This window comes from Cryptomeria japonica, chromosome 5 (assembly GCF_030272615.1).
Source record: "Cryptomeria japonica chromosome 5, Sugi_1.0, whole genome shotgun sequence".
Taxonomy (NCBI): domain Eukaryota; kingdom Viridiplantae; phylum Streptophyta; class Pinopsida; order Cupressales; family Cupressaceae; genus Cryptomeria; species Cryptomeria japonica.
Window position 1 is genome coordinate 45,672,387 of NC_081409.1, and position 144,179 is coordinate 45,816,565.

Consider the following 144,179-nt stretch of genomic DNA (forward strand, 5'->3'; position numbering starts at 1 on the left):
AGGAGATCCAATGTCTACTAATTATTTCAGAAAGGATGGTCCTAAACTTGATGGAACCAACTATGGGATATGGAAAATCAGAATGGAGACACATCTGGGAAGTTACTAAGAATGGTTATACTATTGTTGTAGCTAGTCAGACTGCTCCCACTACTTTAGCTAAAGATGAAGAAAATGATTGCAAAGCAAGAGAAGCACTCTTGAGTGCATTATCAGATCAACAAATCATGGGATTATCAAATAGGTCCACTACAAAAGCTATTTGGGATCATTTGGAAACACTGAATGAAGGGGATTCCATAGTCAAAATTGCAAAACTTGAAAGCTTCCGAGTCAGGTATGAACATCTGAAAATGGAAGAAGATGAAAGAATTTCTGCTTTTATGGAAAGAGTAAATGAAATTGTTTTGGGTATCGAATGTTGTGGAGGAACCTTGAGTGAAGAAGAGATTGTTTCAAAAATCTTAAGAGGTTTGCCACCAGCATATAAAATGAAGGTTACTGTTATAAATGAGTTGAGAACAATGCCTAATACATCAGTAACTAGGGATACATTGATTGGAAAACTTTCAGCTTTTGAAATTAAGGAATTTGGTCTTGTTACTACTATAAAAACTGATTTGGCCTTCAAAGCATCAACATCATCTACTCCATCCTTTGACAAATCAGACTGGAAAGCCTTTTATGCAAGAGAACTTGAAGAAACCAGGAAGGAGAATGAAGAGCTTGAAGAACTTGAAGCACTATTTGCAAGAGAAATGCCAAAAGGCCCAATTGGAAGTAAGTATGAAGGTAAAGCACCCTTTAAATATTTTAACTGCAATAAGATTGGTCATATGGCTTCAAGATGCTCTGATAGACATGCTAGACTAAGAGAAGAAGCTAGAAGAACATACAAACCTAATCCTGAATATCAGAGATACAGATTTAAGAAAAACAAAGATAAATCTTGTTACATTGCTGATGAAGGTGTGACTGATGATTCTAATGAGGATCCAACAGATAATGGATGGGTCTTTGTTGCTATAATAGAAGATCAACTGGTACCTATTGCTCAAATGGTAGAACAAGCCCTAGCAGCTAAAGTTGAATCAAAGGATGAATGGATTATTGACTCAGGATGCTCACATCACATGACTGGAGACAAAGGTAAATTCTTGAACTTTCAAGAATACAATGGAGGTTTAGTAAGATTCAGAGATGACAAAGCCTGTTCAATCAAAGGTAAGGGTTCAATATCTCTTGATGGTAAACATAACACTGACAATGTCTACTACGTTGAAGGATTAAAACATAATCTTTTAAGTGTTGGTCAATTAGTTGAAAAAGGTTTTCAGTTACAATTTAAAAATGGAAAATGCAAAATCATGAATAGAACTGGTTTGGAAATTGCAACCGATAATCAAACTAGAGGTAATATCTTTCATTTGAATAACATTGAAAAGGCATGCTTAATTGCACATATAGATAAAAGTTGGCTATGGCATAAAAGACTATGTCATGTAAATTTTGATTGCATGGTAAAAATCAGTACTTCTAAGGTAGTTAGAGATTTACCTAAAATTGTGAAACCTCAGCATACAATTTGCAAGGAATGTCAATTTGGAAAACAAGTTAGAGCTAGTTTCAAAAGTATTCCAGAAAAATCCAATAATGCCCTTGATTTAATTCACACTAATTTATGTGGTCTAGCCAGAACTAAAAGCTTACAAGGTGATAGATATTTCATGCTAATTATTGATGATTATTCTAGAATGTCCTGGGTTACTTTTCTTAGAGAAAAATCAGAAGCACTTGGGAAGTTCAAACTATTCAAAGCAATGGTTGAAAATGAAACCGGTAAGAAAATTAAAAGTTTAAGATCAGATCAAGGAGGAGAATTTACATCTAAATATTTTAATACATTCTGTGAAGTAAATGGAATCAAAAGACAATTATCAGCACCTCGGACACCACAACAGAATGGAGTTGTTGAAAGAAAAAACAAAACTATTTTGGATGCAGCAAGAAGTATGTTATCAGAAGCAAATCTACCACATGTATACTGGAGAGAGGTAGTAAGCACTATTGTCTATACATTTAACAAAGTTCACATCAAAGGTGAAACCGGTAAGACCCCTCATGAACTATGGTTTGGTAATACTCCTACTCTTAAGTATTTCAGAATTTTTGGAAGTAAATGTTATATTAGAAGAGATGAGTATATTGGCAAGTTTGATCCTAGAAGTGATGAAGGAATATTTCTTGGTTATTCATCTAAGAGTAAAGCATATAGATGTTTTAATAAAAGATTACAGAAAATTGTTGAGAGTACAAATGTAAAGATTGATGAACAATTCAGAGGAACTTCAAGGTATATAGACTCTAAACCGGGAACATAAATTATGACAAATGAACCTACAATAAATCCACTGGTACAGAATGATGATCCAGTTACTCCGGTATCATCAGAGGATTCCACAATAATTAAAGAACAACAATAGACTAAGACACCCCGATATGTAAGACTGAATCATTCTGAAGATTAGATAATTGGAAGCAAATTTAAATGAGTCATGACAAGAGGAAGATTGGCAAATGAAGAGGTATTTCTTATTTCTCAAATTGAACCATTATCTATCAATGAGGCATGTGAAGATAAATTTTGGATTAAATCTATGGAAGAAGAATTAGGACAAATTGAGAAAAATAATACTTGGACATTAGTTCCCTGGCCTAAAAATAAAAATGTAATTGGAACCAAATGGGTATTTAGAAACAAACTCAATGAAGATGGTAAGGTTGTCAGAAATAAAGAAAGACTAGTGTGTAAGGGATATTCTCAGAAAGAAGGAGTTGATTACAATGAAACCTTTGCACCGGTACCCAGAATTGAGGCAGTTAGATTATTCTTGGCTTTTACAGCTCACAAGGATTACAAAGTTTATCAAATGGATATTAAATGTGCATTTTTGAATGGAGATCTTGAAGAGGAAGTCTATATTGAACAACCTGATGGATTTTCCTTGACAGATGACAATGATATGGTTTGCAAATTAAGAAAAGCTCTGTATGGATTAAAACAAGCTCCAAGAGCTTGGTATGCAAGATTGGATAAGTATCTTTTAAAGATTGGTTTTACTAAAGGAAATGCAGATAGCAATTTATATTACAAAGTAACTAATGATGACATCTTGATTATTGAAGTATTTGTTGATGATATAATCTTTGGAGGAGAAGATGAATTATGCAAAGAATTTTCTCTTGAAATGCAGCAAGAATTTGAAATGTCTATGATCAGAGAAATAAAATTCTTTTTAGGATTGCAGATTTTACAGACTGATAAAGGCATATTTTTGAGTCAATTTAAGTACTTGAAAGAACTACTTAAGAAATTTGGGATGGAGAACTCTAAACCGGTAAGCACACCTATGACTACAAATGACAAATTATCTCAAAGGGATGAATCTACACCTGTTAATCCAATTAGATACAAATCTATGATAGGAGGTTTACTATATTTGACACAAACCAGACCTGATATTATGAATACAGTATGTATAATTTTTAGATTTCAGAGTAATCCTAGGGAAAATCATGAATCAGTAGTAAAAAGGATTTTTCAGTACTTACAAGGCATAGCAAATCTTGGATTATGGTATCCTAAAGATGAAAATTTTGATCTATATGCATACATAGATGCAAATTGGGCAGGAGATGTGGATGATAGAAAAAACACCACTGGAGGAGCATTCTTTCTTGGAAAGAGATTAGTTTGTTGGTTAAGTAAGAAACAGAGTTGTACATCTTTATCAATAGCAGAATCAAAATATGTTGCAGTAGCAACAAACTGTACACAGGTAATTTGGCTTAAGCAAATGTTGAAAGATATAAAGGTAAAATGCAAGGAAGCTATTACTATATATTGTGATAACATTGTAGCAATTGATATATCTAAGAATCCAGTATTACATTCTAAAACAAAACATGTTTCTATCAAACTAAATTTTCTAAGGGAAAAAGTTGAAGAAAAGGAGATAAAACTGGTTTATGTGAATACTAAAGAACAACTTGTAGATATTTTCACAAAACCTTTGCCTAAGGAAACTTTTGAGTATCCCAGATCAACTCGGAGTCATACCTCCACCGGTAGAGACTTAGACAGTTGATGATTGTCATCAACTGGTAGAATTAAATGGACAAATCTTTTATTCCGGTATTTGATGAGGAAGCTACTTCTTAGGGGGAGTAGTTGGTATTTTTGTATGGACTTAAATTTTGTAGCTTTGGCATTTAATGTCAAAGGGGGAGAGATATATGGAAAAACACACTATCAATTGAGGAGATATATCTATGGTGAAAATTGGTACAGGATAACATAAAATAACTCATGTTGCTTCCAGGGGGAGAGATTGTCAACTTGAGGAGATTGTTGGTTTTACACTTGGCATTTCTGTTTTGGCACTTTGATGGTTTTTCCATCTTGTGTTGCCATCAATGCCAAAGGGGGAGATTGTTGGTATTTTGGTATGGTTTTGTCATTGATGTCAACACCTACTATATACACCTACTTTGGAGATCCAGCAACATTCACTGACAAATAGTAAACTGTGCAACAATTACTAGTATATGATTAACTGACAAGATATAATGATTCACCGGTACCTAGAATGACATGGAAGACACTTGGTAATGTCGAAGACATCATGTCCCCACTTTATTTTGAAGTAATAATCATTGGTATATTCTTATTTGCATATTTGCTTTTACCGGCAAATAGGTCCAGATTATCTAGGGTTAAACCGACAGGTTTATCTTTTCTAGATTAGCATGGCACACTATGGAGATGATTTATTATTGTGGTAAATGCATTAAGCCAACATGTTCAATCAGTTATTGCATCGGATATTGTATTGTTTGTAAAATGTTTTTATTGTAATATCTTGTAGAGCTGACCTACTAAAATTGGTCTTAGGGTATGGTATAAATGTAAGATCTTATTTGTAAGATCAAGTGTGAAATGCGAAAAAGATTCAAGTGAAAGTATATGTGAGATAAAGCAGAGGCATACACGAAGACATAATTTGAAGGTGAAGTTAGGTTTTTGTAGAAGCATATCAGCATTACACCGATACTGAATTCAACATATGAAGATGCAATTTTGTGCAGTACATTCTTATTGGATTTAATCATCCAACTATAGTCAGTGTGACTCCCATTTGTGATTGAGCAGTGAGCTCTAAGTTGTTGGCCTTTCTGCATGTGCAGACCCCTCTTGTACACTTACTATCTGCAGTAGTATCATCTGATTGTGGGTAAGGTTTCCCACCGTGGTATTTCCCTTACAAGGTTTCCACATACAAATATTGGTGTCATGTGTTGTGGATGACTTTGTGCTTATGTTTCATGCATTAATTCTTATCGGTATAGCAATTTACTGTTAACACTGTCTACTGGCATACTTAACTGATTTACTGGTATTAAGCATTAAGTTGGTTAGTAAGTTTTTGGTTTGAATTTATTAGACAACTGATTCACCCTCTCCCTCTCAGTTGTCTCTGGGACCTACAGATTGCATTTTTAGATGATAACTCATTTCACTGATAAGATTATCAATGAATATGTCCATATTTTCTTGATCAGGTACATCTCCTGGATACCTATTAAACATTTGTTTCCATTGCTGCAAGAAGATCATAAAAGATTCATCATTCTTTTGTTTAACATTGCATAAATCCAGCATTGTTATCTCATTCCTTACATTGTAGGAGTATTGTGAAATAAACCTATTCATGAGTTATTCAAAAGATTGGATTCTAGCTGGTAATCTAGAGAACCATTCTATTGATTGTCCATTTAAACTCCTAGGGAATAGACACATCAGGTAAGTTTTGTCATGTGTAAATTCCATACTCATAGTACCAAACTCCCTAATGTGATCTTGAGGATCAGATTTTCCATCGTATTTGTCATATTTAGGGATCTCGCAATGTTGTGGCAATGGTATCATATTCAAACTTTTATCAAAAGGATATGGACAAATATCTTCCAATTAATATTTCTTAGAGCTTGTTCCATTCTGCATATCTTGTATTTGTTGAGTGAGATTTAACAATGGATTATCCATACGGTTTCTCCTTGTCTCTTCATAAGTTCTTCTATCACTACGCTCTCTTTTTGTGTCATCATGTTTTTTCTTGTTTCTTCATGGTTTTCTTTGTTTATATCTTTGTTATTTGGATCATCTATGTTTTGAGTGTTACTTGTCTTTGCATCTTGTTTCAAGCCTTTTATGTTAAAGTCTTGTAGCAATTTAGCTCCTAATTTTGCCAACATCAAAAGATATTTTTTTTTTGCTTTGCTAATAATTTTTCCATTAGTCTATCAAATTTGAAATCTTGCTCAAGGCCTCTAATGGTGTTATTGACCACTTCTTCATCAACAACCATATACCCAAAAGTGTGAAATGTTGAATTATCTTCTTCTTCCATTTATTTTTGTTTTTTTCTGAGTTAGTCATATTGAGCTCTAGTCCAAATTGGCATGTGATTGTTGTGAATTTTTTTAAGTTTTCTAAAGACAAATCAATAGGTGATTATTGGTTTAGGAAGGTAGGCTTTGTTGTGATAAAGTGTCTCTTTGTTGAAAAACACGTTCTTTCAAAATTTCTCCATCAAATTTTGTCCCATAGCCACGTAAATAGTGATGAAAATGGTGAAAGAATGTCCTATATTTTAATAAGATCTTGCAATTGATATACAAGAATCTTATCCTTTTCTAAGTAGCTTTATAACTAGGTTTTCTTTTCTTACGGCAATACTTAAAAGTCATATAAGCATATGATAGTTTACAAGTTTGCTTGATTCCAATGTGGGTGCAATTTTGATTTTGATATAACCTAGGTTCAAAATAGGAAAGATATATCCAAGATAATAAACACAAGGTGGATTGATCAAGTTTCATGATAGAGGATTTGATATATCCTCATGAGAAACTGACAATGATGTTGATTTTTTCACTTAAGATGTTTGAATCAATGGCTTGTTGAATTTTTTATGCTTATGGAAACCTTTTTGAAATAGCCTACTGGATTGGTGACCCAGTTATCGAACTAATTTGAAAATGTGTGATAGTTTAAAGACAATTCTACTCAAGAAGTGTTTTTGACACTGATTTTGAAATTTTGGTTTGATATGCTTTGTTTTGGATGTGAAAAAGCCTTTCTGCTAACATTTTTGGTCAAAAGTGTGAACTTATGGGATAAAAGTGTTATTTTGTTGCTTGAAAGTGCTACTCTGACTATGTTTCAAGGATTCTTTTCAAAATTTCCAGCAAGTTGTTGGATTCTTGCTCATTTTTAGATGACGACTTTCTTCAATTTTTGACCATTATGAGCATGTTATAGACATAGAAGACACAATGTTTGAAAAACAAAATGCACAAACAAGTACAAATCTTATGGCAGACTGAGATAATAATTGTTGAATCTCACATGGGGTTTCCCCTGAGGGTATGCTATTCAAAGAGGATATTTAGATGCTTGACCCCACTGGCTCCACCCTTGGTAATCACTTCTTTGGGGAAGCCAATCACCAGTTTCCATGAAAAATCCCCATGGAAAACTTTATATCTCTACTAAGAACCGTATGTGTGTGAGACACTTCAGAGGTCCAACCTCCTATGCCAGCAATTAGAAGAATTTTGGCAACTAGTACAAGTGGTTTTTAGTAAAGTCTTTTGGTCATGTGGTCATATATGTGACACTTTTAGCTCTATAAATACAGAAGGTTCCTAGCCTATAGAGGTTATGCTCCATAGGGTTTATAGAGAAACATAGTGTTGGTATGAACTTATCAGCACATGTTGCTTGTGACTTTCATCACAAACATGATTTATTTAGAGTGGATTGGAAGGACTCGGTATTAGCCCATTTCCACTTTGGGTCGTTCCCCTCTCATTGGCCCCTTCAAGGCAACTTGGGAAGGCTAGCCCTCTAAAGGTTACACATAAAAGAAAGTAGGTCTAGTTTTCTGATCACCATATGAGGGTGAGAGCATACTTACCTACTACTTCATCAAGCATGGAAAACACAAGTTTATTTTAGCCTCCTAAAGTCTATGTGCAACTACTTTAAAGAAGTCACTCAAAATGAAAGTTGCATGTTGTCAATTTATCCCCTTAGTTAAGCTAAAGGAGAAAGATATGTTGTGTTACTTTCTAAAATAAAACTCCTAATTAACTATGCGGGGAAATGCATGAAATTTTCTTAAAAATAATCCTGCACATAGATATGTTAGTATTCTAAAAAAATTAATTCTTGGACATTCGGACCTACAGGAAAAGTTTATTAGTTGCAAATAAAAGTGCTATCCTAACAAATGCGTCATCTTTCACCTCAAAAGCGCTAACCTAAAGGAAAAAAGCATGAACCTATGATACAAAAGTGCTACTCTGAGGACTAGAAAGTGAGAATTCACTGACAAAAGCGCTAACCAAAATGACACATGCGTTAACCAGCAAGACAAAAGCATTTCTCTGAGGATTAAATGCATTGATTTGCAAACAAAAGCACTAATCTAAATGCCAAATGTGCTAACTTGCAGGACAAAAGTGCTAACCCATTAAATAAAAGCGTTGTCAGAACTCACACAAGCATAAATATGGATTACAAATGCATTAAATTTGCTTTTGCGAGAACTAGACAAGATATTAGAAAGATATATGCGAGGCTCTAGCCCCACAAAGAGCACCAAAATGTGTCGACTTGAATTTCATCATCAAAATACTACCTACAACATATTAGTTTCACAAATAAAAAGGAAATGCTACAAGAAATCCAAACTCAACCAATGAAACTACATGAAATGAATATTAAAATTAAAACACTATTTTTACCTTCATGATTTAAGTCTCATTGTATCCTAACTCCATTGTTCTTGGGTGTAGATGGTGTGCTCTCATACAAGCATTGATATGTTCCAAGATGGCATATGAAGAATGGACTGATAATGGATAGTTATTTGATACTATGATATGCAATGCTAAATGATTATGCTAAAAATGAGAAATGCTAAAATGCTAATTGCTTCAAGATTAAAACTCACAGATGCATAAGTGTTCACAAATGGCTAACTTGAAAACTCACTTGAAGACTGACTCTTTCTCAACTCCAACTCCCATATTTATAGATTTTGAGAGGATAAGATGGTGTGGCCTAGATCAATGGTCATGATCAGATCTGCAAATTTAGATGGATGTGAGCAAAGGTGAAGGTTGAGAGAAAGGGGGAAGGAGAAGACAAGTGTCACTCATCTCACCTTGATTGGGTTGCTGACTAAGGGAATGTAGGGATGGTTGGATAAGATTTAAGAATGAGAGGACAAGTGGACTCAAGTCCTTCCTAAGATGTAGGGATGTTGGAGAGAATATAGAAGAAAGTTAAGAAATATGTGTAGGTACATAATATTTCATTTATTTTGGAAGTTGGAGATAAGTGGCTAAAAAATGTTTATTTATTTTAATTTTGTTGAATTAATTTAGCCACATGCTGAATAAGTTGGCAAAGGAAAGATGAAGTGGAGATGGAAGGATGAGTTGGAAATGAAATTAAATAATTAAGAAATTATTTAATATTTGAGACTATAGGATAGAAGAATAATCATTAAATATTAGATATTTAATATTTAATTGATTTAGAGGGATAATTAAATATTAGATATTTAATTAATTGATTAGTAGAAAAGGATAAATGAATTAATTAATAAAATGTTTCAATTAAATTGATTAATAGAAAGACACGAAATGAATTAAATAAATTAATCTTTTCAAATTAACTATTTAATAGAAGAATAATTATTAAATAAATATAAAATATTTATTTAATCGCTCAGCCATTTTTATGTGTACACAGTGGCTATATAGGGTTTTGCCTTAGTCAAACCCCTTGTTTGGGTGATTTCCACCTCCACAAATAGCTGATAATGTATTGAAAATGTGTGTGTAAGAATCTTGTGTGTATGAAAGATCCTAAATGAACATGAAAGAAAGCCTAGATTTCTACCCTACACTTTGCAAAACAAACCCTAAATGCTTGTAAATGTAAATGTAAATGTAAATGCTTCAAATCACAAATGCACTAATGAATCTAAAGCATAAATGTAAATCTGAAAATGACTATTATGAAGCTCCTACAAAGACATGAAAATAACATGAAACCATACCAAACCCTAAGGGAGAGGTACAAGCCAATCAACAGTCGGTGATCTCCTATTATTCTTCAATGTCTTCAAAGCTCCTAATTGATGTTGAAGAGGATTGATGAGGACTTGATTGATGCTTGATTTGTTGATTATAGACTCCACATAACCTGCACTTTCACTTCATAAGAGACTCCTTCAAATGAGGAAAGGAAAGGCTATATATATGAAACCCTAACTTTGTTTTGAGTCATAAGCCAACCTCGAAATGATATTTTTTGCCAATTTCTTGGATTTAAACATTAAAATACTGCCAAAACATGCTCCTAAAATTCGGGGAGAAAAAGTTGGGACCAAGTAGCTAGCTACCTGGTCTGACCAAAATTTTGCCAAATTTTTGGGGAATAAAGATATTGTGATATTAGAGCTAATTCCAAGAGTATGTCAAAATTTCAGGTGTTTAGATATATGAAATTGGGCCTTGCAGGTCGAAATAGGACATAATTAGGGCATTTGATGAAATAATTAATTGGAAGAATAAAATAAAAAGGGGCACAGTTAGGTTAAAGGATAAAATTTTATGATGTGTAGAGTGATAAAAGAAGACTTCAGGTTAAATTAAATTAATTAATTAAATGTTTGAAGGGAATTTTAAATGCAAGATGCAAACACACTAAGGAGGGTACTAACCTAAGTTTGGAATTGTACCACCTAATTAAGGGTGTACAATATGCGATGCTACAATACCCATCCGCATTGCATTATTTCATCATACCAAAAGTCAAATTGGAGATTTGTTCAAGTTCGACAAGCTAAGAACAAAGCATCTGACATTGTTTTGTATTTTGGTCAGTACTTATTTTTAGATTAACATCTTATGTTGTGGATCTGAGGAAAGGTTGATGGATTTCTCGACTATCCTATTCCAGAGTTTTGGTCTCCAGTGATGATTGGTGTGCAAGATAGAAGCTTTTGAGTACCAGTTTTTTGTTTGACAGTGCAAAATGACCGACTTGTATGGATAATCCTTATGCGGATTAAGTGGAATGATTTTGGTGATTTTTTTTATGGTCTATGTATTTTGTCCAATAGTTTTGGTAACATGTAATCAATTATTTTGGTTTGCATTAGTATTCGTGTTCAAATTTTGCTGATATTTTGTAAACATTTCAATAAAGGATTAAGTTTTCTTGAGAAGACAAGTAGTTGATCTAATCTCTTGTTGCAGATATATATGATCAATGTTTTTTATCATTTTGGTGAGGAAAAAGGTGTTAGTGATCAAGTATGTGCAGTTTCACATGCACAAGATAGATATTTATGCTTCGGATCATAGCAATGAAGTGAAACAAGACAGGATAAGATAAAGTGTCAAAAGTGTGCATAATGTTCTTAACCAAAACTATAATCAGGTATTTGTAGATTCTATTCTTTATTTCAAACACTCTAGTGATCTTTTATAATTGATTTATAGGCAATGAGCCTCTCTCTTGTGCAGTGAGCTCTAGGCAGTGAGCCCAAATGCATGTGTATTCCTCATTGTAATACTTATAACAGAGTATACCTATATTGTAGATTTTGTTGGGATCTAAGAACACTGAGAGGGAGGGGGATGAGTCAGTGTTTTGTCAGTATGAAGAGATTTTATCTTTTTATACCATACACATATAAACTGGTAAACAAATAAACATATAACTTGAAGCCAATAAACCATCCACATAAATGAACACTAGAACACAAAAAAAATTATATGTGGAAAACCTCAAAGAGGAAAAACCATGGTGGTATTTGTGACCCACAATATTAGTTCACTAGCCATATGAAAGGATATTACATATAATGGGGGCATGCACATGCAGGAAGGCACACTACCTAGAGCATACTGCTCATCACTAAAGAGTCTCACTGACTACAAGCTTTTGCTGAAGTAAAGCAATGAGAAATGAACTCACAAAATGAATTTGCAATGCCAAATAGAGTTTCAGTTCTAGCTCTGCTCTATACCAGTTCATAAACCCTAAACACTACTACCGGTATCTCTTCTCCTCCAAGAATTATTTCTAAACTATCTACAGATCATGGCATGATATAATATTCACATACAAATGATCTACATACACATACTTCACATTATACAGTTCTACTATATTCTCCTATGTCACACACTTTACAAAATGACCTAGCAGACTGACCTATATACCCATTACAAACAATATGCCTTATGTCGGCTTACAATACATTACAAAAGATATTTAATGTCAGCCTTTACAATAATTACAAAATGATTTTTTAAATAAATCTTTCTTGATGTCGGCTTCCTTGAAGTACTTCATGTCGGTGATGGCGTCGGTATAATCCTGGATACTCCAATGCCGGTGTTTGTCGATATATGACTTCCATCTGATCTCTTTTCCATCAATGACAACAAAATAAATCCGATGAGTGTTGAAGAGGGGAAAACAGATTTGAAGGTCAAATGATCAAAACATAACGAAATAAACATGCAGAATGCTAAAATATCATTAAAAGACCATTTCACCTTGCTATTTTACCTTCTCCTTTGGATTGAGCTTGATGAAGTGAAGGCAACCCTTGATAATGCTCCACTTGATGTGCTCCTTTGATTGCTAGATGTGGATGACTCTCCAATGTTGTGCACAAATGGAATGGATTTGAAAAATGATAAGGATGAGATGATCAAGTTGCCAAGATGATTTCTTGGGCTCAAAAGGGCAGCATAAATTTACTAGATTTCAAGATGTTTTGAATGAAGGGATGGAGCCCTATTTTATAGGAAGAGGAGAGGAAAATGAATGGCTAGGATGAATTCGAGATGAAGGGATAAGATATACTTGTGAGCTCACACAAGGTCCAAGAGAGAGTGTGGAGACCAAGAAATATGCCTTAAAGGCATTTTGTATCTCCACACTCCATAAGATGCATTGGAGGAATTAAAAATTCTCCAAAAAAGGATATCATGGGGGTTGGAGGAATAAAAAGGAATTAAAATTCCTTGGGAGAGGGGATGCCTAAAGGAATGTGTGATTTCGAAAATCTTACATTCACCTAGGAAAAGAGCATTTAAAGCTAGTGGTTGGATGAAAAGGACAAAGAGTTGACTGTGTGACTAATCATGATGATTAACCATTAACGACTCATTAGGAGGGGGATTAGAGGTAATGTTAGGTGGGATTAATATTTGTAGGAGAATTTGACTAGGAGAGAGAATGAGTGGAGGGAATAAAAAATTAGAAGAATAATGTTAAGTGAGTTTAGGGAGTTTCTAGAAGAATGAATTAAGAAGATGATTTGTAGGAATCATGTAGGCTAACTAATTAATTGAAAATAATTAGCTAAGTGGAAGATTTGAGAGGATTTGATTTTTTTAGAAGAATAAAGAAAGGGATTGATTTATTAAATAAATCAATCATATGCTATAGTGACAATATTAATTATATTTAATTAATATTGAGAGGAATTTGAATTAACATAATTAATTAATTAATTTTGTGAGGAATAATTAAAATAATTATTTTTAAGTGTCTACATTTTGCCCCTCTTTGAAGCGAGGTGTGATGACACATTGATTCAAAGAATAATCTTGTTTTGATGCTGATATTGGTTCGATAGGATGCCCTGGCTCTTGATTGATAGATTATGGTATGGTGATGCCCCCTCGGGAGATCAATTGAGGTATTTGATCTTTGGAGTTTTGCGAAATTGATATCCCAATAGATTTGATTTGATTTGATTAATAAGATCTAGATTCAGTCTGATTTCAAGAAGAATTCATCCTGTATAAGACAAAGATGATCAAAGTGTCTAGTTTCAGGAAGGATTCATCTTGTATAAGACATGATCGGAGTGTCTGGTTTCAGGAAGGATACATCCTATATAAGACATGACTAATCACAACATCTAATTTCAGGAAGGATTCATGCTGTATAAGACATGATCAGATCACAATGTCTGGTTTCAGGAAGGATTCATACTGTATAAGACATGATTGATTACAACGTCTGGTTTCAGGAAGGATTCATCCTGTATAAGACATGATCGGATCACAACATCTGGTTTCACGAAGGATTCATCCTGTATAAGACATGATTGATCACAACGTCTGGTTTCAAGAAGGATTCATCCTGTATAAGACATGATCAAAGCACAATGTTTGGTTTTAGGAAGGATTCATCCTGTATAAGACATGAATCAGGATTAGAATTGATTGTGTGAGGAAAAAAAAAAAATAGAGGAAGAAAAATTAAGGTGGAAAGGATAGATGAGGAACAAATATGAAGCAGTCGTGAGGTATTTGGAAAGAAGAATACGAGATGCGAGACTATGGAAGAAAATGGGGGCAATTGAGAACTCCATGGGATTATTGAGTTTAGGATTTGATGGAATGATGGTGAGATTTTGTGCACAACAAATGTGGAGAGCCAACCTAGTTTGATGTTTCCCTGAGTGACTTGCACCATTGATTATAGAAATCAGGATGCCATGAGAAATGCAGGGCATGGACTGACTCTGTAGACAAACAGGAATTTCTTGCACACAACAATGCAAGTGTTAAGAAACACTAATATAGAGTTTTGGGTTCGTGCAAGGAAACCCTCAAACACACCGATACCTCATGTACACGAGAAGGTAAGTGTTGATAAACACTAGTACCAGGTCATTGATTTATACAAGAAGGATCCAAAACATTCCATACTATGAAATATGCCCCAATATGCACCTATCATAACGTACTTGGATATGGAAGAACCCAGGGAGTCATAAGTAGTGGCAGTCGTAGGGAAAAAGATGCAAGCCTATATGAAAAGATCTAACAAAATCTAACAAGTCTCTTCCTTGTGACCACATGATACCTCTTGCCAAGAGTAGAACTAGGATGGACTTGGGATTGTTTCTCAAGACTTCTTGAAGCTTACACATAGAGGCATAAAATCTCAGTTTCAATGGGACATTCCTTGTTCATGACTCAGGTGAAGACTTCATCATCATATGCATGTTTTATTGGGAGGCGAAAAAGAAGGAATGTTGGACATGGGTGGGCTGGATGGTAGATGATTTGTAGTATCGACATGATAGACAGTGGATCTGGTTATTTACCTTAGCATCTACACAGAGGTTTTCACCAAGGTACTTGTCCATAGCGCCACCAAGCGGTTTTCACTAATGGACGAATTGTTTTTTTCTTTCTTTTTCTGATTTTTTAATTTTTTTGTATCATAAGGTGCCTGTTTGCCAGGTTTTCACCAAAGTGACGATTTTTTCAGGACCTTTTTCTTATTTTTTTAAAAAAAAATTTCTTGATTTTTATTTTTTTTGACAATTTAAGACTTTTTGAGGACTAAGCATAAAATCTTTTGAGGTGCATGATATTCATTGGATCATCTAAAGGATCGCCTTCAGGAGTAGCCAACTGATAAGCTCCTCGTCCATATTTCACTGTGATTACATATGGTCCAAGCCAATTAGGCTCGAACTTGCCTTTCTTTTCTCTTTCTTGTAGATTTTTCTGATTTTCCATGAGGACAAGATCACCAACTTGGAATTCTCGGGTTCTGACTTTTTTATGATAACTCATGCGTAGATGGTTTTGATATACCTGGAGATGATTCAAGGCCTTGAGGCACCTTTCATCTAACAATTCTAGCTCTTGTAAGCGGGCAATTCTATATTCTTCCTCTAGTAGGATGTTTTGCAGCGATACCCTTAGAGAGGGGATCTCGATCTCAAGGGGAAGGATGGCTTCGGAACCAAATATTAGGGAATAAGGAGTGGCACCTATGGGGGTGCAGATGGAGGTGCGGTAGGCCCACAATGCAAGATGGATTTGGAGGTGTCAATCACAGCTTGCTTCATTGACTATCTTTTTGAGGATTTTTATTAGGGTTTTATTAGAAGCCTCCACTTGGCCATTGCCTTGGGGGTAATATGGAGTGGAGAAGTGGTGTTGGATGTTGAATTTTTGGCAGAGTTCTTTGACATCCTAGTTCTTAATTTTTTTACCATTATCTGTGATGATAACTTTTGGGATGCCATATCGGCAGATTAGGTAGTTCAGGATGAATTTGGATATTTGCTTTCCGGTGGTGAAAGTAAGAGGGATAACCTCTACCCACTTGGTGAAGTATTCGGTGGTGGTGATAAAGAATTTATGTCCGTTGGAAGATGAAGGGTGGATTTTCCCAATGAGATCGAGCCCCCACTGCGAGAAGGGCCATGGTGTAATGAACGGCTGCAATTCTTGTGATGGTGCATGAATCTTGTCGCCATGCTGCTGGCAAGGGATGCATTTCTTCACATAATTGTATGCATCTTCTTCCATTTTAGGCCAATAGTATCATGTTCTCAAAAGTTTTTTTAGCCAATGTGAGTCCACTTGAGTGTGCCCCACAGATACCCTCGTGTACTTCGCGTAATGCCCATTCTACTTCTTATTTATCTAAACACCTTAGGAGGGAACCATCAAAATGCCTTTTGAACAAGGTGTCTGCAAGGATGGTGTAATGGGCACATTGGCATATGAAGGTTTGCTATTGGATTTTGGTGAGGTGTGGGGGGATGGTGTTGTCTTTGAGGAAAGTGAAGGTTTCTTGGTACCAAGGGGACTTGGGAGTAACGAGAACACACACCATTTCAGACTCTGGTAGGTCATATGCTAATAAAAACAATTTCTTGACCAAGAACTCACACTTCTAACTATGTGCTGGCATTTGAAGGAGGAAGCCAATGGTGGCCATTACATCTGTAGCCCTGTTGTTGCTTAAGATCTTCAACCATGGTATGGTAGGGAAGGAGTTTATCATCTTTTGTCTGGTATTCATCATTGACTTGTTTTGTGATGAGTTGGGAATCACCATAGACTTGTAATTCATTTATTTTCCAATGGATAGCCAAGCGTAAACCTGTGATGAGGGCCTCATATTCTGCTATGTTATTGGTACATGCAAAGGCTATCTTGTATGATTTGGGGATGCCATCTCTTTGAGGTGTGACCAATAATATTCTTGCCCCCAATCCATTTTGAGTGTAGAAGCCATCAAAATACAATTTCCATGTGGAGGATGTGGTAACAGTCATAATGAACTCATCTGGTAATTCTGTGAAAAGAGGATGGTCACCTCACAGTGGAGCTTCAGCCAACTGATCTACAATGACTTGTCCCTTGATTGCCTTTCTATCCACATATTCAATTTCAAACTCGCTTAAGAGCATGACCTATTTGGTAGTTATGCTAGTGAGAGCAGCTTTGGACAAGAGATATTTAAGTGGATCAATTTTAGCAATTAATTTTTTCTTATTATTTAGCATATAGTGTCGTAGTTTCTGTGTGTTGAACACTAATGCCAAACATGCTCTTTCAATGGGGGTATAGTTGAGTTCATACCCTACCAGTGTATGACTGATGTAGTAAATGACATGTTCTTTCCCTTGATCATCTATTTGTGACAATAATGCCCCCAATGCCACTATAGTAGTGCATATATACAAAATAAGGGGTTTTCTAGGAGCAGGAGGCATCAATACTGGAGGTGATGCTATATATTCTTTTAGTTTCTCAAAGGCCTTTTGACATAGGCAATCCCATTTAAATTTTGTGTCTTTATGCAACAGGTGTACAAATGGATGACAATTGTTTGCTAGCTGTGAAATGAAATGCCTAACAGAGTGGAGTTTTCCCTGGAGACTACGCAGTTGTCTGAGATTTTTTGGTGGAGGCATTTCCATAATAGCTTTTACCTTTGCGGGATCAACCTTGATGCCTCTACGGGAAACAATGAATCCTAGTAGTTTTCCTGATGTGACACCAAACACACACTTTTTGGGATTTAGGTGTAGCTTGTATTTTTCCAATCTTTCAAAGATTTGTTTTAGAATGGGGATGTGTTCTTGTCTTGTCTTGGATTCCTATCAAATCATCCATGTAGTCCTCCATAATTCTGTGCAAGAGGTCATGAAAAATTGTTGTCATTGCCCATTGATACATAGCTCCAGCATTTTTAAGGCCAAAAGGTATGACCCGGTAACAGAAGGTACCCCATGGTGTTGTGAATGCAGTTTTATGCTGATCCTCATCTGCTATCCTAATTTGGTTGTATCTAGAAAACTCATCCATTAGCGATAACATTTCCTACTGTAAGGTCCACAATCATGTCTATATTGGGGAGCAAGAAATCATCTTTAGGACAAGCTATATTTAGATCTCGGAAATCTGTGCAGATGCAGATGCCCCAGCAGGTTTGCCTATAGGTACAATGTTGGAGACCCATTCAGCATAATCTATTGGTTTGATAAATTTTGCATCTAACAACTTTGGGAGTTCTGCCTTGACCAGGAGCACAATATGTGGGTGCATTTTGCGAGATTTTTGTTTTACAGGTTTTGTATCTAGGTGGATGATGAGATTGTGAACCACCAAGGCAGGGTCCAACCCTGGCATATCAGAATAGGACCATGCAAAATTGATTTTTACCTCTGTAAGGAAGTTGATGAAGTTTTGTTTCTCAATTTCTGTGAGAGAATTGGCAATGAGCACATTTTTCGGAATGACTTCGGTGCCCATGTTAATGCTATCTATTTCTTCTATCAACAAATTTGATTTGTCTTGTGGAAGGTAACCAATGGTAGGGAGGTTAAATCCCTCATCATCAAGTGCCTTTTCCAGGTTTTCACTTTCAGATACGCCCTTTGTTTTTATTTCTTGTTCAACCAAAGACACCTCAGGGAGGTTTTCACCTAGGGAATCATATCTTATTCTTTTATTATGTTTTTTGTGGCTAAGGGCATTGACTTGACTACCAAAGTATCCCTTTTCATGTAGTTGAATACCCTCGATTCTGCTACAATCTTCCATATTTTGCATTGTTAGGAGAGCAATGAGAGCATTATCGTTGGCGTAGATATCTAAAGTGGGTTTGTCTCGTTGGCCCCAGTCAATGAGTTCAAGATGGACAAGATGTAGCTCATGTGAAGTGGGAGGGGTTACGGGGGTGATGGTATTGATGTAAGCATCCAAGAAGATATCTTTCTCATATTCATAAGGCATTTCATGGAATTCCTCTTCGTCAGCACTTTTGATATCTGAAGGAGGACTAGAAGGGGCACCACCGATAGTAATCCTAGGCACCGGGGTGTACCCCAAGCCTCTGTTGTATCTATAGGAGATAGGATTTATGGGTGTTTTTCTTCCTTTCTCCTTTGGTCCCAGGCCGTGTCCTTTGTAACCATTTTTTCAACTATGGCAGATGATTTTGGGTACATTTCTTTGGATATTCTTGTTGGATCTTCATCTTCTTCTTGGTACAACCATTAAGAGATATCTGTTTCAAGGCTCTCGTTATCAAGTGAGCCCCATTGCTGGAAGGTGGTGTTTTGGCATTGCATGACTGGTTTTGGGTCCTTTTTTATCTCTTTTGGTTTGCCAAATGACTTAGGAGAGAGAGGGAGGTTGCCTATTAATAAGACGTCCCCCAATTTGTATTCTCCACAGCCATTGTCCAAGATCAAGATTTGATTATCTAATTGGGATGATGTGGAGGCAACATTTGATGTGTCAGATGAAGGCATTGGCGAGGGTCTATTTAGTGGGCAATGATATAGATGTTTCCCCTCTAATAGTTTGCAATATTGAAAAGGTTGGGGATCACCTTTGATAGTGATCTCTCTTCTGTTATAGGGGAATTTGATGCATTGGTGATAGGTGGAGGGTATGGCCTGCAAGGAAAGAATCCATGGCCTCCCGAGGAGAATGTTGTAGGGGAGGTCAAGATCTAGTACTTGGCAAGGGGTTTCAATTGTAATGGGGCCCACTTGAAGAGGTAAGGTGATCACGCCCTTTGAAATTCTTTCTGCATCATCATATGCCTTTATTGTGATCCTTCCTAATGTGTCTATCAGATCCTCAGAAAATCCCAATTGTTTTATTAATTTGTATGTACACAGATTGAGCCTGGACCCACCATCTATCAGGATATGTTTGACCTTGTGCTTGTGGATAAGAGCTTCGATGTGTAAAGGTTTGTTATGGTCTTCATCTATAGGAGCATCTTTGGAGTTAAATACAATGTGTTGCTGGGCAGAAAGGTTTCTAATGAGGGCTTGGAATTGGGTGGCATTGATGTTATCTGGAGCGTGTGATTGGAGAAGGGCTTGTTCCAAAATTTCTTTATGGACCAAGGAGGTCTTGAGAAGTTCCAAAATGGAGATTTGCGCGGGTGTCTTCCCAAGTTGATCAAGGAGGTCATATTGGTGGGTGGAAGACATGGGTGGGGGGTTTGTTGGGGGAGGAACTCCTTGGATGGTGACTCTTCCTCGGCGTGTAGTTGCATTGTAGTCATTTTGGAAATGGGAGGTGGAAGGTGTGGCACCTTGAATGACTATCCGAGCAGGATTTGGTCTGCTTTGGGAAGAAGGAGGATTAACTCCTTGGATGGTTATGACATTGACATTATTGTCTGTAGGTTCCATGCGACCTACCAAAAAATCAAAACTGGTTACGTGATTAGCGTAGTCATAACCCATTGCGTTAGATGATGAGCCTTTTCCTTTATCATGCTTCGGGAAGGGTTCCTGGTACATTTTGAGTTTGTCATTGTTATTACCAGGTTTTGCATTTGCTACTTCAATCTCACCTCTATCAATGAGATCTTGTATGTAGTCTTCAGTTTCATACACTTTTATGTATCATGTCCCTTGATACGATGGTATTCACAATACTCATTTTCATTATACCATCTCGATTTAGGTTGATTGGGGTCAAACGGATGAGTGATTGGAAAAACCACTATACCTACTTCAACAAGTTTTTGAAACACCACTTCAATAGGCTCAGCCAGAGGAGTGAAATCTCTTGGAGTCCTGTTATTCAATCGGGGTGGTCGTCCCTCGATTGAGACATTGTTGTGAGGTTTTTGGGATTGATTTTGGTTGTTGAATTGATGATTGTTGGTGGTGGATTTTGGGGGAGTGACCACGGTTTGGACCCGCTTTGCATCAGTTATACCATCATTGACCACATTTTTATTTTTGGACCAGAATTTTGGCTTGTCATTATAATAAGAGGATTTCCCATCTATGCTTACCCAGAGCGGACACTTAGATGCTTGACCCTACTAGATCCCCTCCACGACACTCACTACTCGAGGCAGCCAAGCATCAATTCCCATGAAAATTCCTCATGGCAAACTTTGTGTCTCTACTAAGGGCCATAAGAATATGGGCCGCTTCAGAGGTCCAACCTCCTGCACCAATGACTAGGAGGTTTTTGGCCACTACGAACAAGATGTTTAGTTAGTCTTCCCGTTAGGAGCTACCCTTCGAAGTTGCGCAAGCGCAATTGAGGCCTATAGCCCAATGAAGCACCAAGAACTTAGTAGTCACGCAAGTGTGATTGAGATCTCTAGGATCCTACTAAGCACCCAATGTGAGAGTGAACTCTCATATAGCCCCAACCGTTAACCCTTTCGTAGTCAATGGCCTATTTATTATAGTGAGTTGGGAACCCTAGGTCCAGGTGTACTCACTTGGGTTGTTCCCCTCTTACCTTCTCAAAGAGCAAGTTGGGAGGGTAGGCCTGCTAGAGGTAAACACACAATCAAATAAAAAAAGGTTGGAGGGTCTAGATTTCTGATCATCTAGTAAGACGAGAGCATACTTTCCTACCTTTACACTTTTCTTAAAGACACATAAGACAATGGTTCATTCCATTTTAATTAATATCTAGGTGCCTAATTTAAATAAATGCACAATATTTGGTTGAATCAGCTAGGCAACCTACAAAACCACTTGATTAGTAGTTTGAAAAATGAAGTATTCAAAAAGTGTCCTACAAAACAACTTGATTAGTAGTTTGGAAAAATAGAGTCTTCAACAAGCGTCCTGCAAAAAACAACAAAATGACAAAAAAATTATTTATTTTTATTTTTTGGGAATGAATAGAAAAACATGAATAAAAACTTTTTAACTAATGACAAATATGGATTTGAAGAAAGTTTTGATGGGTAAATGGGGTTTGACTAGGTTTTTGCCACTTTCTAAGGGATAGGCAAGCGAAAAATGGGGATTTTGGAGGAGAGATGAAGGAATGAGAAAATTTGTCCAAGAGGGACAAAGAAGCAAAAGTTGGAGATGGGTAATATGAGAAAAATTTGGAGGTGATTGGATAAAAGGGGAAGGAGTTATGACAAACCCTAAAAATAGAGAAATATGGGATTTTGGGCTTCAAAAAGTGGATTTTTGGGATAAAGCCTCCAAGGAAGGAAATGTGGAAAATGACAATGTGGAGAATCTGGTGAAGTTTGGAGGAAAATGGAGTCAAGATAAAGAAGATATGGCAAAAAATAGAAGATATGATGAATTTTTTTTTTTTTTAAACCTTAGATTTAACATAGCAGACAGAAACCCTAGATTTAATAAAGCAGAAACCTTAAATTTAACAAAATAAAAAAAAAATGTCACAGGTCTGGATTTTTGATTGTCCAAATAGACAAGAGCATAATCTCCTACTTTCACACTTTCCTGCAGTCAGACAGATTATATTTAAACAGAGCAGATAATAGGAAATGAAAAAAAAAAAGAAATGCAGACTACAGTTAATGCCTAAAAATTTCAAACAGATTAACAAAGTAGACAGTAGCACTAAACAGATAGAAAAGTGTCAAAGGTCCAAATTTCTGATTGTCTAGATAGACAAGAGCATACTCTCCTATTTTCACACTTTCCTACAGTCAGAGCATACAATCGCGCTAAACAAAATAGAAAAGTGAAAGGTCTGGATTTCTTATTGTCTATATAGACAAGAGCATACTCTCCTACTTTGACACAGATTATAATTAAACATAGTAGATAACAGAGCAAATAACAGATCGGATAACAGGAATTCAAATTCCCACAAAAACTCTTACGCTAATCGCAGAGCTATCGTGCTGAAATTGAAACAGAAATAGAAAAAGAACATAAACAAAAAACTAAACAAAAATAGAAAAGAAGCTATTACGCAGAAATACAAAGCTGCTATTCTGGAACCTACAAAAAAAAGATTTTTTTTTTTTCTGGAGTCGTGCTATTCTAGAACCTGCATCTCACAACTCACAAAAATCTAAAAAAAAACATTATTTCTTAGGGACGTGGGTCCCACTAGGCGTGCCAAAATGAAGAGGGAGAAATAGATTTGAAGGTCAAATGATCAAAAACATAACAAAATAAACATGTAGAATGCTAAAATATCATTAAAAGACCATTTCACCTTGCTATTTTACCTTCTCCTTCGAATTGAGCTTGATGAAGTGAAGGCGCCCCTTGATAATGCTCCACTTGATGTGCTCCTTTGATTGTTGGATGTGGATGGCTCTCCAATGTTGTGCACAAATGGAATGGATTTGAAAAATGATAAGGATGAGATGATCAAGTTGCCAAGATGATTTCCTAGGCTCAAAAGGGTAGCATAAATTTACTGGATTTCAAGATGTTTTGAATGAAGGAATGGAGCCCTATTTTATAGGAAGAGGAGAGGAAAATGAATGGCTAGGATGAATTCAAGATGAAGGGTTAAGATTTACTTGTGAGCTCAGACAAGGTCCAAGAGAGGGTGTGGAGACCAAGAAATATGCCTTAAAGGCATTTTGTATCTTCACACTCCATAAGATGTATTGGAGGAATTAAAAATTCTCCAAAAAAGTATATCATGGAGATTTGAGGAATAAAAAGGAATTAAAAATTCCTTGGGAGAGGGGATGCCTAGAGGAATGTGTGATTTCGAAAATCTTACATTCACCTAGAAAAAGAGCATTTAAAGCTAGTGGTTGAATGAAAAGGACAAAGAGTTGATTTTGTGACTAATCATGATGGTTAACCATTAACGACTCATTAGGAGGGGGATTAGAGGAAATGTTAGGTGGGATTAATATTTGTAGGAGAATTTGACTAGGAGAGAGAATGAGTGGAGGGAATAAAAAATTAGAAGAATAATGTTAAGTGAGTTTAGGGAGTTTCTAAAAGAATGAATTAAGAAGATGATTTGTAGGAATCATGTAGGTTAACTAATTAATTGAAATTAATTAGCTAAGAGGAAGATTTGTGAGGATTTGATTTTTTTAGAAGAATAAAGAAAGGGATTGATTTATTAAATAAATCAATCATATGCTATAGTGACAATATTAATTATATTTAATTAATATTGAGAGGAATTTGAATTAACATAATTAATTAATTAATTATGCAAGGAATAATTAAAATAATTATTTTTAAGTGTCTACAAGTGTCAATTGCCAACAACTTAATACCCATCATGGTTTTCCCTTAACTAGGTTTCCACTTACAAAACCTTTGTGTTACAGTGTTGTGGTTGTTTGTTTTATGTTGTTGCATCTTTCTTTTGATTAAATGTATTAAGTGGTTCAAAGAGAAGAATAATAATAAAGTTTGCAAAACATTGATTCACCCCTCCCTCTTAGTGTTCCTTAATTCCAACAATTGGTATTAGGGCATGGTTCCTCAAAAGAAGTCTAATAGCTTGAGGAAGATCTAGGAAGGCACCTCAATGGATTCTGGTGGTCTTCATGAACAACTTCTAGTTGCCTTAGATGATATTGATCATTCCAAAGCTGAAGTCTAGGAATCGCAAGAGAATCTTAAGGATGCTAAGAATTTCATTCAATCATTGAAAGGGTAACTAAACAAGTCCATGGAAAAGAGAACGGAACTTTGTGAACAACTAAAGCATAAAGAAAGAAAAATAATGGATGATGGTCACTTGAGTCAAGCTTTGAAGGAGAAGACAGAAGAATGTGAAAAGCTTCCAATAGAAAATGTAGTCTTGAAACATGAGATGGAATCTATGGTGATGGGGTTGACCAAGGTAATTGAGGGAAGAAAGAAGAGTGAAGAGAATCTTGATCAGCCCTTGAAAAAAAGATCTAATAAATGTCGCAAACTTGATTCTGATATTGGATAATTGAAGCTTGACCTGTAAGAATCCAAACACAATGAGGAAGAACTTGAAAAGCAAATTGTCATTCTTAGGAATGAACTTTTGACTACAAATGAGTATAAGGAGAAGTTCAAAATTAGCTCAACTAAACTTGATGTGCTACTTGAAAGACAAAAGAAGGTAGATAACAAGAAAGGTCTTGGATTTGAGAAAGGTGAAAACTTTGGATCTTGTATAATCATTCCTAAGTCAGAAAATTAGAAGAACAAACCTAAAAGGTCTTTGATAAGACAACCTAATGGTCAAAGGTATCCATCTTTCATTGGTAATTTATTTTGTTTGCAATAAGTTTGGTGATAAATCTATTCAATGTAGTAGTAGAATGAACCTAAATGGTCCATCTTTCTTTGGTCATTATTTCAATTGCAATAAGTATGATATAAATCAAGTGAATGTAATAATATGATAAATAACTCTTTCAATAGAGGGAATGTTAGTTGTTTTGCATGTAATAGGTCTGGTCACATTGCTTATCATTGTAGATCAAGAGGAAATCGAGTGAATTATAGGTTTAGACAAGGAAATTTTGTGTGATACAATTGCAACAAATCCGGTCACATTGCAAGATTTCGTGAAAGAAAGAATGTGGATAGGAAGGGTCTGATAGACAAAAATGAGTATGTAGGAAGATGGTAAAGGAAAAGGGAAAGTAGATGTGGATGAGATTAGGAATAAAATGAACAAGACATGGGTGAAGAAGAGTGAGATTGATGTAGGAAATGGGTCCACACCTAAATTTGGTGCTAGAAATTCCTCCGAGAATTAATTTAAGGCCTCTAGTCTAGGGGGAGTTTTCAATAAAATCCTATTCCCCCTATTAGCAGTTGGTGCCTGAATCTAATAGATTGATACAATTTGTACTATGGTATTGTAGATAAGTTTGAAGGAATTCCTCAAGAAATTGAGTGATATTGAAAATCTGTAGAGGAATTTTTGTGAAACAGTTTGAGAAGACAGGGTATCCAGAAGGTTTAGGGAAAGCGCATTTATTACATCAAAAAGCTAGATGTGCAAATGATAAAAGGTAACTTTACCTTCTCATTTGTCACTTTTCATACTAAGATAAAGAGAAGGAGAAAGCTCTACATGAATAATTTCATGAGATTGAGGTGTGGAGGCGATTTCATGTGACACACTAATTTGGAGAGAAAAGTATTTTTCTGTGAAGGTTGTGAATTGTGAATCTGAAATTTTTGCAAATGGCTACACCATTGGTTGTTGAGATCGCTGAAAGATCTCACCCTAAATTCAAGAAGTACCCCTTCAAATATGTAGAGGTAGATCTTCTAGGTGCATTTTCTTCAATTGTGTATGGAGTTCTTCATGTCAAAGACCTTAGGGATTATATTTACGCAAATCTCGAGGAGCTAGGGATCTCACAACTATTGAATTTGTACTTCAATCAACTATTAGGAGACAATTACAGGCTTAAGCTATAATTTAAGGTGTTGGAGGAGAATAACTTCATCTAGGTTGTCAAGTTACTATTGTTTGAGAAAAACAAATGGGTCTAGTATGTGTTGAGTAGAATTCATGCTGAAATCATGTGGTTGAGCAAGTTGTTCATGATCGCCAAGGACACAATCAGGGTTGTAACTGGTTTGAACTCATATGGTGGTTTGCCTATGCTGAAGTCTATGAAGAATCAACTTGTTACTGATGCAACTAGATCAGATTTTGATAAGAGGGCTATGACAATTAATTATTGGTTACAAGATCTATTACTCCAATAGAGAAAATTTTGTATTTGGTACTGCAATCTATGTAGCTTATCAGATGATTAAGGAGAATACAGAGTACGATGTGTGTGATTTACTATGGAGCCAGCTAATGGAGAATCTGGCTAAGATAAATAAGGATAAGAAGAATGCATTCAAGTATGGAACTATGGTCTTATGCTTGTTCTTTTACTTCATGAATGGGGTTCTAGGAGTTGGAAATGTTCAATGGACAAATGACAAGCTAGTGGTTGTTTAGATTCAGGAAAATTGCTCTTTAGGGTTACTTCAAGAATTTTCAAAATTTGATGTAGGCCAGGGAAAGGATTCCTAAATCAGTTGTTGAGAAGTACAAAGACACAATATTTTTTATGGTTGAGATTGATCAGTGCTTGATGGAATTAGTGGAACCAAGTAAAATTTGGATCATGCCTATGGGGTATGAATTTGATGCACAAATACTAGAGATGTATGCTCAACATCTATTGAGTAAGCCAATTGATACTTTAGAGGAGAGATTTGGCACCTTCGTAGAGAAAGACTTGTAGCTACATACTCAATTAAAGAGACCAAAAATAGTAAGGAAGGTAAAAAAACATGTAGAGGAATACACAGAGAGAATTGGCATTCCGATAGAAGCAATTAGGGAAGATAGGAAGAAAACAAAGCAAGTTGTAGAGGAGAAACCAATTAAAGTTGAAACAGCTAGTTCGGAAGTCTCCTCCACCAAATCAAGACAAACTAGAAGCTTTGCACCCTCCTCTAGTTCTCCTAAGCCAGCCAACACTAAGAAATAACAAGCTAAATCATCTAAAAAAGAAGGAAAGAGAAAGAAAGGTAAGAGCACAAGGGTGTATGTCACCGTTGAGGATGATGAAGAGAAAAAGTCAAATGAAGCTGTGAATAAGATCAAGACCAAGGGCAGCAAAGCATCTAGAGTATCTAAGGATAAGCCCTCCAGAGAAGAAAAAGTAAGCAAGAAAATAAAGTTAGATTCAGACAAATCTGGTATGTTAGTCAATGATTTTGAAAAAGCTATAACTGTGCAAAGTAATTTGAAGCCACTTTCTGAATTTTATGATAAATTTGATGATGCTGGTAAGAGGATACTTGAAGATTCCACTGTTAAGTATTTGAATACATTCAATAGGGCTCTTGTTGAAATAATGTTTGAGATACCTAAAAGTCTATATGACCTTTTAGAAATGAGAAGAGTTAGTTCTAAGGCTGAGGATGAAAGACTAAGAGAGCATGTGTTGATCAATCTATGCCCTATGATATATGTAAAGGAAATGAGTAAAATATTAAAAGAAGCTAAAAAGGAGTTTAGGAGCAAAACCATAATAAATAAGCTAATGATTGAGAAAATTGATGAAGTTTTTAAAGAAAAAAAGAAGATCTTGACATCAGTTTTGGATAAAATTAAATTTTATGTTGTCACAAAAGAAGCCCGTGGTGGTGATAATTCATCTATTCTGGATGTGTAAGAATTGCACTCAAAATTTGAATAGATTGAAGTGAATGTTTCTCCTATTCTGGAAGGAAGAGTTGAATAAAGGTGGTGAAGAGTCAGTGAAAGTAGATAAAGCTGAGGATACTTAGAATCCTTTGGATCAATCAAATGTAGGGACAAAAAAGACATCTATAGAGACTGAGGCTCCAACAAAAGAAAAAGAAGAGAAGGTGATAGAAGGGAAAAAGACAGAGACCAAAGGAATTATGATTGAAGCAAGAGACACTGTAGGGGTAGTGAAGGAGTTTTTAAAGAAGGACAAACAGGAATTGGATGATCCAAAATTGACTCAAGAACCTATCAATTTGGCCACTCTTTCTTCAATTGAAAAGTTGAAGTTAGCATCATTTGCTTAGGCCAAGGCAAGAGAAGAGATTCTGAAATCTCATATAGAAGACAATGAGCTAGTTGGTCTTGCATCCAGTGTCTTGGAGAAGATAATGCCCACATTTGTCAAAGACACATCTGATTCTCCCTTCAGTCAACTAAAAACCTTAATTAATTCTATAAGTAATCACTTTGATTCTTTATAAAAATAAATAGAAGTTAGGGTCAAGAATGAGTTTGATGTTAAAAGATTCAGTAAGTTGAAGGAGATTATTGCTAATGATAGGATTTTGCTAGACACTTGTGTAAAGGGTATTAAAAATGCCTTATCTAAAGGAGGCAGTGTATAAGTACAAATATTCTTGATCATTTTCTAAATTTGTTGAAGATATTGAGAAGCAGATAAAGGATAATGAGAAGTAGTTGGCAGGTATTTCTCCATCCTTTGATCTCTTGACTATTTTTGTGGCTAGTCAAGAAGGTCAATTTATATCTTTACTTGACAATAATAAGACATTGATCCATGATAAGGATAAGATTGTTGGTAGAGTTGGTGAGCTTCAGAGTCTAATTGATCCTAAGTTGGAAACAATGTTTAGTACTTTAAATGAAGCCCAAGATGCCATGGTCACCAATGATCCCAAAAATCTTCATAGGGTAGAGATACAAACATTTCTCTTCAGTGGTCTCATCTTAGTTTTGGAGTGTCTCAAGAAAGGTTGGGATAGTGATTTGAATTTATTCAAGAACATTTTTGTAGATGTATTTAAGTTTATGTAAGTTAGAGAAGTTTGTTTGTACATATGCAGCCTGTTTATAAGATTTCTATATAAATTTTGGTATGCAGATCCTACCTTTTCCATTGATGTCAAAGGGGGAGTGTAGGGTAGTGAAAAATGTAATATTCATCTCAAGGGGAGTTTTGATTTTTTGAGTTTTGAAGTGTGTGTACATATGTGGTACTGATTTCGACACTAAGTCATTTTTCACTAAGTGTTGCCATCAATGCCAAAGGGAGAGATTGTTGGCAAGAGACACTGCACATATTATTAGTTGTTATCATTGATGGCAACCCAAGTTAGTGTACTCAACTACATTGCATTATTTTATCATATCAAAATTCAGATTGGAGATTTGTTCAAGTCCGACAAGCTAAGAACAGAGCATCTGATAGTGTTCAGTAGTTTGGACTACCCTATTCTAGAGTTTTGGTCTCCGGTAATGATTGGTGTGCAAGATAGAAGCTTCTAAGTATAGGTTTTGGTTTGATAGTGCAAAACGAATGACTTGTATGGATAATCCTTATGTGGATTAAGTGGAATGATTTTGGTGATTGTTTTTATGGTCCAAGTGTTTTGTATGATAGTTTTGGTAATGTGTAATCAATTATTTTGGTTCACATTAGTGTTTGTGCTCATGTTTTGCTAACAGTTTGTACACGTTTCACAAAAGTGTTAAGTTTTCTTGAGCCGACAAGAAATTGATCTAATCACTTGTTGTGGATATATATGATCGATGTTTTTGATCATTTTGGTGAGGCAAAAGGTTTTAGTGATCGATTATGTGCAGTTTCATGCAGGATAGAGATTTATTCTCTAGATCATAGTAGTACAATGAAATAGGGCATGATAAGATAAAGTGTGAAAAGTGTGCATAATATGCTTAACCAGAACTATAATCAAGAATTTGTAGATTTTATTCTTCAATTCAAACACTCCAATGATATTGAGTAATTAATTTGTAGGTAGTGAGCCTCTCTTTTGGACAGTGAGCTTCTCTCTTGAGTAATGAGCTCTAGGAAATGAGCCCTAATGCATGTGCATTCCCCATTGTAATACTTCTAACAGGGTATACCTATATTGTGGGTTCATCCCCACCATGGTTTTTCCCTTAATCAAGTTTCCATGTAAAAAATATTTGTGTTATGGTGTTGTGGTTGTTTGTTTTATGTTCTTTCATATTTCTTTTGATTAAATGTATTAAGTGGTTGAAAGATCAAAATAATAATAAAGTTTGCAAAACATTGATTCACACCCCCTTTGAGTGTTTCTTAATTCCAACATTCCTCTAGTGCAGAGAAATGGAAAAATTTCTTATATTCACATATATTCAACTATTTCTTTTCTCTTTCCCTACTTTGGATGGGTACAATCTCAACCACGGAACACATTTTTTAATCCCCATTTTGATTCTCATTTCCATGGTCTCTCGCTTGTTGGGTGAAACTCCTCATGATTCTTTGATCTGGCTGGATAGAATGAAACCAATGATCTATGAGTCCCTATTTTTGAAAGCATATAATTTGTTTAATGCAATTCATTTTCTCCTCAAACATGTAAAAGATGAGCCTCATTCTAGTGTTCCCATCTTCCCTGCTCTGACTAAAATGGATAGTTCCCATTAAAGTTAACAGGTTAATCTTGGTTCTTTTTGTTCCTTTGTAACATCTCTATAATTATGTCCTGGCTCTGGCTTATTGTGGTTTTTTTTTAATTGTTCCTTTGTTTGGGGAATAGTTTTTTTGATAGAATTGTAAAAGATACTTTTGACCAATATTTACTACTTTTTTTTTATATCGATGTATTATAGTGGCTTTGCCACCTTTATCGATAAAAAAACCTACTTAAGCTATCTGTGATTTAGATTTCCAAATCTCTCATGCCAATTTCTACTCAAATAATTTGAGTGACTAATATTTGATTCTTGTACAATTGAGATCTATGATTGGATTTAAGTAAAACAATTTTTTTAATGTTATTTTTCCATTCTCAATATACAAAATCTTGTATATGGAGAATATAGGCATAAATCTCAAGTACAAGAGAACTTTCTTTTTGCAACCACCTATCAACCATATAATAACTTCAAAATCAATTTTTTTTTAAAGAGTTATCTATTATATGTTGGCATTATGTGAACCGGTATGAGGACATAATGATATTGTATGTTGTCATTGATGTCAATATGTGATATGAAGAGAGAACCGGTATATATGCCAAAGTAAAGCGGTATATTTGTTCAAGGTGAACCGGCATGTCAAGGTGAACCGACATGTAGTCATGGGAATCGACACATGGAAGCATTGGATGACTACCGGTTGGTAGGTAGTTTCCACTTCAGGATTTCCAATTGGAGTATCTTAAGCCTGTGTGACTCAATCGGTGATCTTTATGTGATGAAGTTAGCATGATAATGAAGAACAGATAGTGTTTCCACGTAAGCCTTATGCACAAGAAGGATCTTGCATAAAGAATAGTGTTCCTATCTAGCTTGGGAATGTGCGAAGTCTGTAAACAGTGATAACGTTTGATGGGTTATTAGCCGCCATGAAATTGGTGGAAAATGAATGATGGAGAATGTCTTGAGATTGGATCAAGACTGTTGCATTCAATATAGTATGATCAATGATCAGGATTGAACCATTTGAATTCCTTAACCTATTAGGTTTAAGGTTTAGGGTTTATGCTTCCGACCTAACTATTTTCTATAAGGTCGATGTTATGATTATTTCAGAGTTTGTTGGCAAAAGTTGTGTGTGTATATCTAAGAGAAGAGATACGTGATTCTTGCCAAACTAGAGGAGAGAAGTCATATCTACAGAGTGTAAGTGCAGAAGGTGAAGATGAGATTAAGAAGATCTGCATTAGCATTGAGTGTTATTATCAGGTCATTGATATACCTATTGATCTTTAACTACTTCAACAGTTGTGAAATCCCCTAATGGGGTAGCCTTAACCGGCTTGTTGAAAATCCTCTAACAAGTTAACTCAAAGCTACTGAGTCATTGATATCCTTTTGCTATTGAGTTCTTGAAATCCTCTAACAAGGTACCCTTAACAAGGTTTAACCCTTAACCAAGTATTGTAGCCATCCCTTAACTGGGTGATCCCTAAGAGGATCAGTTCCTAACAGACCCTATTGTATCTGTCTTTAACCGGACAAAGCTCCTAACAGAGCGGACATCCAAAGAGTTCAAAAATAAGCTTGTGGGTATTCATCCCCACCGTGGTTTTTCCTACTTGGGTTTCCACGTGAAAAATATGTGTGTCATGTGTGATGTTATGATTGTTTTCTGATTAAGTGGTGATGCATGTTGATCTTGTTGTAATATGTACATCTTTGATGGTAGAATGCATGTTCATGCATTAGAGTGAAATGGGAATGAAGAGTTAGATTATATGAGAAGATAAGTGTCAACCGGTCTTTGCTCATCTTAGTTACATTGGGTTCTGCCAGTTGAACTCTGTTGAAGGACTGGTGCTACTATTTGTCTGTCAGTGCATAAGTGTTAGTTGACAAACCGGTTTAAGGTTGAGATTTTGCCTATACTAATTCATCCCCCCCTCTCAGTACTGATTTGGTACTATTCATTCATCATTAAGTTATCAGTTGGTATCAAAGCATCCTCCAGGTCTTCTGTGTTATAAGCTTAACCACTTGAGGGAAAGATCATGTTGTAATGATGAAGAGGGAAGGTCCAAAGTTTAACAAGGAAAATTTTGGTATATGGAAAGATAGGATGAAGATATTCATTAGAAGCATGGGTGCTCAACACTGGAGCTATATTGAGAATGTCTATGTTGCCCCTACCGGTACTCTCACCGATGACCAAAAGAGAGAGATACACAAAAATGGGCAAGTCATGGAAGCCCTTATTAGTAGTCTATCTGACATTGAGTTTATTCATGTTCAGGACAAGGTAAATCCCAAAGAGGTATGGGATGCTCTTGAAAATATCTATGGCAGTGATGAACATGTAAAATAGGCTAAGGAAGAAAGCTTGAGAGGGAAGTTTGAAGATATGCGGATGGTTGAAGGTGAGACCATTCAACAGTATGGAATAAGAATCAAAACTGTTGTTGGAGATATCAAGAGTGCAGGTGGTAAAATAGAAGAATCCACTGTGGTAAGCAAAGTCTTGAGGTCCCTATTGCTAGTCTATGCAATAAGGGTTGCCACTATTCAGGAGCTGAGATTAATAGACAAGACTAAGGTATCCTTGGACTCCATCATAGTAAAGTTGACAGCCTATGAGCTAAATAGTTTTGATGGCAGTGTTCAAAAGACTGAATCAACTTTTAAAGCTTCTGTTATTCCATCCAGAAAAGGAAAAGAAGCTAGCACCAGTGGTGAACCAAGACAGAACGGAGAAATGGATGATGAGGAGATTCTGATGACATTTGAAGCTCTCCTCACCAGGAAGCTTCCTAAAGGAACCGGTAAATACAAAGGTAAGCTACCTTTGAAATATTTTTCATGTAACTAGATAGGACATATTGCTATGAACTGTCCTAATAGTGACAACAAGGATAAACCAGAAAGACTCAGGAAATTCAAAGGAGGAAAACAGAGAAACTGTTTTGTTGCAGTTGATGAAGGTGTCACAGATGAGGAATCAGAAGATGAAGAGAATGAATATATTGTGTTTGTTTCTATAAAGGAAGATGTGTCAGACAAGAAGGCTCTTGTCTCCCACTTTGATAATTCCAATGAGTGGATCATTGACAGTGGTTGTTCTCACCAAATGACTAGTGACTGAAGCAAGTTCCTATCATTGGAGGAGTATGATGGTGGTGTGGTTCATTTTGGCAATGATGCACCATGCATGGTCAAAGGCAGAGGGTCCATCTCTCTGAATGGAAAGAGTAGTGCTGACAATGTGTACTAGGTTGATGGTCTCAAACACAACCTTCTGAGTGTTGCCTAGCTGAATGACAATGGCCTCACTCTGGAATTCAAGAATGGAGTTTGTAGAATCAAAGGAAAAGATGGTGAATTGGTGGCCACTGGCATGCAGACCAAAGGTAACCTATTTCATCTAATTGCAAATATAAGTACATGTCTTATGGCTAAATTTGATGATAGGTGGATATGGCATAGGAGACTCTGCCATGTAAACTTTGATAACAATGTAAAGGCTAGTAAGATCAAGGTAGTTAGAGGGTTCCCGGTGCTAGCAAACCAGATAATACCTTGTGCAGAGAGTGTCGATTGGAGAAAATGTCTTCCTCAACCTTTAAAGGAAAATCTTTCACTGCTGACAACTTGCTTGATCTTGTGCATACTAATTTGTGTGGTCCTATGAAAACTAGGAGTGTGCAGGGTGATAGGTACTTCATGATTCTCACTGATGACTACTCAAGAATGATGTGGGTCACATTCTTGGAAGACAAGTCTGAAGCCTTTGTGAAGTTCAAAGCTTTCAGAGCATTAGTGGAGAAGCAAAGTGGTAAAAGGATCAAGTGTCTCAGAACTGATCAAGGAGGGGAATTCACTTGCGGTGAATTCAACAAGTATTGTGAAGAATTTGGCATCAAGAGGCAACTGTCTGCCCCCTAGACTCCACAGCAGAATGGCCTAGTAGAGAGGAATAACTGGACTGTGGTTGAAGCAGCTAGAACCATGTTGATTCAAGGAAAAGTTGCTCACACCTTTTGGAGAGAAGCGATAAGCACTGCAGTCTACACAATGAACTGGGTACTCATCAAGAAAGGTAAGGATAAAACTCCTTATGAGTATTGGACCGGTAAGACACCTATGGTTAGCTACTTTAGAATGTTTGGTAGCAAATGTTACATCAAGAGAAGTGAACACCAGAGAAAATTTGATGCAAAATGTGATGAGGGAATATTCCTAGGATATTCCACCAAGACCAAAGCTCTCAAGTGTTTCAACAACAGGATTCAGAGAATTGTGGAAAGCATCAATGTAAGAGTTGATGAAACCTCTAAGAAAACTGAGGAAACCGACAGTGTGCAAGTGGTAAGTGAACCGGTTGCAACCTTTTGGGAACCAGTTGTCAGTCAACCGAGTACCAATAATAGTGTTCCTGAACCGATGAATGTTGATACTAATGAAGATGAGGATGAAGAGGAAAAGCAAGAAGAACCAGTCAAGACTATTCCTCGGTATGTCAAGCTGCATCATGATCCTAAGCAGATCATAGGAGATAAGGATGCAAGAATCCTTACAAGAAGAAAGATCAGAGAAAACTCATGTTTGATCTTTGAATTTGAGCCTAAGTCATTCCAAGAGGCTCATAAAGATGAAGAATGGATCAAGGCAATGGAAGAGGAACTTGACCAGATAGAGAAAAATGGTACATGGTCCTTGGTACCCAGATCAGAACATAAAAATGTCATTGGCACCAAATGGGTGTTCAGAAACAAGCTGAATGAGGATGGCACAAATGATCAGGAACAAAGCCAGATTAGTGTGCAAAGGATATGCTCAAGAAGAAGGAGAAGACTATGGAGAAACCTTTGCTCCTGTAGCCAGATTGGAAGGAGTTCGTATGCTTCTTGCATATGCAGCTTTTAAAGGATTCAAAGTATATCAAATGGATGTAAAATCTGCATTTCTAAATGGTGTACTTGAAGAGGAGGTGTATATAGAGAAACCAGATGGGTTTTCCCTATCTGAAGACAGTGACATGGTGTGTAGGATACATAAAGCCTTATATGGTCTAAAGCAAGCACCTAGAGCATGGTATGAATGTCTACATTCCCATCTTGTGAAGATAGCAATATCTACTTGAAATCTGAAGGAGATCAGATCCTGATCTGTGAAGTTTTTGTTGATGACATTATCTTTGGTGGAGATGACAAGATGAGTCATGAGTTTGCTGATGAGATGAAGGAAGAGTTTGAGATGTCACTCATAGGGGAGATTAAGTTCTTCATTGGACTGCAGATCTAGCAGATGAAAGATGGAATCTTTATCACTCAGTCCAAATATGTCAAAGAGGTGTTGAAGACCTTTGGCATGGAAGATAGAAAACCAGTTGGTACAGCGATGGTGACCAGTTGCAAATTATCAAAAGAGGATGATTCTGCATTGGTTGATAAGAAGGAATACCGATCAATGATTGGTAAGTTGCATTATGTAGTGCATAACAGACCAGATATTGCACATGCAGTTGGCATTACTGGAAGGTTCCAGAAAAATCCAAGAGAATCCCACTTGGTTGCAGTCAAGCGGATTCTTAGGTATTTGAAGGGAACGGTTGACTATGGGGTGTGGTACCCATACAACAATGATTTCAACCTAAAAGTATTCACAGATGCTGATTGGGTAGGTAATGTGGATGATTGGAAAAGCACAACTGGTGGTGCATTCTTTCTTGGTGGTAGACTGGTCTCATGGATGAGTAAGAAGCAGAGTTGTATCTCTCAGTCTACAGTGGAAGTGGAGTATGTTGCAACTTTCATGAACTGCACTTAGAGAATCTAGATGAAGCATGTTTTAGATGGCTTCAAAATCTCTGTATCTAAACTGGTAAGTATATTCTATGATAACACAAGTGCTATCAATATTTCAAAGAATTTAGTTTTACATTCTAAAACCAAGCATTTTGAGCTTAAGTATCATTTCTTGAGGGAAAAGGTTCAGAATAAAGAGATTGCACTAGAACATGTTTCCAATAAGGAGCAGTTAGCAGACATATTCACCAAGCCTCTCCCAAAGACTACATTTGTGTATTTAAGAGGTGAATTGGGGGTACTGCCCCTTCAAGAGGTAAATTAAAAGTATTTGTTCCACATCAGTCAGGTATTGCATAGTCAATTTTTTTTTTGATTGATGTGTTGAAGGATGCTACTCCTCAGGGGGAGCAGCATAATGGAACAGGGATGTTTGTGCCTCCACTTTGGCATTGTTGTCAAAGGGGGAGAAGATATCTGCAGAAATTGGGGAGAAGATGAGTTTGCAGAAAGATATCTTTGTATATTGCCATCAATGCCAAAGGGGGAGATTGTTGGCATTATGTGAACCAATATGAGGACATAATGATATTTTATGTTGTCGTTGATGTTAATATGTGATATGAAGAGAGAACCAGTATATATGCCAAAGAAAAGCAGTATATTTGTTCAAGGTGAACCGGCATGTAGTCATGGGAACTGGCACATGGAAGCATTGGATGACTACCGGTTGGTAGGTAGTTTCCACTTCAGGATTTCCGGTTGGAGTATCTTAAGCCTATGTGACTCAATCGGTGATCTTTATGTGATGAAGTTAGCACGATAATGAAGAACAGATAGTGTTGCCATGTAAGCCTTGTGCGTGTGAAGGATCTTGCATAAAGAAGAGTGTTCCTATCTAGCTCGGGAATGTGCGAAGTCTGTAAATGGTGATAACGTGTGATGGGTTATTAGCCGCCATGAATTCAGTGGAAAATGAATGATGGAGAATGTCTTGAGATTGAGTCAAGACTGTTGCATTCAATACAGTATGATCAACGGTCAGGATTGAACTATTTTAATTCCTTAACCTATTAGGTTTAGGGTTTAGGGTTTATGCTTCTGACCTAACTATTTTCTTTAAGGTCTATGTTATGATTATTTCAAAGTTTGTTGGCAAAAGTTGTGTGTGTATATTTAAGAGAAGAGATATGTGATTCTTGCCAAACCAGAGGAGAGAAGTCATATCTGTAGAGTGTAAGTGCAGAAGGTGAAGAGGAGCTTAAGCGGATCTACATTGGCATTGAGTGTTATTATCAGGTCATTGATATACCTGTTGATCTTTAACTACTTCAACAGTTGTGAAATCCCCTAACAGGGAGCCTTAACCGACTTGTTGAAAATCCTCTAACAAGGTAACTCGAAGCTCCTGAGTCATTGATATCCTTTAGCTATTGAGTTCTTGAAATCCTCTAACAAGGTACCCTTAACAGGGTTTAATCCTTAACCAGGTATTGTAGACATCCCTTAACTAGGTGATCCCTATCAGGATCGATTCCTAACAGAACCTATTGTATCTATCTTTAACCGAACAAGGCTCCTAACAGAGCGGACTTCCAAAGAGTTCAAAAATAAGCTTGTGGGTATTCATCCCCACCGTGGTTTTTCCTAGTTGGGTTTCCATGTGAAAAATATGTGTGTCATGTGTGATGTTATGATTGTTTTCTGATTAAGTGGTGATGCATGTTGATCTTGCTGTAATATGTACATCTTTGATGGTAGATTGTCTGTTCATGCATTAGAGTGAAATGGGAATGAAGAGTTAGATTATATGAGAAGATAAGTGTCAACCGGTCTTTGCTCATCTTATTTACACTGGGTTCTGCTGGTTGAACTCTGTTGAAGGACCGGTGTTGATGTTTGTCTGTCAGTGCATAAGTGTTAGTTGACAAACTGGTTTAAGGTTGAGATTTTACCTGTACTGATTCACCCCCCTCTCTCAGTACCGGTTTGGTACTATTCGTTCATCATTAAGTTATCATTATAATCTAAGAGATATTGCCTCATTGATATCAAGTTCCAATTATATATGTCAAACCTCTAGTTATAAGTGCTTAACCCTTGCTAGGTTTGAGAAAATGATTTTGTTTCTTCACAACTGCTTCAAAAACTATAATCCTTTAATAATAAATCTTATATCAGGATTCTATAATCTATAAAAGTACATGGGCTTCTACTTTCCTTCTTTTTTATGGAAGAGTTCTTACTTGACTTAAATGATGATGTGGATGTGGCTTGTGTATTAGTTCTTTTTATTTGTCTTAGATGTAGTCTCAGTTTATAAAATTGATTTTGTCTTAGATTGTTTAGAAAAATTATCATTTTTTCTCTTAGATGTTTAGGTTGCTATTATTTGAATTTTTGAAGACATGACATAATCTATAGAGAGTAATATAAATTGTTCTCTCATGGATCTTTCACAAAACTATTTAAAAATAGACATATTAAATGTTTTTTAGAACCATTCATGGTAAATTAGGGGTAGAAGAAATACTTGATAGGGGCATTTTAGCTTTTAAAAAAATCAATGAAACAAACTTTATCTATTTTTGTTTTAATATAACCTTAAAGTCAAGAAAGTAAATATTTAAACTTGACCAAAAATATTCAATAGAAAAGAAAGTATGAGGATATGGTGTTAATTCAACATTCAATTGAAGTATTTTAAATTATTTAACTATGCAAAAAGACATCATTAAAATTATCCTACATTACTTAGGAGCTATACAGTTGACAAGATGAGATTGAAAATTACCTAATACATGAAGGCCAATAGTGCCCATGGTTCCATTTAATGTTTTATGATATAGAAATTATTTAAATTCCCTTGCAAATTGTGATTTTTGATCATTTAGTATTTTTAATAAAACCTTCGAGTGAAGAAGTTGTTGTACTTTAATTTTCTATATATGAAAATTATGTGGAGTTAATAAATCATTTTTTGAATATATACTTGAAACACATAAGACGCGACTTTAATCACTTCTTATCTATGTCTAATGGAAAGATTTGTATTCAAAATTTAGAAGCAATAAATATAGCTCTGATGCTAAACTAATTTAAAGAATCTATACAAACCATTCCTCAAAATTGTATAGATTGATGAGGCTAGAATACTTGGATTATAGTAGCAAAACCCTCCTTAGGCTCCAAAATATGAAATTTTTTAATTCCCCAACAAGAATTATTTCTCCCCATCTTTCCTAGGTCGTTCATAATGAGTAAAAAGCTTTATTTTTTGGGATGACTCTTGGAATGACCACAAAACCCTCAATTAAATGGCTCTTCTTTTAAAAATAAAAGTATATAACTACTTCATAATTGAATTCTCTTCCTCCTTCTGAAAGGTTGGTTGAAATTCTATAACATCATTTCCTTTCTCTCAAGATCAGAAAGATCATTACATGGAAGAGTTAAATAAAAGAAAGTTCTTCTTTTCAAAACAATATGATGAGCTAAAGTGGTTGGGGTTAAAAACAAGGTATTATACTATGGAGGATGGATATAATGTTATAATAGAGCAATCTCCTCAAATAAAATGTCCTATAAAACTTTGTTGGGGTTAAACTTTAAACAACAAGATCTTTATAGAAATACAATTGAATGTATTAGGAATAACCACTTTATCTTCTCATATCTTATGTGGGGTAGAATTTGAGGACATCGAGCACCTACTTATGAATTGGAACTTCTCTATTCAGTGTTGGAAATGGCTTTAGAATATGCTTAGTTGGTTAGGCTGTTTTTCTAAGTCTCTTCTCTATCTCTTTCAATCTTGGCTCTCCCTCTTCAAATATTCTACATATGTTCTTCGGGAAATAAGTCCCTCAATACTTATTTGGCAAATCTAGTTCGAAAGAAATAATTATATTTAAAAAAAAAAAGGTATGCAATTTTATTGAAGTGAATAAGATGATTGAGATTTCCATATCTTAAAACACAATGAAATATCTCCTTAGATCCATCCCTTTGAGTATAATATTTTCTTCTTGGGACAATTTTTTTAATAAAATGGAAGCTTTTGAAATTCCTTCCTCAAAATAGTACCTATGTGCTGAAATATAAACCTAACAAAAGTTCAATCAAATGAATCCCTCGTCCCATAAACATGTTCAAACTTTATAATAGTGTATTTCATTTTCATTTTGATTTTTGTAGTTCTTAATTACTTTAGATTCTTCTTAGAAGTACCATCAAAATTAAGTTTGAACATGTTTATGGGACGAGGGATTCATTTGATTGAACTTTTGTTAGGTTTATATTTCAGCACATAAGTACTATTTTGATGAAGGGATTTCAAAAACTTCCATTTTATTAAAAAAATTGTCCCAAAAAGAAATTAAGAACTACAAGAATCAAAATGAAAATGAAATACACTATTATATTTCACCTCTATTACAGTTGTAAAATATCTCTTTATTTCCAAACATACTGATAACCAAAATACCCAAGATAAGTAAATGACGTTTAGAAATTGTTTTGAGCTTCAATGACCCAGAATACCCAATCAAAATTCCCTTTCAAAACCTTAAAAATTAACCTGAAATACTCATCATGTATTCCAGTCATATGAGACAAAGGGAAACAAAATCCAAACTGTCATAAAACCAGCGAGCTCAACTGAAAAAAGAGGATAATGTAGCAAATACAGGCCACCAGAATTCGCTATGCTTATTGCTTTAAATGTTAAGCTATTCAAATCTTTCACCATCTCAAAATAAATGATAAATGATAAAGCCTTGTTACCTACTGATGTCACCAATTTTAAGAGCTAATCAAACAAGTCTTTTCAATATGTTTGTTCAACTATGGTATTTTAAGTGATTACAAATAACGTCAAAAAGCAATGCAAAAATAACAATATACTTCAAATGCCAAAACTTCTAAAAACTATATGGTTTTTTCATGACTCCCTGTTTCTTTTTTGGGGCGGAATAACTAATGATTTTATTATTATTATTATTTTTTATACAAATCATAACAAAGAAAGGATATTTAATTGGGTCGAGTTTAAATAGTAAAATGAAATAATAAGATAAAGTTTAATGAAACAAAGTTCATTAATAAGAATCAATAAAATTATTACATAGCCAGAGTTATATCATTATGGAAATCAGAATAATTTGGTTTATCTCATATATGATTGGGATACGTGCTTACATATCTAGATATCAATTTCAATCCTTCTATAAATTAAAAGTGCTAATCCCAAATAAATGAACCATGTAGGGGAGAATGACATTCATAATTATTTAGTAAGTCTTCTACTCTTTTTGATTGGTAGTAAGTCTCCTACTCTTAGTATGATAGTAAAAAAAATAATTTAACCTTAAGTCAAGTTTAAGAAATTCTTGGTGACTTTGATGAAAATATTTGACAACATTTTTATCCCTCTTTTATAAAATTTTAAAGTTCAAACCCAAGGGGCTTACCGAGAGATTGATATTAACAAGAAAGAACAAGAGACCACTAAATAGACTATTGATTAATACAAACACTATTGTGGAAATCATTATTAGCCAAAAAAATCTAGGGCTTAATAGACTCCTAAGCCTTCTAGATGATTTTTATAATAAATGTTCCTTATATTTTCATCACTCCCTTCATGTGAGGAGAGTATGAAGCCTAAGGTCTTTCCATGTCGGAATTCCAAAGAGCTCTCTAGATGAAATACAATGTCTAACAAGGGCTTTGTAGGCATCATTAGCTTCTAGGGCCCTCATAATTCAATTAGCACAAAATGTTGTCTTGATGAAAAATTAAGATTAAGCCTAAATCCATATAATAACAAAGGCAATAATATTCTTAAGCCACATGATGAAATATTTTGTTATTGTCATAAGAGACCCAAATAAAGTCTAAGAAGATTTTTAAATTCAAATAGGAAGCCTTATAAAGAACCGAAAAAGAGTAATAATGTAGACATGATTAACAACCAAAATTTAGAGTACACTTAAAATTTATGAACCAAGGTGAGTGGATTTATAGTCTAGCAGGCCAAAAAAAAATAATCTACATATAATATCTTTCCATAAGACAACAAGAGAGGCCTAAAAGGAAAGTCAAAAGAATATAACCAACTCAATTTAAAAGAATGAAAGATTGATTATAGAATTACGCATTTTTCATTAAATATTTGAACCTAAAGCTCTACAAAAAATGTCAACACAAAAATGCTCTCTTTGAAATTATTATCTTCGTTAATTGAAAGAATGAGTTGTCAACCTGGAGGCCATTAAAAATATTTTTATATTAAATCGGTGAGATAATGCCCTTGACTAGCTTCTAGGAGATCACATGGGTCAAAAGATAGTTAAAGCTCTTAGCAACAATCTCATAAAGTGTAGAGGCTAAAGGGAATACTTAGTGGAAGGACTATAAAATCTCAAAATAATTGTGTTGCTAACCATTAATGATGGTGTAAATATAGGCATGTGTGAAAAGTAGCCCAAAATGGGGCCCAAAACTTCATACTTGAAGCATGAAAAGAATGAAAGGTTGTTCAATATGGTCATGTTGGCAACAATGCAACAAACTGAGAGGGGGGGGGGGGTGAATTAGTTTGCTCACAAACTCTACACAACTCAAACTTAAATTCAAATCTAATAATCAACAATGAAAGCATAAATCAACACCACATCAATAACACACATAACACCAAGGTTTTTGACAAGGAAAACCTAGTTAAGGGAAAAACCATGGTGGGAACCTACCCACAATGAGATAATACCCTGTTAGGAGTAAATGAAATATTATTGGGAATGAACATGCATTCAGGCACATTGCTTAGAGCTCACTGCTCAAATCACAAAACAAGAAGGGCTACAACCCTTGGGAAGGCTCACTTCCTTACAAAAACATTCAGACATCTCAAGGATCATGAACTAATAAAATAACATCTCCTCATGCCTGGTTTCAATTCCGGTTAAGAACATAACACAAACTCTTCTCTTTTGCACTTCTTCACACTTCTTCGCACTTCTCCTCTGCTACCAAAAGATCAAATCAATGTCCGCACATGCAGATACATCTCTCACATGAATATTAAACATATATTTATACAAATCATCAACCTATATTTCATGGTCAGCTCAATCCTAAACACAGATTATAAAACATTAACCTCACCCACTACAACAATAAATACAGACCAAAACAATGTTGGCTAAGACATAGTATGGACCTAAACCATCGCTACATGAGAAATTCCTCCAAAGATTATGCCCCAAACATCCGCAACATGCTACAATTAATAAGAATGTCGCATAACATGAAGAACACCACCGGATCAAGAAAATGATCAATAACGTGTACAATGATCAATGCAGACCATCAACATAGATAGAAAGCAATCTAGAAACATCTACAAGCAACATGAATTACCACAACAACAACTGCAACATCACAACTTACTGATAGTTTTGATACTTAAAGATAAGTACAGATGTCAAGCTAATAAGATGAGAGGGGGGGTGAATCATACAAACTTAAACTTCCATAATGACAGTAGATTCAACCTCGGTAACATATACTTCTGTAATATAACCAAAACTACTAAACATGCAAACTCAAAAGCATATGAACATCATAACACTCATAACACCAGATTTAATGTGGAAACCCAAATAGGGAAAAACCACTGTGGGATTTCGGACCCACTAAGAAATATACTCTTCTAGAGTATGCTCGGTTAAAAGCAAATCCTGTTAAAGATTACAAACACATTGCTAGATGTGACCCGGTTAAGGGATTTCCCTCAGATCTGTTAGGATCTTCACCTTGTTAGAAGTGACCTTGTTAAAGCATTTCAAACACTTAATCAGAATGTCACCTTGCTAGAGGGTTTTACAAATAAGATTGTTAAGTCCACTCAGTTAAGAGATTTTCTGTCACTTTTACAAAATAACAGTAATAAAAATCTATCTGCAACTTCACATCTAAAATGCTAAAGCGGATTCTTATTTGCTCAATACAATATAGACATAGAACTAATCTTGTCCATCTATTGGGCTCTATACTTTGTTTATTCAAAACAAGTCTTCAAGCTTCTGTGTTCAGTAATCACTATGTAGCATCCCTGTGCATACACTTGCCCGCATACATTGTTTATCAATAGTTCCCTATTTATAAACAATTCGCCAACTGCTTAATCTCCTTGATCACATTTCCCATGATCAATCATAGCCATCAGATCTTCAAACTTTGTCCAAGTTCAATGTATCTTTCGATCTAAAAATGTTTTACCCTGCCTCAGAACTTGCATACATTTCTTGGAACTTGTGCTAGGGTATTGCGGTTCAATCTAAGCTGTAGATCTTCCTGCCAATTTTTCTTTACCATATATTCTTTAACAAACTTCATTCACGGCATACCAATCATTTAATCATGTCTAGCTCATCAGCTTCCTTCATTAAATAACGCTTGTAATCATTTAATGCATTCTGTTACAGCTCGGTTGCAACTCGATTACAACTCGGTTACAACTCGGTGAATACTAAACTTCACTCGGTAGACATTCTACCTCCATTAATCAATAGTGATAACCTTAGGGTTAACTGAATAGGTTCTTTGGGGTTTTACCGACTAGGTTCTTTGTTCAGTAACATAGTATAGTATTAACCTTACAATCAATAGCATATGTATGATATCAAAACAATCTAAACATCATGATCTCATCATTGTCTAACTCAGTAATAGTTACCCATTGAATAGCTTATTTCTCCCCTTATCCATCATATTCTTTCTATGTCTTTTACCAACATCTTTATACTCATCAAATCATACTTCTCAAGATATGGCAACATCATACTGAATTAGAAAATCAATTTCTTGACATCAACGACAAAATAATAATATTAAGACAGTAAACATCCTTAATTAGTTTATCCATAATCATCAACAACCTTCTCAATATCCTTATTTAAATGCCAACAATCTCCCATTGTCTGTTATAATGCCAAATGCCAACAATCTCTCCCTTTGGCATTGATGGCAAAACCAATTGATTTGACCTTGTTGATTCGGATTGTTGTGCTGAAATGCTCTCCTTCTATCGTCAGAATTCTCCCCCATACATTAGTCTTCTCCTCTTCTCCAGTCTTGCTTTTCTTCTTTTCTCCAGTCTTCTCCAGTCTTCTCCCCCTTTGACAACAATGCCAAAAAGTAAAGAACTAAGACATAATTTCTTCCTGTATGAAGTGATTTCCTGTTGTTATGTGTCAACTTTAGTCTTGGTCAGAGCATTTTGTTTTCAATTCCTGTTCCTTGTATTATTTCTTGTACACCTTTAGAAAACATCCTAAAGTGTGAAAACCGGCATCAACTCTTAAAAGATATTCGATAGAGTCATCGAATTGATGCTTTCACCGAACTCGGTCGGTGAGTAGAAGATAAAGGCAGGACACCTAACTTACTTCTGAGATACTCAAAAGTGTCCCTTGGTAGTGGCTTGGTGAAGATATCTGCTATTTGTTCCTTTGTGTTAACATACTCCAACACCACTTTCTTCTCTTGAGCTTCTTCTCTAAGATAATGCTATTTGATAGAGATGTGTTTTGTCTTAGAGTGCATAACAGGATTCTTTGAAATGTTAATGGCACTAGTATTGTCACATAATATAGTTACTGGCTCGGTAACTTTCTCATGTATACCTTCCAACAGTTGTTTGATCCATGCTATGTTGGTACAATTCAATGTTGCATCAACGTATTCAGCTTCTATTGTTGACTATGAAACACATCCTTGTTTCTTGCTAAGCCAACTCACTAGTCTTTCTCCTAAAAAGAAAGCTCCTCCACTTGTGCTTTTTCTATCATCAATGTTGCCTGCCCAATCAGCATCAGTATAAACTTTTAAATCAAAATCATTTCTTTTCTGATATACTAAGCCATAATCTTCAGTGCCTTTCAAGTATCTAAAAATTCTCTTGATTGCTATCATGTGTGTTTCCTTAGGATCTGCAGAGAATCTTGCAACTATACCTACTGCATGTGCTATGCCTGGCCTACTGTGAACAACATATTGCAACTTTCCAATCATGGATTGGTAAAGTGTCTCATCAATAGATGCAGATTCATCATTCTTTGATAGTTTATAGTTGGTAGTCACAGGAGTACTTACTAATTTTGAATCCTCCATTCCAAATTTCTTCAATATTTCTTTTATGTACTTGGATTGAGTAATGAAAATTTCATTTTTCATTTGTAGTATCTGTAAGCCTATAAAATACTTTATCTCACCGATTAATGACATCTCAAATTCTTTGCTCATTTCATTTCCAAAGTTCTTACATAGAGAGTCATTCCCACAAAATATAATATCATCAACAAATATGGCTGAGATTAGTATTCCATTTTCATCATTCTTCATGTAAATATTGTTGTTCTCACTTGTCCTTATAAAACCAATCTTAATCAAATAAGAGTGCAATCTTTCATACCATGCTCTAGGTGCTTGTTGTAGACACCTAAAAATGGTCAATGCTTGCAGAGTCATACTTTAACATTTGCGTAGTGCCTTATTTTAGGGTTTTTGCATCGCATTAACATTTCTCCTATGATTCGCACTTGGTCTTTATCATTTGCGAGCATCGAGTCCTTCTTCTGCATTCTTCATTTATCTCGCTCTCGAATTTGGTCTTATCGACAATAATCTTCAATCATGATTTTGGTCGATCTTATCCTATCGCATCAATGTGCGTTCTCATTTGTCATCATTTTGGACATCGTCAATCCTAATTAGGGTTTTGTCCTCTTATCAATCTTGTCATCATGCGATCGTTTTGTCATCGATCGTTGTCATTTTCAATCTTATTATCTTGTGATCGATTTGTCATTGATCCTTGTCCTTTGATCAATTTGTCATCAATCTTGTCATCTTGTGATCGGTCTGTCATCGATCATTGACATTTTCAATCTTGTCATTTTGCAATCTATTTTGTCATCGATCCTTGTCCTCTTGTCAATTTTGTCATTTTGCGATCGATTTGTCATCGATCGTCGTCTTTCTCAATCATGTCAATTTGGATCAATTAGTCATTGTTCCTCCTCAATTGGTGCATTTATCAATCAAATCATTTTTCAACATTGGTCCTTTGTCAGTCAGAATCATGATCAAATTGAATCGATATCAATTATCTTTTGTCAAGACCTAATTGTCATTCTTGCATTTTCTAATTCATCTTCTAGGGCTTCATGATTTATTCATTTAACCTTGTTTGTCATTTCTCCCTCTAGGTTAAATAATTTATTTATTTATCTTAAGTCTTCTTGTCACAATTAAATGTTTATTTAATTGGCTAACTAATTCCTCCCTCTTTGTGAATTAATTAATAAATGAAAAATTGTTAATTAATTCACTTAATTCCTAATTTCCTCATTTTTCTAATTCCTAATTTCCTAATTTCTAAATTTCAATTCTCTCCTATTTTTCTCCTAATTTCATGGGAATGACATTTCAAGTTGTCATAATTTTTCATAATTGACAATCAATCAATTTTTACATAGAAATTTGTCATAATTTTGTCATGAATTATCAATCAATCAATCTTGCATAGAAAGTGCAAATTTGTCATAATTTGTCATATTGGTCATTTTTTATTTGAAATTGCCATTCGAATCAAATTCATGCTAATCTTGTCATCTCTCCAATTTGTCTATAAATTGGATGAATTTCTTCAATCCCAACTAATCACTTTTTCGAATCGATCCCCAAATCAATCACGCTTCGAGTATTCTTGCGCTACCATCTTGTCTACTTGCTTTCACATCATGCTTGTGCACTAGTAGGTGAGATCCACAAACAAAGCCATTTGAAGAAGAAAGAAGAACAATGGAGCCACATGAAGGAGACATTCATGTTTGCAAGGGTTTGCATTTTGAATTGATGTCTTGTTTTCATGTCTTCATTGAGTGTAATCAGGATTGGTCACTGCAATTGAGTTTTCATGATTGAACTGGACTAATATTGCTATTGCTTTGATGATTTCCGATTTCCTATCTACACTTGTTTCAGACCATATAAATCTTTGTTCAATTTACATACCTAATCTTTATTATTGTCTTAAGCAAAACCTTCATGTTGTTCAATAAAAACTTCTTCTTCTAATATACCATTCAAAAATGCATATTTGACATCCATTTGATATACCTTGAAATTCTTGTAAGCGGCATATGCCAAAAATGTTCTTACTCCTTCAAGTCTGGCCATGGGTGCAAAAGTCTCACCATAATCAATTCCTTCTTCTTGGGCATAACCTTTGCAAACTAGTCTTGCTTTATTTCAAATGACCTCTCCTTTTTCATTCAGCTTGTTTCTGAAAATCCATTTTGTACCGATTACATTTTTGTCCTTCGGTCTTGGGACCAATGTCCATGTGTCATTCTTCTTGATTTGATCAATCTCTTTTGTCATAGCATTTATCCAATCTTCACTGTTAAATGCCTCTTTCACTATTCTCGGTTCAATTCAGATATCAGACATGTTTTATGTCTCAGTTTGTTCCTTGTCATCACTGGATCATCCTTATCTCCTATAATCTGACTTGGTGCATGATGTCTTCTGACATATTTGGCTAATACAGGCTCGGTAGACTTTGTATGTTCTTCTTCATCACTCAGTAACTATATATTCTCTTCATTTCCTTCTACAAGTTTCTCGGTAGGACTTGTCAGTTGAACATAGACAAATTCATCATAATCTTCTGGTTCCTTCGAATTTCCTTCATCATTTCTTTCTGCAAATTCATCAATTTTCACATTTGTACTTTCTACTATTTTGTTAGATGATTTGATCAGACATTTAAATGCTTTACTTCTAGAAGAATAACCAAGAAATGTTCCTTCTTCACTTTTCTGATCAAACTTTCCATTTCTATCATCCCTGTGTACATAGCATCTACTTCCAAAGATTTTAAAATAACTTAGATTAGGTTTCTTGTCATACTAGATTTCATATGGTGTCTTCAAAGTACCTTTCTTCAATTGTACTTGGTTCAGGGTGTAAACTATAGTGCTTATTGCTTCTCTCCAAAATGTTTGTGGCACTTTCTTTTCAATCATCAGGGTTCTAGCACAATCCACAATAGATCTATTTCTTCTCTTAGCTATTCCATTTTGTTGTGGAGTTCTCGGTGTAGAGACTTGTCTTTTAATACCATGATCATTGCAAAATAAGTTGAACTCATCAGATGTGAATTCTCCTCCTCTATCTGATCTAAGACATTTCAGTTGTCTTCCTATTTCATTTTCAACTCTTGCCTTATACCATTTAAACATTTGAAAAGCTTCTAATTTTTCTTTTAAAAACATTACTAACATCATCCTTGAGTAATCATCCACAAATAATATGAAATATTTGTCACCATAATAACTTTGAACTTTCATAGGACCACAAAGATTAGTATGCAAATGATCTAAAATTCCCTTAGAAGTGTAAGACTTACTTGTAAATCTTGATCTTGTCATTTTACCTATCTGACATCCTCGGCACATAGTATTTTCAGGTTTTTCAAGACTCGGTAGACCTCTTACTCGATGCTTCTTGCTTATTTTGATCAAATTATCAAAATTTACATGACAAAACCTTTTATGCCATAACCAGGTATCATCTATCTTTGCATACAAACATTTATTTTGAGTTGAGTCAAGGTCAAATGTGTTACCTTTTGTTTGTGTCCTGGTAGCAGCTAACTTTCCATGCTTGTCATGAACTTTGACAATTCCTTTCTAAAATTCTATTTGGTATCCTATGTTGTTTAGCTATGCTACACTCAACAAATTGTATTTCAAACCTTCAACCCAATAAACATCATTGCATCTTGCATTGTCAAGAAGTGTTATGGATCCTTTACCTCTTACCGGACATGGAGCATCATTACCAAATCTTACATAGCCTCCATCATAGTCTTCTAACATAACAAACTTGTGTTTATCACCTGTCATGTGATGTGAGCATCCACTATCTATGATCCAAGAATCATTTGTATTTATGTGAGATATTAAGGATTTTTCTTCATACCTTTCTTCATCTGATCCATCTTTGATAGCCACATAAACTACTTCCTCTGAATCAATTTCATCTGATTTATCATCATTGGATTCCTCATCGGCTATTAAGCATGACTTTCTATCTCTTCTTCTGAAGTCTTGGTGTCTTCTATAATGATTATCTTTCTGTCTATCATCTCAGTAATCTCTCTTTTCAGTAGAATCTTTGTCAGGACAGTTAAAAGCCATATGTCCTATCTTATCACAATTGAAACATTTCAAAGGTAGTTTTCCTTTATACTTACCTTTGCCTCTTGGTAACCTTCTGGCTAATAATGCTTCAAACTCTTCTTGCTTTTTGATTTCTTCATACAGTTTGTGTACTTCCTCCATGTTCTTGTGAAATCTTTCACTTTCTCCACTATGATCTCCTTTAGAGTACTTATACTTTCTTTCATTGTAATCATTAGATTTATCAAGATGAAAAGAACTAAATGCAGATTCAACTTTATTTACCGATGACCCACTGTTATCAAAGTTACTTAACTCAAATGAATGTAGCTTACCAATGGTAGCATCTAAAGAAATTGGCATATTAGGTATAGACCTCAATTCATTGATTGCAGAGACTCAGATTGCATAAGCTGGTAGAAGGGTTCTTAACAACTTACTTGTTATATCCTTTTCTTCAATAGTTCCACCTGCTCCTTTGATTTGATTGACAATCTCTTTTAGTCTTGTACTGTACTGGGTTATGTTTTCACCTTCATTCATCCTCATAGATTCAAATTGTCCTCTTAGATTATCCACTTTTTCTCTTTGAACATGTTCACCTCCTCCATACATAGATATGAGCTTGTCCCACATTGCCTTTGCATCATTGTAGCCCTCTAGATCATTAAACTTTGAATCGGTCAATGCAAATGTTATTTCAATCATTGCTTGGATATGTTCTTGCTTTTCTTTTATCTCTTCCATTGTCAATGGATATGTGCTCAGTGTGATGAAATCATTCTCTTGATAATATACAACATATTCTCCAATTCCCGATAGGTGCAGCTTCATCCTTTTCTGCCAGGTAGAGAAACTTGACTTGTTCAACTTCAGTGCATCCCTCTTATACATCCTTGGATCTTTGCTTGAAGTACCTTTAAAATTTTTCTTCTGGAGTCCGATGCTCTGATACCAATTGATAGTTCTGATACTTAAAGATAAGTACAGATGTTAAGCTGATAAGATGAGAGGGGGGGGTGAATCATACAAACTTAATCTTCCATAATGACATCAGATTCAACCTCGATAACATATACTTTTGTAATATAACCAAAACTACTAAACATGCAAACTCAAAAGCATATGAACATCATAACACTCATAACACCAGATTTAATGTGGAAACCCAAATAGGGAAAAACCACTGTGGGATTTCGGACACACTAAGAAATATACTCTTCTAGAGTATGCTCGGTTAAAAGCAAATCCTATTAAAGATTACAAACACATTGCTAGATGTGACCTGGTTAAGGGATTTCCCTCAGATCTGTTAGGATCTTCACCTTGTTAGAAGTGACCTTGTTAAAGGATTTCAAACACTCAATCAGAATGTCACCTTGCTAGAGGGTTTTACAAATAAGATTGTTAAGTCCACTCGGTTAAGAGATTTTCTGTCACTTTCAGAAAATAAAAATAATAAAAATCTATCTGCAACTTCACATCTAAAATGCTAAAGCATATTCTTATTTGCTCAATACAATATAGACATAGAACTAATCTTGTCCATCTGCTGGGCTCTATACTCTGTTTATTCAAAACAGGTCTTCAAGCTTTTGTGCTCGGTAATCACTATGTAGCATCCCTATGCATACACTTGCTCGCATACATTGTTTATCAATAGTTCCCTATTTATAAACAATTCGCCAACTGCTTAATCTCCCTAATCACATTTCCCATGATCAATCATAGCCATCAGATCTTCAAACTTTGTCCAGGTTCAATGTATCTTTCAATTTGAAAATGTTTTACCCTGCCCCAGAACTTGCATACATTTCTTGGAACTTGTGCTAGGGTATTGCGGTTCAATCTAAGCTGTAGATCTTCCTACCGATTTTCCTTTACCATAGATTCTTTAACAAACCTCATTCATGACATACCAATCATTTAATCATGTCCATCTCATCAGCTTCCTTCATTAAATTACGCTTGTAATCATTTAATGCATTCTGTTATAGCTCGGTTACAACTCGGTTACAACTCATTGAATACTAAACTTCACTTGGTAGACATTCTGCCTTCATTAACCGATAGCGATAACCTTAGGGTTTACCGACTAGGTTCTTTGCTCGGTAACATAGTATAGTATTAACCTTACAATCAATAGCATATGTATGATATCAAAACAATCTAAACATCATGATCTCATCATTGTCTAACTCAGTAATAGTTGCCCATTGAATAACTTATTTCTCCCCTTATCCATCATATTCTTTTTGTGTCTTTTACCGACATCTTTATACTCATCAAATCATACTTCTCAAGATATGGCAACATCATATTGAATTAGAAAATCAATTTCTTGACATCAATGACAAAATAATAATATTAAGACAGTAAACATCCTTAATCAATTATATCCATAATCATCAACAACCTTCTCAATATCCTTATTTAAATGCCAACAATCTCCCATTGTTTGTTAGAATGCCAAATGCCAACACTTGCTTGAATCTTAGTCATCATTATACCAAACTTCAAGAACACCAACTAAACTGACTGTCGAATTGAAAGATTCACTTGTAAATCTCCAAATCATGAACCATCTGAATTGAGGACACATATGAATGTCCCAAACACTCTGCCAAATCTAAAAACCAAGATATTGAAATTCAAGATCAATGTGGAGAAAAATCCAAAATTCTGTATAACATGAACAACTGAAAAGTTCAACCTCAATACCAGATCTCACAACTCGATCAAATCACCATGTGGACCATTGAAATGTCTTCTGAATCAAATAGAGATACTTATCTCAAAAACCCATTAGTCCACAACAAATCATCTACAACACACTGACCAAACCAACTCATCCAATTTGGGTGCAACACTTGAATACACAGAGGAATATGCTGACATCAATGAAAACACATCATTCCATCAAACTTCTCAACAATATCCCCCTGAGATCAACACAGGATATAGCAGTTTTTCTAATGCTTCTCTCCCCCTTTGACATCAATGCAAAAGGCACATATGCAAATCATAATCTCTCCTCATTAGAACAAACTCACAAATTTGAACATCTAAGACATACACTAACTACTCCCCCTGAGTACCAACTGATAAATACTAAGAGGGGGCGGTGAATTAGTATACCAAAAAATACTGAACTCAAACACTTAAACAATTTAGCAATAAACTGGTATAACAAATTAACTAACAAACCGGTTAAAACAAATGCAAACCAAATAGCAAATAAGGCATTCACCCACAGGAGCACAATCACCATAACACAAGAGGTTTTTATGTGGAAACCCAAATGGGAAAAACCACAGTGAGATGAAACTCACAAGTAACTATCTGCAGAATAGAAACCAGACCGGTTAAGGTTAGACTGGTTAAGGTCATACAATGTTCTTCACCAGAACAGATCCTGTTAGGAATCTCGATCTCTATTAGGAGCTAAGTCCTATTGAAGACTACCTTGTGAGAGGATTTCAGATCCACAGTTGTGAACCACCTTGTTAGAGGATTTACAAAGGCTTTGCCAGGCCTACCTAGTTAAGGGTTTTAGACTTGTCGAAGATGTGAGTAATCAACAAGTGGGTGATCTAGATACTAGCACAATATGCCTGGTTAGATCCTTGATATCTCATTGTTAATGCACATTTAGCATTACTTCAGTCTTCAATATCTCCACACTTTGTTTCTTCACACAGACCTAATCTTCTTCTATGATCGCACATAAAAAACCTCATCAACCACCTCAAACCCTAACGACTTCTAAAACCCTAGACATGATGTCCTTATAAAGGAATTTGATTTCATGTCGGTCCAATAAGATTACATTTCAAGTTCCTAGGTTTAGTGCATCTGGACACATTTGGTAACATGACACAAAATCACCGCCAAAGTGTCAATGGATGATAACTCATCAGAGAGTAATACCAGTTCATACATTTAACCGATTACCGGTTCACACATTTTACCAATTACCGGTTTGTCAAAATGAATATTGGGAAAAATGATAACAACCACTTTGTTCTTTCTTCCCTCTTTGGGATCCTCGAACCACTTGAGGTCTACATGCTGCTTTGGGTATTCATACCACTTGAGATCAGTAAAATACTTTCTACAAAACACCGATAGTCTAAAGACTATAATAGATAATACCAATTGAGCATAACTCATACATACAAAAAGTGATCTCAAAGCAAGTGTGTGTCCATCAATGACAATCACAACATCATCATCAAAAATGCCAACAATCTCCCCCTTTGGCATTGATGTCAACACTTAAGAAAATTTTGACATCTAAGTGTTTTACAACAAAAATATGCCATAATCAAAATTACTCTCCCTAAGCATATACACTATCCCTTTTTCCAAAAAATACAATGTATACTACTCCCTTAAAGAAATAACATAAAAGTATACATAGCATTCACCAAAATTTTAAATACAAAATACTACTCCCCCTTTGCCAACAATGACAAAGTATTGCAGAATAACCCCTGTTTCTCATTATCATTAATATAATAAATGTTTATGACAGTAATGAGTGAAACTTATCAAAAATTGATTTAAAATCCTACATAAAAGTCTTTATGGATAAAGACAATGATTCAAGTGATGAGGTAGCCACCTCACTTTCTGTTTGCATTTGGGATACCTGTTCTTCCATGGCATCAATTGTGCTCATCTCTTGAGTGATCGTTAAGGCATCCAAATTGAGATAGCATTTCTAAAGTATTTGCAGTTTGGGTAGTAGAACCAATTGAAGTTCCTGCAAATATCTCGTTTGGTTGCAAATCTCTACTTCAATTCTGGCAGACTGGAGCTGAAACCAGTGAACAGTTCACCCATATGTAGTGAATGAATCATAGGGCATCTTAAGGGTTCTTATAAATGCCTGCAAATCATATTGCAATTTTTCCTTCTATGCAAGCACATCATCACAAAAAAGATGGGGTTGGCTTATCTTACTAAGCAGTAGTTTTCCCTCATCCATATCATCTCTTATGTCCTTCTGTTCTTTCTAAAGTTCAGACCAGAGCTCATTCAGTTTCTTCACTAAGGCAGTGTTTAGTGCCTTTTGATGCTTCTTCTATGCATTAACTTCAGCAACCTCTTCCAGACATTGTACCTAGTCCTCCACAACTGTACATAGAAGTTTTAGCTGGGCCAGAGAGGAATCGGTACTGGGGAGGTTAGTACCAGGAATCAAACTAGTAAGAGTTTCAACCACAGTTTGAATAACATCTTGCTCCTTTTTCCTCCTTAATGCTTTGGAGTAGCTCCGATTCATTTACAGATTGGAGGTCAATAGGACTGGTGATGTCAGTTGGTTTGGCTTGACCATCGGTTGCCTTTGGTGTCTCCACTTGTGTGCTCTTTGTTACTTCCTTCTTCTCTTCAGCTCTTTGCTTTTCCTCTTCTACCTTCTTTTGCTCCTCTGCTTCTTTCTTTTTCTCTTCTTCCTTCTTTCTATCTTCTTATTTCTGCTTCTCTTCTTCTTTCTTCTTCTCCTCTTCCTGTTTCCTCTTCTCCTCTTCCTATTTCTTCTTCTCTTCTTCCTGTTTCTTCTGCTCCTCTTCTTTATTCTTCTCCTCTTCTGCTTATTTCCTCTTCTCTTCTTCCTTCTTTTTTTTTTCCTCTTTCTCTGCTTGCTCTTTGTCAGCCTTTTCTTTGTCCTATTTCTTCTTCTCTGCCTTTTCTTTATCCTATTTTTCCTTGTCCAATCTCTCTTTATTAGCCTTTTCCTTTGTTGCATCTGGAGTGACATCTTCACCATCCAAAGCATCAATTTCAATAGTGTCTATCTATTCAGTAACCGGTTCACCTTCGTTGTCATATACCTTATCCGATTTTCCGGTTTTTGGTTCTTGTTCAACCTTCTTGTTGGCTTCAGATACTTGGTGCAACCTCAGAGCGGATTTAGTAAGGGAGTGTGTATCTTTCACCACTTCAGAAACTTTACCTTCCAGTAACAAGAGTCTTCTTCTTCTCATGAAGAAGAGGCCTTCTTACTTATCCATGATTTCATAAAGCTCAGAATTTGAAACATCAGGAAAATACTATGCAAAGATTTCCTCTCTTATTTCCTATTTTTTTCAATAGCAATGCGCCATTTGTTATCTAAAGAATTGTATAAAGAATTCGGTGTCATATATCTAATTTTTTATGGTGACTGGTCAATAATACATAGATATTGAATAAATTCCTATTCAACTTCCTCCTTTTCATTATCATTAAAATCATCAAAATGATCTATTAAATCACTTAGCACTTTTATCCTAACATTCTTGATAGTCCTTTGACAATGTGTCAATGGTTTGTAAGATGAAATATCTATATTTACTGGTGCTGACAATGCCGATTCATTGCTGGTTGTCTTTCCCTTCTTCCTTATTTGCCTAGTATTTTTAGGTTGCACTTTAGGTTCTGTATCCTCAGAATCTGGTGAGTTTCTCTTGGTTTTCTGCTTTCTTTCAAAAACCTTGGTGGGTGCAACTTCTGGTTTCTTCTTGGTCGGTGACTGCTTGGTCACTTTAGGACTTGTAGAGGTAATTGGTGCTGATACTGATGGCACTACCTTTCCCTTCTTCACTGAAGGTTCTTCAACCAGTGTTACCCTTTCCAAGTAGGTGTTGGTTCTCTTCTTCTTTGGATCAAGTTCTACATGTTTTAAATTAAGAAATTCAACTCACCAGTTAGATACTGATTCATCCCCCCCTCTCAATATCTATGGGAATCCTAACAATTGGTATCAGAGCAATAGGTAGAGACTTAGACTGAGACTAAAACAGAGCAACAAACAGAGAGACAAGCAGAGCAACAGGCTCCAAAATAGGAATAGGTTCACATGGAAACAGTGCCACCAGCAATAGGAGAAGATCAAAAACCATTGCTTAAAGAAATGGAAACATAGACTGGCCTACCAGAGGTCACTGCAAGCTTGGTTACTTCCTCCACCAGTTGAATTCAGAATGTTGGTTCCTCCTCAGCAGGCTACAAATCAACAAATGTAACTAAAGTACTTTTGGACTCCATAAAAAAGATAACAGATTGTAGTTCACAGGCTTATAAAGCTATAAATGACACAATCTCAATTTTGAAGATGATATCTCCTAACTATAACATAGACAATAAGGATTCTTTAAGCCAAATTGACACTATGTAAATACATCATTGAGAACAAAGTGACTATTGAACAAATAAAGGAAGAAGCATTGAAGGATAAGTTAGAAATTGGAAAGCAAAAATTCTTTGAAGATCAGATAAAGAAGTGTACTAGAGAATTTGACACACTTCTATCGGAACTATGTAACTTATTGAAGGAATTTAAAACTTTGTACAAAGATACTTGCAAGACAAACTTTTTGACAGTAGACATAGATAAGAAAATGAGCAAGGTACAAGAAGAAATCAATAAACTTGCAGACAATTTTGTTGACTCACCTGATACATTATCAGTTTTTGAGCAAAGGATAACAAGTTTTGAGGAAGAATTACTTAAGTTAGAAAGAGAAAAGGAGAGAATAGTAAATAAGGCAAAGAATCTGAGACTAAGACTGAGTCCAAGATTGGACTATCTAGCATCATTAAGGAAGGAAATATCTGAGGCATTATTATAGGGATGGAGAACACCAATAGAGCATATGAAGCACCTCACTGGTATAGTTCAAAGAACAGGGACAACAATAAAGGACAACAAGAAGTTTATGGAAAGTATAAACTTGATTTTGGGAGATCTTTTTCAAATTGTAACCACCAAGTTACAAAGTTGAGACTATAACTTTATTGACATCTTGACAACCTTTGTCATTGATGCCAAAGGGGGAGTAGTAGCATGAGAAAATAACCGGCAAAAGACTTATCTTCTTAGGGGGAGTTTTTATATTTTTGGTAACATATTTTTGGAAACATTTTTGGATTATAAGTTTTGGATACACTTTTGAATTTTCTCATGAGTGTTGCCATCAATGCCAAAGGGGGAAATTGTTGGCATATGCACACTCCAATGAGACATTGTAGGTGATTGAAGTTTTTGTCATTGATGGCAACCTTACAATCCTATGGCACTGACAAGGCATCACACTGGCACTAGCAAGATCAGACTCTACATCGGTGCTTAGACCACCGGCACCAGTAGAGAAAGGAAGCATACCAATACAAAGGCCAACATGATTTTTGTTATATTATATTTTGTTTATTATTGTAAAATCTTTGTAAGCCAACTTGGCATCATTATAAAATGACTCTTATATAAGAGAGATCATTGTAGAACATTTGTAAGTAAGGAAGAAGATTATATTTAGGCAAAATAAGGCAGACCTATTATGCGAATTATAGGTTAAGGGTTTATGTAAGAAACATAGCAGAAACTGATACTGGATTTGGCATTATAGATGCTATTCTGAAGTAGTACAAGATACTAGATTTGTATAATCCATCATTTTAAGTCAGTGAGACTTCCCATTGAGCAGTGAGCTCTAGGCAGTTGGCCTTCCTGCATGTGTAGGCCCCTCTTGTAGTAGTAATATTCTCTTATTGGTCAGTAAGTGGATATTATGGGTCAAAAATCCCACCAAGGTTTTTACCACACCGGGTTTCCTTGTTAAATCATTGTGTTATGGTGTGTTTTTCAAGTGGTTGCTTTTAATTCTGTTTATTGTATTATTTCTTGCATACTGGTACACTGTTATAATATGTTCTACATGTTTTAAATTAAGAAATTCAACTCACCGGTTAGATACTGATTCACCCCCCCTCTCAGTATTTGTGGGAATCCTAATAGAGGTGAGGCAAGTAGGGTAGAGGCATACCCATCTAGCATGTCATACATCACCTCATATCCTATGGGTTCAAATTTTTCCTTTCTGGGCTCCATCGCCTCCATTATGCACTCATCTACTCTGATGATAAAGTAGATGTCCTCTTCATACTTCTTAACAATATCACCAGATATTCTCATCTACTAGCTCATCTTCCACTTGAATTCATCAAAATATTTATTCAAGACTTCAAGATACCCGGTTCCTACCGCTTGAAGACTTTCTCTAATTTGTTTGGTAACCGGTTGGTCAGCAGACCATTGAATATCATTGACTCCCGAAAAAATAACCTTGAAAGTAGAAAAATAGACCTACCAAGAGTTGTCCAAATTTAAATCTTAAGGCATTGTCCTATTTGATAGAATTCGGGTTTACTAGAAGTTGCTTCTACATACAGGTGCATAGATCAAATGAGGCATCTTCCATGATCATTCTATAGGCGGCATTCACTGCAGCTGCAGAGATAGAGTTTATTCTACTAGCATAGAATGTCCGATATCCGATCAACATGCGAGCATACTTGACCAAATCATCCTTGATGGTGTTGATGGTCATTCCCTATTGGTTGCTCACAGAACCGGTGAGCTTGGTCATTTCAGTCTTGATGAATTTTCTTAGGGCTAGCACCTCACCTGTGTTGTAGAAACTGATGATAGCATGAATTGCTTTAGGCATAATATCATGTGTCCTCTCAAGATACATTTTGTCTCCATGCACTCTACTCAAGATGATGCGTATGTGATCTTTCATGAATTCTTCAAGAAATTACACTGCATTGTGAAGTTTCTTCTTTTCTAGGATGTTGTATTTCGGTTTCTTCTTTTTGTCATCCCCACAGAATAGACCTAGCTGATAATGGATCACTAGAGACCCTAGGTCTTCCAATTTACAATCAATGTACCCTGAAATATCATCTTCGACTATGACTCCAGCGGGTATTTGGGATAGGGCATTGTATTTCATCTTCCGTTGGATAAAATCCGCTAAATCAATAGGTGCACTAGGACTGGAGTGTGATGCAGAAGCCATGATTAACTGATAAACAATAATTTTGATAAATACCTTCAAAATTTAGGGTTTGTCAATACAACGTACACTTCACCACTTCGATTGTTTGAATACAACTTAGTGTTCTTCACTGATAGGTTGCAAGTACCTCAAAATTATTCTGCAAGATGTCAATTCACTCTTGAATCATAAGTCAAATTGCCTTTGGTCACTTTGCACTTGAAAATTTCTTCGCTCGCACATTGATAAGTGAAAATGACTTGAAAATCTCTTTTAAACAAATTCTTCACCTACCATAATAAATGCTCCACCATTAGGTTATAAACCCTAATTTTTCCTTTTACCATTTTTGGTCTTCTGTTGATTGACAGGTAACACATACCGGTTAAGGTCTTTTACTGGTGTAAACTGGGGGTTCAAAACATTTCACCGATTTGTTCCCCCTAAGCTTTTCTGAAGCCAAAAGCTTAGTTTGCCAGTTCAGTGACTTCCACACTAGGTGCAGAAACTATTTCTTCTATTGGCACTTCTACAAGTTTCTTCTTCCATGTTGTCTTCATATCTGCTTGAACAGTTTCAACATCAATCTTTCCTTCTGGAGTGATTGGTATATCATCTGATATGTTCTTTCTCATTCTATAGGTTCTGGCAGTGTGTCCCAGTTTGTTGCAAAGACAGCATACCATTCTAGGTGTTCTCCATGGTCCATTGTTCATTCTACCATTCTTCCTCCTGCATGTTGTAGTAGTGTGACCACTACCATGGCAAATCAAACAGGGTGCTCTCCAACCAGTTGCCGCTTGATAGCCACCACCACCTGACTGATGATCATAGGCATTATACCGGTTTGGATTCCAGTTCACAGAGGATTCAGAAAAAACTCCTTGACTCCTTTGAGGATATCTTCCAGTGTTGTGCATAATAGACCTGCATTCAAATGCTCTATGCCCAGACTTGTTACATGCATAACAGTTTCCATTGAATCTATTGGATCTAGGCTTATTGTTTAGAAAATAAGGAAAATTATTGTAAGCCTTATTTCTACACACATTATTAGTATGTCCTTCCTTGAGACAATTAAAGAAAACAGGTTTAAAATTTTTCTTACCTTTATCCTTTGGTGCCAGTTGCTTCTTTGATGCTCCATATTTTGTTCTAGAGGTCTCACCTTCCTCATAACCAGAAAAACCAAGTCCAGTGGTATTCTTTATTGGTTTTGTTGATTCAAGCTTTTGTTCTAGCTTTACAATACTCTTATTGAATTTTTCAAGTATTTCCTTTGACTTAGTGAGTTCCTTAGAAATAGCAACATTGGATTCCTTCAAGGTTGCATTCTCAGAGATAGCCATTTTACTCTCTTAGAGATGAGTGGTAAGTGCACTGATTTCTTGCTTCAGCCTGGAGATCACATGATCTTTGTCTTTTACCAGATCTTCAGCTTTCCTTCAGTTCTCAAGCTCTTGACACATTCTGATAGTTAGTCCTTCTAGTTCCCTTCTCAGATTGGCATTAGAATCATTCAATTTTTCAACTTCTTCAACTAGGGCTTCCATGTCTGCTTCATCAGAAGAACTATTTTCAGTAAGCTTCATCAGTTTTTCAACATGCTCTCTTCTCTTTGCTAGAGAGGCTTTATACTTGACTTTAAGTTCATCAAAGGCTTTCTCGATCTAAGTGAGATGATGATTAAGCTCCCTCAGAGTGTATTCCCCTATATCTCCTTCCAAGTGGTTAAACTTATAGAAAGGTTGGCTCTGATACCAATTGATAAATACTAAGAGGGGGGGTGAATTTGTATACCAAAAAATATTGAACTCAAACACTTAAACAATTTAGTAGTAAACCGGTATAATAGATTAACTAACAAACTGGTTAAAACAAATGCAAACCAAACAACAAATAAGGCATTCACCCATAGGAGAACAATCACCATAACATAAGAGGGTTTGACGTGGAAACCCAAATGGGAAAAACCACGGTGAGATGAAACTCACAAGTAACTATCTGCAGAATAGAAACCAGACCGGTTAAGGTCATACAATGTTCTTCACCAGAACAGATCCTATTAGGAATCTTGATCTCTGTTAGGAGATAAGTCCGATTAAAGACTACCTTGTGAGAGGATTTCAGATCCATAGTTGTGAACCACCTTGTTAGAGGATTTACAAAGGCTTTGCCAGGCCTACCTGGTTAAGGGTTTCAAACTTGTTGAAGATGTGAGTAATCAACAGGTGAGTGATCTAGATACTAGCACAGTATGCTTGGTTAGATCCTTGACAGCTCATTATTAATGCACATTTAGCATTACTTCAGTCTTCAATGTCTCCACACTCTGTTTCTTCACACAGACCTAATCTTCTTCTATGATCACACATAAAAAAACCTCATCAACCACCTAAAACCCTAACAACTTCTAAAACCCTAGACATGATGTCCTTATAAAGGAATCCGATTTCATGTTGGTCCAATAGGATTACATTGCAAGTTCCTAGGTCTAGTGCATCTTTACACATTTGGTAATATGACACAAAATCATTGCCAAAGTGTCAGTGGATGATAACTCATCACAGAAATACCAGTTCGTAACTCATCACAGAGTAATATCGGTTCATACATTTAACCGATTACCGATTCACACATTTTACCAATTATCAGTTTGTCAAAATGAAGACTAGTAAAAATGATAACAACCACTTTGTTCCTTTGTATTGCTTTGGGATCCTCAAACCACTTGAGGTCTGCATGCCGCTTTGGGTCTTCATACCGCTTGAGATCGGTAAAACACTTTCTGCAAAACACCGATAGTCTAAAGACTATAATACATAATAGCGGTTGAGCATAACTCATACATACAAAAAGTGATCTCAAAGTAAGTGTGTGTCCATCAATGACAATCACAACATCATCATCAAAAATGCCAACACTAGCCTCACTCATCAATCCGGATCACAAGATATCTTTGTGAAGTTGACTGGATTGATGCAACTCCATACATCTTAGTTCTCATCGGGAGGGGCAATTACCCCTATCTTCTCTCTGAGATACTCAAATGTATCTTTAGGCAAAGACTTTGTAAAGATATTTGCAATCTATTCCTTTGTAGATACATAATACAATCTGACTTCATTCTCATTCACCTTCTCTCTCAAGAAATAAAACTTGATTGATATATGCTTGGTCTTAGAATGCAGCACTAGATTCTTAGAAATATTTATAGCACTTGAATTATCACAGTATATAGCAGTAGCCTCATAAAAAATAACTCTAAAATCTTTCAACATCTGCATCATCCAAATCACCTGAGAACAGTTGCTAGCAATAGCAATGTATTCAGCTTTTGTAGTAGATAAAGATATAGCATTCTGCTTCTTACTCATCCATGAAACCAACTTCTTCAACAATTCCTTCACATACTTAGACTATGATATGAAAAAACCTTTATCCAAATGAGTAATTTGCAATCCCAGAAAGAATTTTATCTCACCAATCATAGACATCTCAAACTCATTCTGCATGTCATCAAAAAATTTCTTGCACAAACTATCATTTCCTCCAAAAATAACATCATCAACAAAAACTTCAACAATCAATATGTTATCCTTATCAATCTTGAAGTATAGATTAATATCAATAGTACCTTTATTGAATTCAAGCTTCATCAAATACTTAGCCAGTCTAGCATACCAAGCTCTTAGGGCTTGCTTCAATCCATATAGTGCTTTCTTCAATCTCCAAACCATATCTTTCTGATCTATCAACTAAAAACCATCCAGTTGCTCAATATAAACTTCTTCTTCCATCTCACCATTAAGAAAGGATGACTTGGCATCCATCAGATAAACTTTGAAATATGTGTAAGCATCATAATCAAGAAATAGTCTAACAACTTCAATCAACAAAGTAATCCATATGAAAAGAATCCATAATTTATCTATCACCTTGCAAGCTTGTCACTCTAGAAGGACCACACAAATTAGTATGCACAAGATCTAATATCCCATTTGAAGTATACTATTTTATTTTGAAAGAAACTCTTGTCTTCTTCCCTAACTAAAATTCCTTACATACCAAATTAGAAGGCTTTATCAACTTAGGCAGTTCTCTCATTGCTTGAGTAGAACTATTCTTAACCATGCAATAAAAATTCACATGACACATCCTTCTATTCCATAACTACCTTTTATCAATTTGAGCAATCAAATAAATTTTATTACCAGCATTCAAGTGAAAGATATTACCTTTATTCTTTGTACCTGGTGCAATCTCAATTCTAGAGCTACTCAAGATCTTATATTTGCCAGTCTTGAATTGAAAAACATAACCCTTATCAACCATCTATCCATCACTCAAAAGATTATGGTTTATACCTTCAACATACAAGACATCATTAGTTTTATGCTTACCATCAAGAGAAATAGAACCTCTACCATAGATTATACTAGCTTTGTCATCTCTAAATCTTACTACACCACCATCATACTTTTCCATACTCACAAAATTACTCTTATCCCCAATCATATGATGAGAGAAACCACTATCAATAATCCATTCATCTTTCTCTTCAACCTTAGTAGCATTAATGTAGGTAGTAGAATCACCAGTCACGAGATCATCTTCCTTGATAGCAATGAGCACCCATTCATCTCCTGAATTTCCTTGCTCAGACTCATCATCTATCACACCTTCATCAACAACAAAATAACACTTCTTCTAATATTTAGGCTTGTATGGATTTAATGGTTTCTTAGAAACTCTTTTCAGGAACCTTGAGGAAAAATGTCCTATCTTATTGCATGAAAAATATTTAAGAGGCAACTTTCTTTCATACTTACCAACACTTTTAGGCAATCTTCTGGCAATCAGGGCTTCAAGCTCTTCAAGCTCTTTCATCTCCCTCTCATAGCTGAATACTTTTGTATAACTTTCTGATGCAGGAACATCCCCAGTCAATGAGCAATCTTGCATCAACCAAAAACATTTCCTTTCAATTTTTTTCTTATTTAGTTCCTTGTGTAGCTTCAGTATTCTTACCAGTATGTACTAGTAGTAGCTTGTTCTTCATGGCAGATCTTGTTTACATTTTCCTAGTAGTTTCATGTGGTTGAATCTAGATTTCTAGTTCATTTGTTTTCTTCTCCATTTAGTTATAGCTTCTAGTTGGCTGTTTCTGGGTTCTCGAGACAATTCTTGTGCTTACTAGTTGGTTTTCCTTCATTACCAGAGCGATTCTTAGCATGTGGATCCAACTTGGGTCTTGTCTGATGTTCTTTGGTAGGTGGTTGACCTTCCTACTGAACCAAATCACTTGGTTGTTATTTTCTAGAAAGATTTCTTAAATCTTAGGGCCAACCTAATTACACGTTTCATTTTCCTACATTGGTGAATGTAATCTTTTGAGGCCAACTCGGATATGTTCCAATGGGTATAAATATGATGTTATGTAATCATTTGTAAGGGCAAAGGAAGTAAAACTTTGAATAAGGATTGATATTTGCATTTTGTGATGCAGTTGAATTTTAGAGTCCCAGTTGGGTTGTTTCTAGCTTCAAGCCTGCATATAACCGATTAATTACTGGATATTCTTTGATGATTGCCAGAAGTTATATGGCTTGAACATGATCTATTTATATGAATTTGTTATGTTTTCTTGTTGTTTCCATTATGTCTCTCTCATTGCATAAGTCGGTTGACTCTTCTAAGGGTTTTACCTGTTATGGCTGCATAAATTGGTATCAGAGTTGGTTATGGACCAGTTGGTGGAAGGATCATTTGCAAACATTGAGGCATTCCTTGAGGTGGAGAAATCGCCGATTGGAGGTTGGTTGTGTGTGTGTTTAATAGATCATCAAGGGGAGGCAATTGAAACCGATAGTCAGATCACTGAGTTGAGGTAGTTCACCGAAGTGGAAGAAGAGATGTTGCTGAGGAGAACAAACCCTTGGAGGGTAGAGCAGATGATGGAAGACTTCAAGAAAGAAGTGAGGAATGAGATCTAGAATGCTTTGGCTGGTTTATGAATAAAAATTGACTTTGAGGATGAGTATGAGGAAGTCGGTGAAGAGATTGAGGAAGCTGAACGACCAAAAGATGAGAGAGAGGAAAGATTCCTAAAAGAAGTGGTGAAAGCAAGTAGAGTGCATAAAGTTGAGGTTTCTAACTTTTTCAGAACGCTGAACCCAAAGGATTTGATTGATTGGATCAGAGAGTTGGAGGATTACTTTGAGTTTGAGGATGTTAAGGACCCGCAGCAAGTCCATTTGGCATAGACCAAGTTGAAAGGGCATATTACCTTGTGGTGGAAAGAGTTGCAGAAAGACAAAGTGGAGAATGTTGAATTGAAGATCACCCACTGGAGATAGATGGTTGCAAGGTTGAAGGCCAAGTTCATACCAAGAGACTATGAACTAGAGTTTTTCAAGAAGTTACAAAACTTTAAACAAAGAAACATGACTATGAAGGAATATACTGAGGAATCCTACAAGGTGGTAATCAAATCTGGACATAGAGAGATGGATAGAGAAAAGGTGGCAAGGTACATCAATGGGCTTACTTTTAACATTCAAGATGAGATGAGTATGTTGAAGATTTTGACAGTTGAAGAAGCTTACCAGTATGCTTTGAAGGCTAAGGAGAAGATGAGAAGAAGACAATTGAATAAGGGAAAGGAGAAATTCAAGATGAATGATAGTATGAAGAAATCGGTTGAAGAAGAAAAGTCAAAATATAAGTGGATTAAAGAACTGGAATAGAAGACACCATGGAAGGTAGAAGCAATACTGATAGAGAATTCCCTGGCAAATGCTTCAAGTGTGGAGAAACAGGACATAGATTCTATGAATGTAATCAAGGAATGTCAAGAAGTTATGTGGCAAGTGAAGAATAGGATGGTACTAGATCTAAATGTGCACCGAAGCAAGGAGAATCCCTTATGTTCAGAAGAAAGGATACTGGATCTACTCAGAGGAAGAGTCTTTTCCAGACGGTATGAAAATCAAGTGGTAAGTGTTGCAAGGTCATTGTAGATAGTGGAAGTACTAATAACCTAGTATCTAAGGAGATAGTTGAGAAGCTTGGGTTGAAGAGGCTTAAGAACCCTTGTCCTTATGATGTAAGTTTGTTACAAGATGATCAAAAGATAGAGATAAAGGAGCAGTTTTTGGTGAGTTTCAATATTGGGCCTTTCAAAGATGAAGTTTTATGTGACATTATGTCAATGAGTGTTTGTCATGTCTTATTGGGAAAACCTTGGTAGTATGATAGAGGAGCTATTTATGACTGTAGAAGAAATCTGGTTACTATTGAAAAGGATGGGTAGAAGTTCACATTGATTTCTTTGACAGATAAAGAGAAGGAGGTGAAGAGATTGAGTCTTGAGAGAAGTTGCACTACTAAGAAACTGGTGATAGGGATATACCGGAAGGATTGATATAACTAATTGCAAAAGTTATACTGGAGGATTTAAAGAAAGATCTGATAGAACCAATTGCAGAGGTTATACTAGAGGGTGACATGAGTTTGCAGAAGGATCTGATGGATGAGTCTGATGAATTGATGGAACCGGTCGACAGAGAGCTCATGGTGACAAACCAGATGAAGTCTTGTGGTAGAAGAAATCTTGAGTTTCTTAAGAAAGAAGGCAGTACATGGGGAGAATGTGTCAATCTGAAACAAAGAAATAAAAAAAAAGTTAGTCAAAGGTTAGAGAAGCCAGTTGAGGCACCCGAGGAGCCAAAGAAGAGGTTGGCAGATAAAGAATATGTTTGGATTAGAAATGAGAATGAGATCTTCATTCTAAATCCTTTTAGATATTCATGAGTTGCCTCTAATAGAACATCTTTTTCTACCTAGGTTGTTTGATGCAGGAGCATCTCCGATCGATGAGCAATCTTGCATCAATCAAAAACATTTCCTTTCAGTTTTGTTCTTGTTTAGTTCCTCGTGTAGTTTTAGTATGTATTGGTAGTAGCTTGTTCTTCATGGAAGATCTTGTTTGTAGTTTCCTGGTAGTTTCATGTGGTTGAATCCAGATTTCTAGTTCATTTAGGTTCTTCGATTAGTTATCACTTCTGGTTGGCTATTTTTGGGTTCGCAGGATAGTTCTTGTGCTTACCAGTTGGTTTTCCTTCACTACTGGAATGATTCTTGGCATGTGGATCCATATTGGGTCTTGTCTGATCTTCTTTGGTGTGTGTCCAACCTTTCTATTGAACTACATCACTTGGTTGTTATTTTCTGGAAAGATTTCTTCAATCTTAGGGCTGACCTAATTGCACGTTTCATTTTCCTACATTGGTGAATGTAATCTTTTGAGGTCGACTGAGATGTTCCGGTGGGTATAAATATGATGTTATGTAATCATTTGTAAGGGCATAGGAAGTAGAACTTTGAATAAGGATTGATATTCACATGTTGTGATCTGGTTGAATTTTAGAGTCCCAATTGGGTTGTTTTTGGCTTGAATCCTGCATGTAACTGGTTAATTACTAAATGTTCTTTGATGACAATTTCATGATTACTGAATGATTTCTGGAAGTTCTATGGCTTGAATATGATTTTTTTATATAAATTTGTTATATTTTCTTGTTGTTTTCAATGGGTCTATCTCGCTGCATAAGACGGTTGACTCTTCTAAGGGTTTTTACCAGTTATGGTTGCATCACTTTCTCTCGAATACAATAACTTTGAATGCAAATTCAGATTTAGGAAGAGATTCACCAAACTCGCTCAACTGAAAAACAACAAGATTTCCAATCAACATGTTTATAGTCACATCTGTCACAATCCGAATCTCCTCAATAACAACAACCTTGTGCTTGTAAGTAGGAGGCAAGGATCTCAACACTTTAGCTACAATCTCAGATTCTTCCAACACTCTACCCACACATCTGATGTTCAATACAAGCTCATTCACTTTATACATAAAGGAGGTAATGTTCTCATCTTCACCAATCTTTAGAATCTCATACTTTCCCTTCAATCTCTGCAACCTGGCAAATTTCACATGGTTGTCACCTTCATACAAAGTCTCTAGCTTCTTCCAAATCTCATGAACAGTCTGCAAATCCATCACATTGGTCATCTCAGAATCAAACAAGGAACTCAACAAGGCTTCCTTATCTCTAATATTGAAATCGACTTCCTTTATCTCATCCAGAGTTGGAGGACCATTCAAAGGAGCACTACACACATTCTTAGTGGCCTTCCAATAATCTTCATTGATGCATCTCAAATGACATTCCATCCTATTCTTCCATAGAGTGTAGTTCATTCCATCAAATCTTTAACTATCCTTCTTAAAAGAAAAGGTTGCCATTCCAAATCACCTCAACCAGTCAAGCTTCTTCCAGAGGATCTATCTCTTATACCAATTGTTGGCAACAATGAAGCAAACTAAGAGGGGGGGTGGTGAATTAATTTGCTCACAAAATCTACATAACTCAAACTTAAATTCAGATCTGATAATCAACAATGAAAGCATAAATCAACACCACATCAATAATACACATAACACCAAGAGTTTTGATGTGGAAAACTTGGTTAAGGGAAAAACCACGATGGGAATCTACCCACAATGAGATAATACCCTATTAGGAGTAAACGTGGGGGCTTCACTTAGTGATCCTGGGTTATAGAATGGGCATTCATGAAATACTAAAGGATCCTCCTATTTTCAAAAAATATTACTGTAAACTCCTTTTTTTCACCCCCTCCCAATACATAGCTCGAATTTAAAGCCCCCCTATTTTCACCAAATATTGTAGTTTTTCATAGCCATAATTAAATACCTCCCTATTTTCACCGATAGGCAATATATTGCACCCTCATTTTTGGGATAGTAAAGCCCCCAATATGAATGCGTGTGATATAATATTTCCTAGCCAGTTAAGCCCCCATGGGAGTAAATGAAATATTACAGTGGGGAATGCACATGCATTCAAGCACACTATTGAAATCACAAAACGAGAAGGGCTACAACCCTTGGGAAGGCTCACTACCTTACAAAAACATTTGAATTATCATAAACTGATAAAATACCATCTCCTTATGCCTGATCATAGTTCTAGTTAAGCACATAACACAAACTTTTCTCTATTGCACTTCACACTTCTTCTCACTTCTCCTCTTCTTTTGAAAGATCAAATCAATGTTCGCACATGCAAATACATCTCTCACATGAATATTAAATATATTTATACAAAACATCAACCTATATTTCAAGGTCAGCTGAACCCTCAATTCAAATTACAAAACAATAAACTCACATGCTACAAAAATACATGCAGACCAAAACAATGTGATGCAGAGGCCTACCCAAAACTCCTACTAGCAAGCCCAAATCGGGTTAGGCTAGTGACCCTTCAACTACTCACAAGGACCCTACAAGGAGTACTCCACACCTTGGATGAAAATACTAACACATTCCCTAGTCTTAGGCCTATGCAAGATGAGTAACAGTCTTCAACTCTTTGAACATGCTTTACCAGTAAGATGAATAAAAGGCTTCAATTCTTTAAATAGGCTTTACCGGTGATCCCCACTCCTTGGGATTTGGAATTCGATCAACACACAACATCTAAGACCTCTTTCAAGCACTAGTTTTGATCTTGGGCATCAAATCCTTATACCTCCTTTGTAAACCTACCCCTCTGGCTAGTAGCCCTTCTAGACCGGTGTTTTGGCCTTAACTCAAAAATATTCCACACACCCATACAAAAAACTTATTGTTTCGGACACCCTTTTGGAAGATATACTAATCCCCAAAATATTTTGGTCAGATCTATAAATATAAGGTCTACTCCTTCAGAGGCTAAGAGACCTAATAGGGACTATTAGCCCTATTTTCCAAAGCAACTACCTTTTCCAGTAGACCAAATGAAAAATAAAATTAATAGGAATCTGGGGGGTAGTGATAAATTTCTAATTCCAAGGTTACACACCTGGAATCCATCACTAAGACAAATTATGATGAATGTCCTAAAACTTGTCCTAGGTAGTCACATAGAGATGCCTACCTAAATCTATTATTTTCTCCACACAACAAAATATTCCTTGCAACAAAACATGAAAACACTAAAATGCAAAGGATTATCCTACATCCCTCCAAAGAAAGAGTCTTCTAATGGACCAGAGTGTAAGATAAAGCTATTTTTGTTCAAAACCCTCTCCAAACCCTAAATTTCTAGGTCACAATCAGTAAAATGAAGGTTTCTCTCTACTCTCACACAATTAAGAACTCAGACCACCTCCAAAAGGAAACCAATTCATCATCCTATTTACTCCATGTATGGTGGGGTTCCAATCAATCCATGCAGTCACATACCACACTTGCAAACTTAGAATTTCTCGGAAAACTAAATTGTTTTGAGTATTATTGCTTCATAAACTCCAACTCCAACAACAAAAACATTGGGAATCATGCCCACAAGAATTATACAACTCTCCAATAGTTTTCCACTGAATTTGGAGTAGGTTGGAGACATTCAAAGGCTTCCCCAACTGAATTACAAAAAGTTGCACTTTTGCACTAAAAAGTTGCATTCTACTGTAAAGCGGAAAAATCGAACCCTAGTCGTTCTCCCCTCCCCAACTCCAAGGAGAGAGAAGGGAGAGTCACTAGGGTTGATGGTTTTCGCTTAGGAGAGACTTTACATTCAAAAGTGGGGTTGAAACCCACAAGATCCAATCCCACACAATGCAAGATTGGATTCTAAATGAGTTTCAAGGGTTGTGATAGCAAGGATACCCTCTTTTGTAAAGAATGTAGATAGAAAGATTGAACTAGGAATGCATGTAAAGTAGGAAAGATTCGCTTATAAATAGAGATAGGGATATGGGATGAAGCTGGGGACCTGGAATTAGCAGTAAAATGTCGAGACGGTGCTGTTCTGCAAATTTGAGCGAAAGTTGACGGGACGATGGCACCCGGCGTGCACACGGTCCTCCGAAAAATCCACGAAACGAAGGGGTATCTGTTCGTCTCTGCACAAGGATTCCAGATCTTCAATTACAGTCGCGTACTTGCAACCTACACACAGAAAAGAAAGGAAGATTGGGGGGTTAGGGATGAGGGGTTTGCCTTTAGGTCAAACCCCAGTTTTGGAATTAACCAAGAAATGAGAATGTTGTAAATGTAAATGTTTGTAATGTAACAAGTACTGATACCTTGTTGTAAGAATGTTTATATCCTTACATGCGAAGGTGTAATGTATGTAGTATGTTGTATGTTGTAGGTGATCTCCTCTTCAATGGTTGAATCGTTGTCTTGAATGCAACACCTAGCCTTGAATGGAGACTTAGAATGCTCAATTGCTTAAAGGAATGCTTGAATGCTTGAATGTTTGAATATCGCTTCCGCGTCTTTTGCACACATATGTCTTCCTCCCTTTTTGGAAGAGGAAATGTAGTTTATATACTTGTCAATTAGGGTTGATAGACTGATTTTCCTGACCTTAGGCCGACCAGGAAACATTATTTCCTGAATTGCAAACTTAAAGACCCGATGCCCAAAAGAGACCGGGCCCAAAATAAGGCTAGGGACCAGGGCGCTGGGCGCCATGGTCCTGGGGCACCAGGGCACTAGGTGCCCTAGTCCTGAAGGACCAGGGTGCTAGGCGCCATGGTCCCACCTCCCGAGATAGTAGGGTGCAAGGAGGGATCATGCCAAGGTGCAGAAAAATGTAGTTTTTGGTGTCACAACCAGGTTTCGAGGTCTCCATTCAGGTTTAACATTGCATCGCCATCATGAAGACCCAAATGCAGTCGAAATTGCAAGTGTCGCAATTTTAGGATGCTACATTTAGCCCCCACTTTAGCGGGAGTATAAGCATACGCTCATACTTCCGGTAAAGTACAAGGGAGAGACTTTCACCATGTCAAGGAGGCAAGATACACCAAGCCCCCAGCGGACTAAGGATCTTATGACTTCGATTGACAAAGTAAAAGGGAAGATCATGAGGGAGAACCATGACTGTCAGTAGTAAGGTTCCCTCACTATGAGTCATGCAAGAAAGATATCAAAAATTTTCAAGGCAAAGTTAAATTTGTCAAGAAATTTTCAAGTATCTTGGAAAGATATGGACGGGATGTATGCCCCCCTACGTTAAAGCGATCGCACACGCCTCACCGGGGGTGATTGCTTTAAGGTAGTGATACATATAAGAAATGAGAAAGGAGCACGTTATCACAAGGATTTAGCCCCCAAGTGTGAGATAAGCCCAAGAATAATAGACACAAAACACAAAGCACAAGGTGACTTCACTTTCCTCGGGGTCAGTATGCTGTATGATAATTCATGTATATCATATGTATGTATGCATAATTGTTCTTCATTCCCCAATCAAGGAAGGTCACCTAGAAGAAGGGAACACATGTGTCTTTTGAGTCAACATGAGAGAGACCAAAAGAGATCTCAATGTTTTGCATCGTCCTCAAGTAGACAACACTAAGGACAACAAATAGAAGAATGAGAATAACACGTAGAAGAAGTAACAAAAGAGATCAAGAGAGGAGGAGAGAATCTGCTATGCTAATGAACTAGTCTAGCACGTCATCTACCCCCCGATCTTTGCTGATCAATATTTTGGGAAGGTAGGAAACACGCTAGAGGAGGGACATCCAACACAGCAGATGGAGCTATCACAAGATCCAAACAAGGGGTATGTTCATGTTCCGAGCCACGTTGTTCTTGTCTAGGAGCTAGGATAAGTGCTTTAGAAAATTTGTTAGATAAATGGTTATCAACATCAACATATTCATACTCACTATCAGAATGAATAGGAGTAACATTTTCATCATGAATAACATTTTCATCTATATCATCATCAAGATTTATAAAAATAGGATCTTTAACTCACACAGGATCAAGACCATCATGCATCTTATGTTTAGGAGATTTCGGCTCAATCGTCGGCTGAGGAGAAAATGGAATAATACTGGCTGAAGGTGTTTTTGGGGATGGCAAAATTTGAGAAGCAGCTGCCTGAGCTCTAAGACGACGCTTTCATCGGCGTTCACGTGCAGAACGATTTCGTCTAGTCTTAGTAGGGAGTTGAGAAGATTGAGGAGGAGGAATATTCTTATCCTTATCACTTGGGTGTTTAGGTTGTGGTCTCTTAGGTTGAATAATAGGAGAAGAGGAAGGTCTCTTCTCTCCATAAGAAGAAGGAGGAGGAACTGCTCCATATAGGGGAGGAATATTTGGTTTAGGAAGGAGACCAAGTCCATCATGACGAGGAGGTATAGGTCTACTTTTAGGAAGTTTATTAGATATAGGCATAGTCACATTCATAGGGATAGGTTGGGAATCTTCTTGAGGAAAGACATTAGTTTTATCTTTCAAAGGAAGAACTTCAAGAATGATAGGAATATCAAGTTTGGGTGTTCTAGGTTCACTTAGAGATAGGATCATATCTTTCTTCCACTTTTGATAAGATTTGAAAAGATGATCACTTTGTGGAGGAAGAGATTGGAATTGTTTAGGCCAAAAATGATCAATAGGAATGCTAGAAGTTCTTTTAGCTGGTTTAAAGAGACTATGATTAATAGTAACAACTTCACCATTATGAGGAAATTTTAAACACTTGTGAATTGGAGAAGCAATAGCTTTCATGGAAGATAGCCAAGGATAGCCTAGCTACACACAAAATTGTTCAGATGATGGAATAATAGCAAAGCTCATATCAAGGGATTTGTTATGGAGCTCAATAGGTAATGTAATAGAACCAATTGCAGGAGAAGAAAATGCATCAAATAGTTTCACAACCACATTTGTTTCGTCATAGATCACTTGATTCAATTGCAAATTAAAAAGAAATTCTTCAGTAATGATATTAACCATACAAGAAGGATCAATAAGCACTCCACGACAAGGTGTATTCTTGAATTTTGCAACTATATATAAAGGACCATCAGGTGCCCTGATAGTTTCACTAGAATCAAAGGTGATGGAAGGTTCTTTAGGGATTTTCTGCTACTCTACAAAGTTAATCACATTCAGAGTCATAGACACAAGATCATCAGGTGAGACAGAGGAATCATTAGTATCAATCGCATTAGAGGTATGAGAAGGTAATGGATCAGTAAAAATCTAAAGATTTTGGTTAGGAGGAGCTACAGATGTATTGCCTTTATCATTCACTCCAGAAACAGAAATAGTATTATTATCAATCAAATCTTGAATTTTACCCTTTAAAGCAAAACATTTTTCAGTATCATGCCCAGGATGATGATGAAATTGACAAAAAGAGTTGTTATCAAAATAGGGTGAATTAATCTTTGTAGGATCTATCTGCTTTATAGGAGGAAGAATAAGCACATTTTGTTCCAATAACTTATTCATAATACTATGCAATGATTCATTCAAAGGAGTAAACTTTCTTTCTTTCTTGAAAAACTTAGAAATAGGAGGCACACCTGATGCCGCATTCACATTGTTGTTGATGATGTTTTCATTGAATTTAATTGACTCTTTGTTCAGTTTAAACTTCCCAAATGGTTGTTGACTACTATCACCCTTATCACTCGGAGCCATAGGATTTGCTTGTTCCATTTGACTCACAGTCAGTTGATAATTGTGAAGAGTTACGCACAACCGTTGGAAAGAAGTAAACTCAGAAAATAGAAGTTTTTCTCTAATATCTTTTTGTAAATTAGAAATAAAGATTCTTTGAATATCATTGTCAGGTACTGGAAAATAAATCTGAGCATACAAATGCTTATATCTACCAATGAAATCAGTCACTTTTTCTTTAACACCTTGTTTACAATGCATTAAATCAATCAAAGTAACTTTAGGACTTATATTGTTTTGAAATTGTTGAATAAAAGCATTTGCAAGTTGTTCGAAAGAAGTAATAGAATAGGAAGGCAACAAGAAATACCATTGTAGGGCTTTATCTCTTAATGTTCTAGTAAACAGTTTTGCAAGCAACCTTTGGTCATAAGCACAATCGGTACATATTGTTTGAAAGGTCTTAACATGTGTTAGAGGATCACCCTTACCATTATAAAGCTCCAAATGCGGAATTTCAACATGTTTAGGGGGGATAGCTCGAACAATGTCAAGAGAAAGTGGGCTCACAACATCAAATGTGGGCACACTAAACTTAGATTGATTCATAGAGGAAATTTGTTGCTGTAAAGAAGAGACAGTTTGTGCAAGATTGTTAGTGGTCGCTTCAGTTGAAGAGTTCATATTAGACGTGTTAGATTATGGTGGAGGTGTTATGTTATTGAAAGAAGGTAGAGAGTAAGGTGGTGGGACACTATGATCGTTAGTCATAGGAGATGATTGGAAAGGAGGAACACTACAAGGAGGAATGGAAGGGTTAAATGAATTGCCCCCTTATGTCATGTTCATTTGCGGAGATGAAATAGGGACACTCATTGAAGGAATGAATGAAGAAGTTGGATTGAATGAAGGAAGAGGGTTAATTGAAGAAGAGGGATTTCCCCCATGACTGGTGATCATAGGAGGAATGTCTTGTGTTGAAGTAGTCATTATGTTTGATGTAAAAGTAGGTATACTAGCAATAGAAGTTGTTAAAGGAATAGAATGATTAACTTGAGTAGGAGGTTGTGTATAACCTAAGGTTTCGGCACAACTTTTCATAGGCATCACATTTGAATCCACAATGTGTGCAATACCATGCAAAATATCAATTCCATTCTTATCACTTTGAACCATACGTTTTAGACCCTCAATTAATGAAAGAGCTTCACTATCGGGGTATTCTTGAGACATCCATTGTCGAAAATCATCAAATTGGTTATCCAATTTTGAAAGTTGTTCTACAGAAACCTCATGGAGAGCTTCTTCATCATTAGGAGGATTAGAGGAATTACCCGTGTCCTCGTTAAAAAGGCCATTCAAATTAGGTTCCATCTCCTCAGTAATTAAACCTTGGAAGGACTTAATTCTAAGGCTTCGTCTAATGGGAATAGTGTAAGTAGGGCTTATTGTTGTAAAACTCATGCACTAAAGAGAGAGAGAAGATTTTGAATTTTAGAGGTAGCAAATTTCAATAAAATCAGCCAATCTCCTAGATTTAAGCTGTTAAATGCAATCAGGACAATCTCCCAAAATTTTGGAAAAAATGTCCGGGCCCGTGGCGAACGGAGTGCACACGGTCCTCGCAACTTTTTTTGAAATTTTCAAGGATGAAAGTTATGATGATTTTAAAGCTAATCTGAAAAAATTGAGTGATTTTACGATCTGTAGATAGGCCAAATTAAAGTTGCAATCTCAAAATTGAATGCTACCAAGATTGTTGAAAAATGTAAAATTTGAATTTTGAAAAAGAGAGGGAAACTGAAATTTTGAATTTTATGATTTTAGAGGGAATACTAACAGCAATGCAAGTTTTGAAATTTTAAGAATTGACTCAATTTCAGGCAAAATTCAATTTTGAAAGTGGAAATCAAGGTTGTTGCAATTAAACACTTAATTTCAAAAGTCACAAACTTCAAAAATTTGAATAAAGCACTGAAATTTCGAATGAATGCCAACACACTTTTCAGATTTAGGACTGTAAGAAACACAATTTTGATATGAATTTCAATTTCAACAATTTTTGAATGATTAGAAGCCTCAATCCAAGCAATCACTAGACCAACTTTGACTTTAATTTTGAAAGTGTTAGAATTGATAAAATCAGCCAAAATTCTGGATTTTAGTAGAAAAATACAGTAAGATCTAGCTCCCGAAATTTTGGAAAAAATGTCGGGGACGATGGCGCTTGGGGTGCACACGGTCCTCGCAACTTTTTTCCAAATTTTTAGGGATGAGAGATATTGTGATTTTATTGCGGAATCCAAAGTTACAGCCGATTTGGAGGTGTTTTGATCAGTGAAATTATCAGTCAAAGGTTGAATCAAGAAGGTTTTAAAAATTAGGGTTTTGACATTTAACCACTTAATTTTCAGAATTAAAGCACAAATATGAATTGATAATTTGCAATAGAAGGGTAGATCTGAAACAAGCATTAACAATTAAACATTTCACAAGTTTAATTACTAAAAAGAAAATTTTAGGGTTTTTATGCAATTAGCTTCTAAAATTTGCAAAAGATCAAACATGGAAATGTAATTAAGGGAGCAAAATTTTCAAATCTAACCATGAATAATTAGAATGAGGATGTTTCACATCGGGTTCACCAAAATGTAAAGCAGAAAAATTGAACCCTAGTCGTTCTCCCCTCCCCAACTCCAAGGAGAGAGAAGGGAGAGTCACTAGGGTTGATGGTTTTCACTTAGGAGAGACTTTACATTCAAAAGTGGGGTTGAAACCCACAAGATCCAATCCCACACAATGCAAGATTGGATTCTAAATGAGTTTCAAGGGTTGTGATAGCAAGGATACCCTCTTTTGTAAAGAATGTAGATAGAAAGATTGAACTAGGAATGCATGTAAAGTAGGAAAGATTCGCTTATAAACAGAGATAGGGATATGGGATGAAGCTGGGGACTTGGAATTAGTAGTAAAATGTCGAGACGATGCTATTCTACAAATTTGAGCGAAAGTTGATAGGACGATGGCGCCCGGCGTGCACACGGTCCTCCGAAAAATCCGTGAAACGAAGGGGGATCTGTTCGTCTCTGCACAAGGATTCCAGATCTTCAATTACAGCCACATACCTGCGACCTACACACAGAAAATAGAGGATGATTGGGGGGTTAGGGATGAGGGGTTTTCCTTTAGGTCAAACCTCAGTTTTGGAATTAACCAAGAAATGAGAATGTTGTAAATGTAAATGTTTGTAATGTAAACAAGTACTGATACCTTGTTGTAAGAATGTTTGTATCCTTACATGCGAAGGTGTAATGTATGTAGTATGTTGTATGTTGTATGTAATCTCCTCTTCAATGGTTGAATCCTTGTCTTGAATGCAACACCTAGCCTTGAATGGAGACTTAGAATGCTCAATTGCCTGAAGGAATGCTTGAATGCTTGAATGTTTGAATATCGCTTCCACGTCTTTTGTACACATATGTCTTCCTCCCTTTTTTGGAAGAGGAAATTTAGTTTATATACTTGTCAATTAGGGTTGATAGACTGATTTTCCTGACCTTAGGCTGACCAGGAAACATTATTTCCCGATTTGCAAACTTAAAGACCCGATGCCCAAAAGAGACCGGGCCCAAAATAGGGCCAGGGACTAGGGCGCTGGGCGCCATGGTCCTGGGGGACTAGGGCACTGGGTGTCCTAGTCCTGAAGGACCAAGGTGCTGGGTGCCATGGTCCCACCTCCCAGGACAGCAGGGTGCAAGGAGGGATCATGCCAAGGTGCAGAAAAATGTAGTTTTTGGTGTCACAAGCAGGTTTCGGGGTCTCCATTCAGGTTTAACATTGCATCGCCATCATCAAGACCCAAATGTAGTCAAAATTGCAAGTGTCACAATTTTAGGACGCTACATCTACAAAAGTTGCATTTTTGCAATTTTGCTCACAAAGTTGTCATACTTCCTAAGGTTGGGATCCATACACATGGACCAACCAAAAACACACAAAAAATGTCTAAAACCTATTAAGCATGAATCTAAACCATCTATTACCCATTTTTACCACATTTTCCCAATTGGCTTCTCAAATTGCCTAATTGGTGACATGGGCTTACATGGTGGGGTTTATTTGTATACATGAAACACAAGACACTCTAACACATCCTAATGGTCCTAGTATTCATCCTCAGAGTCATGAATAACTTGTTGATGAGGTTCTCCTGCACCATACTCCATAGGAGAAGAGATCTCAAGCCCACTTGAGATCAAGGTTTGTAAATCTGCACCATGATTGGATATTTTCTCACTTGTCATCCAAACTGCCTCAGAGTCTAGTTTATCCCACCAAGCCACCAAGTACTTAATGTAATCCTTGTTACTTGTCTTCTTTGTGAATCTAGTGTCAATCACTTTTCTCAACTTAAGTGATTCCTACCTTGGAATGTCATTGTTTGTTGCAAACTACATTGGTTCTTCTTCTTCATTGTCAATACCTTTGAAAAGTGTAAGATCACACACATTAAAAATAGGTGATAATCCAAGATCAGGAGGAAGTTGGATCTCATAGGAATTTTTTCCACATTTCTTCACTATCTGACATGGTCTGATCTTCCTCTGCATGAGTTTGGTTTATTTGCCTTTCGGTAGCCTCTCTTTCTTCAAATGTACCCATACCAAATCCCCAACATGAAACTGTACATCTCTATTTTTCTTATCAGCATGAGTTGTATACTTCACTACAGATTGTTGGAGATGAGACTTGACTTGGTCATGCACCTCTTTAATGGTTGATGCAAAGGCTTCACCATCTGCACTAATGGATTCTTCTTTGGGTAAATATCTTAACTCCAATAGTCCCCTTGGGTGTATGCCATAAACAATCTGAAAAGGAGATTTACTGGTACTCCTATTTATGGTGTCATTGTATGAAAATTCTGCCCATGACAAAATGTTATCTCACTTCTCTCAATGTTTCCTTGTTAAACACCTTAATAGGTTTCCTAATGACCTATTGACAACCTCAGTTTTCCCATCCATTTGAGGATGGTAGGCTGATGAGAAAGCTAGTTTAGTCTCTAACTTCTTCCAAAGAGTCCTCCAAAAGTGACCTATGAATTTCACATCTCTGTTTGAAACAATGTTCAGAGGCAATCCATGTATCCAGACTATTTCTTTGAAGAATAGGTCTGCAACATATGATGCATCACAAGAAGTCTTACATGGCAAGAAATGAGCCATTTTACTAAACCTATCCACTGTTACATAGACACTATCAAATCCTCTACTTGTCCTAGACAAACCCAACACAAAGTCCATACTTATGCTCTCCCATGGCCTAGAAGGAATGAGCAAAGGCTGATATAAATCTACATTTTTGGACATCCCTTTGGCAATCTGACATATGACACATGTTTCCACAAACTTTCTCACATATGTTTGCAATTTAGGCCAAAATAATGTCTCTTCACAAGATCTAGGGTCTTGTCAAGGCCAAAATGACCTGTCATAGCTCCACAATGTTTCTCCCTAATAATATTCAACCTCATGGAACATTTAGGAATACACAACTACACTCCTTTGAACAACAATCCATCTTGTATCAAAAACTCAGAAAACTCAATATGATACCGGTCACTCAAAGTTTTACATACCTTGTATATTTCTCCAAAATCTTCATCAGCAACATACATATTATTCAAGGAACCAATACCAAAACTTTCTATCTTGATTTGGTTTATAGTCAAGACTCTTCTTCTCAAAGCATCTGCAACTTTGTTCTTAACTCCCTTCTTGTGTTTGAGGGTAAATGTGTAAGCTTGCAGGGTCTCTACCCACTTCATATGTCGGTGATTAAGCTTTTCTTGACTATTTATGAAACTGAGTGCCTAGTTATCAATAAACACTATGAACTCCTTAGGCAATAAATAGTACCTCCACTTCTTCAAGGACTGTACTAGAGCATACATCTCCAAGTCATAAGATGAGTATCTTTTCTTAGCATCATTTAGCTTTTCATTGAAGAAAACAATAGGCCTTCCTTCCTGACTAAGTACTGCTCCAATAACCATGTGGCCTACATCACATTCCACCTGAAATATCTTGTTGAAGTCTGGTAAGGCAAGGATTGGTTGTTCTTGAACCTTCTTCTTCAATGTCTCAAATGTATCATCTGCCGCTTTGGTCCAACTGAACCTGCACTTTTGTCCTCCCTTTATGGTGTCAAGCATAGGTGCACAAACATGACTAAATCCTCTTATGAACTTCCTATAAAATGTTGCTAAACCATGGAAACTTGGGACATCATTCATAGTTCTAGGTGTAGGCCAAGACAATATAGCACTCACCTTCTCTTGATCCATTTTCAACTCACCTTGTGAGATTACAAAACCCAAGTAGGTGATCTCTTCCTGCATGAACAAACACTTATCCAAATTGATCATTAGTTTCTCTTCATGTAAACTCTTGAGAACCATATCTATGTGTTTGATGTGCCCTTCCCTTGTGTGATTGAAGATCAAGATATCATCTAAGTATACTATGACAAATTTTCCTATGAAGTCCACCAAGACTTCATTCATTAACCTCATAAAGGTACTAGGTGTGTTGGATAACCCAAATGGCATGACTTTCCATTCATATAACCCCTCATTATTTTTAAAGGTTGTTTTCCATTCATCCCCTAGCCCTATTCTAATCTAATGGTATCCACTTTTTAGATCCATTTTGTAAAATATTTTGCACTCCCTAAGCAATCAAGAAAATCCTCCATTCTAGGGATTGGGAACCTATACCTTATGGTTATCTTGTTGATGGCTCTTGAGCCTATACAAAGCCTCCAAGTGCCTTATTTCTTGGGTGCAAGGACTGTTGGTACTGCACATGGGCTTATAATTTTGCCAATCAGTCCTCATTCAAGAAACTCTTCAATCTGCCTTGCCATTTCTGCATTCTAGTTTGGGGTGAGCTTGTAGGCTTCTTTGTTTGGTAATATAGATCGATGGATCAGATCTATACAATGACTGATGTCCTGCACTAGTGGTAGGGATCTTGGCATTCCATCTGAGATGATACCTTGATTCTTATCAAACAACTATCTGACTATCCAGTCTAGGTGTTTTGGTCCTCCTTCTTTCTCTTTTGCAAACTGTTCTTTCCTTGTCACCTTGGGACTAAGCATGAGGGCATAGCAAACTACACCTTTCTATGCAATATCCTTCATGAACTATCTACCTTCTACTATCAACACTCTTGTATCCTTCCCTTTTGATTTAACCTCTTCCTCTATTAGAGGAAAGAGTTCTATCACCTTACCATCCTTGGTGATTGAGTAGGTGTTCCTTAACCCATGATGATGAGCTTTCAAGTCATACTGCCATGGTCTCCCAAACAAGAGATGGCATGCATCCATTTTGGCTATGTCAAATAGCAATATATCCTTGTAAGATCCAATCTAAAACTCCACCCAGGCCTACTCTTCCACCACTGCTTGTTGACCTTGGGTGAGGCATGAAACCTTATAGGGATAAGGGTGAGGCAGCTTCCTAATTTTAATCTGTTCTACCATTTCAAGTGATACAAATTTTTTAGTGAAGTTGGAGTCTATCAAAACCTTGCATACCTTTCCTCCTGCCTTGCAAGTGGTTTTGAAAAGAGATTTCCTTTGTGTAGGCTCCTTGTCAAGTACCTTCATGGTGGTTACTACTCTCCTCATCATCAAAGCCTCTCCTCTTTTAGGATATCCATAGCTATTAGGAGCAATTACACTTTGATAAGTTCTTGCACTTGCCACACTTTGACAATCAGATTCCTGCACCAAATTGCTTCTCCTTTCTCCCATGGAGCTAGAAGCCTTCTTCGGACACCTATTGGCCATATGCTCTTCTTGATTATAATTGTAACATCTAGGAGGTCCTCTACCTTGGGATCTCCCTTAAGAGGGTGGTCTTCTACCCCTAAAGCTTCCTCTTGGATTGTAGCCTCCTCCTTAGTTGTAACTACTCTCTCCTCTATTACCTTCTTGATTAGAGTCTCCCTGATAACCAAAACCATTTCCTCTACCTCTGAAAGGGCCTCTTCCTCCTCTCTATTGTCTCCCTTTCCCTCTACAATTTTGATCCTACCTTCTCTTCAAATTCTCCTCCACCTTGAGTGCCAATTGAAAACACTTTTGGACTGTCTCCGGCGTGTGGAGATTCAAGTCTTCTTGGATTGTAAACCTCAACCCATTGAGATACCTTGTCACCTTCTCATCTTCACTCTCTTTCACGTTAGTCCTCACACATAAATTCATGAACTCCTCGGTATAGGAACTCATGTCCATCTCCTTTTGTTTCAAATTCTGCCTCCTCCTATGCAATTGGATATTGTAATCCATTGGGACATATTCTTCTTTCACCAAAGCAATCATCTTCCTCCATGTAGCTACTCTTCTCTTTCCCTCTTTCACCCTCTCATCTTGGATGAAAGTCCACCAAGTTAGTGCAGCCCCTTTCATTTTGGATTAGGCCATCTTCACCCTCTGGTGGTTTGGTATGTCCTCACTTTCAAAAAAATTGTCCAAGGAGTCTATCCACTCCATCACGGTGTCAAGCTCCATCTTGCCTATAAATACTGGCAAATCAATCTTCACATCCATTGTTCTTCTCTCCATGGACTTGAGGACACTCATCAGGGGTCTCTGGTCTTCAGGTACCTCTAGTTCTAACTACATAGGGATCTCTTATTCATCTCCCTCTTCTCCAAAGTCTTTCTCCCCCCTCTCCACTATGTCCTTCAACTAGTCCATCTCATTCCTCAAGGCCTGATTCTCAGCCCTAACTGCTATTCTTTCTGTCGTCTCCTTCTTCACCAAGAAATTCAACTCTACATTGGTCATCCTAGAAGGTGCCTCATGGGATGCTTCTTCTTCTAACATCTTTTCTTCTCCTTCTCTTCCAAAGGACACTCCTTTGCTCTGATACCACTTGATGCAGAGGCCTACCCAAAACTCCTACTAGCAAGCCCAAATTAGGTTAGGCTAGTGACCCTTAAAATACTCACAAGGGCCCTACAAGGAAGGACTCTACACCTTGTATGAAACTACACACACATTCCCTAGTCTTAGGCCTACGCAAGATGAGTAACAGGCTTCAACTCTTCAAACAGGCTTTTTCAGTAAGCTGAATAAAAGGCTTCATTTTTTCAAACAGGCTTTATCGATGATCCTCACTCCTTGGAATTTGGAATTTGGTCAACCCAAAACATTTAAGACCTCTTTCAATTACTGGTTTTGATATTGGGCATCAAATACTTATACCTCCTTTGTAAACCTACCCCTCTGACTAGTAGCCCTTCTAGACCGGTGTTTTGGCCTTAACTCAAAAAAATTCCACACACCCATACAAAAAAAATTAGCATTTCAGACACCCTTTTGGAAGATATACTGATCCCCAAAATTGTTTGGTCAGATCTATAAATATATGGTCTTCTCCTTCAGAGGCTAAGAGACGTAATAGGGATAATTAGCCCTATTTTCCAAAGCAACTACCTTTTCTGGTAGACCAAATGAAAAATAAAAATAATAGGAATGTGGGGGGTAGTTACAAACTTCTAATTACAAGGTTACATACCTGGAATCCATCGCTAAGACAAATTATGATGACTGTCCTAAAACTTGTCCTAGGTAGTCACATAGAGATGCCTACCTAAATATGTTCTTTTCTCCAGACAACAAAATCTTCCCTGCAAAAAAACATGAAAACACTAAAATACAAAGACTTATCCTACATCCCTCCAAAGAAAGAGTCTTCTAATGGTCCAGAGTGCAAGATAAAGCCATTTGGGTTCAAAACCCTCTCCAAACCCTTAATTTTTGGGTCACAGTCAATAAAATGAAGGTTTCTCTCTACTTTCACACAATTAGGAACTCAAACCATTTCCAAAATAAAAATAATTCATCGCCCTATCTACTCCATGGATGGTGGGGTTCCAATCAATCCGTACAGTCACATACCACACCTGCAAACTTAGAATTTCTAGGAAAACTAAATTGTTTTGAGTATTATTGCTTCATAAACTCCAACTCCAACAACAACAACCTTGGGAATCATGCCCACGAGGCTTATATAGATCTCCAATGGTTTCCCATTGAATTTGGAGTAGGTTGGATCCATTTAAAGGCTTCCCCAACCAAATTACAAAAAGTTGCACTTTTATACTCAAAAGTTGCATTTTTGCAATTTTGCTCACAAAGTTGTCATACTTCCTAAGGTTGGGATCCATACACATGGACCAACCAAACACACACAAAACATGTCTAAAACCTATTAAACATGAATCTAACCATCTATTACCTCTTTTTACCACATTTTCCCAATTGGCTTCTCAAATTGCCTAATTGGTGACATGGGCTTACATGGTGGGGTTTATTTGTATACATGAAACACAAGACACTCTAACACATCCAAATGGTCCTACTCTTCATCCTTAGGGTCATGAATATCTCTTTGATGAGGTGCTTCTACACCACAATGCTGGCTAAGATATATTCTAGACCTAAACCAACACCGCATGCAAGAAACACATCCAAAGATTATGCCTCGAACATCTACAACATGCTACAATTAATATGAAAGTCGCATAACATGAATAAAACCATTGGATCAAGAAAATGATCAATAAAGAACACAATGATCAATGTGGACCATCAACATGGATAGAACATGATCTAGAAACATCTACACACAATGTGAATTACCACAACATCACAACTTACTAGAACCTCCATCATCATTATACCAAACCTCAAGAACAACAACTAAACTGACTATCAAATTGAAAGATTCACTTGAGGACCTCCAAATCACAAACCATCTAAGTTAAGGACACATATGAATGTCCCAAATACTCTGCCAAATCAACAAACCAAGATATTGCAATTTTGGAGCAATGTAGAGCAAAATCCAGAATACCAAATAACACAATTGAAAAACAACCTCAATACGAGATCTCACAACTTGATCAAATCACCATGCAAACCACTAAAAATTTTTGTTGAATCAACTAGAGGTACTTATCTCAAAACACATTAATCCACAACAACTCATCTGCAACACAGTAACCAAACCAGCTCATCCAATCTGACTGCAACACTAGAATAGACAGAGGAATATGTTGACATCAATGATAACACATCATTCCAACAAACTTCTCAACAATATCCAATAGGTCATAAGCCTCATAAAATAAAATTTCAAAAAGAAATGTAGGCCATTTGGAGTGTCAAGGCCATTTAGAGTCTCAAGTCCATTCCATCCCTTTTGTTGGATCACAAAACTACTACCAAAAATATTTTAGAGTATAATCATACCTTCAAGGCTAAGGGTTATCATTCATGAAGGAAAAATATAGGTTCATCTATAGATTCTAGAGGATTAAAGGCCAATGGATGAGAGTGGATAATCTCTCTTATACTTTAGACTTATCTTATACTCAAGAGGGTGTTTCTAGAGGCATTCTAAATGAGAGTACTAATTGTGTTCTTTGAAGATGACATGATTACTGACTAACAACTCGCTATATGATACTGTGTGGGGGAAAAAGTGACACTAAGCAAACAAGCCCTAATCTCACTTTCGATCACACACTTGTGGAATACGAAAGAGCCTAGAGGTATCACACAATTGGCTACTTCTTTTTGTGGAAGAGAGAGCCACAGGCTACCTGTTAGGATTTCTATTCCTTTGCTGCAAATGATAGATAGAATGATGCAAGTTCAACTACTAGCCCTAGAGTGCAACTATGAACTAGTAACAAGATTGCAGAATTGAAACTAAACAATGGAAAGCTGTAAACACAAGGACAAGACAAGAGTGCAGATGTGTACCCAAAGTTAAAATCTGAGTGGAAATGTTCAAGACGGGGGCGCATGCACCACTGAACTGATTCTGCACCTAAAACTGCTGTTTTGCAACCTAAAAAGCTGTCAGAAATGTTGAACTTGCTATCTGATAGAAGGACCAGGGCGCCCAGCGCCCCTATCTCAGGGACCAGGGTGCCCAACGCCCCTGTCCTGGCAAGACCAGGGTGCCCCATGCCCCTATCCTGGTCTTTTTCTCTGAAATTTGGTGTGATGTTCTGTCTCGGTCCGCTTCCGTCGGATTTGCAACTTGCGGCGTCGTCCGAATTTGGAAATCTGCACTTATATCTAAAAAGGGTTGTTGGGCGGCTATATAGGGCTTTGCCTTAGTCAAACCCCTACTTTGGTGATTTCCACCTCCACGAATAGCCAAGTTGTATAGTAAAAATTGTGTGTGCAGACCTTGTGTGTGTGCAAGATCCTAAAATGCAAGTAAGCAAGCTAGAGCAACCTAGAAAGTATACCCTAATTGCTTGTAATTGACAAAGTAAATGCTCTACATCAAGATGCAAAGTGATCTAAAGCATGAATGCAAATGATATAATGAGGCTTATACAAAGACATGAAAACAACATGAAATCATACCCAACCCCAAGGGAGGGGTACAAGCCAATCTTCAGTCGGTGATCCCCTATTGCTCTTCAATGTCTTCAAAGCCCTAAATGGATGAATGAAATTGATGAATGCTTGATGGATGGATGTTGAATGTTGTTGAAATCTTCAAAGATCTGCTCCTTCGCTGCATAGAAGGCCCTTGAAACCAAAATTATGGATCCTTTCAAATGAAGAAAGAGAGCTCTTATATATGAAACCCTAGGTCTTAATTTCAACTTTTGGCCGACCTAGAGATTGAATCTCCCACCAATTTCTTAGGGTTAAGCTTTATTTTATGATTGGATTGCGCTCCTAAAATTTTGGGAAAAATGTCCGGGACCATGTGCACGCCGGGCGCCATGGTCCTGACAACTTTTCACCAAATTTTTAGGGCCGTCGGATATGATGATTTTAGAGAGAATCTCGAAGTTACAGCTAATTTCGAGATGTTTTGACCCCCGAAATCAAGCCCCCAAGTTCAAAATAAGACCTAATTAGGGTTTTTGGTTAAATGATGTATTGGAAGAATAAAATGAAAGGGGCACACTTTAATGAAAAGGGCCCAACTTAATAATGATGAAATGATAAAATAGAACCTTAGGCCTAATTAATTTGATTAATTAAGTGCTAAAGGGGAAATGCAATGCAAAATGCAAAATGCGCCAAGGCGGGTGCTAAACTAGGTGTGAAATTGTACTGCTTTAGCAAGTGCGTACAATTTATGATGCTACATTTAGCCCCCACTTTAGCTGTCATATGAAAACTACGTGCATATGCAGGCTAAAGTATAGAAAAGTAAACATTATTTGAAAAAGGATATATCCATAAGTCTGTCTAACGAAGCCCCCAGTGGTATCTGCAGTACACAGTTAGAAACCACACCCTACAAAACACACGTTAGATCACAAAATCACCTAATGCTTACTAAGAAAGGTGATGAAAATTCGAGGGTAGCTATATGCCCCCCCTGTTTCGGCTTGCTAATTTTAGTGAGTTGAAACAGGGTATCATGTTTACCACTTTGAATTGTTAAAGAATATTGATGACCAATGCTCACAAGAAGATTTGATATGAGATCAAAAACTAATGGAGAATCATTTGGTAAGAAAGAGGACTAAATCTCAATTCCAACAGAACAAAGAGTGTGAGGATTTGAGAGTTCTCTAACACAAGATGAAGGATGTAAATGGAAACAAAATGCAAAGAGAAGAAAAGATAAGATAGTTGAAAAGGGATATCTTGTAGTATGTGTAAAGGAGATCCTTAGAGGAGAAGAGATCTTTGTACAAAAGACACCTATCCCCGAGAGGAATTGTCTTAGAAAAATATAACATCTTCTAGAATAAGACAAAGAAGAGAATAAGAATGCAATACTCCCTTCTTTTGCGAGGTGAAAGTGATTCTTAATGAAGGATGACGCTCTTTTTAACCCAATTGGGAGAGTGAATTCATTATGGATGTATTTGACCAAGTGCAAAAGAGGTTGTAGTCAAGAACTTACACCTCTTGTAAGAGAGAATCCTTGAACAAACAACAACAAATGCATACAAGGAATAACATCAAGTAATAAAGTTCACACCATCCACGAAATAGGAAAAAGTGGATCCTTAGATAAAAATAAGGAAAGATCATTGCCTCCCAAGGATAAGGACAATGAGAGGGACTTACACAATCTTCTAGGGAGAGATTTAGACATAAGAAAAATGTACTACATACTCACATGAGTTCATGCAAGCAAGAAATTAGTGTATGTAAAATGCTCCTCACAAGAAGTGGGTAGGATAAGAAAGAGAATACACATCTTCTCCCATATCTAGGAAAAGAGAATTCTAAAGCAAAGATGATCAATATTTCCACACTATTACCCCATAGGAACAAGAGATAACATAGAAAAATTAGGCTATTATGTTGCTTCAAAAATATGATTGCACTTGAAATTGTACCATCATGAACAACAATGAGCCCCTAGTAAATGAGCTACCAATGTCACATAATGATGAGCAACATAATAGCCATTAAGGTTATTTAAAGACATGATAGATTGAATGAGGTATTTGAATATGACATGCTGAATGCTCAACTATAAGTGAGATCAAAAACATGTATAAAATGATAAAAATTGAAGAAGGAAAGTTACGAGAAATCTTAGAAGAGAGATGAGTGTAATTTATTAGAGCCTTATCCCTGGAGGAAAGGACTTTATGATGAATAGGAGATAAAGATTTGTAAGTGGATTTAGAAATTTGAGGGGAGTCATAAAGAGATTTGTTCATCGCCAAGATTTCCTTATGAGGGAAATGAGAGTTGATAGAAGTAGAAGATGATTTAGTTGAAGTGAGATCATCATCACTACTAAATATAGCATTCACATTGAGAGATGGTCTTTTAGATGCTTTGGTGGACTTAGAAAGATCATATCCAATTCCAAATGAATATTCATGCATGTTATGTTATAAAGGAACTTTAATTCCTTGTTCATTTGTGCCACAACCATTTCCACTATAGCCACTCTTAGCCAAAATATGAAAACCATGACCATAACAATTAGCCATTTCAGAAAGAGAAGGTGGTTTTTTATAAGACAAAGAATCAAATTCTTCAGAATTAGAGGTGCGAGGAGAAGAAGTTTGAGAAGCGGCCACAAAATTATTGCTCATAGCTTCAGGTAAGACTGATTGATCTCTAGTTTCTTCCTTCTTTTTAACTTTAAGCTCTCTAGGAGAAACCCTATACTCACCTACAAAGGTGGGATTAAAATCAAGAGATCCCCAATCGTCTTCTGCGAGAACCTTCTCAGGATCAAAAGCCTTTTCATGTGTAGATTCAAGTTGAGGAGAATCTTCTTCAGGAACTTCAAACTCATCCAAAGAATTTTGATTATCAGAGGGTGATGATTCATCCATAGGTGTCTTGTTTAACGAGTCATCACTAGAAGAGGAAGGCTTAGAAGAACTCCCTTTGGAAGTAGATGTTTGCAAACAAGCTTGAAAATTAGTATCACCTATCAAGGTATATGTCTTATTGTTATAAATAAATTTAACTTGTCTATGCAATGTAGAGGGGACAACTTGCATACTGTGAATCCAAGGTCTCCCTAATAACAAGTTGTATGTTAGATTTCCAGACATAACATGGATAGGAGTAGGCAAAGTAATAGGTCCCACTATGATGGGTAAGGTGATAATACCTAATGAAGACTTAGCCACATTATCAAAGCCTCGAATGGGATGAGAGTCAGGCTCAATAAGGGATGTATCCACATTCATCTTATGCAATAGATTAATGCTACACACATTAAGGCCAGAACCATTATCTACTATTGTTCGTCTTATAGCAGTGTCATTTATGATAACCACAATCATCAAGGGATCATATTGATGTTGAATTTTGCTAGTAGGCAACTCATCTTGAGTAAACACAATTTGAGCTTTAGGATTCATCACAAAGTTAACCAAAGACACTATATTACTAGATGTATTAGGTGGAGGAACATTCAAATCTTTCAAGGCATCTTGTAACATTCCATGATGGGTGGAAGAAGTTTGGATCAAATCCCAAAGGGATATCTTAGCAGGGGTAGCTTTAAGTTGTTCTATGAGATCATATTCCTTACCAAGAACTTGTGAAATATGTGGAGCTTGCAGAAGAATAGGTTGGGAAGGAGGAAGTGAAGTTGGGATAACTGGAGGAGGATTAGGTTGCCTATTGTTTCTTGTGTTATAGGTATGGGCAACTGCATGATAACTCTCTCTAGTCAGTTGCTTAGCATACTCATAAGGGCTCTTAGTAGAATAACCTCCTTGCACAGTAATAATAGGTTTCTTAGGAGTGCAAAAAGAATCATTAGCATAACCACCTTGAACCACTAAGATAGGCTTATTTAAAGGTTGAGAATTTTGAGAAGGACAAGCACCTTGGATAGTGAAGAGAGGTTTGTTAGGTGTTCCGTTCACATGTATCAAATTGATTGAGGATGGTTTAGAGGAATGAACAAAAGTGTTGGAAAAATTATTGATAGTCTTCTCTTGCACTAAAATCTTATCACGGATTAAATCAATTTTAGGAGAGAGACAAGGGGTAAGCATTGATGTTCTAGTAGGAAAAGTAGTACTAGGAAAGGTCATGTCATCCTCTATCATCAAAGGATCTACATGGGGAATAAACTCTCTAGGAGAAGAATCAACATTACTCTCTAAAGTCTCACTTTTGAGAGGGAGATCTTTGAAAGAGATGTTAACCATCTTGCTTTGAGCTAGGGTTTCCTTATGAGTAGAACCAAGTTGAGGAGAGGGAGATGCTTTATTTTTAGAGGGAGAATGATTGAGATTCAAGGAAGGTGAGAAACTATCAAGGGAGTTTTCAATCTTGATTTCATCCCCTTTGGCTAGGGTTCTATCATGGGGAAGAGAATAATCTACACCTTCTTCTAATGGTTCATCCCAAATAGTGAAGTGGTTGAAAGGAATGTTTGAAGTATTGTCAATTTCGGGAGAGGAGATAACATTGTTTATTAATTCCTCATCCTTAGGAGGGAGAGGATCAATAGATGTGTTAAACTCATCCTCTTTCCTCAAAATATGTTCAATATGATCTTTAGGGGAGAGAGAATTAAGGAAATTTGTTATTATTTCATCTTCTTTCTCTAAGGGATGCTTATGGGTAAGACAAACTTTAGGAGAAGGGTAAGAATTTATCATTAATTCATCATCTCTAGTGGGAATTTTGTTGGAAAAGGAAATGCCATCACTAGGAAATGTAGGGATAATGTCATCTTCTTGCACAAAAGGATCCTCATGAAGGGATTATTTTTTAGGAGGAACATGAACATATTTCTCCAAAGATTCATGCTTAGGAAGGAGATCTTTGAAAGAAGTGTTCATAACCTCTTGTTGCACTAACATGCCCCCATTGGAAGGACCAACTTTAGGAGAAAATAAGTCAATGTCCATCAATGCCTTTTCACTTAGAGAGGCATCGTGTAGGGAAGGTGAAGTAACATTAAGAAAGGTGTTTATGATATCATTCTCTTCCTCTAGGATAGCTAAATAGGAAGGGCACATTTTAGGAGAATTGTCAAGATCACTCTTAAAGTCTTCATCCTTAGAGCATGGGAGAGTCTCAAAGGGATTGGAAGCAACTCTTTTAGGCACTAAAATGTTGTTATAGATGGGGGGAGGTTCTTTAGGAGAAGGAAAAATTGAAACAAGGGAAGCTAACCCATTATCACATCTATGAAATGAATGCATCATGACAACAATTTTCCTCTTTCAAATGATAACACATGCAAAATAGAAGGAAATGTTTAATTTTAACCAATGCAAGCACTTAGAATGTAGATTTAGAAAATTAAATTTATGATTCAAATGAGTTCTTAAATCAGATTTGAAATTATTGATCCCAATTAAGCTATCCACAAGTTCAACTTTGAATTGAAAAATTAGGGTTTTAGCAAAAATTCCTCTAAATTTTTGAATCTTGCAAGAAATGCAAAGTTGAATTTGAAATAGCATAAACACTCAAATTTGAAAACATAAATCAGAATTAGAGAAGATTGGAGTTCACGTCGGGTTCACCAAAATGTGTGGGGGAAAAAGTGACACTAAGCAAACATGCCCTAATCTCACTTTCAATCACACACTTGTGGAATACGAAAGAGCCTAGAGGTATCACACAATTGGCTACTTCTTTTTGTGGAAGAGAGAGCCACAGGATACCTGTTAGGATTTCTATTCCTATGTTGCAAATGATAGATAGAATGATGCAAGTTCAACTACTAGCCCTAGAGTGCAAGTATGGACTAGTAACAAGATTGCAGAATTGAAACTAAACAACGGAAAGTTGTAAACACAAGGACAAGACAAGAGTGCAGATGCATACCCGGAGTTAAAATCTGAGTGGAAATGTTCGGGACAGGGGCGCATGCGCCACTGACCTAATTCTGCACCTAAAACTACTGTTTTGCAACCTGAAAAGTTGTCGAAAATGTTGAACTTGCTGTCTGACAGAAGGACCAGGGCGCCCAGCACCCCTGTCCCAGGGACCAGGGTGCCCAGTGCCCCTGTCCTGACAGGACCAAGGTGCCCCATGCCCCTGTCTTGGTCTTTTTCTCTGAAATTTGGTGTGTTGTTCTGTCTCGGTCCGCTTCCATCGGATTTGCAACTTGCGGCATCGTCCGAATTCAGAAATCTACACTTATATCTGAAAAGGGTTGTTGGGCGGCTATATAGGGCTTTTCCTTAGTCAAACCCCCGCTTTGGTGATTTCCACCTCCATGAATAGCCAAGTTGTATAGTAAAAATTGTGTGTGCAGACCTTGTGTGTGTGCAAGATCCTAAAATGCAAGTAAGCAAGCTAGAGCAACCTAGAAAGTAAACCCTAATTGCTTGTAATTGACAAAGTAAATGCTCTACATCAAGATGCAAAGTGATCTAAAGCATGAATGCAAATGATATAATGAGGCTTATGCAAAGACATGAAAACAACATGAAATCATACCCAACCCCAAGGGAGGGGTACAAGCCAATCTTCAGTCGGTGATCCCCTATTGCTCTTCAATGTCTTCAAAGCCCTAAATGGATGAATGAAATTGATGAATGCTTGATGGATGGATGTTGAATGTTGTTGAAATCTTCAAAGATCTGCTCCTTCGCTGCGTAGAAGGCCCTTGAAACCAAAATTCTGGATCCTTTCAAATGAAGAAAGAGAGCTCTTATATATGAAACCCTAGGTCTTAATTTCAATTTTTGGCTGACCTAGAGATTGAATCTCCCGCCAATTTCTTAGGGTTAAGCTTTATTTTATGATTGGATTGCACTCCTAAAATTTTGAGAAAAATGTCCGGGACTGTGTGCACGCCGGGTGCCATGGTCCCGACAACTTTTCACCAAATTTTCAGGGTCGTTGGATATGATGATTTTAAAGAGAATCTCGAAGTTACAGCTAATTTTGAGATGTTTTGACCCCCGAAATCAAGCCCCCAAGTTCAAAATAAGACCTAATTAGGGTTTTTGGTTAAATGATGTATTGGAAGAATAAAATGAAAGGGGCACACTTTAATGAAAAGGGCCCAACTTAATGATGATGAAATGATAAAATAGAACCTTAGGCCTAATTAATTTGATTAATTAAGTGCTAAAGGGGAAATGCAATACAAAATGCAAAATGCGCCAAGGCGGGTGCTAAACTAGGTGTGAAATTGTACTGCTTTAGCAAGTGCGTACAATTTATGACGCTACAGATACATCCCAAATAAAAAAGGATTTCCAATAAACAAAATTTTCACATTTCATAAAGTTTGGACTCTAATAATAAAGATTAATAGAGATTGATTGGTTATTACTTGAGAAATTTTTTAATCTCATATAAACATTTCTTTAGGGAGGCTAATTGGTTAATAGATAAGTTTACAAATTGCATGCTAGAAATTGATAAATAATTTTTTTCTATCAATAACATTAAGAATTGGCAAGATGCTTCATTATCAAAAAGTTTGAAATATAAGAAATTTTCTCCAATTGAATTATTAAGGATTAAATCTTTAATCCTTAAGCTCTCTATCATTGATTTTGGTCACATTTGGATGTCCTTTTGACCAGTTTTCATGGATTTCTTTGATTTGTTACATTTCATAGTGATTATGGTGGTCTGGTCTCATTGGTCTCAAGTCTTGATATTTTTGTTTGAAGATATTCTTATGCATCATAGTTCTCTTCCATCTTTTTTCCCAAAGTACAATTATTTTTCCCCAAGTTTTTTGCCTCATTGGCTAGTAAGTTGTCTCTAAGTGATTTTCTATCATGGTTGGTGATATGTCTTGTCAGTTTTAGTTAGTTTTTCATTGTGTTAGATAGATGAAATTTGAAAGACTAACCATATTGACCAGAAGATCTTGGATGAACTTTCTTTTTATAAAAATATGTATATATTGATGTAAAAAAATAATATAATAGTGTTCTTTCAAGATAGGAATCTAGAAAGTTGAAATTAAAGATTAAACATAGTTGTAACAAGATATGATAAAGAGGAGTGTATCAACAAATTATAGTAGGGTGAAGCAATACAAGTGCATAGTGTGTGTTACAGAAAGATGGAAATCACTTTTCTCCAAGAGTATCAAGTGCAAGCTCCTCAACAATAAAATGCATAGTTGTTAGAGGAAATCTATTGTGGTCTTTGGCAATAGTAACCAACTAGGATTGAATTTGAGATAATTGATTCTTGAACTCTATATTGGAGCTGAGTTTTTCTTTCAAGCCTTTAGTAAGAGATGACTGCTACAAAATAATAGTAGAGAATAAACCATGCATAATAACCTCTATAGATGAAAATGCATTAGAAAAAACTACTTTACATCAAAACAACCAAATAAATGAACTTATTTTGTCACCTGCTACTGCTAATGGAATGGGTTGCATATGTTTTCAACTCACCTTTATGTGTGCCTTTTTTGGTGTTGATTATAATTCTCTAAACTTATTTCTTGGTACCTCTCTTCCCTAGTTCTACAATTTTCTTTTTGTCGAATGTCTGGTGGTATGACATTTTTGTCTAAAGTGTTATCTCTTCAGAATTTGGCATGTATTTTATGACCAAATATCCACCTTAAATGGTTGGCTGATGGTGCATTTATAGTCACATTTCATTTCTAGTATTTCAAGCAATGGACTCTTAGTTTTGAATTTCTTTACCTTGCTATTCTTGGGAATGGAGGGACTCTTTTCACTTTAACAATGAAAACTTAGGTTGCATATCCATCATCTCATGTTTGCAAGTAGAAAATGTTATCATCTCTTTTTTTCTTCATGAGTGGTTGGTTGAAAATCATATTTCCCTCCCTATAAAAGTTGCTCATTTATTCTATCCAACTCAGTGGATTTCCTCTGGTGTAGAGAAATGCTAAAATTTCTTGTAGTCACATATATTCAATTGTTTCTTTTCTCTCTCCTTGCTTTGGATGGGTACAATCTCAACCTTGGAACACATTTTTTTATCTCCCTTTTGATTCTCATTTCCATGGTCTCTGCCTTGTTGGGTAACACTCCTCATGATTCTTTGATGTGGCTAGATATAATGAAACCAATGATCTATGATTCCCTATTTCGATTAGCATGTAATTTGTTTATTGTAATTCATTTTCTCTTCAAACATGCAAACAATGACCCTCATTCAAATGTTCCAATCTTCCCTACTCTGACTAAAATGGAAGGTTCCAGTTAAAGTTATACTAGTTAATCTTGGTTCTTTTTTATTCCTTTGTAACGTCTCTATAATTATGTCTTGGATCTGGCTTACTCGGGATTTTTTTAATTCTTCCTATATTTGGGGAATATATTTTTTTGACAAAATTGTAAAAGATACTTCTGACTAATATGTAGTTATTTTTTATATCAGTGTACTCTAAAGAAAACCTACTTAAGATGCCTGTAATTTAGATTTCCAAACCTCTCATGCCAATTTCTACTCAAATAATTTGCATGACTAATATTTGATTCTTGTACAATTGAGATCTATGATTTGATTTAGGTAAAACAATTTTTTTAATGCTATTTTTCCATTCCCAATATACAAAACCTTTTATATGGATAGAATATACAGATAAATCTCAAGAACAAGAGAACATCATTTATGCAACCACCTATTAACCATAAAGTATGTAACTTTAAAATCAATTTTTTTAAGTTACCTATTACAATCTAAGAGATTTCTATTAGAAAAAATCTACTCATATGATATGAGGCTCTAGTTTACAAACTAAGAGATTGCTATAAGAATAATTCTACTCATATGATATGAGGCTCCAGTTATAGAGGATAATTCCAAACCTCTAGTTTTAAGTACTTAACCCTTTCTAGGTTTGAGTAAATAATTTTTCTTCTTCACAACCACTTCAAAAGCTATAATACTTTAAATAATAAAAAAATCTTGATATCATGATTCTATAATCCATAAAAGTACATGGTCCTCTACTTTGATTCTTTTCTATGGAAGAGTTCTTACTTGACTGAAATGATGACATGACTTGTTTATTAGCTTTTTATTTTATTTTACTTAGATGTATTCTCATTTAATAAACTTACAATTCTATCTTAGATTGTTTAGAAGAATTTTTATTTTTTCCTTTAGATGTTTGAATTTTTAATAATTGAATTTATTAAGACATGCCATTGTGATGCATAAAAATGGAACCAAGTATCCAAGACCTAATTCCACTCTCACGTACACATTGGAAAATGAAAGAACATAAGGAGATATTTAACTTTGGCTACTTATTGTAAGAGAGAGAGGGTCAAGGAATATCTCTTCGGGTTTCTATTCCTTTGATGTAATGAAGACGAGATGTGCAAAATATGATGCAATAACCAGCTATGCTAGGAGATGAACAGTGAAGCAAACATAAACTAAGAATGAAGAATCTGATTGAACTGAAACTGAGAGACTGAGTATAGAGAAGGGAGGGAAATCCAATGTGCACTTGTGACTGAAATTTGGAGCTAACTGGACAAGACCGGGGTGTTGGGTGCCTTGGTCCTGGATACTGCAGCTTGCTGTGGTTCTAGGAATTAGGTCCCGAAGGTTTGATCTGATGAATTGCCCATAGAAACTGAAAAATTAAGGGGACCAGAGAGCCATACCCTGGTTTCAAAAAATTGAGACCTATCTTTGTCCTTAAGTTTGAATTTGTGTGATCTGTCGGTTTCAAAGATCATGTGTGCACCAGATTCCTGTACCTGTACCTGCACCTACAACTTGAATGTTGTTGTCTAGGTGGCTATATAGGGTTTTTCCTTAGTCGAACCCATTGTTTTGGTGGTTTCCACCTCCACAAATAATTGATAATGTATTAAAAATACATGTGCAAGAATCTTGTCTATGTGCAAGATCCTAAATGAGAGTAATAAAGAATCTAGAGTTCTACCCTACGCTTTGGAGAGCAAACCCTAAATACTTGTAAATGTAAATGTCAATGCTTCAAATCATAGATGAACTAGAGATATAAAGCATGAATGTAAATCTAAAAGTGAATGTTATGAAGCTCATACAAATACGTGAAAATAACATGAAACCATACCAAACCCTAAGGGAGAGGTACAAGCCAATCAACAGTCGGTGATCACCTATTATTCATCAATGTCTTCAAAGCTCCTAATTATTGTTGAAGATGATTGATGAAGGATTGATAAATGATTGATGAATGATTGATTTGAAATTGTAGACTCTACATAACCTACACTTTCATTTCACTAGAGGCTCCTTCAATCGCTAGATCTTGGATCCTTCAAATGGGGAAAGGAGGGCTTTATGTAGGAGACCCTAACTTTGTTTTGAGTCATAGGCCAACCTAGAAATAATATTTTCCACCAATCTCTTGAATTTGAATATTAAAATACCCCCAAATCATGCTCCCGAAATTCAAGGAGAAAAAGTCTACCTACTTGGTCCGAGCACACGATCCAACCAACTTTTTGCCAAAAATTTGGGAAAGCAAGATATTGTGATTTTAGAGAAAATTCCAAGAGTATATAGGAATTTGAGATGTCTATATATAAAAAATTGGGCATTAAAGGTTGAAATAGGACATAATAGGGTATTTGATGAAATGATTAATTGGAAGAATAAAATAAAAAGGAGCACACTTAGGGTAAAGAGCCTAATTTTAGGATGTGTACAATGATAAAAGAAGACTTTAAATCTAATTAAATTAATCAATTAAAATGCTTAAAAGGGAATTTTAAATGTAAGATGCTGTAAAGCGGAAAAATCGAACCCTAGTCATTCTCCCCTCCCCAACTCCAAGGAGAGAGAAGGGAGAGTCACTAGGGTTGATGGTTTTCACTTAGGAGGGACTTTACATTCAAAAGAGGGGTTGAAACCCACAAGATCCAATCCCACGCAATGCAAGATTGGATTCTATATGAGTTTCAAGGGTTGTGATAGCAAGGATACCCTCTTTTGTAAAGAAATGTAGATGGAAAGATTGAACTAGGAATGTATGTACAGCAAGAAAGATTCGCTTATAAACAGAGATAGGGATATGGGATGAAGCTGCGGACCTAGAATTAGCAGTAAAATGTCGAGACGGTGCTGTTCTGCAAATTTGAGCGAAAGTTGACAGGACAATGGCGCCCGGCATGCACACGGTCCTCCGAAAAATCCACGAAACGAAGGGGGATCTGTTCGTCTCTGCACAAGGATTCCAGATCTTCAATTACAGCCGCGTACTTGCAACCTTGTTGTAAGAATGTTTGTATTCTTACATGCGAAGGTGTAGATGTTGTTGTATGTTGTATGTTGTATGTGATATGTGATCTCCTCTTCAATGGTTGAATCCTTGTCTTGAATGCAACACTTAGCCTTGAATGGAGACTTAGAATGCTCAATTGCTTGAAGGAATGATTGAATGCTTGAATGCTTGAATGTTTGAATATCGTTTCCGCGTCTTGTACACATATGTCCTTCCTCCTCAAAATGGGAGAGGAAATGTAGTTTATATACTTGTCAATTAGGGTTAAAAGACTGATTTTTCCGACCTTGAGCCGACTAGGAAGTGCTATTTTCCAAATTGCAAACATAAAGACCCGAAGCCCCATAGGAGACCGGGCCCAAAATAGGGCCAGGGACCAGGGCGCTGGGCGCCATGGTCCTGGGGGACCAGGGTGCTGGGCGCCCTAGTCCTGAAGGACCAAGGCGCTGGGTGCCATGGTCCCACCTCCAGGGATAGCAGGGTGCAAGGAGGATCAGGCCAGGGTGCTTAAAAATGCAGTTTTTGATGTCATGAACAAGTTTCGGGGTCTCCATTCAGGTTCCATGTTGCATCGCCATCGTGAAGACCCAAATGCGGTCGAAATTGCAAGTGTCGCAATTTTAGGACGCTACATTTAGCCCCCACTTTAGTGGGAGTATAAGCGTACGCTCATACTTCCGATAAAGTACAAGGAAACAACATTGAAAAACTTTCATCACGTCAAGGAGGCAAGATACACCAAGCCCCCAGTGGACTAAGGATCTTACGACTTCGATTGACAAAGTAAAAGGGAAGATCACAAGGGAAAACCATGACTGTCAGTAGTAAGGTTCCCTCACTATGAGTCATCCAAGAAAGATATAAAAAATTTTCAAGGCAAAGCTAAATTTGTCAAGAAATTTTCAAGTATCTTGAAAAGATATGAACGGGATGTATGCCCCCTACGTTAAAGCGATCGCACACACCTCACTGGGGGTGATTGCTTTAAGGTAGTGATACATATAAGAAATGAGAAAGGAGCACGTTATCACAAGGATTTAGCCCCCAAGTGTGAGATAAGCCCAAGGATAATAGACACAAAACACAAAGCACAAGGTGACTTCGCTTTCCTCGGGGTCAGTATGCTGTATGATAATTCATGTATATCATATGTATGTATGCATAATTGTTCTTCATTCCCCAATCAAGGAAGGTCACCTAGAAGAAGGGAACACATGTGTCTTTTGAGTCAACATGAGAAAAACCAAGAGATCTCAATGCTTTTGCATCGTCCCCAAGTAGACAACACTAAGGACAACAAATAGAAGAATGAGAATAACACATAGAAGAAATAACAAAAGAGAGGAGGAGAGATTTTGCTATGCTAATGAACTAGTCTAGCACGTCATCTACCCCCCGATCTTTGCTGATCGATATTTCGGGAAGGTAGGAAACACGCTAGAGGAGGAACATCCAACACAGTAGATGGAGCTATCACAAGATCCAAACAAGGGCTATGTTCATGTTCCGAGCCACGTTGTTCTTGTCTAGGAGCTAGGATAAGTGCTTTAGAAAATTCATTAGATAGATAATTATCAACATCAACATGTTCATATTCACTATCAGAATGAATAGGAGTAAAATTTTCGTCTATATCATCATCAAGATTTATAAAAATAGGATCTTTAACTTGAACAGGATCAAGACCATCATGCACATTATGTTCAGGAGATTTCGGCTCAATCGTCAGCTGAGGAGAAAATGGAATAATATTGGCTGAAGGTGTTTTTGGGGATTGCAAAGTTTGAGAAGCAGCTGCCTGAGCTCTAAGACGACGCTTTCGTCGGCGTTCACGTGCAGAACGATTTCGTCTAGTCTTAGTAGAAAGTTGCGAAGATTGAGGAGGATGGATGTTCTCATCCTTATCACTTGGGTGTTTAGGTTGTGGTCTCTTAGGTTGAATAATAGGAGAAGAGGAAGGTCTCTTCTCTCCATAAGAGGAAGGAGGAGGAACTACTCCATATAAGGGAGGAATATCTAGTTTAGGAAGGAGACCAAGTCCATCATGACGAGGAGGTATAGGTCTACTTTTAGGAAGTTTATTAGATATAGGCATAGTCACATTCATAGGAATGGGTTGGGAATCTTCTTGAGGAAAGACATTAGTTTTATCTTTCAAAGGAAGAACTTCCTTCTCAAGAATGATAGGAATATCAAGTTTGGGTGTTCTAGGTTCACTTAGAGATAGGATCATATCTTTTTTCCACTTTTGATAAGATTTGAAAAGATGATCACTTCGCGGAGGAAGGGATTGGAATTGTTTAGGCCAAAAGTAATCAATAGGAACGCTAGAAGATCTTTCAACTGGTTTAAAGAGACTATGATTGACAGTAACAACTTCACCATTATGGGGAAATTTCAAACATTTGCGAATAGGAGAAGCAATAGCTTTCATGGAAGATACCCAAGGATAGCCTAGCTTCACACGAAATTGTTCGGATGATGGAATAATAGCAAAGTCCACATCAAGGGATTTGTTATGGACCTCAATAGGTAATGTAATAGAACCAATTGTAGGAGAAGAAAATGCATTAAATAGTTTCACAACCACATTTGTTTCATCATAGATCACTTGATTCAATTGCAAAGTAAAAAGAAATTCTTCAGTAATGATATTAACCATACAAGAAGGATCAACAAGCAGTCCATGGCAAGGTGTATTCTTGACTTTTGCAACTATATATAAAGGACCATCAGGTGCCCTGATAGTTTCACTAGAATCAAAGGTGATGGAAGGTTCTTTAGGGATTTTCTGCTGCTCTACAAAGTTAATCACATTCGGAGTCATGGACACAAGATCATCAGGTGAGACAGAGGAATCATTAGTATCAATCGCATTAGAGTTATGAGAAGGCAATTGATCAGTAAAAATCTAAATATTTTGGTTAGGAGGAGCTATAGATGTGTTGCCTTTATCATTCACACCAGAAACAGAAATAGTATTATTATCAATCAAATCTTGAATTTTACCCTTTAAAGAAAAACATTTTTCAGTATCATGCCCAGGATGACGATGAAATTGACAAAAGGATTTGTTATCAAAATAGGGTGAATTAATCTTTGCAGGATCTATTTTCCTTATAGGAGGAAGAGTAAGAACATTTTGTTCCAATAACTTATTCATAATACTATGCAATGATTCATTCAAAGGAGTAAACTTTCTTTCTTTCTTGAAAAACTTAGAAATAGGAGGCCCACCTAATGCTGCATTCACATTGTTGTTGATGATGTTTTCATTGAATTTAATGCACTCTCTGTTCGGTTTAAACTTCCCAAATGGTTGTTGACTACTATCACCCTTATCACTCGGAGTCATAGGATGTGATTGTTCCATTTGACTCACAGTCAGTTGATAATTGTGAAGAGTTGCACACAACTATTGGAAAGAAGTAAACTCAGACAACAGAAGTTTATCTCGAATATCTTTTTGTAAATTAGAAATAAAGATTCTTTGAATATCATTGTCAGACACTGGAAAAGAAATTTGAGCATACAAATGCTTATATCTACCAATGAAATCAGTCACTTTTTCTTTAACACCTTGTTTACAATGCATTAAATCAATCAAAGTAACTTTAGGACTTATATTGTTTTGAAATTGTTGAATAAAAGCATTTGCAAGTTGTTCGAAAGAAGTAATAGAATAAGAAGGCAATGAGCAATACCATTGTAGGGCTTTATCTCTTAATGTTCTAGTAAACAATTTTGCAAGCAACCTTTGGTCATAAGCAAAATCAGTACATATTGTTTGAAAGGTCTTAACATGTGTTAGAGGATCACCCTTACCATTATAAAGCTCCAAATGCGGAATTTCAACATGTTTAGGGGGAATAGCTCGAACAAGGTCAAGAGAAAGTGGGCTCGCAACATCAAATGTGGGCACACTAAACTTAGATTGATTCATAGAGGCAATTTGTTGCTGTAAAGAAGAGACAATTTGTGCAAGATTGTTAATGGTCGCTTCAGTCGAAGAGTTCATATTAGACGTGTTAGATTGTGATGGATGTGTTATGTTATTGAAAGAAGGTAGAGAGTAAGGTGGTGGGACACTATGATAGTTAGTCATAGGAGATGATTGGAAAGGAGGAACACTACAAGGAGGAATGGAAGGGTTAAATGAATTGCCCCCTTGTGTCATGTTTATTTATGGAGATATAATAGGAACACTCATTGAAGGAATGAATGAAGAAGTCGGATTGACTGAAGGAAGAGGGTTGATTGAAGAAGAAGGATTGCCCCCATGATTAGTGATAATAGGAGGAATGTCTTGTATTGAAGTAGTCATTATGTTTGATGTAAAAGTAGGTAAACTAGCAATAGGAGTTGTCAAAGGAATAGAATGATTAACTTGAGTAGGAGGTTGTGTGTAACCTAAGGTTTTGGCACAACTTTTCATAGGAAACACATTCGAATCCACAATGTGTGCAATACCACGCAAAATATCTATTCCATTCTTATCACTTTGAAGCATACATTTTAGACCCTCAATTAAAGGAAGAGCTTGACTATCAGGGTATTCTTGAGACATCCATTGTCGAAAATCATCAAATTGGTTATCCAATTTCAAAAGTTGTTCTACAGAAACCTCATGGAGAGCTTCTTCATCATTAAGAGGATTAGAGGAATTACCCATGTCCTCGTTAAAAAGGCCAATCAAATTAGGTTCCATCTCCTCGGTAATTACACCTTGGAAAGACTTAATTCTAAGTCTTCGTCTAATGGGAATAGTGTAAGTAGGACTTATTGTTGTAAAAATCATGCACTAAAGAAAGAGAGAAGATTTTGAATTTTAGAGGTAGCAAATTTCAGTAAAATCAGCCAATCTTCTAGATTTAAGCTGTTAAATACAATCAGGACAATCTCCCGAAATTTCGGAAAAAATGTCCGGGCGCTCGGGGTGCACACGGTCCTCGCAAATTTTTTCAAAATTTGCAGGGATGAAAGTTATGATGATTTTACAGCTAACCTGAAAAAATTGAGTGATTTTACGATCTGTAGATAGGCCAAATTAAAGTTGCAATCTCAAAATTGAACCCTACCCAGATTGTCGAAAAATGCAAAATTTGAATTTTGAAAAAGAGAGGGAAACTGAAACTTTGAATTTTATGATTTTAGAGGGAATGCTGAAAGCAATGCAAGTTTTGAAAATTAACAATTGACTCAATTTCATGCAAAATTCGAATTTGAAAGTGCAAATCAAGGTTGTTGCAATTAAACACTTAATTTCAAAAGTCACAAACTGCAAAAATTTGAATAAAACACTGAAATTTCGAATGAATGCTAACACACTTTTCAGATTTAGGACTGTAAGAAACACAATTTTGATAGGAATTTCAATTTCAACAATTTTTTGAATGATTAGAAGCCTTTATCCAAGCAATCGCTAGACCAACTTTGACTTTAATTTGGAAGGTGTTAAAATTGATAAAATCAGCCAAAATTCTGGATTTTAGCAGAAAAATACAGTAAGATCTAGCTCCCAAAATTTCAGGAAAAATGTCGGGGACGATGGCGCTCGGGGTGCACACGGTCCTCGCAACTTTTTTCCAAATTTTTAGGGATGAAAGATATTGTGATTTTATTGCGGAATCCAAAGTTACAGCCGATTTGGAAGTGTTTTGATTAGTGAAATTATCAGTCAAAGGTTGAATCAAGAAGGTCTTAAAAATTAGGGTTTTGACATTTAACCACTTAATTTTCAGAATTAAAGCACAAATATGAATTGGGAATTTGCAATAGAAGGGTAGATCTGAAACAAGCATTAACAATTAAACATTTCACAAGCTCAATTACTAAAAAGAAAATTTAGAGTTTTTATGCAATTGACCTCTAAAATTTTGCAAAAGATCAAACATGGAAATATAATCAAGGATTCCAATTTTCAAATCTAACCATGAATAATCAGAAAGGATGTTCACGTCGGGTTCACCAAAATGTAAAGCGGAAAAATCAAACCCTAGTCGTTCTCCCCTCCCCAACTCCAAGGAGAGAGAAGGGAGAGTCACTAGGGTTGATGGTTTTCACTTAGGAGGGACTTTACATTCAAAAGAGAGGTTGAAACCCACAAGATCCAATCCCATGCAATGCAAGATTGGATTCTATATGAGTTTCAAGGGTTGTGATAGCAAGGATATCCTCTTTTGTAAAGAAATGTAGATGGAAAGATTGAACTAGGAATGTATGTACAGCAAGAAAGATTCGCTTATAAACAGAGATAGGGATATGGGATGAAGCTGCGGACCTAGAATTAGTAGTAAAATGTCGAGATGGTGCTGTTCTGCAAATTTGAGCGAAAGTTGACGGGACGATGGCGCCCGACATGCACACGGTCCTCCGAAAAATCCGCGAAACGAAGGGGGATCTATTCGTCTCTGCACAAGGATTCCAGATCTTCAATTACAGCCACGTACCTGCAACCTTGTTGTAAGAATGTTTGTATTCTTACATGCGAAGGTGTAGATGTTGTTGTATGTTGTATTTTGTATGTTGTTTGTGATATGTGATCTCCTCTTCAATGGTTGAATCCTTGTCTTGAATGCAACACTTAGCCTTGAATGGAGACTTAGAATGCTCAATTGCTTGAAGGAATGCTTGAATGCTTGAATGTTTGAATATCGTTTCCGCGTCTCGTACACATATGTCCTTCCTCCTCAAAATGGGAGAGGAAATGTAGTTTATATACTTGTCAATTAGGGTTAAAAGACTGATTTTTCTGACCTTGAGCCGACCAGGAAGTGCTATTTTCCAAATTGCAAACATAAAGACCCGAAGCCCCATAAGAGACTGGGCCCAAAATAGGGCCAGGGACCAGGGCGCTGGGTGCCCTAGTCCTGAAGGACTAGGGTGCTGGGTGCCATGGTCCCACCTCCAGGGACAGTAGGGTGCAAGGAGGATCAGGCCAGGGTGCTGAAAAATGCAGTTTTTGATGTCATGAACAAGTTTCGGGGTCTCCATTCAGGTTCTGTGTTGCATCGCCATCGTGAAGACCCAAATGCGGTCGAAATTACAAGTGTTGCAATTTTAGGACGCTACAGATGCAAACACACTAAGACGGTTTCTAACCTAAGAATGGAATTGTACCACCCAATTCAGGGTATACAATTTATGATGCTACATTTGGCCCCCACTTTAGTGCTCATATAACAGTACGTGCATATGCAAGCTAAAGTATAGAAAAATAAACATTTCATGAAAACATATATATCCATAAGGTGTCAGACAAATCCCCCAACGATATCTACACTACACTTGTTAGGAATTGCATCCTACAAAACCACACATTAGATAAAATCACAAAACCACCTAAATACTTACTAAGGAAGTGATAAAATTCATGGGGCTATATGCCCCCCTGTTTCAACTTGCTAATTTAGTGAGGTGAAACAAGGTATCATTTTTACCACAATGAATTGTGAAAAGAGGTGATGAAAAATGCTCACAATGAAGCTTAATACAATATTGAAGCACATATGGAACATTTGGTAAGAAAGTGAACTGAACACAATTCCAACACAACCAAGAGTATGAGGATTGTATCTCTCTAACACAAGATGAAAGATTAAGCAGAAAATAAATGCAAAAGTAGGGTTTATAAAAGAATTTAAATTTGAATAGGGAGAAGAGATCATTATTCAAAGACATCTGCCTTTGAGAATAGAGGGGATCTTTGATAAAGATAACATATTTTAAAAGGGGAGAAGAAGGGTAGAATGCACACTTTCTCCAATATCTAGGAAAAATTTTATTCTTAACCAAAGATTACACACTTTCACTAAGGAGAGATCATTCATAAAAGATGCATCATTCTCAACAAAGAATAAGTCCTAAATAGGGAACACATATTCTATGCAAGAGATGAAATCCACTTGAAAAATGCATGTCAACAAAGGAAAGGTGAATTATTGGAGAAAGAGAGAAGATTGAAATACCACCCTTCCCCCCCTAATTATAGAGGCAAGGACATCAAAGAGAGATACTTTATAAAAGAAACATTCTTCTGGACGAAGGAAAGAGATCCTCATCAGGGATAAGCACGTTCACAACATAGAAGGGTTCCTTATAAAAGATGTCACTCAATGAAGAAAAGAGTTTGATGCATGATGAAATACTCCCCACACTAAGGAAGAGGTCCAATTAAGGATATGTACTAAAGATCCTTATTAGGAATACCTATTCCAATATGAGAGAGGGATAGACACCTCTACAATGAATAAGAGATCCTCATAAAACACACTACTTCACAAAGGGGAAAATTTTAATCTTAAGAAGGAGAGATGATTGGAATCACTCTAGCCTCCTATACATAGACACAAGAGATGGGAAAAAATAGGCTATTATATTGCTTCCAAAGTATAATTTCAAGTGAAATTGTACTATCATGAATGATAATGAGCCCCCAATAAGTGAGCTACCAATGTCACATAATGATGAGCAACATAATAGCCACTAATGTTATTTGAAGATATGACAAATTGGATGAAGAATTTGAATATGACATATTTTTATTAACAAAGTAGCGTTAACTAGGGTGCTGAACCTTTACATATCCAAAAGGCTATCAAAATTTTAAAAATAACCCAAAGGCAAAAAGAAGACCAAGCAAGGGTACAAACCCCAAACAAATAGAGTTAGACAAGCCAAACAAACCCACCAAACCCGCAACAACCCACCCCAACTCAAGAGTGGGGAGAAAAACCCAAATCTTGACAAAGGGGGGGCTAGGAAAGAGGGTCAGATTTTATCTTCCATCCACAAAAAACAACCATCCCATAGACACTATCATTAGGAACATTCAAAGAAAAATAATGTGGGGAGGACCCCATAGAGTTACTTCTAGATTGTTGCTGCAGAACACAAGCATAATCTCTAGGAGAAGAGTGGAGTTGTGGAGAAGAAGTAACTGATGTAGGAGCCAAAGGGGTGAAAGAATCCACAGCAATAGTAACATAAAAAATAATTCATCAACAACAAGGGGCACCTCATCATGAGAGCAAGCATCATCATCTAGAGAGGAGTCGACAAAAACAACCTTAGAAGCATTAACCATCAAGTGATCTTCAGTAGCATCCTTCCACCAAGTAGAAACACCTCTATGGATAGGACGTATTCAGTTCTCTACCATCTATGAGATTAAAAGAATGCATAAGATAATAAATATTGAAAATTATTAATCAAGAGAGTAGTTTGTAAGAGAAGAGTAAGCCAGTAAGTCATGTTCCTCTTGCACACAAGAGGACTTAGGAGAGGGATAAGTATAATTCATTAGGGCCTTATTTCTAGAAGAGAAGATATTAGAATGAATAAAAGATAAAGCCTCATAAGTGGGATTGACAATCTCTTGGGGAGATTCATAAAGAGACTTGTCAATTGTCACCATTTAATTATGAGTGGGATGAGTATTGAGAGATGTAGAGGATGATTTAATTGAGAAGAAGTCATCATCACTACTAAATATAGCATTCACATTGAGAGATGGTCTTTGAGATGCTTTGGTGTGATTTAAAGGATTGTATCCAAGGCCAAATGAAGCTTGACGTATGTTATTTTCTAAAGGAACTTCAATCCCTTATTTATTTATGTCCTAACCATTGCCATTATATCCACTCTTAGCTAAGACATGAAAACTAGGACCATAAAGGGATGCCAAATCAGAAGGAGATGGGGGGGCCTCATTGGCCTTGATGCCATAGTTGATGAATAAGAAGAATATTATGATTAATTATTTGAATTAGAAGTAGCCACAAAATTGTTACTATGTTCTTTACACAAAGTGGACTGCGTTTTAGGTTCATCCTTATCTTTCTCCTTCTCAACTTTAGATCCATTCCAAGAGACCCTATATTCTCCCACAAAATTAGGGTTAAAGTCTAGAGACCCCAATCATCATCTACCTTTGGTAGAAAAGATATCTTTGGGAGAGGATTCAGATTGAGTGGGATCCTTTTGAGGAGTCTTGGAATCACTAGAGGTAACAAGGGTATTCAAGGAAATAGGCATAGTTGGAGATGTAGGAGTATTTTTAGAAGGATTGGAAGTAGTTGAACAAGAAGATGAAGTTTGTAATGGATCTTTTAAGTTGGTATCAACAAACAAGGCATACATCTTATTGTTGCCTATGCAAAGTAGAAGGGACAACTTGCATACAATGAAGCCAAGGTCACCCTAATAGAAGATTGTAACTAAGCTTATTAGGAATGACATGAATGAGTGTAGGTAAAATAAAAGGTCCCACCTTAATAGGCAAGGTTATAGTACCTAAAGAGTTTTTAGCAATATTGTAAAAGCCATGACTAGTAAGAGAATCTGGTTGAATAGAAGAAGGATCACCTTAATTTTAGGAAATAACTTGATGCTACAAATATTAGGGCAAGATCTATTGTCCACTAAGGTTCTTCTTATAGCATTACCATTGATAAGAACAACTATCATAAGAGGACTGTATTGATGTTGAATTTCATGGGAGGGTAACTCATCTTGTGTGAACACAATTTGAGCTATAGATTCTTTGATAGGATCAATCCAAGAAGCCATATTAATAGGTGTCACTGCGTGTGGGACATCTAAGTTATTTAAAGAATCTTATAAATTCTATGATGTGTAAATGAAGTTTGAATTAAATCCCAAAGAGATATCTTGGAAAGAGTAGCTTTAAGTTGTTCAATATGATCATACTCCTTACTAAGAGTTTGTGAGATACAAGGTGCTTGCGGAAGGATGGGTTGAGAAGTGGGAAGTGAAGAAGGGATAATCAGAGGAGGATTAGGTTGCTTATTTTTCTATGTATTATATGTGTGTTAACTGAATTGTAACTCTCTCAAGTGATTTGTTTAGCATACTCATAAGGGCTCTTAGTAGGATAACCTCCTTGCATGGTAATGACTAGTTTGTTGGGAGTGCAAAAGGCATCATTACTATGACCACCTTGAACCACAAAGAGAGGGTTATTAAGAGGTTGATAATTTGAGGAAGGAATAGAACCTTGAACTGTGAAGAGGGTTTAATTAGGTGTTTCATTCACATGTATCATATGGATTGAAGATAGTTTGAAAACATGTGAAGAGGGTCTAGAAAAGTTGAAATCATCAATTTGTTCATAACGAGGATTATCAACCTTAAACATTTCTTCATGAGTAGAATTTCTTTAGATTGAGTGCAAGGGACATCCTCATAGAGGGGATTATTAATGATAGTGAACCCTCGTAACCTATTATCATTCTCTTTTTCCAAAGTATCCTTACAAGGGGTATGAATTTTAGGAGAAGGATAAACACCATACGCATGATAAAGATTGTTAGGAGAAGTGTTGATAGTCTCTTATTACACAAAAATTTCATCATGAATAGGATCAATTTTAGGAGAGGGATTACCATTAGTCATTAATGATTCATCCAAGGTAATCCCTAGTTGGAAGAGTATTGAAATAAGATGTAGTTTTAGTAGGAAACGTAGACATCATGTCATCATGAATAGGATCAATTTTAGGAGAGGGATTACCATTAGTCATTAATGATTCATCCAAGGTAATCCCTAGTAGGAAGAGTATTGAAATAAGATGTAGTTTTAGTAGGAAATGTAGACATCATATCATCCTTTGTCACCAAAGGATCCACATGGGGGAGGTGCTCTCTATGAGAAGGTTTAGCATTACTTTTCAAAGATTCATCCTTGAGAGGGAGATATTTGAATGAAACATGAACAATATCTTCTTGAGCTAGGGTATCCTCATGAGTAGAGAAAAGTTGGGAAGAGGGAAATGCTTCATCTTTAGAGGAAAACTGATTGAAATTAATATAAGGTGAGGTGTTATTAAGGGAATCATCAATCATATCACCCTATTTTACCATGATATCACCTTCTTTGACTAGGGTACTCTCATAGGGGAGGGACAAATTAAGAGAATAACCAATACATCATCTAATGGTTCATACCAAATAGGGAGATCATTGAGAGAATTTTTATAACAATCTTCTTGGACTATGGTGTCCACATGGATAGGGTCAATTTTGGGAGAGGGAATTAATAATTCATCTTGAGGAGGGAGAGCATTAGAAATTTTTTAATTGAAATCATCCACTTGCCTCAAAATGTCCTAATAGGTTCCTTAAGAAGGCAATAGAGTGTTAGATAATAACAAATCTTGATATCATGATTCTATAATCCATAAAAGTACATGGTCCTCTACTTTCATTCTTTTCTATGGAAGAATTCTTACTTTACTGAAATGATGACATGGCTTGTGCATTATCTTTTTTTAATTTTACTTAATGTATTCTCATTTTATAAAGTTTCAATTCTATCTTAGATTGTTTACAAGAATTATTAATTTTTCCTTTAGATGTTTGAATTTTTAATATTTGAATTTTTTAAGACACACCATTGTGATGCACAAAAATGGAACCAAGTAGCTAAGACCTAATTCCACTATCACCTACACATTAGAATATGAAAGAACCTAGGGAAATATTTCACTTTGGCCACTTATTGTAAGAGAGAGAGGGTCAAGGAATATCTCTTAGGGTTTCTATTCCTTTGTTGTAATGAAGACGAGATGTGCAAAATATGATGCAATAACCAACTATGCTAGGAGATGAATAGTGAAGCAAACATAAACTGAGAATGCAAAATATGACTGAACTAAAAATGAAAGAATGAGTATAGAGAAGGGAGGGAAATCCAAATGTGCACCTGTGACTAAAATTTGGAGTTGACTGGGTAGGACCAGGGCATTGGGTGCCTTGGTCCTTGATACTGCAGCTTGTTGTGGTTTTGGGAATCAGGTCTTGAAGGTTTGATCTGATGAATTGCCCATAGAAACTAAAAAATTAAGGGGACCAGAGAGTCACACCCTAGTTTCAAAAAATTTAGACCTAGCTTTGTCCTTAAGTTGCATTTGTGTGATCCACTAGTTCCAAAGATCATGTGTGTGCCAAATTCATGTACCTGCACCTACAACTTGAATATTGTTGTCTAGGTGGCTATATAGGGTTTTTCCTTAGTTGAACACATTGCTTTGGTGGTTTCCACCTCTAAAAATAATGGATAATGTATTGAAAATGTGTTTGCAAGAATCTTGTGTGTATGCAAGATCCTAAATGAGAGTAATAAAGAATCTAGAGTTCTACCCTACGTTTTGGAGAGAAAATCCTAAATGCTTTTAAATGTAAATGCAAATGATTCAAATCATAAATAAACTAGAGATCTAAAGCATGAATGTAAATATAAAAATTAATTTTGTGAAGCTCATACAAAGACATGAAAATAACATGAAACCATACCAAACCCTAAGGGAGAGGTACATGCCAATCAACAGTCAGTGATCTCCTATTATTCATCAATGTCTTCGAAGCTCCTAATTATTGTTGAAGATGATTGATTAAGGATTGATAAATGATTGATTAATGATTGATTCTCTATTATAGACTTCACATAACCTACACTTTCACTTCACAAGAGGGTTGTTCAATCACTAGATCTTGGATTCTTCAAATGAGGAAAGGAAGAGTTTATGTAAGAGACTCTAACTTTGTTTTGAGTCATAGGCCGACCTAGAAATAATATTTTCTACCAATCTCTTGCATTTGAATATTAAAATACCACCAAAACATGCTCTCAAATTTTGAGGAGAAAAAGTCTACCTACTTGGTCCGAACATAGGACCAACTTTTTGCCAAATATTTAGGAAAGCAAGATATTGTGATTTTAGAGAAAATTCCAAGAGTATATGGTAACTTGAGATGTCTAGATATGTGAAATCATGCCTTGAAGGTCGAAATATGACATAATAGGGTATTTTATGAAATGATTAATTGGAAGAATAAAATAAAAAGGAGCACACTTAGGGTAAAGGGCCCAATTTTAGGATGTCTATAGTGATAAAAGAAGACTTTAAATTTAATTAAATTAATCAATTAAATGCTTAAAGGGAATTTTAAATGCAAGATGAAAACACACTAAAGCAGGTGCTAACCTAGGCATGGAATTGTACCACCCAATTAAGGGTTTTACAACTCTATATTTGGCCCCCACTTTATCACTCATATGACAGTACGCGCATATGCAAGCTAAAGTATAGCAAAGTAAACATTTCATGAAAACATATATATCCATAAAGTGTCAGACGAAGCCCCCAATGGTATCTGAAGTAAACTTGTTAGGAATTGCATCCTACAAAACCACAGGTTAGATAAAATCACAAAATCGCCTAAATACTTACCTAGGATGTGATGAAATTCATGGGGCTATATGCCCCCCTGTTTCAGCTTGCTAATTTAGTGAGGTGAAATAGGGTATCATGTTTACCACAACAAATTGTGAAAAGAGGTGATGACAAATGCTCACAATGAAGCTTGATACAAGATTGAAGAACATATGGAACATTTGGTAAGAAAGAGAACTGAACACAATTACAACACAACCAAGAGTATGAGGATTGGATCTCTCTAACACAAGATGAAAGATTAAGCAGAAAATAAATGCAAAAGTAGGATTTAGAAAAGAATTTAAATTTTGAATAGGGAGAAGAGATCATTATTCAAAGACATCCACCTTTGAGTATAGAGGGGATCTTTGATAAAGATAACATCTTTTAAAAGGGGAGAAGAAGGGTAAGAATGCACACTTTCTCCAATATCTACGAAAACGTTTGTTCTTGACCAAAGATTACACACTTTCATGATCATTCATAGATGATGCATCATTCTCAACAAAGAATAAGTCCTAAATAGGGAGCATATATTCTATGGAAGAAATGAAATCTATTTGAAAAATGCACATCAACAAAGGGAAGGTGAATTATTGGAGAAAGAGAGAAGATTGAAATACCACCCTTCCCCCCCCAATTATAGAGGCAAGGACATCAAAGAGAGATAATTTATAAAAGAAACATTCTTCTAAATGAAAGGAAAGAGATCCTCATCAGGGATAAGCACATTCAAAACATAGAAGGGTTCCTTATAACAGATAACTACTCAATGAAGAAAAGAATTTAATGCATGATTAAAGACTTCCCACACTAAGGAAGAGGTCCAATTAAGGATATGTACTAAAGATCCTTATTAGGAATACCTATTCGAATATGAGAGAGGGATATACACCTCTACAATGAATAAGAGATCCTCATAGAAGACACTACTTCACAAAGGGGAAAATTTTAATCTTAAGAAGGAGATATGTTTGAAATCACTCTAGCCCCCTATACTAGAGACAAGAAATGGGACAAAAATAGGCTATTATATTTCTTCCAAAGTATGATTTCAAGTGAAATTGTACTCGCATGAATGAAAATGAGCCCCCAATAAGTGACCAATGTCACATAATGATGAGCAACATAATAACCACTAATGTTATTTGAAGATATGATAGATTGGATGAAGAATTTGAATATGACATGTTTTTTATTAACAAAGTAGCATTAACTAGGGTGCTGACCCTTTACATAGCCAAAAGGCTATCAAAATTTTAAAAACAACCCAAAGGTGGCAAGAAGACCAAGCAGAGGTACAAACCCCAAACAAACAGAGTCAGATAGGCCAAACAAACCTGTCAAACCTACAACAACCCACCCCAACTGAAGAGTGGAGAGAAACACCCAAATCTTGACAAAGGGGGGGCTGAGAAAGGGGGTCAAATTTTCCCTTCCACTTGCAAAAAAAAAACATCTAGGCGACACTATCATTAGGAAAATTCAAAAAAAAATCATGCGGGGAGGACTCCACAGAGTTACTTCCATACTATTGTTGAAGAATATGAAAAAAAACACCAAGAGAAGAGTGGAGTTGTGGTGTAGGAGAAATAGATGTAGGAGCCAAAGGGGTGAAAGAGTGCACAACAATAGTAACATTAGAAAAGGATTCGTCAACAGTATGGGGTACCTTATCACGAGAGTAGGCATCATCCTCCAGAGAGGAGTCGATAAAAATAGCCTCATAAGAATTAACCATCAAGTGATCTTCAGTAGCATCCTTCCACAAAGTAGCAACACCTCTAGGACATGTTCAATGCTCTACCATCTGTCAGATTAAAACCATGTATAAGATAATAAATATTAAAAAGTATTGATCAAGAAGGTAGTTTGTAAGAGAAGAGTAAGCCACTGAGTCATGTTTCGCTTTCTCACAAGAATACTTAGGAGAGGGATAATTATAATTCATTAGGGCCTTATTTCTGGGAGAGAAGATATTAGAATGAATAAAAGATAAAGCTTCATAAGTGGGACTGATAATCTCTTGGGGAGATTCATAAAGAGACTTGTCAATTGTCACCATTTTCTTATGAGTGGGATGAGTGTTGAGAGATGTAGATGATGATTTAATTTAGAAGAAGTCATCACCCCTACTAAATATAGCATTTACATTGAGAGATGGTCTTTTAGATGCTTTGGTGGGCTTTGAAGGATTATATCCAATTCCAAATGAAGCTTCACATATGTTATTTTATAAAGGAACTTCAATCCCTTGTTCATTTGCACTGCAACCATTTCCATTATATCCACTCTTATCTAATACGTGAAAACTAGGACCATAAAGGGATGCCAAATCGACGGAGTGTTAGAGAAAGGTCTAGGAAACTATTATGATGCAAGGACAAGTCGGCCAAAGGTCGACATAGGTAAACTGGGGTTCATGGTAGCAGCTTGAAAATTTTTGTTGGCATGAAAATATTTGAAATGTCCTTTTTTTTACAAACTGTAATGAGAGAAACAATGCAAGAAAATGAAGTAAACTAAATGTCTAATTATGTGATACACTAAATGCAAGCATAAAAGTGCATGAACTATATGTTTAATAAATGAACACAGATTGCATACAACAATATTTTGGGGGTTTTATGTTTTTGATAGAAATGAAACATGCAATAAAAAGATCTAATCAAAAAATAAAAATCCATGAAGGTTAGATTCACTTCGGGCTGATGAATACTAAGAGGGGGGGTGAATTAGTATACCAAAAAATACTGTAATCAATCTTTTAAATAGTTTAGCAGATAACCGATGAAACTGATTCACTAATAAACTGGTTAAGATAAGTGCAAACCAAAAAGAAAATAAAGCATTCACTCACAAAATCACAATCACCATAACACAAGATATTTGATGTGGAAACCCAAATGGGAAAAACAACAATGAACAGAAACTCACAAGTAACTATCTGCACATTAGTAACTAGACCAGTTAAGGTCATACATTGTTCTTCACCAGAACAGATCCTATTAGGAATCTAGATCTCTGTTAGGAAATAAGTCATGTTAAAGACTACCTTGTTAAAGGATTTCAGATCCACAGTTGTGAACCACCTTGTTAGAGGATTTACAAAGGCTTTGTTGGGCCTACCTGGTTAAGGGTTTCAGACTTGTCGAAGATATTAGTAATCAACAAGTGAATGATCTAGATAATAGCACAATATGCTTAATTAGATCCTTGATAGCTCATTGTTAATGCATTTCAGCATTACTTCAGTCTTCAATATCTCCACACTCTATCTCTTCACACAGACCTAATCTTCTCTTCGATGATCGCACATAACCTTTTCTATTCTATATCTCACACATGCAAACCCTAGACATGATGTCCCTATAAAGGAATCTGATTTCATGTCGGTCCAATAGAATTAGACTACAAGTTCCTAGGTACAATGCATCCAGACACATTTGGTAACATGGTACAAACACACTGCCAAAGTGTCGGTGGATGATAACTCATCACACATTATAGTAATACCAGTTGGTAACTCATCATAGATATATATCATTAATACAATATACTGATTATCGATTGTCAAAAATGAAGACTAGAAGATCGTAGTGTTTCGATCAAAAGTTAACTACCACTTGGGTCCTTCATACCTCTCGAGATCCTCGAACCACTTGGGGTCTTTATACCGCTTGGGATCTTCAGTTAATTTGTGAATGGTAAACCGTCTTCTACAAAATACCAATAGTCTAAAGACTATACATTCAATAATACACAATACCAGTTGAAGCAATTATCAGTTGAGCATAACTCATACATGAAGAAAGTGTGTGTCCATCAATGACAATCAAAACATCATCAAAATGCCAACAATCTCCCCCTTTGGCATTGATGGCAACACTTAGGAAAATTTTGACATCTAAGTGTTTTTACAACAATAACACAAAAGATGCTACAGTCAAAATTACTCCCCCTAAGCATATACACTACCCCTTTTTGCAAAAATTACAATGTATACTACTCCGCAAAATGGTAACATGAAAGTGCATGAAATGGTAACATTCATCAAAATTTTAATGTACACTACTCCCCCTTTGCCAACAATGATAAAGTAATGCAAAACTATCCTTTTTATAAAATAACACAGAGTAGATGTTCATGACAATAAGGAATGAAATTTCTCAAAAATAGATTTAAAGTTCTGCACAAAAATCTTCATGTCCAATGTCCATGACTCAAGTAATGAGGTAGAAACCTCACTTTCAGTCTTCATCTGGAATGCCAATTCTTCCATTGCATCAATGGTACTCAGCTCTTGAGTTACCCTGATGACTTCCAAGTTGAGAAAAAATCTCTAAAGAACCTGCAGTTTTGGCAATAGGAGTAGTTGAAGCTCCTGCAAATCTTGAGTCCGGTTGCTGATTTCTAGGTCTATCTTGGTAGTTTGACACTAAAAATGATGGATAGTTTGTCCATAGGTAGTAAATAAATCATAGGAAATCTTGATGTTTTTGATATACTCCTGTAACTCCGATTGGAGTTGAGCTTTCTGTTTGAGCACATCTTCACAAAACAGATGGGGTTGGTAGATTTTATTCAAAAGTATTCTACCCTCACCCATAGAAACACTGATATCATTATGTTGCTTCAGTAGTTGTGTCCTGAGTTCATTCATTTGCTTGACTAAGGAAATATTGAGTGCCTTTTCATGGTTCTTTCTTGCAGTTGCTTGAGCAACATCTTCCAAGAATTGTACCTGGTCCTCTACTACGGTACAAAGAAGTTTGAGCTTGGATAGAGAGGAGTTGATACTGGGGAGGTTAGTATCGGGAATCAGACTGGTAAGGGTGTCAACTACAATTTGTATGACATCCTATTCTTTCTTCTTCCACAATTCTTCCAGTCTCTCCTATGCAATTTTGATGCCTCGAAGTAGCACAGACTCATCTGTAGATTGAGTCAGACATGCAAGAGTTGGATTAATAGGATTGGTGGAATCAACCTAATTGGTTTGATCATCAGTTGCCTTAAGAGTCTGCCCTCCTTCTTTGGTCTTGATATCTACTTCTTTTCTCTTCTCTGCTTCCTTCTCCTCTTCCACTCTTTTCTTTTCTTCTTCATTCTTCTTCTCTGACTCTTTCTTTTTCTCCTCTTCTTGTTTCTTCTCCATTTCTTCCTTCTTCTTATCCTCTTCCTAATTTTTCTTCTCTTCCTCCTTCTTCTTTTCTTCTTCCTTCCTCTTGTCTTCTTCTTTCTTCTTCTCTTCTTCTTTTCTCTTATCTTCTTCTCTCTTCTTATCTTCTTCTTTTCTCTTATCTTCTTCTCTCTTCTTCTCTTCTTCGCTTCTTCTTTTCTCTTATCTTCTTCTTGCTTTTCTTTTTCCTCTTGTTCTTTCTCTGCTTTCTCTTTGTCCCATTTCTGTTTCTCAACTTTTTCTTTATCAGGAGTGACATCCTCATTATCTAATGCATCAACATCAATAGGGTCAATTTGTTCTATCACTCTTTCACCCTAACTATCAAATACCTCATCCCGTTTGTCTGAGGATAGGTCAGGTGCTTGGTCAGCCTTCCTAGTGGCTTCAGATACTCGATGTATTTCGACAACAACTTTAACATGTATGTGTGTATCCTTTTCTACTTCAGAATTTTTACCTTCTAGTAACTTGAGTCGCCTCCTTCTCATAAAGAAGATGCATTTGTTCTTATCCATAATTTCAAATAACTCAGAATTTGAAGCATCAAGAAAGTACTGTGCAAAAAATTTCTCCCTGATCTCTTGTCCTCTTTCAATGGCAATGTGCCATTTATTATCCAAAGAATTATACAAAGAATTTGGAGTAACATATTTAATCTCAGAAGGCGACCGATCATTAACACAAATATTTAATGACCTCCTGTTCTACCTCCTCTTTCTCATTATCATTAAAGTCATCAAAATGTTCCTTTAAGTCATCAAGCAATTTCCTCCTAATATTCTTTATTGTCCTCTGACAATGTGTCATTGGTTTATAAGAAGAAATATCTATATTTACTGGTGTAGAAGTTGCTAGTGTATTACCGGTCTACTTCAGATTTTTGCTTGATTGCCTTGTCTTCTTTATTTGAATCTCTGGTTTAGTGTCTTCTGACTCAGGTGAGTGAGTCCTAGATTTCCACTTCCTCTCGAATACTTTTGCCAGAATAATCTCAGGTTTCTTTTTGGCTGGTGACTGCTTGGTCACTTTTGGACTGGCATATGTAACCATTGTAGACACCGATGGTACTTCTTTGCCCTTTTTCGGCTTCGGTTCCTCAATCGATGTGACCCTCTCCAAGTAGGTACTATTTCTTTTCTTCTTTGCATCCAGTGGTGAGGCAAGTAGGGTAGAGGCATACCCGATCAATATGTCATTCACCACTTCATACCCCATAGGGCCAACTACTTCCTTTCTTGGTTCCACAACTTCCATTATGCAGTCATCTATCCTTATTGTGAAGCAGATGTCATCTTCATACTTCTTCCCAATATCACCAGATATCCTCATTCTCTGGCTCATCTTTCATTTGAATTCATCAAAATATTTACCTAGAACCTTAGGATATGTAGTTCCCACTACTTGTAGACTCTCCTTAATCTATCTAGAAACCGGTAGATCAATAGACCATTGAACATAACCTACTCTAGGGAAATAACCTTGAAAATTGAATAATAGACCAACCAGAAGTTGGACAAACTTGAACCTCAATGATTTGTCCTATTTGATGGATTTTAGATTCACCAACAATTGCTTCTGTAAGTAGGTACATAGGTCATGTTTAGTATCTTCCTTGATCATCCTATAAGCAGCATTCACCACAGCAACAGGGAAAAAATTCATTCTGCTAGCATAAAATATCCTGTAACCAATCACCATGCAAGTATATTTTACCAGATCATCAAAAATGGTGTTGACGGTCATTTCCCATTGGTCACTCATAGAACCGGTGAGCTCTGTCAGTTTAGTTTTGGTGACCTTCCATAGAGCTAGTACTTCTCCAACATTGTAGAATTTGGTGACGACATTAATTACTTCTGGTGTGATGTCATGGATCTGCTCAAGATACATCTTGTCACCATGCACTTTGTTGAGGATAATGCAAATATGTTCTTCTATAAATTCTTCTAGAAAGTATACTGCATTGTGTAGTTTCATCTTCTCAAGGATGCTATACTCTGGTTTGATCTTCTTGTCATCTCCATAGAATAGACTTAGCTAGGAGTGAATCACGGGATCCTAGGTCTTCCAACTTATAGTCTATATATCCTGAAATATCTTCCTCGACAATGACTCCGGCGGGAGATTGAGATAGGGAATTGTATCTCATTTTCTTTTGAAGAAACTCAGGTGTATCTTCATGTGCACTAGAACTAGAATGCGATGCAGAAGCCATAACCAAATGATAAAAAATAATTTCAGAAAATACCTTCACAATCTGAAATTTAGGTTTTCCAATATCGCGCACAGTACACCACTTTGGTTGCTAGTTCACCGCTTAGTGTTCTTCAATGATTTCTTGAAGATGATTGTAAGATTTTGCACATGATTTCTCCAAATGCCAAACAAATTGCTCTGGTTTCTCTTCTCTTCAAAATTCTTCTTTCGTAAACAAATAAGTGAAAATGACAATGAAAACCCTCTTAAACAAACTCTCACCAACCATAATAAATGCATCATTGGTAGGGTACAAACCCTAATTTTTCCTTTTATCACTTCAGATCTTCTATCAACTAACAGGTAACATATACCGATATAAACTGGGGGTTCAAAATATTTCACCGATATGTTCCCCCTAAGCTTTTCTGAAGCTCAGTTTGCCAGTTCAGAGACTTCCACACTAGATGCAGAAGCAGGTTCATCCTGTGACTCTTCTTTTGATTTATTTTTCCAAGTTTTATTCATTTCCACCTGAATAGTTTCAACATCAATCTTCCCTTCTAGAGTGATCGGTATATTACCTGATAGGTTCTTTCTCAGTCTACAAGTTTTGGCAATGTGTCTTGGTTTGTTGCAATGATAACATACCATTCTAGGTGTTCTCCATGGTCCATTATTCATACTTCCAATCTTCCTTCTGCATGTTGCAGTAGTGTGATCATTACCATGATAGATCAAACATGTTTCTCTCCCACTAGTTGTTGCTTGATAACCAATTGATCGATGGTCATAGGTATTGTACCGATTGGGATTCTAGTTCACAGGAAGTTCCGGAATAACTCCATGAGTCCTTGGAGGATATCTCCCAGTGCTGTGTAAAACCGACCTGCATTCAAATTCTCTATGCCCAAACTTGTTGCATGCATAATAGTTTCCATTGAATCTATTGGATCTAGGCATATTGTTTTGAAAATAAGGAAAATTGTTGTAGGCCTTGCTTCTACACACATTGGTCGTATGTCCTTCTTTGAGACAATTAAAACAAACAAGTTTAAATTTTTTCTTACCTTTATCCTTGGATGTCAGTTGCTTCTTTGATGCTTTATCTTTGGTTCTTGAGGTCTCACCTTCCTCATATCTAGAGAAACCAAGTCCAGTTGTATTATTTACTGGCTTTCCCAATTCCAGCTTTTGCTCTAGCTTAGCAGTACTCTGATTGAATTTGGCAAGTATTTCCTTTGACTCAGTAAGTTCCTTGGAAATAGCAGTATTGGATTCCATCGAGGTTGCATTCTTAGAAATAGCCATGTTTAGTTCACCTTGCATTTCTTCTTTTTCCACTTTACTCTCTTGGAGATGAGTGGTAAGGGTACTAATTTCTTACTTCAACTTAGAGATCTCATGATCTTTGTCTTTTACCAGATCTTCATCTTTCCTTTTGTTCTCAAGCTCTTGACACATTCTGATAGTCAGTCCTTCCATCTCCTTTTTCAGATTGGCTTTAGATTCATTCAGTTTTTCAACTTCTTCAACTAGGGCATCCATGTCAGCTTCATCAGAAGAGCTATTTTTAGTGAGTTCCATCAGTTTCTCAGCATGCTCTCTTATTTTGGCGAAAGAGGCTTTATACTTGACTTTGAGTTCATCATAGGCTCTCTCAGTCTGAGTGAGACGATGAGTAAGTTCCCTCACACTGTATTCCCCCATATCTCCTTCCAACTAGTTAGACTTATAGAAAGGTTGGCTTTGATACTAATTGATGAATACTAAGAGGGGGGGTGAATTAGTATATCAAAAAATACTGTAATCAATCTTTTAAATAGTTTAGCAGATAACTAGTGCAACAAATACACTAATAAACTAGTTAAGATAAGTGCAAACCAAATAGAAAACAAAGCATTCACCCACAAAAGCACAATCACCATAACACAAGATATTTGACATGGAAACCCAAATGGGAAAAACCATGATGAGTAGAAACTCACAAGTAACTATCTGTAGAATAGTTACCAGACTGGTTAAGGTTAGACTGGTTAAGGTCATACAATGTTCTTCACCAGAACAGATCCTGTTAGGACTCTAGATCTCTGTTAGGAGATAAGTCTTGTTAAAGACTACCTTGTTAAAGGATTTCAGATCCACAAGTGTGAACCACCTTGTTAGAGGATTTACAAAGGCTTTGTTGGGCCTATCTAGTTAAGGGTTTCAAACTTGTCAAAGATATTAGTAATCAACAAGTGAATGATCTAGATAATAGCACAATATGCTTAATTAGATCCTTGACAACTCATTGTTAATGCATTTCAGCATTACTTCAGTCTTCAATATCTCCACACTCTATCTCTTCACATAGACCTAATCTTCTCTTCAATGATCGCACATAACCTTTTCTATTCTATATCTCACACATGCAAACCCTAGACATGATGTCCTTATAAAGGAGTTTGATTTCGCATCGGTCCAATAGAATTAGACTACAAATTCCTAGGTATAGTGAATCTAGACACATCTGGTAACATGACGCAAACACACCACCAAAGTGTCGGTGGATGATAACTCATCACACATTACAGTAATATCTATTGGTAACTCATCATAGATATATACCGGTTAATACAATATACCGATTACTAGTTGTCAAAAATGAAGACTGGAAGATCATAGTGTTCCAATCAAAAGTTAACTACCACTTGGGTCCTTCGTACCACTTGAGATCCTCGAACCGTTTGGGGTCTTTATACCACTTGGGATCTTTAGTTAATCTGTGACCAGTAAACCATCTTTTGCAAAATACCGATAGTCTTAAGACTATACATTCAATAATATACAATATCGGTTGAAACAATTACTGGTTGAGAATAATGCATACATGAAGAAAGTGTGTGTCCATCAATGACAATCAAAACATCATCAAAATGCCAACACAGGTTCACCATTGAAATGTGAAGCATAAAAATGGAACCAAGTAGCTAAGAACTAATTCCACTCTCATGTACACATTGGAATACGAAAGAGCCTAATGAGATATTTTACATTGACCACTTCTTGTAAGAGAGAGAGATGGTCAAGGAATATCTCTTACAAATTCTATTCCTTTGTTGTAATGAAGAGGATATGTGCAAAACATGATGGGATAACCAACTATGCTAGGAGATGAACTATGAAGCAAACATAAAATGAGAATGTATAATTTGAACTAAAACTAAGAGACTGAGTATAGAGTAGAGAGGGAAATCTAAATGTGTACCTGTGACTAAAATTTGGAGCTGACTTGGCAGGACTAGGGCATTGGGTGCCTTGGTCCCTTATATTGCAGCTTGCTGTATTTATGGGAATCATGTCCTGAAGGTCTAATCTAATGAAGTGCCCACAAAAACTGAAAAATGAAGGGAACCAGGGTGCCATGCCCTAGTCCTAGACTAGGGCACCACGCCCTAGTCCTAGACCAAGGCACCACTCCCTGGTCTCAAAAAATTGAGACCTAGCTCTGTCCTTAAGTCTGCATTTATGTGATCTGTTGGTTTTGAAGATCATGCATGCGCTGGATTCCTGTACATGCACCTGCAACTTGAAAAATGGTGTCTAGGTGGCTATATAGGGTTTTACCTTATTCAAACCCCTTGTTTTGGTGGTTTCCACCTCCACAAATAATCGATAATGTATTGAAAATGTGTGTGCAAGAATCTTGTGTGTATGCAAGATCCTAAATGAGAGTAATAAAGAATCTAGAGTTCTACCCCAGACTTTGGAGAGAAAACCCTAAATGCTTATAAATATAAATGCAAATGCTTAAAATCACAAATAAACTAGAGATCTAAAGTATGAATTCAAATCTGAAAATGAATGTTATGAAGCTCATACAAAGACATGAAAATAACATGAAACCATACCAAACCCTAAGGGAGAGCTACAAGCCAATCAATAATTGGTGATCTATTATTCTTCAATATCTTCAAAGCTCTTAATTGTTGTTAAAGATGATTGATGAAGGCTTAATAAATGCTTGACGAATTCTTGATTTGATGTTGTAGACTTCACATAACCTACACATTCACTTAACAAGTGGCTTCTTCAATTGCTAGATCTTGGATCCTTCAAATGAGGAAATGAAGGCTTTAGGTAGGAGACACAAACTTTGTTTTGAGTCATAGGCCGACCTAGAAATAATATTTTCCATCAATCTCTTGGATTTAAATATTAAAATACTACCAAAACATGCTCCCAAAATTTGGGGAGAAAATGTTGGGACCAAGTAGGTACCTACTTGGTCCGAACACATAGTCCAACCAACTTTTTGCCAAATTTTTGGGGAAGCAAGATATTGTGATTTTAGAGAAAATTCCAAGAGTATATGGGAATTTTAGATGTCTAGATATGCAAAATTGGGCCTTGAATGTCGAAATAGGACATAATTAGGGTATCTGATGAAATGATTAATTGGAAGAATAAAATAAAAAGGGGCACACTTAGGGTAAAGGGCCCAATTTTATGATGTGTAGAGTGATAAAATAATACTTTAGATTTAATTAAATTAATTAATTAAATGATCATTGATGGTGTTTTGCTGCACTATTGAATGTTGTCATAGCATGAAGATTGCATTGATGAAGTATAGTGTTACCATTGATGTCAATAGAAATTGGTAATTGAGTTGTATTACAATCGGTAGTGATGCAGTATTGCAACCGGTAGTAATGTATTGATGGAAACCGGTATTGATATTTCAAGAAGAGTGATCAACCAGTAACCCTAACTAGTTGATATGTTGAACCCTAACCGATGGAGCTTGGGGAATTGGTTATGTTGATCTATGATTGAATGGTGATCAGAGATGAAGATGTCATGTATGCATGATGCACGTGATGAGTTTCAAAGTGGTTTCAGTGCATGAAGACAATTGTTTATCTTGGGAATGAGCAATTGCATAGCATGAAGTGAAAAACACGTGATGAGTTATAGGATTCGATGTGTAGTGATCCAGGAATGGTTCAAGTTGTCTAGAACAATGTGCAGTTGATTTCTATGTATATCTAATGGTTATGTTTGAACCGATATGTTAGTAATCTCTATGAGATTTGTAGGTTTTGTGATGTGTTACCAACCTATTGTATTTGCTTATAAGGTCGATGAGTTGTTTTGTAATTGTGTTAGCAATTTGGTTAAGTGTGGTAGTGTGATTATTGTCGAACCAAAATGAGTGTCTGCATAATGTTTTGAAGGTAGATAGGAGCAGAAAATGATCTGACTAAGAAAGATAGTGCTATTACCTGATCAACAAAAACCTTGCTATTCTCTAACCATTACAATAGTCAAATTCCCTAACAGGGTAAGCTTTAACAGGCTTGGTGTTGTTGAAATCCTCTAACCAGGTGATCCATTAGCTTGGATTGGAAATTCTCTACTGAGGTTACTCCTAACAAGGTATTGCCTTTAACAGGGCATTGTAGTCAATCCCTTAACCGGGTGGTCCCTAACCGGATCTGTTATTAACATGACATTATTGTATAAGCTTCTAACAAGTCTTAGCTCCTAACTTGGTGAACTTCAGAAGAGCTCAAAATACTTGTGGGTATTCATCCCCACCGTGGTTTTTCCCATTTGGGTTTCCATGTGAAAAATCATTGTGTCAAGTGATGAATGATTTTGTGGATATGTTTTGATATGATTGATATGATTAACTGGTAAAGTCACTTAGATATGTTTAGATGATCTCAAGTGATTTGAAATGAGCTATTACTAATGATAGTAAAGTGGTTTAATGTTTTGGTTAAATGGTATGTGAGTTTCAGATCTGTTACATTGTATCATTGATATTTTGGTCAATCGGTAAAGTTTGACAATGCATTTGCAGTTTTTGATAACAGTAACTAAATCGGTTAAGTTTAGCAAGTTGTTTTTGAGTTGGGACTAATTTTGGTGAAATTTTAGTTTGTTTTCTATCTACTGATTCACCCTTCCCCCCCTCTTAGTAGTTGATTGGATCCTTATTGTTTCATCATATTATCAATTGGTATCAAAGCATTTCAGGTCCTCTTGTGTTTAAGCCTAACATCTTGTTGTAAAGATCTAGGAGAACATGATGAAGCAAGAAGGTTTGAAAATCAATAGGGAAAACTACAAAATCTGGAATGATAGGATGAAGATCTATATCAAAATCTTAGGAAGTCAATATTGGGAACATGTTGTTACTAAATATAACTTGCCTATTGGGATTTTGTCAAATGATCAAAAGAAGGAGCAACAGGAGAACAATCAAGCATTGGAGGCCATTATCAATTCCTTATCTGATTTAGAGTATGTTGATGTCCATGGATTGGATACTACTTATGAAGTATGGAAGAAACTGGAAGATATCTATAGCAGTGATGAGCATGTTAAGATTGCCAAAGAAGAGAGTCTGAGAGGTAAATTTGATGATAAATAGATGGTTGAAGCAGAGAATATTCAACAGTATGGTTAGAGGATCAAAGAGATAGTCACATTCTTGAAAGACAAGACAAAAGATTTTAGAAAGTTTAAGGAATTCAGAGCCTTAGCGGAAAATGAAAGTGGAAAGAAGATAAAGTGCTTAAGAACTGATCAAGGTGATGAATTTACTTCAGAGGAATTCACTAGTTACTATGAAGACAATGGAATTAAGAGGCAACTTTCTACACCTGGAACACCACAGCAAAATGGTATTGCAGAAAGGAACAACTGGTCAATTGTTGAAGCTTCTAGGACTATGCTAGTTCAAAGAAATGTAGCTAAGACATTCTGGAGAGAAGATGTCAGCACAACTCTTTACACAATGAACCAGATATTGGTTAAAAGAGGTAAGGATAAAACCTTGTATGAGTACTGGTATGGTAGATCACCTAATTTCATTTACTTTAAGATTTTTGGTAGCAGATGTTTTATCAAGAGAGGTGATTATGTTGGTTAGTTTGATGCCAAGAGTGATGAAGGCATATTTCTTGGTTATTCCACCAAGAGAAAAGCTTACAAGTGTTACAACAACCGAACCAAGAAGATTATTGAAAGTGTTAATGTCCAAGTTGATGAATCTCCTAAGAATTTAGGAGAAACCAGTAAAGAGAAGGAAAAAGAAGAATCTTACACACTCTTTTTGGAACCAGAACTAGTGAAGCCAAAAGTTGGAGTATAGAGCACAGAAGCCCTAGTTCAATCGAAACATGGAGGTCCAACAGAAGAAGAAGAAAGTGAAGAAGAAGAAGAACCCAGAAATTAAGATCATGTCATTCCAAGGTATGTTAGACCCAATTATAACCCCAATCAAATTATTGGTGACATGAATGCATGTGTACTAATAAGAACAAGTCTTAGAGAGAAATCTTGTATGATTTCCACCATTGAGCCTAGAACTACAAAATAAGCATTTGCAGATGAAGACTAGATCAAGGCAATGGAAGAAGAACTTGACTAGATAGAGAAGAAGAATACATGGTCATTGGTACTTAGACTGAAGAACAAGAATGTAATAGGTACAAAATGGGTATTCAGAAATAAACTGAATGAAGATGGGATAGTGGTCAGAAATAAAACTAGTCTGGTATGCAAAGGATATGCACAAGAAGAAGGTGAAGACTATGGTGAGACATTTGCAACGATTGCAAGATTGGAAGGAGTAAGGACTCTACTTGTATTTTCTACATACTGAGGATTCAAAGTATATGAGATGGATGTTAAGTTAGCATTTCTAAATGGAATATGGAAGAGGAAGTCTACATTGAACAACCAGATGGTTATGCTTTAACCGTAGAAAAGGACATGGTGTGCAAATTACATAAGGCATTATATGGACTGAAGCAAACACCTATAGAATGGTATGAAAGATTGCACTCTCACTTGGTGAAGATAGGTTTTCAGAAAACCAGTGAAGACAGTAACATATATCTCAAGTCAGAAGGAGATAAGATATTGGTAAGTGAGGTATTTGTTGATGATATCATTTTTGGGGGAAATGATAATATGTGTCGTGATTTTACTGATGAAATGAAGAATGAATTTGAGATGTCATTGGTAGGTGAAATAAAAAATTTCATAGATCTGCAAATTCAACAGATGAAGGAAGGTATTTTCATCACATAGTCCAAATATGTGAAAGAAGTATTAAAGACTTTTGGAATGGGACTGTAAACCAATTGGAACACCAATGGTTACAAGTTGTAATATGTCTAAGAAGGATGATTCTGCATCAATGGATGAAAAAAATACAGGTTAATGATAGATAAACTACATTATGTTGTCCACAACAGACCATACATTGCTCATGTAGTAGGATTGGTTGCTAGATTTTAGAAAATCCTGAAGGAGACACACATGGTAGCAACCAAAACAATTTTCAGAAATCTAAATGGCACAATTGATTATGGATTATGGTATCCATATGCAGGAGACATTAATTTAAAAGTCTATACAGATGCAGATTGGGTAGGAAATGTTGATGTCAGGAAGAGTACAATCGGAGGAGCATTATTTCTTGGACGAACTAGTATCTTCGAGTAGCAAGAAACAAAGTTGTATCTGTCAATCTACAACAGAAGCTAAATATGTTGCAGCATATATGAATTGTACCCAAGCAATCTAGATGAAACACATTTTGGAAGGTTTAAAGTTGAAGATATCAGAACCGGTAAGGATTTTCTGTAATAACACCAGTGCAATAAACATTTCTAAGAACCCGCCATTTCATGCTAGGACAAAGCATATTGAGCTGAAGTATCATTTCTTGAGAGACAAAGTGCAAAGTAAAGATGTGTCACTAGATCATGTATCTACTAAAGAACAACTAGTGAATATCTTTACTAAACCTCTACCTAAGGATACTTTTGAGTATCTTAGAGGTAAGTTAGGGGTTTTACCGCTACATGAGGTCAATTAAGTAGACGTGGAAGACATCAGTCCCAGAGCTTATTGAAAATCTTGAAGTAGGATTGGTGTCTATTGGAGCTATTCCATAGGGGGGCCAACAAGTTGCAAATCGGTGAAGCATGGAATGGTTAACCTTCACTTTGGCATTATTATCAAAGGGGGAGAATAACTATATGATTTATGGGGAGAAGAACTGTATGATTGATAGCCAGTTACAAGCTAAAGAGATGGAGATACAGTTGAAGGAGAGTATATGGAAAAATGTAAACCAGGATTCCTATACCTGTGTATGTGCATTACTCTCAATCATCACAATCAAAGGGTATTGATATTTGTATTACCATCAATGTCAAAGGGGAAGATTGGAAAAGAACTGTATGATTGATATCTAGTTATTGGTTGAAGACATGGAGATACAGTTGAAGGAGAGTATATGAAAAAATGTAAACCAAGATTCCTATACCTGTGTATGTGCATTAATCTCAATCATCACAATCAAAGGGTATTGATATTTATATTGTCATCAATGCCAAAGGGGGAGATTGTTCGCATTGCATGAAGATTGCATTGATGAAGTATAGTGTTGTCATTGATGTCAATAGCAACTAGTAATGGAGTTGTATTACAACCGGTAGTGATGCAGTATTGCAATCGGTAGTAATGTAGTGATGGAAACCGATATTGGTATTTCAAACAAAGTGATCAACCGGTAATCCTAACCAGTTGATATGTCGAACCCTAACTGATGGAGCTTGGTGAATTAGCTATGTTGATCTATGATTGAATGGTGATCGAAGATGAAGATGGCACATATGCATCATGCACGTGGTGAGTTTCAAGGTGTTTTTGGTGTGTGAAGATAACTGTTTATCTTAGGAATGAGCAATTGCATAGCATGAAGTGGAAAATGCATGATGAGTTACAGGATTCGATATGCGGTGATCCAAGAACAATTTAAATTGTCTAGAACAATGTGTGGTTGATTGCTATGTAATCTAATGGTTATGTTTGAACTGATATGTTTGTAATCTCTATGAGATTTCTAGGTTTTGTGACGTGTTACCGACCTATTGTATTTGCTTATAAGGTTGATAAGTTGTTTTGTAATTGTGTTGGCAATTTGGTTAAGTGTGGTAGTGTGATTGTTGCCGAACTAGAAGGGGTGTCTAAAGAATGTTTTGAAGGCAAATAGGAGCATAAAAGGATCTGACTAAGCAAGATAGTGCTACTACCAGATCAACAAAAACCCTATTGTTCTCTAACCATTACAAGAGTCAAATCCCCTACCAGGGTAAGCTTTAATAGGCTTGGTGTTGTTTAAATCCTCTAACCAGGTGATCTATTAGCTTGGATTGAAAATCCTCTACCGAGGTTACTCCTTACAGGGTATTTCCTTTAACAGGGTATGCAGTCAATCCCTTAACCGAGTGGTCCCTAACTAGATTTGTTCTTAATAGGACATTATTATATAAGCTTCTAACAAGGCTTGGCTCCTAACAGGGCAAACTTTAGAAGAGTTTAGAATACTTGTGGGTATTCATCCCCACCGCGGTTTTTCCCATTTGGGTTTTCACGTGAAAAATCATTGTGTCAAGTGGTGAATGATTTTGTGGATATGTTTTGATATGATTGATATGATTAACTAGTAAAGTCACTTAGATATGTTTAGATGATTGAAAGTGATCTAAAATGAACTATTATTGATGATAGTAAAGTGGTTTAATGTTTTGGTTAAATGGCATGTGAGTTTCAGATCTGTTACATTGTATCATTGATATTTTGGTCAACCGATAAAGTTTGACAGTGCAGTTGTAGTTTTTGATAATAGTAACTAAATCGGTTAAGTTTAGCAAGTTGTTTTTAAGTTGGGATTAAGTTTGGTGAAAGTTTAGTTTGTTTTCTATCTACTGATTCACACCCCCCCTTTCAGTAGTTCACCGCATCCTTATTGTTCCATCATATTATCATTGAACCACATAATAAAATACCAAAGGTACTCTATCCTCTCTTGATAAAAGACTCACAAATGCTGAAGATTTGTGAAGGATCACTTGAGATTACTACAAGGTTATTTTATGTTAGGTCTTAACGTCTTAGATATCTTTAATGGCATTGATGTGATTCCTTGTACCTACAAGGGAACTTACGTACTTTCTTGCTTCAACTTGAATGGTTATGATTTTCTTCAAATGCAAATGCAATATCACTTTTTTCCTATCTCTACTGGTGGTTGATAAAAAAAGAAGTGAAAAAAGAGTAGGGTAAGGGATTACTATGCTAAACTAAGAATGCAAGACAATGGTGATCTTTAAGTGAGCTCAACTAAGCTTTGCTTCGACATCTTTGAACATCTCCACAATGCTAATGCAATCTTCTAAGAAGCGCTTAATAGTTTTCAAATCACTAACTTCAAACATGAACACCTTCAAGATGAAGCATATTAATGATGGAATAGCAATTGAAGTTATGCATGAGCTTTAATGATTTTATTTGACAACACAAGGCGATTATGCAATCAACACACTGCTAGTAGTATGGATAATGGAGCTTCACTTTCAATCACACATGCATCTTTCACTCATCTAAAACTTGAAAGAAAATTCTATTCTTTTTTTTTCTTTTCAATAATAAGCTCTCACAAAAGATATGAAGAACCAAGCAAGTGTTTCAAAATTGAATAAGTCACCAATGCTTCAATGATTTTATTAATTATGAAAACATCGAACAACAATTCTTCAAAAGTCTCTTGATTGATCTCCTTCTTGTCTCCGATCTGTCTAATTTCTAATCTTGCAAATGAAATGAGCTTGGGATTATATAGAGCTTTTTATTACAATGGATGGCCAAGATTACAAGATAGACACCCTATTGCGAAGTATTTAATGCTTGATGAACAATATTATTACATTTAAGGGGACACATGTCCTTAGAAAATTAAACCAATAGATGATGGCAGTAGGTACATCAAAATTTGTGCCCGTTTGGTAATCTTCTTCTTTGTTAGGTTCATCGAATCTAGACACCTTCTTGTGAAGTGATTGGATTGGTTTTATTGATGATTGGACACCACCTCAGCTAGCTCGATCTTTGTAACTCATCACAAGTTGTAGATGAATAAGGCATATCTCTCGATACTCAACTTTTCTAAGCGCTTGATGTAATGATGACTTCGCTCATGTCGATCTTCTAACTTCGATTAGCTCTTCTGAAATTGCATTGTTGTGATCACCTGCAAGAGTTGGCTAAGTTAGTCTTATGATATGATAGTTGATTGCGAGTAGATAATCGATCTACTAGGCATGAAAACCCTTGATGAAAATTTTGTAATCCTACGTCATGCTTTCAACCATTCACTTAATGCAACCACCTTGATCAAATCATAAAAGAATAATTGAATGAGACAAATTGAATCCACTCAAAACACAATTTGATCAAAAGATGTTAAAACAAACTATTTCAAACCTGACACCAATTTGATCACTTTTAAGAATATTTTGATATAATGAAGTGATAAAAACGGATGTCAATTCGCTGTCACCAAACTGACAGTGTTGTCGCTTTATATGCATTCGATGTGACTTTAAAATGACAAGTTCGCCTCTCATAACTTGCAAATGAAATCGTTGCCAAAGATAAGATCCTTGTGTGACTCGAATTTGAATTTGACCAAAATATGATTTGTAAATTGTTGGTTGAAAATTTTGTACACTTGGGGAAATTTACAAAATTGTGGCTTCAACCACAGTGTGTGAGTAAAACTCTCCTAATTAAGGGAAGGCTCTCCCTATCTACAAACTAAACTAATCTAATATGAGTGGGACAACAGTCTTTCTTCTTCTTTCAAGAAAAACTATACTCTTTTCTCTTCACAGAAAAGTAGTAGCAACTGGAAGTAAATAATAGCAAATACAGAAATGAGATTTTTTTGTAGTATTTTTGGAACATAAAGGAAAGCAAAGTTTCCATGAAGGCACAAAGACCTCCGTCACTTCCTTGGGACGGGAAAACAAAAAGAAAGCTCATAGTCTTCAACTATCTATTCTCCTATCAACCTTTTTAGATGATTTTCTACTAACTAAGCACAATATGTAGCAACTCAAATTCTAACTACATGATGCACTTCAACTCACATGCACAAGTCTTAAAAATAGAAGCAACACAAAGTCTACAAGCTATCTTCACACTTTAGCTTTCCACACTAGTTTCAGATATGATAAGCAGCTCAAAGTCTACAAGACCAAATCTGAAAACCAAACATATCACTCTAAATACAATTAGCAGCTCAAAGTCTACAAGATTGAATTTAAATCCCTCTTTCACAATAGAACAAAACTCACAATCAACTCTAGAAAATGTCATCACATAACAACTTGAATTGGCACAAAGTCTCAACACAGCTTGCCTTTTTTATTGAAAACAATATAATTTAGATCTAAACTCAAAGTCTTAGAGTGCACATACAAACCGGCACAATTTTGTTGCATTGTCAAAAAGATCCTATTTACAAATGAGGGTCTTTCTTATATAGGAAAATGTTTGAAAAAAATGTGGGCACAATTGACTGATTCAACTGCATAGTCCCACTTGACTACAACTTCAACAGAAAGAAAATATGCAGCTACGAGAAAACATGCAGCATCTAACAATGCAACTACATGAAAAGAAAGTGTCAAAAAGATGACACTTTATTCATCTTTCTCCTCCTCATTCGATTTATGAAATTCTTCAAACCGAGCTAAAGCAACTTACATCTTAGCTTTGTCTAGCACCATATCAACAATCTCATCAGTGCATCTTCTTTTCGTTGTCGATTTGTTGGGAGAGGGCTCGGACATTTCAACATGGATCATTAGCGTTTTGAAAATGATCACCATCGGACGACCAAATTTCATCAATCAGAACAAGAAAAAGGAGTCAGAAATGACTTATGAGACAAAATGGGAAAAACTTGCAGGTCGAACTTTAAAGTCCGAACTGCATGTTCAAACAACATCTTACACAGGTTGGACTTTAAAGTCCGACTTGCAAGGGAAAAACTTGACAAGCAACTGCATGTCGGACCTTAAAGTCCGATCTGCAACTTGGGAAGGAAACTCAAAATTCGCACATCGGACTTTAAAGTCCGATGTGCAAAGAAAATCAATCAAAGATTGTGTATCGGACTTTAAAGTTCGATATGTGAGAAGGGCAAACCTTAACTTGCAGGTCGAGAAAAATTCCTCGACCTGCACATAGACCTACAGGTCGGAAAAAATTCCCCGACCTGCACTTAGACCTGCAGGTCAGGAAAAATTCCCCGACCTGCACATGGACCTTAGCGAATTGAAACAAAAATAATCATGCAGGAAAAGACTCTTTGCAAGTCGAACTTTAAAGTCCGACATGCAACTTCCTTCTTGCTAAACTGCACATCGGACTAATGTGCAAGGGAAAAGTCACTGCAAGTCAGACTTTAAAGTCCGCTCTGCAGGAAAAGAACTACATGCAGGTCAGACTTTAAAGTCCGATCTACAAGGAAAGAACCAAAACATTGCACATCAGACTTTAAAGTCCAATGTGCAATTCTAACAAAGAAAAACCCTGCAGGTCAGACTTTAAAGTCCGCTCTGTAGGAAAAGAACTGCCTGTAGGTCAAACTTTACTTTAAAGTCCAATTTGCAAGGAAAGAACCAAAACATTGCACATCGGACTTTAAAGTCTGATGTGCAATTCTAACAAAGAAAAACCCTGCAGGTCGGACTTTAAAGTCCGATCTGCAGACAAGATTGTCAAAACATTGCACATCGGACTTTAAAGTCCGATGTGCAATTCTATCTAAGAAACATGCTGCAGGTCAGACTTTAAAAAACTGCAAAATCTAAAAAACTTTAAAAAAATGAGAAAAACAAAAGACGAAAAGCAAAAGAGGCTAACCGACGGAGTCAATCAACCTTTCCCGAAGAACGTGAGGCACGAAATGGACCAGTTTCGTAAGGTTGCCTCGCAATTTTAGCCGCACTAAAAATTGACCACAAATAAAATAAAAATCACCACCTTTCATAAAAATCAACAGCCCGTAAATCACATCGATATGGGCTTACAACATGAATCGCTTTCCCAAAATGAATATCGCCTTATCAAAGGCTGACTGCAACTAGCTTATGATGAAGGGATCGATCACCCTTGGATGTCAAATTCGATGTGTGGGAGATAAATTTGCTATCCTCTAATCGCTTGTTGAAATATGAATTGCTGATCACATTTAGAATCGTTGCTCATTACTGTTAATTTACTATGCAAACTCATGTATTTTGACTCCTCTCTGAACATGTATCGCTGAGTTAGCTGATTATATAACGCTGTTCATCAGAATCTGATCGCTGTGGAGACAAGGTAAGTGCAAGCCATCAGATCAAGGTGATCACTTATGATGCAATGTAGCTTGATCAATGGCCATTTAATGCTTGTTGATGATACCCATATCACACCCTCATTGCATGGTCACGTTCAAGTCGCCCAATGTGGGCATCCCATACTAAATGCCCTGTAGTGATATTAGTGGTTAGACCATAAAAAAACCGAATGTCTTGCAAACTTTATTTGATAATCGCCTTTGATAAATGTGATTTCCCTCGAACCTCAAAATATTAGCACTGAATGTGGTTCACCTCACTTTACTGCTTGCATTGTGGAAGGCCACCTTTGTGAGGTTCGATTCGTCAACCATCAAGTTCGCCACCTTTGATGCTTGGCCAATTTAATCCCATTACTCTCCTCAATCACCCCCAATCATTTAATACCACTTGGTTGCAAAAGATGTATTGAACTTATTTTTCATTGTGCATTTGAACATCTTGAAATTGTTCTTTATTAAAGGATCAACATTTATCAACTTGTAAACTAATATCGACCCTTTTTATTTAATTTTCATGTGAAATTCTTATCCTTGTGCTTTGTTCATCAATTTCAAGGTGATCATTGATTGTCTTCTATACTTTCCATCGTTGGAGTTTTCTAAGCCATTGTTACTCCAACATTCCCATTGCACGCTCTTGCCACCTTCATTTATCAATTTGAACTAACAGTTACTCATTGTGCAAACAGATATTAAATTTTAAGCAACTTTGCATTGCTAGGAGCAATGATGAGCAATACACGAAGCATGCAATGCTTTGAAAAAGTAGTAAAGACAAAAATAAGCACTGCTCAAAAGAAGAAATGACATGAGGTGGCACTGCTTAAAAGCGCACTGCTGAAAAACAATAGTGCTACTGAAAGGCACTGTTGTCACTGCTACTAGAAGCAGTGCCACTGAAAGACACTACTTATTTTCCATGCCTTCGCCAAAATTTTATGATTTTCAATTTTTTATATTTCGATATTTTTTATTATTATTTTTTTTTATCGATAATTGGCTGAAGCCTAAATAGCTTTTGACTAGAGCTATGAACCAGTGGGGACACAGTAGGGGGACCCATCTCCATTACATGTCTTTGAATTATTATTATTATTATGTTTGATTAGATTGACCCCAAGACCTTCCCCATCCTATGGAAGGCCAAGAGTCACAACTTATAATTCCACTTCAGATGTCCCTATTGGAAATTGAACTTGGGTCTCCACAGTGAGAACCCAGTGTTTTAGCCAGTTAAGATCAACCCCTTGGGCTTTTTTTGAAATTTTTAATTTTTTAAGATTTTTAAATTTTTTTAATTTTTTAATTTTTTAATTTTTTAATTTTTTAATTTTTTAATTTTTTTGGATTTTGAATTTAAGAGTCACACATTAAGCTATACTAAACTAAGACACTTATTTACAACTAAGCTAAAAAAAGAGGGGACCCCATTAAAATGGGGCAATGTGTGATTTGGTCACAACAATTCTTAAAGGGAATTTTAAATGCAAGATGCAAACACACTAAGGCACGTGCTAACTTAAGCATGAAATTGTACCACCCAATTAAAGGTGTACAATTTACGACGCTACATACATAATCTATAGAGAGTAACTTAAATTATTTTCTTATGAGTCTTTCACAAAACTATTCAAAAGTACATGTACTAAATGTTTTTCTAAGACCATCCATGGTAGACTAGGGGTAGAAGAAACAACTAATAGGGACATTTTAGATTTTTTAAAAATAAATGAAACATTCTTTATCTATTTTTGTTTTACTATAATCCTAAAGTCAAGAAAGTAATGATTTGAACTTGACCAAAAAATATTCAATAGAAAGGAAGGCATGACAATATGATGTTAATTCAACATTCAATTGAAGTATTCTAAATTATTTAACTATACAAAAGCACATCATTAAAATTATCCTACATTACTTAGGATTTGTTCAATTGACAAGACGAAATTGCAAATTATTAAACACATGAAGGCCAATAATGCCCATGATGCCATTTAATGGTTTATGATATTATTAAAATTCCCTTGCAAGTTGTACTTTTTAACCATTTAACATTTTCCATAAACCCTTCGAGTGAAGAAGTTGACATACTTCAATTTTCTATATATGAAAGTTATGTGGAGTTAATAAATCATTTTTGGATATATACTTGAAACAATAAGGAGGCACTTTAATCATTCTTTATAAATATATGCAGTTCTATGTCTAATGAAATGGTCGATATTGAAAATTTAGAAGCAATAAATATAGCTTCGGTGTTAAACTAATTTGAAAAATCTATACAAACCATTCCTCAAAATTGTGTAGATTAATGAGGTTAAAATACTTGAAAATTGTGGAACTTGAAAGGATTATCATAGTAGCAAACCCACCTTGAGGCTCCAAAATGTGAAATTTTGTAATCCCCTATCAAGAATTTTTTGTCCCCTATCTTTCCTAGATAATTCATGATGGATAAGAAGATTTATTTTTTGGATGATTCTTGGAATGACCACAAAACCCTCAATTAAATGGCTCTTCTTTTAAAAATTAAAGTATATGACTACTTCATAGTTGAATTCTCTTCCTCCTCAAAAACAAAGGTATGTTGGAATTCTATAATATCATTTCCTTTCTCTCAAGATGAGATCATTATATGGAAGAGTTAAATAAAAGAAAGATATTTTCAAAACAATATGATGAATTAGAGTAGTTGAGATGAGAAACAAGACATTTACTATTAAGGATGGATATAATGGTCTATTAGAGCAATCTCCTCAAATAAAATGGCCTACAAAACTTTTTTGGGGTTATAATTTCCTTCTAAACGTGGGTGCATTCTCTTCGTTGACTTTAAAAAATAAGATATTTATAGGAATACAATTGAATGTGTTAGGAATAACCACTTTATTTTCTCATATCTTATGTGAGGTAGAATTTGAGGACATCGAGAAGCTACTCTTAAATTACAACTTCTTTATTCAATGTTGGAAATGGTTTTAGAATATATTCTTGGTTGGCTAGGCTATTTTTCTAAGTCTCTCCTCCATCTCTTTCAATCTTGGTCCTGCCTCTTCAAATATTCTACATATGTTCTTCAGGAAATAAGTCCCTCAATACTTATTTGGCAAACTTGGTTGGAAAGGAATAATCATATTTTTAAAAAAAAAGCATTTTTATTGAAGCATTTAAGACAATTGATACTTTCATATCTTAAAACACAAATACAATCTCCTTAGATCCATCCTATTGAGTAAGATATTTTCTTCTTGGAACAATGTTTCTTAATAAAGTGGGAGTTTTTGAAATCCCTTCCTTAGAACAGTGCCTATGTGCTGAAATCTAAACCTATCAAAAGTTCGATCAAATGAATCCCTCCTCCCATAAACATGTTCAAACTTAACTTTTATGCTGCTTCGAAGAGGAACCCAAGGAAATTAGGGGCTAGAGGTATCAATAGAGATCATACTAACAAGATCATCACTGCTAAATTCAAAAGAAACTTCTGACATCTCAAATAATTTTGCAGAGGCTAATAGATTACTCATCAACTTGAAATCAACCATTAAGAAAAATCGAATATGATTTAATAATAATAATTAACATTTAATCACATAATTGTTTAGCTAATTAGAAACTTTCCTATATCTTTGAACAAATTAATCAAGCCCTTCAAATATTTATTACATAATTGGCCAACAAACTGGCGAATTATGTAATTGAACATCATAGTCAATTTCTAGAATTGTATCATGATGTGATTGAGCAACACCTATAACATTAGAGGAAATATCTCACATTATTCTCCTTCATACTCCACCAAATTTGTTGCCTACATGCGATTTCTTTTGTCAAATTTTACACTCTCTTCTTTTGATTTTTGGCATTCGTGACAGGCTTGCAAGATCACAATGTTGAGCAATAGGATTTGTATTCAATAGGAGCTAGAATAAGAAGTAGCAACCATTTTTGGCCACTTCAACTAAGGTGAAATTGAAGTCAGTTTTCAAATTTGGAGCTTTTACTCTCTTTATGAGATTTCTTTCGCATTTGTATAAAATTCTATGGATCATTTATTCTATCCTTCTCGACTATGTGAAAAATATATCGAGGATTCATTTTTCAGCGATGACCAACTGAAAGAGGCTATCAAACGCTATGACAATTCTGAGGGAATTTATCCATTAGATGGTATTTCCTCCACCTCCCTGCTCATTTATTCTTCAAAGGTCAATTGTGTTTGAAATTCTTTAAAACTCTAGGTCTGTAAAAAATTGTATCCTGGCTCTCAAATGCACCGTGGGTTCTCATAGCCACCTTCTTGATTAGGACCTTGTGAAAAAGAAAAGAACGAAGCTTTTTGCTCTTCGTCGTCTATTATATCACTCTCCAAGGTGGTGAAGGCTCTCGGGTCATAGTGTAATGTAAACACCCATTTCAGTGAGGCTTTCAAACTTCAAAGTATAATATGTAAAAGAACAATATTCCGGCAATCACAGGATGTAGGATCTGGTCATTAAATAAGCATATGACAAGAGAAAGTCAGAAATAGGTTTGAAGTTAGCTATGTCATGGCATACTAAAAGCAAGGATTCAAAAAGGAGTGTGAAATTGTTAAAAGTTACAATTTATGACATTATAGAACAACATTATAGTGGTCATGATAGCAATTAAGTTTGGTACTGAATTTTAGACTTTGAGTTAGTTTTTTAGTATTGAATTTCTCTGATATAGTTTTTTGAGTCTTTACCATTGTAGATTGTTTTTTGGTTTGGGATTGGATGGCCTTATATTATATACTCCGTGATTACTTCTCTTATATAATTTTATTATTCTTGCACCAAGAATCAACTTTATTATTATGTTATTGACTATTTTTGTGATCCTATTAATAGAAAAATATATTTCCAAATATGTCCTCAAAATGTAATGCAATATGCTATCACATGGATTTAGTAATTATCTAAACAAACTACCTTCTATGAGTCTTTAATCTAAATATTGAATACAAAAATAGCTCTACAAGAATCAATGTATCTTAGAAGATTAATATAGGGGTTTTATTTCAATATTAGTAAAAGAACTACTTAAAACATAAAAAACAAAGATATTTAATCTTACCAAAAAGCCTTATTTCTTTAATGAGAAAGAAAAAAGAACATTGAAGATCATTGCAACTTCACTCACCAGAAATTATTTCATCATAAAAAATTTCTTCAATTTCATTTGTCTAATTATAAAAAAATAGATTGGAATCTTAATCATCACATATCATAACTATGTATTGTCATTGACCTTAACCAAATGTCATTCAAGAAAAATGTGCATGTCAATGAAACCATCTACTATCTAAATCCTAAATGTTATATATATATATATATATATATATATATATATATATATATATATATATATATATATATATATATATATCCTTTCTAGCATATTATAAACTCCTCTTTAAAGAACTTTCACTTGTAAAAGAATTATACTATATAAGACATATAGCAACCATGTAGTGAACCTAGGCGAGACTACTCGTAGGAGTCCCAGGCTCCAATAATTTTTTAATAAGACCTCATATAAAGCATCATTTTTATCGAAAGAAGCAGTTGTAGGGTGGATGATTTCAATTCATTCTACTCTTGATTGCATATTATGCAGAATGTGGAAGCACAGATAAGGCACAACAACTCTCATATAATCCCAATTTGATCTCGTGGGCTGTTATGATTGTACCATATGCACAAAAAATGGTTCATGGAAAATTATATTAATAACCTTTAAGGAAATGCATTTGGCAAGTGTAATGCCAATTTGCATAACCTCTGCAAATTTCCTCTCATGGTGTCCTCTTAGCCCACAACAAGATTGGAGCCACGGAATTGTTGTTCGTCTGGAAAGTTTCCTCACACGAGGAAAAACTACTTTCAAGTCGTGAAAGAAAAATTGAACTCATATTTTTACATCAAAAGCCACAGAAATATTGTCTCGAGCTCAAGAATCTATTACTTCTAAAGATCGAGTATTTCTAGACCTAATTGAAATGCATGCAAAATGTGAAGCATA